General features: G+C 34.5%; 10 protein-coding genes and 1 long non-coding RNA gene across 12 annotated transcripts; 7 read left to right on the plus strand and 4 right to left on the minus strand.

The window, feature by feature from the left end:
• The first annotated feature begins 5,479 nt into the window (after window positions 1-5,479).
• LOC109017540 (17.4 kDa class I heat shock protein-like) lies at window positions 5,480-6,371 on the plus strand. The gene has a single exon (XM_018999780.2). It carries the CDS (start codon window positions 5,694-5,696, stop codon window positions 6,168-6,170), a length of 477 nt encoding a protein of 158 aa, XP_018855325.1. The 5' UTR covers window positions 5,480-5,693; the 3' UTR covers window positions 6,171-6,371.
• An 18,328-nt stretch (window positions 6,372-24,699) lies between these two features.
• Window positions 24,700-25,518, plus strand: LOC109002640 (17.4 kDa class I heat shock protein-like). Its single transcript, XM_018980480.2, has one exon. It carries the CDS (start codon window positions 24,864-24,866, stop codon window positions 25,338-25,340), a length of 477 nt encoding a protein of 158 aa, XP_018836025.1. The 5' UTR covers window positions 24,700-24,863; the 3' UTR covers window positions 25,341-25,518.
• A 435-nt stretch (window positions 25,519-25,953) lies between these two features.
• On the plus strand, window positions 25,954-27,928 carry LOC108988311. The gene is made up of 3 exons (XR_004801589.1): window positions 25,954-26,098; window positions 26,872-26,944; window positions 27,587-27,928. It is a non-coding gene; the product is annotated as an uncharacterized LOC108988311 (long non-coding RNA).
• A 5,024-nt stretch (window positions 27,929-32,952) lies between these two features.
• On the plus strand, window positions 32,953-33,474 carry LOC109002606 (protein FAR1-RELATED SEQUENCE 4-like). The gene has a single exon (XM_018980434.1). It carries the CDS (start codon window positions 32,953-32,955, stop codon window positions 33,472-33,474), a length of 522 nt encoding a protein of 173 aa, XP_018835979.1.
• Window positions 33,475-42,807: 9,333 nt separating this feature from the next.
• Window positions 42,808-43,715, plus strand: LOC109002641 (17.6 kDa class I heat shock protein 3-like). The gene has a single exon (XM_018980482.2). The coding sequence runs from the start codon at window positions 43,013-43,015 to the stop codon at window positions 43,487-43,489; it is 477 nt and encodes a 158-aa protein (XP_018836027.1). The 5' UTR covers window positions 42,808-43,012; the 3' UTR covers window positions 43,490-43,715.
• Window positions 43,716-56,597: 12,882 nt separating this feature from the next.
• Window positions 56,598-58,334, minus strand: LOC109002639 (dof zinc finger protein DOF3.6-like). Its single transcript, XM_018980479.2, has 2 exons — window positions 57,986-58,334; window positions 56,598-57,821 (listed from the first exon to the last, which is right to left on the minus strand). Exons 1-2 carry the CDS (start codon window positions 58,034-58,036, stop codon window positions 56,949-56,951), a joined length of 924 nt encoding a protein of 307 aa, XP_018836024.1. The 5' UTR covers window positions 58,037-58,334; the 3' UTR covers window positions 56,598-56,948.
• Window positions 58,335-77,250: 18,916 nt separating this feature from the next.
• On the minus strand, window positions 77,251-79,322 carry LOC109002638. Its single transcript, XM_035690391.1, has 2 exons — window positions 78,928-79,322; window positions 77,251-78,668 (listed from the first exon to the last, which is right to left on the minus strand). Exon 2 carries the CDS (start codon window positions 78,615-78,617, stop codon window positions 77,703-77,705), a length of 915 nt encoding a protein of 304 aa, XP_035546284.1. The 5' UTR covers window positions 78,618-78,668; window positions 78,928-79,322; the 3' UTR covers window positions 77,251-77,702.
• Window positions 79,323-92,019: 12,697 nt separating this feature from the next.
• On the plus strand, window positions 92,020-94,241 carry LOC109002618 (WUSCHEL-related homeobox 2). Of its 2 annotated transcripts, XM_018980446.2 has the most exons (3): window positions 92,020-92,442; window positions 93,586-93,963; window positions 94,085-94,241. In XM_018980446.2, the coding sequence occupies exons 1-3, from the start codon at window positions 92,127-92,129 to the stop codon at window positions 94,108-94,110; spliced, it is 720 nt and encodes a 239-aa protein (XP_018835991.1). In that variant the 5' UTR covers window positions 92,020-92,126; the 3' UTR covers window positions 94,111-94,241. The 2 variants fall into 2 exon arrangements, with proteins under 2 accessions (XP_018835991.1, XP_018835990.1); XM_018980445.2 differs by having other exon boundaries at window positions 93,586-94,241.
• A 1,183-nt stretch (window positions 94,242-95,424) lies between these two features.
• Window positions 95,425-96,321, minus strand: LOC109002605 (uncharacterized mitochondrial protein AtMg00810-like). The gene is made up of 2 exons (XM_018980433.1): window positions 96,277-96,321; window positions 95,425-96,180 (listed from the first exon to the last, which is right to left on the minus strand). The coding sequence occupies exons 1-2, from the start codon at window positions 96,319-96,321 to the stop codon at window positions 95,425-95,427; spliced, it is 801 nt and encodes a 266-aa protein (XP_018835978.1).
• Window positions 96,322-114,314: 17,993 nt separating this feature from the next.
• Window positions 114,315-119,652, plus strand: LOC109002636 (inner membrane protein PPF-1, chloroplastic-like). Its single transcript, XM_018980477.2, has 11 exons — window positions 114,315-114,758; window positions 114,896-115,006; window positions 115,105-115,179; window positions 115,478-115,538; window positions 115,944-116,017; window positions 116,133-116,237; window positions 116,788-116,895; window positions 116,971-117,074; window positions 117,611-117,760; window positions 117,844-117,970; window positions 119,138-119,652. The coding sequence occupies exons 1-11, from the start codon at window positions 114,429-114,431 to the stop codon at window positions 119,243-119,245; spliced, it is 1,353 nt and encodes a 450-aa protein (XP_018836022.1). The 5' UTR covers window positions 114,315-114,428; the 3' UTR covers window positions 119,246-119,652.
• A 357-nt stretch (window positions 119,653-120,009) lies between these two features.
• Window positions 120,010-120,822, minus strand: LOC109002615 (CLAVATA3/ESR (CLE)-related protein 46-like). The gene is made up of 3 exons (XM_018980443.2): window positions 120,650-120,822; window positions 120,396-120,466; window positions 120,010-120,272 (listed from the first exon to the last, which is right to left on the minus strand). The coding sequence occupies exons 1-3, from the start codon at window positions 120,759-120,761 to the stop codon at window positions 120,195-120,197; spliced, it is 261 nt and encodes an 86-aa protein (XP_018835988.2). The 5' UTR covers window positions 120,762-120,822; the 3' UTR covers window positions 120,010-120,194.
• Window positions 120,823-121,896: the final 1,074 nt, after the last annotated feature.

The following is a 121,896-nucleotide window of genomic DNA, read 5'->3' on the forward strand; positions in this document are numbered from 1 at the left end:
ACTAAAGTATTGATTAAAGGGGTTGGGGAACCAATTAAAGATAGTTCTTGGGAGTTGTTATGGAAGCTCAGGGCCCTTTTAGCTTGTAATAAGACTGTATTACGTTTTCTTTTGGTTAAGTGTGTTTAGTACAAAACATTGTACTTTGGGAGGGATTGTAGTATCCGGCGGCTTTACAAGCAGAAGGAGGGAATGAAGAAGGCGGAATCTTAGAAGTTTTGTTTTTTAAGGTTGAGAATTTCTCGAAAATTCTCTAGAAGATTTATGAATGGAATCTTGTTCAGTCTCATTCTCTGAGTTGGTGTTTTCTTGTGATTAGTGGTGTGGGTTTTTGTTATTCTTGCAGTTTTGGAAGTGAAAGCTTACATGGTCTATCAATGATGAAGTGTCATTCTTATAATGACATCCAAATTGGCTGAATAATAGTTACATTAGGCTTTAAGGTCAATTGATTCAATAGCATCAACCTTTGTAAAATGATCTCATACCATAAACTAATTGATAGCCTTTCTGGATGTGATTATGGATATTGAAAGGGAGGGATGGTGTTGGATTTTCGGTCTCTATGGATGAAGGCATTAAAGGAGCAATTTTTTCCTCCAAATCCAACGATATATGAGCAGAACAAGAACCACCACCACTGTGTGTTAAAACTATCGTCCATACGTTTTAAAAGAATGGAGAAAAATATAATAGAAATCAAATGAACAAGCAACATATGCTATTATAATCGAACACAAGCTAGATTCAAATACGATAGCATGATTGCTAAATTGCTAATGTTACTGACAAAACTTAATAACCACAAAATACAAACCATAGATGTAAATTCGAAAAAAAAAAAACAAATAATCAATCTAATTAAATATGCACAATCAAGATTCTGGTGTAGAATAGATTAATAATTAGTTGGGTTTAGATACTTCACAAGTTGGAACTCTTCCACTAATATATATATATATGGACACCGGGCTATGAGGATCTGGTACTACTTATTGGTCACTTTTCTTTTCTCCTAAAGATATGGTTATGGTAATGAATTTCCATATATTGTACTAGATCAAGGGGCCTTGTTAATCAGATGATTATGAAGTGTAACACCCTGCAGATGCGATTTAATTGCCTTTTGATCTATTGTTATATATGTTTGACTACTGTCCGTTTAGATTAATGGTTGTGATATTGCTTGGCATTTGATTCTTTACGAGTTCTTAAAGCTGTATCGTTGACGTTAGAGATCCATGCTACCGATCAAAAACAGTTTGACGTGTTTTCATCTGATTTTTTATATTTAATTTATAATAAAAATAATTTTATAATCTGATAAATCACATTATGTTATATCAGTTTGTGAAATTCATTTTGTGTAATCCTTTTGTGACTATAGTAATATTTCTCAAAATGATATAGGATCTTTATTTTTCATTCTTTATTCACATATTTTACTCTTTATATATAAGACCCTACCCGTGAGACTTTTAAACCAAAGTAATGATATGTAATGAATACGAGTCTTTAACTGTTCTAATCCCATTCAAATAAAAACAAGTAAAAACCACTGAATCTTGTACTATTGGAGATTATAACCATCCAGTACAATTGAGTCAATTTACTAACCGGACAGTGACATGTTTGGCGTCTCCTAAAATTTCCTGCTCTTTGAAATTAACAATGTTGAGTTTGAGAAAATTATGGATTCTTCAACTGCAGAATTTGAATTTATTATGTCTTAGAAGTGTCAGATTTTCAACAAAATATTGACTAAACTCCCTGATCAAGTGGCCTTATAAAACACAACTTTGATTACATGTCTCACATTTTCTATTTTATGTTTTTAAAAATAAAATCATCTAAAAAACCAAACAAGAGCAAAGACAGGAATCTAACTTGTGCGTTTATTTTGAAAAATTATATTATATATGTATATATATATATATATATATATTTGGACGGTAGATTTATAACGGATAAATATCATGCACAATGGATATGCTTACAAAAAGTAAAATTCCTACTTATTTATCTTTCTCTGTTGTTCTCTTTAGATAACAACAGACAAATATAAATTCAACAGAGCTTTGCTATGTATAAACAAGTTTGCATATCAACCTGCATATTAATGATGTTGTCTTCATATTTTAAATTCAAATTAGTACTGTTTTTAATAAAATCTACTTTCTGACCAATCATATTGAATGGGTGCGCGTAATTTTGTTATGTACAAGTAAGTTTGCGTACCAATATGTATACTAATGTTGTTGCATTCATATTCTAAATTCAAATTAACACTGATTTCAATAAAATCTACTTTCCAACCAATCATATTAAATGAATTATTAGTACGCAAAATCACTTATAATTAAATTTTTCTCATTCAATATATAGATGCATCGAATAAAAAACATCATGCACCAATGGATATGTTTACAAAATGTAAAATTCCTACTTATTTATCTTTCTCTGTTGTTCTCTTTAGATAACAATAGACAAATATTCATTCAATATATAGAAGCATCGAATAAAAAATTCTCTGAATATTCTATAATAAACACAGCGATTTCTTCAAAACTCTCATATGTCTATATATTGTGTTTCTTTCTTGTTTCTGCATTCATTTCTTCGTTTCCTTTTGCAGGCTTTGATCCATTTCCCAACCCATTTATTTGGGTTTGCAAGGAAACCAGGTTGCTCGGTTAATCTCTTTGTTCTAAGTTCTGGGTGGGCTTTGGTTCTATGGATCAGTAGATTACAACCACTAACTTACTTGACTTCTAAGATCAGGAGCTTAATTATTTTGCGGATGCTTTTTTTTTTATTATTGGTATTGGGTGTTGGATAATTCAAAACAAAAATAACTCAGCTCGATAGTTTCTAGAGAATGTTTAAACTCAAGGAGGTTTGAACCTTTGAGTTTGAGAAAGCATAACACCAAGACCAAAAACACTTGTGCCGATCCCCAATGGTTTATTTAAATACTTCAATTTTAAAAAGATTTGATTTTAACTTTTCTTATAAATTAATTTATTTTTCATACCAGCAATGTGAGAAATATGTTCTTCTTACCGGCTCAATTGCAAGTAGGTTTTTCCCTTTTAGTATATGTCATTACAACCGCGATGCATGGTTTAGACCTCATTTGGATCTTAAGATAAGATAAGAAGTTTGTGAATAATAGTGAAATAGTTTATATATAAATAATAATAAAATATTTTGTGATTAATAGTAGTGAATTGTAGTTTATATGTAAATCATTACAACTTGGCCTGTGCAAGAAGCCCGATGGGCCGATCAACCCGCATGACCCGATTGGATTCACCTGACAATAGTCAGGTTCATCGGGTCCAGATCATCTAACAAGTTCGATAATTCTCAGGTCGGTTGAAACCGATCACTGACGGATTCGATCTTGCGTCGATCTTCGGCAGATTTTGAACAAGCTACTCGCAAAAACCCATCGATCTTACGTCGATCTTTAACGGATTCCCCACTCCTAATCAGACCCACCAAGAAATCAACAAAGTTTTACATTTTTCTCTGAGAATAAATCAAGCAAGCTATTGTTTTACATATATCCTTTAAGGTCTCAAAGACCGGTACGAGGTTCCACCCAAAGCCTTTGCTTCCTCCCGAGGTGAAGGTCGTCGATGATTTCAAAGAAAATTAAATAGATCTTGAAATAGATCTCAAAGAAAATGAAATACATCACAAAGAAAATGAAATTCATTATAAGCTTCATCACCGGTGAGGCTTCCAAAGGTAGAAGCGAAGATCTGCGGTGGGCCTTGACCACCCTCGGCTTCAAGGACTATGTGGAGCCCCTCAAGGTGTACCTGCAGAGGGAGGGTGGGTTTGGGACGGGAAAGGCTGAGCTGCAAAGGAGAGGAAGAGAAAGAGGAGGAACGGACGATGTGGGAGAGGCTAAGTTGCAGAGGAGCAAGAAAGGGGCGTGGGTCTGCAAATGAAGGTGAATGGGAGAAAGATGATAAAAAGCAAGACGAACGGGTTCGACCCGATCTGACATTTACGAGTCGGGCCAAGTTGAGCTGAAACCGTGTAACCTGCGGGTCGGGTCGGGCCCAATTTTGATCGAACCGGGTCTCTGTGCAACCCTAATACAACCATGATGGTTTAGGCCTCATTTCATGAAATGGTTTGAGTCTAGATATTTTATAGAACTTTGGGAAATGAGAAAAAAAATTGAATAAAGACATTATAAAATTAAAATATTATTCGAATATAACTTATTATTATTATTTTTGTTTTGAGATTTGAAAAAGTTGAATCTTTTTTGTGTATTGTTTGGAAGTTTAAAAAATTGTAATCATTAGATGAAAAAGTTGAAAATTAAAAATTAAAAAATATTTGTATTTGTGATATTTAGATATTAAGATGAGATGACACCATCTTACAATCTAAGAGTTTCAAGTCCCTCATGTAACGTTGCGTTAGAACAGTCGAGCATTAATTTCTCGATTGTCATAGTTTTTAGTTCGTTTAGCAGTAGTACTCATGACTTCCTAACCTTGATTTCTCGATTTGCAAGTTAAAACAGAGAGAAAATAAAAGACATAATGTTCTATGAATATTTTCCATTGTGTGTATTCAGTGTCATTCGTCCCTTTATATAGGCTCATTGTTACAAGTAAGGGCAATGAGAATATACAGAAGAAAATGGAATCAAAGGTGGTTACAACAATTATAAAAATAATAGATTTGCCAGTCACAAGAATATTCCTGAAGCTTTTGGTCTCTCTTGGTGACAGTTGGCTTGGCCAAGACAATAATGTTCTTGGCACGACCCCGTGACCCCTCTGCAGGCGGGTGCTAGATATGAGTATCGCTCGTTACGAAGTCACCCGTGGTATGACGTAGGGAGTCAGAGTATGCAAATATTTCCAAGGGGAGACCATGATGCACACCGTAATAATGGATGTAAATTAGGTATAAATGAAATTTTTGGAGTGAGTTGTTATCATTAAATGATATTATGTTTTTGTACAGTCTCATAAACGGGTATTTTGGAAAAGTCTCTCATGACTGTTGTCCATCTCAACATCCAAATACTATTCAAAATTTTAAATACAAATACTTTTTAATTTTTAATTTCTTAACATTTTTTTATCTAATTATTACCTAATCATTATAACTTTTTTAAATTTCAAACAAAATATAAAAAATAATTCAATTTTTAAAATTTCAAAATAAAAATTATATTAAAAAATTATATTCCAACTATATTTTTAATTTTTAATTTTTTTTAATTTTTTTTTAATTTTTTTCCTCTCATTTTCAAAAATTCCTTAAAACATCATAATTTAAATAATTTTATTATTATTCAAGTTTCTCATCTCATCATACAAAAACAACTTATATCTTATATATATTTTTAGCAATTCCAAATACTTTTTTGGATTTTGTGGGTCTCTGTGGACGACGTTTATAGAAGATTGTAGAAAGGGATGGCATTCAACTATTTCTTGTTCTAGGAGGGCACTAGAAGTTTCATTCTTTTTATTTTCGTTTTCTCTCTCTGTTTTTTTCCCTATTATGGAGAAAACAGCACCCTCTTCCGGGGCCTATATATAGGGTGCTCACCAAGCTTGATTTCAACTCGAAATTCATCACAGCTCAAAAGCTCTATCTGTATCTGGTTTTCCCTTGTCAAGATTTCGTTCGCTCCAAATTTTCCAGACATGTCGCTCGTTCCCAGCCTCTTTGGTGGTCGTCGAACCAACGTGTTTGATCCATTTTCTCTGGACTTGTGGGATCCCTTCGATGGACTCCTCTCCTCCGCCGTTGCCAATGTCCCTCCCTCAGCACGCGAAACCGCTGCGTTGGCCAACTTAAGAATCGACTGGAAGGAAACCCCAGAGGCCCATGTCTTCCATGCGGACCTCCCGGGCCTCAAGAAGGAGGAAGTGAAAGTCGAGGTTGAAGAGGGAAGAATTCTGCAGATTAGCGGAGAGAGGAGCAAAGAGCAAGAGGAGAAGAACGATAAGTGGCACCGTATCGAGAGGAGCAGCGGCAAGTTCCTTCGCCGGTTCAGGCTGCCGGAAAATGCGAAGCTGGATCAGGTCAAGGCTAGTATGGAGAATGGGGTGCTTACTGTGACTGTTCCTAAAGAGGAGGAGAAGAAGCCTGAGGTCAAACCCATTGAGATCTCCGGTTGATGAGGAACATATATATCCTCCAACCTTTGAAGTTTGAAGCGTCTGTTTCGAGTCGATCTATGTCGAATAATTTCAGCTTTGTGTGTTTGTCTGCGTGTTTTTTTTTTCTTAAGTTTGAAAATGTAAGAGTCTGTTGGTTGAATTTAAAATAATTTATACCTTAATATTTTGGTATAAAAGAGTTTGATATTAAAAGAGTTCCATGCGTTTTGTTTTTAGCCAGATTTCTCTCTTTCGAATTTAAATAATTTAAATTATTTCGATTTTTTTCTATCACAAATTTAATAGATCAATTAACGATCAATTTATTCACATGGATGATAATTAATTAGTTACATCATCGTCAATAAGAATGTGCCACGTATCAATGAGGCTACCTACCGGTATGTCCACAGGTCAAAATAGATAAACAATAAAAATAAAAAATGATTTCAACAAATAAAAAATCTAAAGATAAACTAACTGCGTAAAAATAATACATTTGAGACTAATTATTATCTCTAACATTACTTATATCTATCTATTTGCAATGAAGAATGAAAAAGTTGAGAATATCATAATTATGACATGAAACAGTTCATTTTACGAGTTTGGGAGTAATTCATTTAAAAACCAAATCATATTGACTGTTTTATTATTTAACTTTTAAAATTGATTTTTATTCAAATGAAATCCGCATTTGCGAGTATTATTAATAATTAATGTTAAATTTATCTATAGCAAATGAATAGTGAATATCTAGCCAGAAGTTCTCTCAGATAGTCTCTTTCTAAAATATTTCTTTTTACGGCTATATGTATATATATATATATATTTAATAGACAACTCGTGTTAATAAAATTGAAGGTATAGAGGGAAACCCATCAAACATTATAAGGCAGCTTAAGATTATAAAAAAAGCAAATCGGAAAATCTAATCTAATATCTCATAGTTTCTTGACTCGTAGTTGAGAAAAAAGCATGCAGCGGTAAGGGCGGTGTGATGACTTGGTGCACAAAAAACGAGATGTACAAAAGAAAGACAAAAAGGCGACTGATATTTAGGAAAGAGTTTTGCTACATAACTTCTATCATATTCTATATTTCATATTTTTTTTTTAATTTTTAAAATTTTTAATTTTTTTTTAAATTTGTTTTTGAGTTTATTTTTTTAAAATTATTTCAAATTATTATTTATTATTTATATAATAATATTTGATAAAATTAAAAAAATAAAAATTTTAAAAAAATATAAAATGTGAAGTGTTAGTAAATTGTAAAAATTTTTTGTCTAAGAAAACATTTTAAGATGTGGAAGATAAATAGGGTGTTGGAAGGTGGATGCAAACTGTTGATTTGGTTGGTTTTAGTTAAGATTTTGACGAGAGTAATATTAGGTATAAATTTTAAATAAACAAATTTTGGGAATGTCATTTAAAAAAATTGGATTTCATTAAAAAAATTATTTTTTTTTTTATTTTTTCAAGATGAGATCTATTTTCTTATAAAGATTTGTATAAGATTTATCTATTTAAAATTTGTACAAATTATTTCTTTTAAAGAGTCTTTTCTAAAGAGAAAAGAGGGATCAATTCTTTTTAGGCTATAGTAAAAAGTAAGATCATGCAATTTCAATATACCCACAAAGTAATGCATATTTCCTTTCTAACTCCTTGTTCATTTTTTGACCTCCTGATCTAGTAAAAATCCTAGATCGTCTCTTAAGCCAAATCTAGATTATATATATAGCAACTCTACAAACCGTAATGCATGTATATTCATTGATTAGAATTTGATCCCCATAACTGCTCAGGGCAAATATGATTTCTCAAATAAAATTTAATCAAAATCAAATTTTCAATATTACTTTGAGATAAGTGGACTTGAACCTCTGACTAGGGATGACAATTTGCTTTCACGGGTCGTGTTCATGTTATGTCAAGTATTAGACTATATAAGTCAACCTGATTACAACTTGCGGTTTAATTAAACGAGTTAGACCCTAAAATCCTAACATAACTAGTATAAGATGACATGACATAATCCGCTTAACTCGTTTAGTAATTAATTTTATTAGGTTGACTTGGACACACCCATTAACCCGTTTCACACCATTTAACATGTTTAATCCATTTCATATAAATGAGTTGAGTTGACTCAAATATTTATCTTCTAATACAATTTATATAATTTCATATATAATAAAAAGATAACTATATCAATTATTTACAATTACAACTGGATCCATAAAAAAATATTTCATTATCAATATCCAAACCAATAATATATAAGAAAATTAATATTTTCATAAAATAAAAATACATATTAACAAAAAAAGTTAAATAACTTGAGATATTAAGTAGTCAAATTCTAATATTAATATTACATATGCTTAACAACAAGAAAACACACTCACACAAATATATTTATATATAAGACTAAATATTTATAAGATTTGAAAATAAAATTTATTAGTATTATAGGGGTTGATTATAAGTTTCGCGAGTTCACCCATAGTTGATCAGTTTATTAATCCTACTGTCTTATCGGGTCAATCCACTTTGACTTTAATCCACTCATACCAAATTCGAATTTGTTTATTCTGTATCATGTTCATATCGAGTTCACAAATTGTATTATATATTAATCGTACATTCATCGTAGAGTAAACCGACGCTGATTGATTCAACCTTAGAGGGTTATGATAGACAAAATTATCCCCCACCCGAACATCACTTATAATTTTGATCGTACTCTACTTTGCAAAGAGTAACTATTCTCAAAATCTCAAAAATTGTCAAGAGTTGGATCAATTCCATTCTACCTTACATTTTAGTCTCTGAAAGAAAAATTAAAACAAAATTGTAAAATTACCAATTGCTAAAAGCCAATTACATTTAGCAATTAAGAATATATATAATTTTTGGATCATGTGGGGCTATGTGGTCGAAGTCTTTAGAAGATTACAGAAACTAATTGAAGGGAATGCATTCATACTATTTATTTTTCTAAATTCACCCTATTGATGGTGACTTAAACGACTCTTAATACAGAACCTTAACGAGGTCACTAGAAGTTTCATTCATTTTCTCTCTCTCTCTGTTCCTTTTTCTCTCCTTATGGAGAAACCAACCCCTCTTCCAGGATCTATATATAGGGTGCTCACAAAGCTTGATTTCATATTGAAATTAATCATAGCTCAAAGGCTCTATCGGTATCTGGTTTTTCCTCCTCAAGATTTCCTTCTCTCCAAATTTTCCAGACATGTCGCTCGTTTCTAACCTCTTTGGTGGCCATCGAACCAACGTGTTTGATCCATTAGCTCTAGAGTTATGGGATCCCTTATGTAACATCCCGTATTTTAGTGTGTTTTTACTGAAGGATTATTTTTATTTATTCAAAAATTTATTCTCTTATTTTAAAATTGGTTGGATTTTTAATGAGTTTATTTTTATGATTTTAATTTGGTGAAAATTATTTTTACGTGTTTTCTTAATATTTATTTATTGTTATGCATTTAAATTACTTATAATATTTAATTAATTACTACGAGATTAAATTATTTCAATTTGACTTTACCATTACGTTTAAATTATTTTATTTAACTTGTGGTTTTAAAATCGTTTCCGTTGGATCATTTTTGGGACCCAAGTTATGAGGATTGGACTTCATTTCTTTTCCCTCCATTTTTCTTTCCTCACTTTTCTTTTCTCTTTCTTTTCTTTTCTTCCTTATTTCTCCTTTGGCTCTCTTCCTGCGCGCAACCCAGCTCCCCCTACCTCTCCGTCCGTTTCCTTATTCACCACCCAGCGCCGCCGTTAGCCACCACGAGCCCATTGAAGCCGCGGCACTCTTTCCGCCGCTGCGCCGCCATCGCACCACCATTGGCCACCATCTTCTCATTAATTTATCTTCGACCTCTTGGCAACCCATTGGACCCGACTCCACCTCCGATCCGTCACCGGTGAAGCACATTCATCAACATTTCTGATTTGGGTATTTTGGTCTTCTACCGCCGCCCACGCCGCCACCCACGGCCAACCTTCACCACCACTAGCTTCACTGACCTCCTTAGGCCCTACCCTATCATTTTTGGGTCTTCGTTTGTCTCCGTTGAAAAGTGGGTATCTACGACCCACGGCCACAGTGTATTTTACATTGTTCTGCAGCTGTTTTTCTACCTCTTGCAGCTTCGTGATCCTTCGAAAATTGCTTTATAGCGCTGTAAGTATTTTCCAAAGAATTCTTGTGAATTTAATATATTTTTGCACTAACACATTACACTGTATTTGAACTGTTGATTGGTTTTACCGGACTGAGTCCAAGGAGTACGGGGGTCAGATGGTTTGGTGAATGGAGTTGTTTGGTTGGATTTGATTGGGTTGGTTATTGATGGTTGTTGATTAGTGTCGGTACATGTACATTTCATGATTTCATGCATGATCATGTTTGTAAAGGAAACTGGGTTTTCGTGTATTGCATTCATGTTCATGTGTTTATTGAAAGCTGGGTTTTCATGTGAAATGATGTGTTGGGTGCGTGTGTATCACGAACCCCAAGCCGAGATGGTGTATTATCTCGGTGAAGCTCCTCTGGTCACTCGGGAGTGTAATATACTGAGTGACGTCCCATGCATTGTCGCCGGGCGACAATGGGATCGGACGAGAGATTTGTGCCAACTCAGTGGTCCTTCTGCTGGCAGGGACTAGAGGATGCTTGGCTACGTACGCGCTGGGCGCAGAACTGGGCATCGCTCGTTGTGTAGTTGATGTTTTACCACGAACGTGTTGGGCGCGGAAGTGGGCATCGCTACGAAGCCAGGGTGTGCGGATGACCTATAGGGGAGATTATGGTGCATACGTTAAAAATGGACTATTTTCTAGGAAAATAGCGTGTGTTGGATTTTGTGTAAACCATTTTCTGGGAAAATGTTTTACTGATTATTTTTGGGCCAATTGGGATTTTGGCGTATGTTGGAAAATAATCATTTTTGGGGAAAATAATGTTTTGAGGAAAATGCATATTTCTTCATATGCATGCACGTTGGTTGCATTAAATGCATTTTATTCCTAATGATTATTTGGATTATACTTACCTGCGGTACCATTTTGTGGTAACACAGATTTTGATGCAGATGAGGAGGATGAAGGCGAGTCTGTGGAGACGGCTCTGCCAGAGGAGTGATCTGGGATCACTAGCTTAGTTATCTTATTTTATTGTATTATATTTTAATTTTGGATGACTATATAACTACTTTTTAAACCTTTTTATTGATATTTAAATTGTATTTAAATTCTGGTATTTAGTAGATTTAATTATTGATAAAGTGATAAAAATTACATGATAAAGCTGCTTAAGTGAATGAATTATTTAACAAAAAATGAATTAAGCACTTAATTATGTATTGATTTTTATTACTTGACTCTATGTAAAGTTATGATATTTCACACTCAAAAAGAGTTGTAATGTAGGGCCTCACTCAAATGGTGACGAACGACGCAGAACCACGCACTGCAGGCAGATCAAAACGCGAGAAATGCAGGGATGAAACGGCATGGTGCTGAGCTGATAAAACGCGCAGCAGCAAGGCCTGGTGGGGCAGGACCAAAACGCAGGAGAGGGAGGCACGAAACGCTGAATGCAGACTCACGCTGGGCTAGCTCAAAACGCAAGAGATGGAGAGTGAAACGCGGACGAAGTGGAACGGTTGCTGGGCGATACGTGAAACGCGGATGCACGCACACTGGACACGCTCAAAACGCTGGGCTGCAGAGAAGAAAAACGCTCAAAACGATGGGCTGCAAGGAAGAAAAAGGCTCAAAACGCAAGAAGGCAGAGATATAAAACGAAAAGGAATTTTCGTGCGGGGGCAGTTTTCAATTTTAGTTTTTATCTGTGTTTTTCTTCCGCACATATCTCTCTCTTTTTCCGGATTTTATTTTGGGCACAGCGTCGTCTTCCTCTTCAATTTATTTTTCCAGTTCATTTTAATTCCGCAAGTTTGTATGCTTTTGAGTTTCGGATTTCAACACATTTGTGGGATACAGTACATTTTTATTCAGTAACTTTCATTTGAAACAGTATATGATGATGTTAGATTTTAATTTTCTTGAGCATTTTGTTAATCTAGAGATGATAGGCTAGATTTTTAGCTTGGGATTCAATGAGTAACCCGTGACTATTTGGGATTGGATTTACTTCAATATTTAGTGCTTTTGATGATTAACTTGATGGATTATATCTCAATGTGCATCTAGAAAATATTAGAGTTATTTGTTCTTGGTTTAGATCAATTGTAGACGTAAAAGCACAATTGATACTTGAACAAGTAACATGACGTTAATGTTTTTCTTTCACTTTCTATGATTGTTATATAATTTGTCAAGTAGTTTTATTAAAATAAAATTGTGGTTCATTGCAATATTATCCGACTATGATTTCTAGGAATGAGAGAATGGTTGAGAGAAAATGAAAAAAGAAGTAAATCCATCACCAAATTAGTGGGTGAAAATTGCATCCCAAGTGTTTGTTTAATTGTTTCTTACAGGTTTAAGTCAACTTCCATACGATTTCTTTAAATCCCTTTAATCTTAGCAATTTTAGAAAAATAGATTCTCTTTTATTTTCAGCTTTACTTATGCTTGAACGTCCCGACAATTTCACTCATAATTCATTCTACTCCCTTAGTAAATATCCACATTTCGGTGTAAATATTGTTAGTGGTTAAGTTTAGGAATTTATTTCTCTTTGCTTATTATTTTAAATTTTTGTGTCACTCCAAACGGTAATATGTGGTCTTACGAAAATGAAATGTTTGCTAAATTCTCATTGTCCCTATGAATTCGATCTTGGGATTTACCCTTGTATTACTTTGACAGCTTCTACGCTTGGAAGTCGAAATTAAAAGCTGATCAATTATCCGCTACGTTGTTATTGTACATTGTTGCATGTACACACTTGGCACTTTTGTTGGGATGCGTGACCGTGTTGTCATCATCCCGACATCTCGATTCCTGTGTTTCCTTACATGGGGGTCGGGGGCGCCACAGGTGGTATCAGAGCAGTTCGGCTCTGGATAAAACCACATGTCCTGTAGGTGCAGTACCAGAAAGATTTAAAATTGTGATTTGAAATTATTTAATTTAAAGTAGGGTTTTTACTGGTTTTATTTAATTATTGTATACTACTTGTTTGTTTATTTATTTTATTGTTTTATTTTATGGTTGGTTATTTTATTGTTTTAATTATTTTACTGTGAACTACTTCATTGGTTTTATTCATTTTGTCGTATGTTATTTTATTTATGAAATTTTATTTTATTTTGTTTTGTTCGAAATTGAAAGGCGGGTTAAGGTTGTGCTATGACAGGAAGATGGTACGACTGAGAATGCCATTGTTAGCTTGAACATTTGGTGTAGTAAGCCTGAACTCTCGGTGATTGGTTTGTTTTAATATCGAGGCTCGAACATCATGGTCAGGGTGAACTCTTTGGATTAGGTACTCAAGTTGCTGCTAAGGAGGGGAATAGTTTTAAATTGCTTAGGATAATTGAGGTTTTAGGTTCCATAGAATTTATGTAATGAGTCTATAGGGTAGGAGGTTGTAAGTACAACGAATTTCAAGGTTAGATTTATGAGGAGTTCATCTAAGGTTGAGGCCCCATAGTTTTTAGTAAATAAGTTATGAGATTTAAGGTGGTAGGTTCAACAAGCAATTAAAAGATTACTTAGATTAGAAGTTTTCGATCTTGCCGACCTTGATAAGAAATTTGATAATATTTAGGATTTTAGAATTTACAAGTTTTATAAGGTAAAGGTTTTAGATTTAAGGTCATTGATCTTGAAGATTTCGGGAAAAGATTTTTATCTGGTCTAAGGTTTTAGAATTGCAGAGTTGAAGGGCTGAATTAAAATAGGATTGATGAGAGTTGCGTAACTGATATGAGAATAATTTTTCAGGAAAGAATTTCTTTGGAGATGGAAAGTAATGATCTAGTTTGTGTATTTTCTGAGGATTGAAGATGTTGATCTAGTTTGGAAAATGATTGTTTGTTTTTAGCTCGATGCTTCAGTGATAGGTTGAGGATTTAATCCATATCAATTTTAAGGATAATAGATGGTGAGGATTTAAGAAATGATTCTTGTTAATTTCGAGGATATAGGTTTAGTGATGGAAATGGTAATGATGATCACTTGCACATTTGGAGCATTTTTGGTTTTGGCTAAGGGTGCATGTGATCGATGCATGGTAGTGTGTGAGTGTTTATGGATATTTCGGAGAGTTCAGGTCCTAGTCTCATTTTGGTTTGGAAGAAGTGGTTTGGTAGGTGTGTAAGAGGAGTCGACACAATAGTAGTAATTTAAGAGACCTTGGCTTGGAGTTTTTGGTGAGTTGATCGAAGTGTGTAGTCGAGTGAGTTACTCAATGAAATCATGGTTGGGAATAGTTATTGTGATTTTCTTCAGGAATTAATTGTGACTTGAGGTCACCTAGGAATTTAAATTTTTGAGGCTATACTTTCTTTTGGAGATTGAACATCCAGTTGGTTGAATTAAGGACATTGTTATTTAACTTGAAGAGAGATTGATGAGACATCATGTATGGTGTATGATAAGATCTTTGAAGTTGAAGCTTAGGCATCAACAGTGGATAATATGATTAAGTATGTGGGTTAATAAAGCATTAGGATCCTTGGGTGTTGTGCAATGGCTTTTTGTGGATTGAATATTTGAGCAGTATGGCTTGCTTTGAGGTTTAATAGTGATGTACTATTGAAGGAACTAGTTGTGTTAATGCTAGCTAGCTTGGAGGAGTAGACTTATTTCATATATAATTATATATAATTATTTAGTATAGTGATTTATATACTAATTTATATATAGACTTAAAGTATATTACTAATAGTAATATGGTATTAGACTATTAGTATGAGGCCATAAAATGTAAATTATAATTAATATACATTATATACTAATATATATTAGTATTATTAATTTACTAATGTATTATGTACTTATCAAAAACAAATATTGAGAATTTGTTAGGCCATAAAAATTTGCTAATAATATTTGAGTGATTTTCTTTCTTTTTTGGTAAATAATATTTCAGTGATCTTACAACTTTGGTATATAAATTCAAATCTTTTGATATTTAGGATTTTTTTTTTTTTCAATTGATGTGATTTATCAATTTCAATTTAAAGTTTTACAATTTCAGTTTATATTATTATATATAAAAATTATATATAATATTAAAAAAATAATTAAAAATATATATTATATAGAACCGGTCCGGGCCTAAAAAGCCTAGAACCGGAACTGGGCCCGTTCTGGCCTGTTTTGCCATTAGGAAAACCAGTTCCAGACTGGACCGGTCCAAAACCGAATTGGTTTGACCTATTCGGACCTATCCGGTCCGATTTTCCCTTTCCCCGATTTTTTTTTACACCCATATCAGTCTCTTTCTCTGAGTTGGTGTTTACTTGTGATTAGTTGTGTGGGTTTTTGTAATTCTTCTACTTCTAAAAGTGGAAGCTTACAAGTGGTATTAGCAGTGGTCGATCCTACAATGGAAAAAGACGAAAGGTGCTTTGAAGGGTCAACAAGATGGGTCACAAAAGCAGAAAGAAATTGTTCAGAAGCAACTAGAGCATCACCAATCGGTGATTAGTGGTATGTCAGAAAGGTTAGATAAACTTACTCATATGCTACATTCTGTAGTTGAATCTACACATGTTAATTCTCATCGAGATAGACCTCATGAAACCAGGGGGTGGGTCATGATGATAGAAATGTAGTTCAGAGGGGTTTGCGTTTGGATTTTCCACATTTTGGTGGTGTTGACCCCGCTAGGTGGATCTTTAAAGCCACCCAGTACTCTAATTATCGCAAAACACATTTTCATCATAAACTATTAGTGGCTTCTTATCACATGGAAGGGGAGGCGTTACTGTGGTACCAAGATGCCTTAGATACGGGTTAGTTTAATTCATGGTAGTCTTTGGTTACCGACCTTACAAGTCAGATTTGGCCATTAGCATATGATGACCCAATGGAGGCATTAACAAAGTTAAAATAGACTTCTTTTGTTACTTTTTATAAATCATAGTTTGAAGCCTTGTCGAATAGGTTGAAAGGTTTGTCTAAGAGGCATAAACTTAGTTGTTTCTTGAGTGGTTTAAAAGATGAGATTAGGTTACAAGTTAAAATGTTCAATCCAATTAATCTTGAGGCTGCTTTTGGGTTGACAAAACTCCAAGAGGGATATGTTTTATCCTCGAGGAGATCTTGGAAGCAAAATGTTAATTTTGGTGACAAATTGGCTATTGATAATGTAGTAGATGCAGTTATTAGAGTGCAAAGAAATTATGCTCCAGTTAGGAAGGTTACTTATTTTCAGATGGATGAGAAAAAAAAAAGAAATGACTATGTTACCACTATGATGAGAAGTGGAACCCCAATCATGTGTGCAAGAATCCAAAGGTGTACTTGTTGCATATGGATAATAGTGTTGAAGATGAGGTGCCACATAATGGCATGGGAGAGTTGGTACCAGAAGCTGAAGTAGTTATTGAAGTGGGGTCTAAAGAGCTCGAGGTTTCAATTCATGCTATTTTTGGATGTATTAACAGTAATGCTATGAAACTATTGGGTAAGATTGGCTCATTATCTATTGAGATTCTGGTGGATTTATGAAGTACTCATAACTTTCTGGATCCATTGGTGTTAGAGGCAACAAAATTAAAGGTAATGAAGGATGTAGGACTCCAAGTAAAGGTGGCAAACGGTGCTAAGATCCTTAGTCAAGACAGGTGTGAGGAAATTATTAGAATTCAAGGAACTATGTTTTTGGTTCTTTTCCATGTACTTACTCTTAGATGGTGTGATCTTGTGTTGGGTGTTCAGTGGCTCAAAACATTGGGTCCCATTCATTGGGATTTCACTAATATGACCATGCAATTTGTGGTGAATGGCAAGAAATTTTCTTTACAAGGGTTACTTTATGAGTCAGCTGCAATACAGCTAGGTTTGAGTTTATTGAAGTCTTCTTTTGTGAGCCAACCAACAAATGATTGTTGTAGAAACAAGTGGGGTTAGTGATCCATTACAGAATGAAGTGAAAGAGTTGCTTGGCCAGTTTAAGTCTATCTGTGAGGAACCAGTGGGTTTACCACCACCTAGAGCATTTGACCATCACATTGTGTTGAAGAATGATGCTCAGCCAGTTTTAGTGAGGCCTTATCCTTATCCCCACTATCAAAAGTCTAGAATTGAGAAGATAGTGCAGGACCAACTTTGTAATGGGGTTATAAGACCTAGCCAAAACCCATTTTCTTCACCTGTGTTGTTGGTGAAGAAAGTTGATGGTAGTTAAAGAATGTGCATTGACTACTGAGCCCTTAATAATGAAACCATCAATGACAAGTTCCCTATACTTGTCATTGATGAGCTCCTCGATGAGCTTTATGGTGCCAAGATTTTTTCTAAACTTGACCTCAGGTCAAGTTATCATCAGATTTGGGTGAGAGAAGTGGATATTTTTAAAACTGCATTTAGAACTCATGAGTATCACTATGAGTTCTTGGTAATGCCATTTGTTACCAATGCACCTGCCACATTTGCAGGTTTGGAGGGTGGGATGAGACACAAAATTCTCATCTTATCTCATCTCATCATCACACATTTTTCAAATCTCCATACAAAATATAATAAATAATTCAGCTTATTCAAATCCCAACACAATAATAATATTAAAACATAATATTTTAAACTTTCAAATAAAATACAAAATTCTCATCTCACCCCCCCAAACCTGCCTGAACTCAGAAGGTTCGTGTTGGTATTTTTTTTATGAAATCTTAGTTTATAGCCAAGATTTTTCTCAACATCTTAAACATTTAAAAGCAATTTTGAATGTTTTACAGTAGCATACTTTGTTTGCAAAGGGATCCAAGTGCAAATTTGCTGTAACTAAAGTTGATTGCTTAGACCACATCATTTCTAGAGAGGGAGTGAAGGCTAATCCAGCCAAGATCTCTTCAATGCTTGACTGGCTAGTTCCAAAAACACTTCAGGTATTGAGGGTTTTTTCGAGCCTTACTAGTTATTATCAAAAGTTTATTCGGAACTATGGTTCTATAGCTTCACCGCTGACTGAGTTATTGAAGAAAAGTGCCTTTTTTGTCATCTATGGAAGCTGAAGAAGCTTTTAAAAAATTGAAGGTTGTTGTATTTTAGCCTCCTATGTTAAGGCTGTCAGATTTTTCAAAAAAGTTCACTATAGAGTGTGATGCATCAGAAGTTGGATTGGGTGCTATCTTGATGCAAAAAGGCCAACCAATAGCCTTCTTCATCAAGGTTTTAAAAGGCAAAGCATTATTACTATCCACGTATGAGAATGAACTTCTGGCCTTGGTATGTGTAGTGTGAAGATGGAGACCATACCTGCTGGGTCAAGCGTTTAAGATCAAAACTGACCAGCAAGCATTGAAGCACATATTAGAGCAGAAGGTAGCAATTGAGGCTCAGCAAAAATGAATTTCCAAACTTATGGGGTATGACTTCAGAATTGAGTATAATGGTAGGGACAACAAGGCAGGAGATGCTCTTTCAAGGAAATTGGTAGATGAGTTAGCTACACTAGCTCTCATATCTTTTCCTACACCTGTTTGGTTGTATGAGCTTAAGGAGAGTTATGCTCTTTCTAATGATCTTAGCAGTATTGTGAATGCATTGCAATAAGGGGATCAAACTTCAAATGTGTATTCATTGCAGCGGGGTCTTTTGTTAAGAAAGGGTATGCTGGTTATAGTACCCTCATCCCTATTCCAACAGAAAGTTTTGCAGTATATCCACCATAACCCAAAGGTAGGTCATGTTGGGTACCACAAAACTCTACATAGGGCCAAGCTTTATTTTTTTTTGGCATGGTATGAGGAAGGATATCAGGAGATTAGTTAGGGAGTGCCAAATCTGTCAGATGAAAACGCATGAAATAGCGCTTCCAGCCGAACTACTCCAACGTTTGCCTATTCCTCAAACTCCTTGGCTTGACATTGCTATGGATTTTATTGAAGGCCTCCCAACCTCTAATGGTATGTATGTAATTTTGGTTGTGGTAAACAGATTGACCAAATTTGGTGACTTCTTTCCAATGGCACATCTCTACACGACTAGCACAATAGTTGAGGTGTTCTTTGCTGAAGTTTTTAAGTTCCATGGTTTGCCTAAATCCATAGTATCTGATCTTGATGTGGTCTTTACCAGCCCGTTTTGGAGAGAATTGTTTAAGATGCAAGGAATTAATTTGGCCTTCAGCTCAGTCTATCATCCTCAATCTAATGGCCAAGTTGAAGCCTTGAATAAATGTGTAGAAGGCTATCTGAGATCATATATTGGCACCAAACCAAAAAATTGGAGTGCTTGGTTACCAATGGCAGAGTGGTGTTACAACACTACTATGCATTCATCTATTGGTATGTCTCCATTTCAAGCACTTTATAGAATTCTTCCTCCCAAGTTGCTAACATATGTCTTAGGCACCACTACTAACACTGTAGTAGATTAGCAACTGAGATCACATGATGATGTGTTATCTCTTTTAAGAGAGAATTTGCAAAAGGCCCAAAATGGAATGAAAATATATGCTGACAGGAAAATAATTGAAAGGGTTTTTGAAGTGGATGATTGGGTTTTCCTTAAACTGTAGCCCTATAGACAGAAGTATGTTGCAATGAGGTGAAATATAAAGCTGGTTCCTAGATATTATGGCTCTTTTCAAGTTCTTAAGAGGATTGGTAAGGTGGCCTACGGATTAGACTTACCTTCCTCAGCTAGAATAAATCCTGTTTTTCATGTATCTTGCTTGAAAAATAAGTTTGGAGATCAAATTTCCCCACTGCCTACTCTACCTCAAGTGGACAATGATGGAAATGTGTAGCCTGAACCTGAGCTCATACTTGAGAGAAGAATGAGGAAAGTGGCAAATCATGCTTCAACTGAAGTATTGATTAAAGGGGTTAGGGAACCAATTGAAGATAGTTCTTGGGAATTGTTATGGAAGCTCAAGGCACTTTATCCCCATTTGGTATAAAGATGAATGCATAGTAGTGTTGGGATTTTGTAATATTGTCACGAGTGCCTTGTGGGCAAGGCCTTGAAGAGGTAAAAATTGTCACGAATGCTTGAGCAAGGCCTTGAACTGGTGAAGGTCGGTGGTAGAGGTCTACTATTGAGGGAAGCTTCAACGATATTAATGGTCGAAGGTGAAGAATAAAGAAGTTAATGAAACGATTTGTTTCTATAGAGAAGGGAAGTGTGAGTTTTATATGTGTATCTTGCATTTTTGAAGTTGGGTTTTGTTTTAATGATACGATGTGTTTAGCTTGTAAAAAGACTGTATTACGTTTTCTTTTGGTTGAGTGTGTTTAGTACAAAACATTGTACTTTGGGAGGGATTGTAGTATTCTGCGGCTTTACAAGCAGAAGGAGGGAATGAAGAAGGCAGAATCTTGGAAGTTCTGTTTTTGAAGGTTGAGAATTCCTCGAAAATTCTCTAGAAGATTTATGAATGGAATCTTGTTCAGTCTCATTCTCTGAGTTGGTGTTTTCTTGTGATTAGTGGTGTGGGTTTTTGTTATTCTTGCAGTTCTAGAAGTGGAAGCTTACATGGTTTGTCAATGATGAAGTGTCATTCTTATAATGACATCCAAATTGGCTGAATAATAGTTGCATTAGGCTTTAAGGTCAATTGATTCAATACCATCAACCTTTGTGAAATGATCTCATAGCCTAAACTGATTGATAGCCTTTCGGGATGTCATTATGGATATTGAAAGGGAGGGATGGTGTTGGATTTTCGGTCTCTATGGATGAAGGCATTAAAGGAGCAATGTTTTCCTCCAAATCCAACGATATATGAGCAGAACAAGAACAACCACCACTGTGTGTTAAAACTATCGTCCATACGTTTTAAAAGAATAGAGAAAAATATAATAGAAATCAAATGAGCTATTATAATTGAACACAAGCTAGATTCAAATACGATAGCATCATTTGCTAAATTGCTAATGTTATTGACAAAACTTAATAACCACAAAATACAAACCATAGATGTAAATTGATCGAAAGTGATAGGGCCTTTGTATAAACGAAAAAAAAAACAAATAATCAATCTAATTAAATATGCAAAATAAAGATTCTGGTGTAGAATAGATTAATAATTAGTTGGGTTTAGATACTTCACAAGTTGGAACTCTTCCACTATTATATATTTGGACACCGGGCTATGAGGATCTGGTACTACTTATTGGTCACTTTTCTTTTCTCCTAAAGATATGGTTATGGTAATGAATTTCCATATATTGTACTAGATCAAGGGGCCTTGTTAATCAGATGATTATGAAGTGTAACACCCTGCAGATGCGATTTAATTGCCTTTTGATCTATTGTTATATATGTTTGACTACTGTCCGTTTAGATTAGTGGTTGTGATCGATATTTCTTGCCATTTGATTCTTTACGAGTTCTTAAAGCTGTATCGTTGACGTTAGAGATCCATGCTACCGATCAAAAACAGTTTGATGTGATTTCATCTGATTTTTTATATTTAATTTATAATAAAAATAATTTTATAATCTGATAAATCACATTATGTTATATCAGTTTGTGAAATTCATTTTGTGTAATCCTTTGTGACTATAGTATTTCTCAAAATGATATAGGATCTTTATTTTTCATTCTTTATTCACATATTTTACTCTTTATATATAAGACCCTACCCGTGAGACTTTTAAACCAAAGCAATGATATGTAATGAATACGAGTCTTTAACTGTTCTAATCCCATTCAAATAAAAACAAGTAAAAACCACTGAATCTTGTACTATTGGAGATTATAACCATCCAGTACAATTGAGTCAATTTACTAACCGGACAGTGACATGTTTGGCGTCTGGAATCATAACTTCTCTCAACTCATCATTACAACTTTTTCAAATCCCAACACAAAATATAATAAACAATTCAACTTTTTCAAATCCTAAAATAATAATAATAATAATAAATAATATTCTAACAATATTTTATTATCTCAACTCAACTCAACTCAACTCATTTTAATATCCAAACGCAACCTAACAATGTTGAGTTTGAGAAAATTATGGATTCTTCAACTGCAGAATTTGAATTTATTATGTCTTAGCTAGAAGTGTCGGATTTTCAACAAAATATTGACTAAACTCCCTGATCAAGTGGCCTTATAAAACACAACTTTGATTACATGTCTCACATTTTCTATTTTATGTTTTTAAAAATAAAATCATCTAAAAAACCAAACAAGAGCAAAGACAGGAATCTAACTTGTGCGTTTATTTTGAAAAATTATATTATATATATATATATATATATATGGACGGTAGATTTATAACGGATAAATATCATGCACAATGGATATGTTAATTACAAAAAGTAAAATTCCTACTTATTTATCTTTCTCTGTTGTTCTCTTTAGATAACAATAGACAAATATAAATTCAATAGAGTTTTGTTATGTATAAACAAGTTTTTGTATCAAACTGCATATTAATGATGTTGTCTTCATATTCTAAATTCAAATTAGTACTGTTTTTAATAAAATCTACTTTCTGACCAATCATATTGAATGGGTGCGCGTAGTTTTGCTATGTACAAGTAAGTTTGCGTACCAATCTGCATACTAATGTTGTTGCATTCATATTCTAAATTCAAATTAACACTGATTTCAATAAAATCTACTTTCTGACCAATCATATTAAATGGATTATTAGTACACAAAATCGCTTATAATTAAATTTTTCTCATTCAATATATAGAAGCATCGAATAAAAAACTCTCTGAATATTCTATAATAAACACAGCGATTTCTTCAAAACTCTCATATGTCTATATATTGTGTTTCTTTCTTGTTTTTGCATTCATTTCTTCGTTTCCTTTTGCAGGCTTTGATCCATTTCCCAACCCATTTATTTGGGTTTGCAAGGAAACCAGGTTGCTCGGTTAATCTCTGTGTTCTAAGTTCTGGGTGGGCTTTGGTTCTATGGATCAGTAGATTACAACCACTAACTTACTTGACTTCTAAGATCAGCAGCTTAATTATTTTGCGGATGCTTTTTTTTTTTGGAAAAATATTTGCATCAGCCCCACACCAGCACACACTCAACCTATTGAGTGTAAAAAAAAAAAAAATGATGTGAAGTGTGTGCCGGTGTGGGGCTGATGCATAGCATTTCCCTTTTTTTTTATTGGTACTCGGCGTGGATAATTCAAAGTAAAAATAACTCAGTTCGAGAGTTTCTAGAGATTATTTAAACTCAAGGAGGTTTGAAGAAGTATAACCCCAAGCCCTTCGTGTAACGTTGCGTTAGAACAGCCGAGCGTTAATTTCTCGATTGTCATAGTTTTTAGTTCGTTTAGCAGTAGTACTCGTGACTTCCTAACCTTGATTTCTCGGTTTGGAAGTTAAAACAGAGAGAAAAGAAAATAAAGACATAATGTTCTATGAATATTTTTCATTGTATGTATTCAGTGTCATTCGTCCATTTATATAGGCTCATTGTTATAAGTAAGGGCAATGAGAATACACTAAAGAAAAGGGAATCAAAGGTGGTTACAACAACTGTAAAAATAACTGATTTGCCAGTCACGAGAATATTCCTAAAGGTTTTGGTCTCTCTAGGTGACAGTTGGCTTGGCCAATACAATAATGTTCTTGGCACGATCCCATAGCCCCTCTGCAGGGAGATGCTAGAAGATGTCTGGTATGTACGCGTCGAGCGCAGAGTTGGATATCGCTCATTACGAAGTCACTCGTAATATGACATAGGCAGTCAGAGTCTGGAAATAGTCCCGAGGGGAAACCATGATGCACACCGTAATAAATAGATGTAAATTGGATATAAATGAAATTTTTGAAATGAGTAGTTATAATTAAATGATATTATTTTTTTGTACGGTCTCATAAATGGGTATTTTGGAAAAGTTTCTTATGACTGTTGTTCATCTCAACATTCAAATACTATTTAAAATTTCAAGTACAAATACTTTTCTATTTTTAATTTTTAATTTCTTAACATTTTTTTATTTAATTATTACTTGATCGTTATAATTTTTCTAAATTTCATACAAAATATCAAAAAAATTTAATTTTTAAAATTTTAAAATAAAAATTCTATTAAAAAATTATATTCTAACAATATTTTTAATTTTTAATTTTTTTTTCTCATTTTTAAAAACTCCATAAAACATTATAATTTAAATAATTTTATTATTATTTACAAATTTCTCATATTATCTCGCTAAAACAACTTATATCTTATATATTTAGCAATTCCAAATAAAATTTTGGATTTTGTGGGTCTCTGTGGACGAAGTTTATAGAAGATTGTAGAAAGGGATGGCATTCAACTATTTCTTTTTCTGAATCCTACCCCGTTGATGATGACTTTGAAGACTGGTATCATGAGAACCTCTACGAGGACACTAGAAGTTTCGTTCTTTTTCTTTTCTTTTTCTCTCTCTGTTTTTTTCCCTATTATGGAGAAAACAGAACCCTCTTCCGGGACCTATATATAGGGTGCTCACCAAGCTTGATTTCAACTCGAAATTCATCACAGCTCAAAAGCTCTATCTGTATCTGGTTTTCCCTTGTCAAGATTTCCTTCGCTCCAAATTTTCCAGACATGTCGCTCGTTCCCAGCCTCTTTGGTGGTCGTCGAACCAACGTGTTTGATCCATTTTCTCTAGACTTGTGGGATCCCTTCGATGGACTCCTCCCCTCCGCCGTTGCCAATGTCCCTCCCTCAGCACGCGAAACCGCTGCGTTGGCCAACTTAAGAATCGACTGGAAGGAAACCCCAGAGGCCCATGTCTTCCATGCTGACCTCCCGGGCCTCAAGAAGGAGGAAGTGAAAGTCGAGGTTGAAGATGGAAGAATTCTGCAGATTAGCGGAGAGAGGAGCAAAGAGCAAGAGGAGAAGAAAGATAAGTGGCACCGTATCGAGAGGAGCAGCGGCAAGTTCCTCCGCCGGTTCAGGCTGCCGGAAAATGCGAAGCTGGATCAGGTCAAGGCTAGTATGGAGAATGGGGTGCTTACTGTGACTGTTCCTAAAGAGGAGGAGAAGAAGCCTGAGGTCAAACCCATTGAGATCTCCGGTTGATGAGGAACATATCTATCCTCCAACCTTTGAAGTTTGAAGCGTTTGTTTCGAGTCGATCTATGTCGAATAATTTCGGTTTTGTGTGTTTGTCTGTATGTTTTTTTTCTTAAAGTTTGAAAATGTAAGAGTCTGTTCACTGTTGGTTGAGTTCAAAAGTGTCTTTGGAAATTACTCGTAACTTCAAAAGAACTTCTTGTCTTCAATACTGCTACAGACAACCGTGATCTGTAGCAACATCGGCTTACGCGACATAAAGAAAAGGAAGAAATCAAAGACGAACAGAAAAAGGACGGAACTTTTACATTTCAGAATAAATAAATAAAAAAATCAAGCAAAAACGTAAAACCGTGAAAGAAGAAGAAGATAATAAGTTTCGAGGCAGTTAATTTTTTAGTCTAAAAGAATTGTAGATATCTTCTATCGTGTTCACGTGAACAGCTGTGAGATTTCTTCCATCTCTACTCTTCGGCTTTGTTTCTCGAGTTCTTCTATACAACCTCCTACTATTACTCAACTACCGCACACCAGCTGACGTGTAACTTTTTTTTTTTTTTTTTTTTTAAATAACTGAAACGTGCTTTTAGAGCTACCCTCCCATGGACCCATTTTATTTCTCATTCGAATTTCCCCCCTCCCCCATCCCCGCACGTTTCCCAACCCCCCTCCCTCAGCGTTCGCGTTCTCCTTCCGGGCTTCATCCCTCCGCCCGCATTCTTCATGCTGCCATTCTCACTGCCCGTCTGGGGCCGCAGACAAGGGTAAGAACCGACCAAAACTTTCTCTCCATTTCATTTTTCAGTATCTCTCCATTTCTAACGTGACTCATCCTGTGTGTTTTTGTGTTTGTTGGATTTGTGGTTTTGTATTTGTTGATCTGTGGTTGGTTGCTGATTTTGGGTATTTTTCTGTCGTGTACCGTACATTATACAAGTTAAAAGTAGAAATATTAACAGTTGTGCTCACATTAGATTTTGGGCATTTTTCTGTTCGTATACCTCAGGTTAGACAAGTTAAAAGTAAAAATGCTAAAGTTGTGCTCACGTTAGATTTTGGGCATTTTTCTGTTCTTGTATCTCTCTCCATTTTTTGACTGTTGCACAATTTTTTTTTTTTTTGGCCATACGTACGGCCGTGAGTTGATTCCTTAGCATGAAATTGGTCTGCAGAGGTTGAAACTTGGATTTATCTTTATTTTGGGCAATTCCAGATGCCATATTTATAATGATATATAGATTTCATGATCACAAATATGCCATATTATATAATATTGTCCACTCCAGCAATGTGGTTTTAGCCTTCAGTGGTTATAAATTCAAAGCTAGGATGTAAAAATATGACAAGCTCCATATGACTTTAGCATTGTCTTAGTGATGGCAAAGAACCACTTCAAAATTAAACATATACTAGTAATTTGCCAAATACTAGGGAGAAAGTGATTAAAAAAAAAATCAAACCACTTCTCTGAGTGAGAGATCAACATGTATGTTTCCCCCGTTGCTATCTGATATTAATTGTTGTTCTCAAAATTCAGTTGAAATAATGTGATGGGCAATGAAGAAGATGGAAAGCCACCCAGGCCTTCTACCTCAATTTCACCAACTCAGGTATGATATACATTATTTATTTGAAAATGTCATGGTGGGAGGTGTGGGAAGGAAAAGTCTGCTTTGGATATTTTCACTGCTTTGGATATTTTCACTGCAATTATGTTGGCATGCTTGGTTCACCCAACACTAGGATTATTTGCACTCCTCTTGTTTCATGCTTTGGCATGTCACAATATGTTCTGCAGGTATTGTTTTGTGATTTGTCTTGTCCTTAGCTGGTCCTATTTATGTACTTTTATTTCATTGTTCTTTATTTTCTAGAGTCATGCTTCAATGTTAAATTACTAAAGTCTGATGACATACGAAGGTAGATTAGTGGTAGCATTGACTTTCCACTAATTTTTCCTTGCTCTCAATTATGGTCCATTTGCTAGACTTGACTCACAGTTAAAGCTCAAGCATCCACAAGTGGGATGTAATTTAAAGGCTGTATTATAAAATTTATAATTGCTTATTGTATTTTGTTTGCTCAACTCTTTAATCAAACTTCATTAAATGGTGAAAGATAATATTACTCCCGAATGAACAAATGTTAGACAGATTATATTGAAATTTTCATGTGTCATTATTCGCGACTATGGTGATCCCAAGTGTAGCTTCATGTTTTTGTAACAGTTTTTTGATGACTTCCTTTCACAGCCATGCATGGAGAAAAGAATTATTTAGCAATAAGAATAAAGGCAATGATGGGTCTCGACAGTTTACATCCAAATTTGACGAAAGATCCAACCAGAGATTGCCCATGGAAGAGAACAGTTCCAATAGTCTAGACTCTCCAAAAAGTTTTGGGGACTTACAATTTGTGTATATAAATGGGTAATTGTGTATTTGTAAATGGGTAATTTCAGCCTACTAATTGTGTATGTGTTTTTAGGTAGTTTTTAACTAATTGTGTATTTGTAAATGGGTAGCTTCTAGCAATGTACTTTGATTTGGTACATGTACTGATTTTGATCATCATATTATGAGAGAGTAAGCATGAGTTCAGGTTCTAAAAGGCTTTTGTTGTAGAAGGCAAGGGATCACAATTTTTTTTCCTAGCCTTTGTACGTACTGCACTCCTAAAGGCTCACAAGAAAAGAGCCTTGATGGCATCACTCCTCAATCCTGGAACCTTAAATGATTGCAGCATACAAAGTAAGCGTGTTTAGAGAATATCAAAATGCATTTTCCCTGTCGGATTCTCACAAACAGAGAGGATGCAGCAATTTAACACATCCATTACCATTCTCACAAACAAATTCAGCATCCATAATAAGCTGTCATAATTATATTCATAGAGAATATAGCATACAGTTACGATCCAAACCATCTATTTACAATTAAAAGTAAAACGATACATCTATAGTCTGAACCAACCAAAAACTATTACAATATATACGATCTAATACAAACACAACAATATGCGTGCACCCCTATTGTCTATAATCCGTTTTCTTAGTTCGTCCTCTTGCTTGTGAAGCTAATTCTCTCTCTCTATTAGTTTGTCTTTTTTTTTAGCTTCATACTCGTGTAGCAATAAGTCATCCTCCTCTTTCAAACTGCATTCTCTCTTGTTAGGATTTTTTCCTCTACCAATTGAAGTATATTTGCCTATTTGAGAAATTGACATATTGCTTCTCCCTGCATATAATTCAAGAATTTCAAACTTTAAATATGAAAACTTTGTACATGCATTAAAAAACAATACAAAAATATGACAACTTTGTACATGCATTCATAATTATTTCTTTGACTATAAGAACTAAAAAAATGTCACTCTACTTTGCCATAATAATAGTTGGATTAAGACATTGCAGCTGATACTGAAATGACAGATAATACCAAAAAAAATCAGGCCACATTCTTATAGATATCATCTCTACAAAGCCAAAGGGAAGAAATGAAAGTCCATATCTAGAATTACTTTTTTGCCTCCAGTAACAATTTCTATGGCATTAGGGAAGATTGCAACTGTCTTCGCCCTTTGTACACTAGTGACTTCATGTAAAGGGATTATTTTCTGAAACATATAGTTATCAAAATTCTCACAATCAAGATAAGAACATAAAGATAATAAAACTCAATGGTTACTCATCTTATAAATAAATTACATTATAAAGGGTATGCCTATCTATTAATGTTAGATAACTTGAGAAGCCTCCAGGCAATGGAAAGAAGAAACTAAAGTAGCAGAACTCCTTATATCTATGTTAAATTACAATTCTTGACTTCGAAAAGCCACCAAGATCCTTAAGGTTATGTATGCTATATGGATATCTCAAAGTGAGGGATACTCCCAGGTCAATCACACCATATTTCTATAAACTTCATTTTAATTTGGACCGTAAAAGTAGGAATTGTAACATTTTATCCTTCCAATTTCCTCTTACTTGGTGTTTCACACATTTCAAATAATAATCTAATGTTAACTTCCCAAGCCCCTGTAACATGGTAATAAATTATAATCACAACAAAACTAAAAAATAAGTGACCCTTTGAGTAATGCCAACAAAAAAGAAGACTATAACCAATACACACAATCATGTTCAAGTAGGGTAACAAAACTTTCACCCGTTAAATTCATTTTTAAACTTTATCTTTCATATAAGAAGGTTAAAAATGGCTAAGTTTTCTTCCCCCTAAATTATTCTTGTTCCAATTTCTCAGTTTAAAAATCTATTATAAAGCTATTAAACATTTTAGATTCAGACCCCATCAAACCAGAAAAAATCAGCTATGATATCCAATATTTTTAATTAAAACATGGATCATGAAAATCCATTCCCAATGAAGTTGGATATGAGAAGAAGCAGGGCAGTACCCTTTGTAAGGAAAATGCTCAATGTATATACGTGCAAGAAACTTAGACAAAATCTACCAAAAAAAAACCTTACCGAAATCAGTGTAATCTCAAAAGGAAAAATGACTAACCTGTGTTACCGTGATGTGAGGTACAGATCTAGGTTTCTCTGCAACATTTGGAGTTTGCAATGGAGTTTGAGACCGAGAGGCAGGGATCGAGGAGTCGAGTGTTAGCACGGGATCCTTACACGAGAGAGGGCTCGGTGAGAGAGATAGAGAGAGGGCTCGGTAGATAGAGAGAGGGCTCGGTGAGAGAGACAGAGAAAAAGGCCACTAAAAGGAGGAATCAGTGAGACGAGATTGGGACTGGAGGGGGTGAGGGAGATGGGTCTTCGTGAGGATGAATTCTTCTAGGGTTCAGGACTGAAGGGGGTGAGAGAAGTGAAAGGTGAGGGTGTTGGGGTGAGGGGTAAGAGAGAAGAGTCTGGGATCTGGTTGAGGGTTGCTGCAACGAAGGGTGAGGCTGGGTAAAGGAGTCAAGGTGAGGGAGAAGAGGAAGAGAGTCTGAGAGCATTTCGGGAGGGGTGTGGGCGATGAACCGTGATATGGGAGACGAACCGGGTTCGCCACGTCAGGAGTGTGGAGTGCGGTGAGGGAACCGGAGGTTGAGTAGAGTTTTTCTTGTTTCTCTATCGTTAATTAGCTTCAGGTAAGACATCCCACGTCATCTGCTTCCTATATTTATTGCTTCTTTTCTTCATATGTGGCGTTTTTGTTGGCATTTAGAGCGTTGGCAATGGATTGCCAACGCAAGTGCAAATTTTACTTTTTTTTATCACAAAATTTCTACATTGAACTAGCTATAGGCTTATAGCCATATATTTTAGTTTTGAGCTACAGTAATTTTTTCCACCTAACTATATTTGGCGATACACTATTGAATGACTAAATGAGTTTTTTATTATTTTTTTTTCAATTTCCATCCCTTTACCTCCCTTTTTGGTAATTTTTCTTGCCAAATTACTTTTCTTTTATGATAAAGTTTCTAATTGAGGATACATTTATTTTCTATCATTATTAGCTTAATACACAATATAAAAATATAAATAGCAAAAAAAAAGGGTTAGCAAAAATTAATTTGTTGGTTTCAAGAATTGTTGTATAATTTTTTTTATCAAATATTATTAAAATATATGAAGTATATTTACAAAATATGAAAAAAAAAATTTGTCAAATATTATTAAAATATATAATATAATAATATTATTTTGACTTTAAAATGACTAGTCTAATGTGGACTTAATAGTTAAAAGTTAATATAATAGCCAAAATATAAGATTCTAGTCAAATTTTAGACTTGGCAATGGCTAGTCCATTGCCAATGCTCTAGGTTAGAAACATCCTAAACATTTTTAATTGTTAAAGAGAAAAGCTCCAAAGCCACAGTGTTTGGTTTCGTTTGGATCATCAATCTATCTTAATTCATCTCAATTCATAATTATAACTTTTTTAAATTTTAACATAAAATATAATAAACAATTCAATTTTTTCAAATTTAAAAATAATAATAATATTAAAAAATAATATTTTAATAATATTTTAATAATATTTTATCATCTTAACTCAATTCAACATTCAAACTCAACCTTTGTCGAGCTAATAAGTGTAGAAAGTAAGTAATATTTTACTGTACTGACTATCTCCATTAATTTTGCGACATGGTTCGCAATTTATAATTGTTAGTATTTCATTTTGCCGCTTGTTGCGTAAATAATGTGGTAGTGCAAAGGGTCTATTTTTGTTAACTTCTTGGTTGGTTTTCTGTGTTTTTGTTGGCTTTTTGCCACAGGGTTGGCATTCAATGGATATGTGGTCATTGGTTCAGTGAATAGTTTGGGTTGGTGTAGAGTACCTCCTGCAAGAACAAGAAAACATTTAGATAATTAAGTCAAGAAATATTATGTGAGATAAATTAATTGAAGTGGACATATGGGTACGTGGTCATTGGTTCAGTGAATAGTTTGGATTGGTGTAGAGTACCTCCTGCAAGAACAATAAAATATTTAGATAATTAAGTCAAGAAATATTATGTGAGATAAATTAATTGAAGTGGACATGTGGAAGAAAATAGTACTGTATTTTTTTTTATTTCATAGTCAATTTTTTACAGAATGCTTTATAAATTTCATATTAGGTTCTAAGTTTCTAGTAATAAAGGTGAGTGATAGCATTAGTGAGCTGATTTTGGGATTTAGAGACTAGGTTATTCAAATAAAACCATTTCATTGTTAAATTATTAAGAAATTTTCAAATGAAAGAGTCCATTCTTCAGTTGTTTTTAAACAAATCAATTTCTTTTGCTAATAAATTTAATTCATTGCACATGCTAATTGTTAATGTAATTATTTTGTCAACTTGTTTGGATCATTTACATTGATGCCTGTAACCTTTCTTTTCACATGGATGATCAACTTAATTTGGTGATTTTCTTCTTGTTCTTGCAGGAGGTATAGTTTTCCTTGGGATTGTTAGCATGGAAAAAGAAGAAGACCACTCAATTGGGCTAACACTAAGTAGCTCAATTCCTTAAAGCGCGGTATGTGATATTATTTTAAAGATTTGTTGGAATGTGTTGAGTTGATGTTTCGTGGTTGCGACTCTCATTATTATTTTTTATGTTAGGACATTCCAACAATTGTTCCAAACCTTTCAAATTATATGCATGTCTGGCATGGACCAATACATGTATGGTCACCGGCCTTTATGCCATGTCCAGATGGCAATCAATATCCAATCAATATTCAGGTGGTGATGCAACTTTGTTAGTATTTTTTTTAATAAATATGTTTTTTCAAAAATTTTAATTGAGTTAATTTTTGTAATTTATGCAGAATGTTGTTTACAAATTTCAATATGGGATGGGACCTCCCATTCCTCTCATCACAACCAGCTCCGCAACGAGCGTTCGTACAGAGGATCCACCCCATTGTAAGGAAACTGAAAAACTTGATACATCCTCTAGACTTGATGAGGAGAGTAAAGAGGATACACCAAATTCAAAGGATACCAATGGCAGTGTCGGGATACCTGAGTGCGTCCAAATGGATGGTGGTGATACGATTGAAAAGCCAAAGTCGGGGATGGAATTTAATTCTTTTTAAGAGTTATTGACATATTATAAGTAATATGGTAAGAAATGCGGGTTTGGGGTGATGAAAAAAATGAGTGAAAAAGCCAATGATGGGACTATTAGATATGTCACCCTAGTATGTGCCCGCGATGGGAAAGCTCGGAATAGAACGATGAAAGTCGCCAAACCATGTCCGACAGGAAAGACGGAATGTAAGGCAAAGATTAATGCCATAAAAGTTGAGGAAAAAGTGTGGTTGACAACATGTTATAATATCCATAATCACAACCTCAGTCCACAGAAATCCCACTTCTTTCGTTGTAACAGAGAAGTTAGCGAGACCGTAAAAAGAGTTCTAGATACAAATGACCTGGCCGAAATTCGAATGAATAAGAGTTTTGGCAGTCTTGTCATTGGTGCGGATGGATTCGAGAACCTCCCATTTTTGGAAAAAGATTGTCGTAATTATATGAACAAGGTAAGACATCTGCAACTTGGAAAAGGTGGCGCTGGAGCGCTTCGAGATTATTTTTTAAGGATGCAGTACAAAAATCTCGGGTTCTTTGCATTGATGAATTTAGATGATGACGGGAGGTTGAAGAATGTCTTCTAGGCAGACCCCGTAGTAGGGCAGTATATCAGTATTTCGGTGATGTTGTTACATTTAACACCACATATTTGACCAACAGATACGGTATGCCCTTCGTACCATTTGTTGGTGTAAACCACCACGACCAATCAATTTTGTTCGGAGAATGACTAATATGCAATGAGAATACCGAGACATTTGTGTGGTTATTCCAAACATTGTTGAAATGTATGGACTGTATAGCTCTGAGAGCCATAATTACAGATCAGTACAGAGCGATGAAAAATGCGATTACCATTGTATTCCCAAAACCCGACATCGATTTTGTTTGTGGCATATATTGAAGAAAGTCCCCAAAAAGCTTGGCTCCCATAGTTTGCACAAAAGTGGCATGAAAACTGCTTTGATGAAATGTGTGTATAACATCCAAAGTGTTGAAGAGTTTGAAAAATGTTGGGAGTAGCTAATCACTACGTACAACTTGCATGAAAATGTCTGGCTACAAAGTTTATATGATGAGCGTGAGCATTGGGTACCGGCATTCACGAGGGACGTATTTTGGGCTGGAATGAGTATTACATAGCGGAGCGAGAGCATGAATGTATTTTTTTATGGTTACGTTCATGCTAAGACAAATTTGAAAGAATTTGTCGACCAGTTTGACAACGCATTGAAAAAGAAAATTGAAAATGAAACTGCCGCAGACTTCCACTCATTTAGTGTCTCAATCCCCTGTATATCTAGATCTCCAACTGAAAAGAGATTTCAAGATCTATACACGAATGCTAAATTCAAGGAAGTTCAACAACAAATTACCGGCATTATTGACATGGATCCAAAGTTACTTAAGTATGATGGTACATTAAAGACCTATCATGTAGAGGATGAAGTTCTAGTGGAAGAGTTCACTAAACTGGTTACACACTATGTGGACTTTAGTGAGGAAGATACAGCTGCAAAGTGTTCATGTGGGTTGTTTCAGATGAGGGGTATATTGTGTAGGCATATTTTGGTAGTATTCAAATGTAACGGGATTAAGTCTATGCCAAAAACATGCATTTTAGATCGATGGAGGAAGGACATCAAACGGAGGTACACGTTAATCCATAGCAGCTATGACGCAGGGGATCAATAAGCAGATGCTAACAGATATTCAAGTTTGTTGAATATCTGTTATCAGATGATTACTTATGATGCGGGTTCGTTACAGCATACTGAGGATGCAACTACAAAATTGAATGCAATGATTTACTTATTGATGGGAACCAAGGTGGGTCTAGTCTTAAAAATCTTTTGCAAGTTCCAGATGGGTCAATCACAAGATCAAGAGCCAAGAAGATCAAATAGTATACAATCTACTTGGAACGAGTCTAGGAAGAGCCCAACATTCAAGATGGGCTTAAAGGATGAAAATTCAGTTTTGATTCATTTGATAAGCTACGGAAGAGGGCAACAACATGACTTGAAGGCTTTAGACACTTGAATTCTTACAACTTGTTTAATTCATTTAAATGACTTATTTTATTAGTTTAGAATAATTGGAATAATTATGGGAAGCACTTAAGGGGGCCTATGCAATGGCATGTTTGGAAAATTATTATTTTATTGAACTAAAGTAGGGTTTTACTATAGCCGAGTTACTGTAACGTCGTACTGTAGCCGATGCACTGTTCATCCAGGGGCATTTTTGGAAGATGGAGATTTATTTTAGTTAGGGTTTTAATTAGGTTTTAGTATAAATACTCTTTGTTGCATCAATTTATGGCGTTCCTCCTTTGTAATCTGAGTTCTTGAGACGGGTTCTTCAACGTGTCTAGATTTTAATATAATCTAGGTTCTTGAAACGAGTTCTCATCTGGTCTAAATTCTCCATCCATTGACTTGATTTTGACTTTCTTGGAGAGATTTCAAATTGATTGTGGGTTCAAGGGATTCCATTCCCGCGGGTTCATATCATTTGATATTCAGAGCAAGGTTTCCAATCAGGTCTGATTCTATCTTTTAATGGGATCCTCGAAAATTCATTTATGAAAAGTTTCTTTTCAAGATTCAGTGAAAAATGTGGAAGTTCATCAAGAAGATCAAAAGTTAAAAATTACAAGAAATGTTGTAATGGGAAAAGGTGACTGACCTATCACATACAATTTAATACAATTTGCTGAAACATCCCACTAAAGGTGCGGTTTTATGCATTCCATATAGATGCTACTACTTTCCATACAAACATTTGGAAAGTAAAACCAAAGCACAGACAAGGGGGATTAATGTAACATCCCACAAACATTTTAATAATTACAGTTTTATACAATTTGCTGAAACATCCCACTAAGTTTTATTTTATGCATTCCATAAAGATGCTACTACTCTCATACGAAAATGGAATTTATAAATTGGAAACTTAACAAGGAAGATATGGTATGTGATTTGAATAATTTCATGACTAAATAGTTAATGCAAGAATTATACATCATACGCAATGTATTACATGACTAAAATGTACAATGTATGATAAAGAATTATTGACTTTCACATATTTGGAAAGTAAAACCGAAGCACAAACAAGGAGAATTAATGTAACATCCCACAAACATTTTAATAATTACAATTTAATACAATTTGCTGAAACATCCCTAAAATTTTATTTTATGCATTCCATAGAGATGCTACTACTCTCATACGGAAATGGAATTTATAAATTGGCAACTTAACAAGGAATATATGGTATGTGATTTGAATAATTACATTACTAAATAGTTAATGCAAGAATTATACATCATAGGCAATGTATTACATGACTAAAATGTACAATGTATGATAAAGAATTATTGACTTCCAAACATTTGGAAAGTAAAACCAAAGCACAAACAAAGAGAAAACAAGCGAGATTTTTGCAATGAGGAAACATTGAAACTCAACCCGATCGATGATTACAAAAAATCTTTTGGGGTTAGGGTTAGGATTAGGGTTAGGGTTCTTAATAACCCAAACAAATTTAGGGCTAGGGTTTTGGGCCTTGATAATAAAACAAATTTGGGTTAGGGTTAGGGTTTCGGGGCTTGATAACGAAAAACATTTAGGGTTAGGGTTAGGGTTTCGGGGTTTCGTGGGAATGAAATTTCAAATTTGGGTTTGTGGGAAGGGATTTCAGATCTGGGTGCATAAGAAGAAAGAAGGGGCTTCGATGGGTTCCTGTTGAAGACGAAGGGTAATTTGGCTCTGTGGGTTCGTGGAGAAGACAAAGACAGTGACTTCGGGTGTTCCAAGGTCCGTAGGTAGGAGGGTTCATGGAGAAGACGAAGGGGGTTCTGTGTCTTCGTGGAGAAGACGAAGGGGGCTCTGGGCTACAGCAGCTTCGTGGGGCGGCTAGTTTGTGGAGGACGATGGGGATTCGAGGATGTAGAAGAGAAAGAAGAAGACAAAGCAAATGAAATTTTCGTGGGAATGGGGAAATGGGAAAGGGGCCAATCGACCCCTTCTGTCTTCGAGGGAAAGGAGCTCCAAATGACAATGTATAGCATTTAGATTTATGTTTTCCCTTCTGTCTTCGAGCAAGTAGCGAATGATGACATTCCAATAATGAGTGCCACGTCGGACACGATGCCGCGAGGGTGCCGCTAACCGGTTGCAAGCAACATTTTTCTTTAAATTAACCTTTGATCTTAGAGTTCCTTGCGTTTTGTTTTTAGCCAGATTTCTCTCTTTCGAATATAAATAATTTTAATTATTTTGATTTTTTTCTATCACAAATTTAATAGATCATCAATTAACGATCAATTTATTCACATGGATGATAATTAATTAGTTACATCATCGGCAATAAGAATGTGCCACATACCAATGAGGCTAGCTAGCTACACCTGTATGTGATCCACAGGTCAAAATAGGTAAACAATAAAAATAAAATGATTTCAAAAAATAAAAAATCTAAAGATAAATTAAAAAGTAAAAACTGCGCGCACGTCAGACTTGGTCCCCAACTTAATTTGGGTCTCGGGTCTTAAAGATTTTATTTTATTTTTTAAATTTTAGATTTTTTTAGCCTTTTTTAAAATAGTTTTCATTTTTTTATTATTTATTGTGACACGTAGATGTATCCGTGGCGTAAAATGAAATATGACAAATTCTTATTGGCGATCATGTAATTTGTGAGTTTCGTTAAAACTACAAGTTTTACGCAAATGTTTTATATTGGATTTTTTTTTTATAGACTAACTGTGTAAAATTTATACATTTGAGACTAATTATTATCTCTAACATGACTTATATCTATCTATTTGCAATGAAGAATGAAAAAGTTGAGACTACCATAATTATGACAGGAAACAGTTCATTTTAAGAGTTAGGGAGTAATACTCTCAAATGCGAGATTTCATTTGAATAAAAATCAATTTAAAGAGTTAAATAATAAAACAGTCATAATTATGTTAAATTTATCTCTAGCTAATGAATAGTGAATACCTAGCCAAAAGTTCTCTCAAGATAGTCTTTTTCTAATTTCTTTTTACGGCTATATATATATATATATATATATTTTTTATAGACAACTTGTGTTAATAAAATTGAAAGGTATAGAGGGAAACCCATCAAACATTATAAGGCAGATCAAGATTAATATAAAAGCAAATTGGAAAATCTAATCTAATATCGCATAATTTCTTGACTCGTAGTTGAGAAAAAAGTGTAACGCCCCGACCTCAAGGGTCCAGAGAGTTAACTCACATAACCTGAATATCAACTCCAACAATACCAATATATTTCCAAAACTAAGAATATATCCTTCCAAATCTTCAAAACAACGTAAACACTTCAATTAATAAACCATACATACTCACATATCAAATCCTCAATATCACAACCCAAATAAAATATCAAATTTTCTTCATGTCTCAAATAATAAACTAAAAATTGACATAAGTCTCATAAACTGTCTAAATCCATTGAAATCAACAATAAACAAATAATATCCAACAGCTGTACTAATATTTCGAGATACCCAAACTATTCACAGCCAATCTTGCCCACAGACTCTAATAGATCCCCAGCTGAACCATCGATGTCATCTGAAAATATTATGAAGAGTAAAGGGTGAGTTATCAACAACTCAGCAAGCAGAGAGCATATACTAGTGTGTAAACATGAGCATTTATAACGTTGAAATACTAAACAAAACATTTTCTTTCAGAATGTAGAATCAACCTATTTTACTTTCGAAGTGTTTAAACCAAAACTTGGTGCAAAACATCAGAGCGAAATTTCTAGAAAGACAAACTTATACCCCAAAAAGAAAATTCATTAGCAAATCCAAACTGAAACATTATAATCATATCACCTCTTAGCATCACATCGGGACAAATACCATGTTTAACCCCCGTGGTAGGGTTATAAACCACCATTATACCCGTGGTTGGGCCGTATACCATGTTACACCCTCATGGTAGGGTTATTAACCACCATTATATCCGTGGCTTGGCCGTATACCATATTTCACCCCCTGGTAGGGTTATAAACCACCATTATACTCGTGGCTGGGCCGTATACTATGTTTCACCCCCGTGGTAAGGTTATAAACCACCATTATACCCGTAGATGGGCCTTATACCATGTTTTACACCCGTGGTAGGGTTATAAACCATCATTATACTCGTGGCTGGGCCTTAATAGAAAACAGAACAGATATCATCGAAATCAGATCACAATCATATACATAATCAGAACTTCATGCCAAAGTTTTCAGATGACACATCAAATCAAAACAAAACATTGAATAGCTTTAGATCACTTCACATGTTCGAAATAAACAGAATCAAAATATTTTCATTTATTCATAACCACAACTTTTAAATTTTCATATTCGCTCATGTGCATAGTTCAGAAACAAAATGTACAAAATTGGCTCATGTCTACACCAGTCATAACAGAAAAATACTTTCTCTTATATTGAATTTATGCATATGCAGAATAAACATTTGAGGTTGTTATCAGATCATTTCTTTTAAAAAACAAACATGTTTATTTTCAAAGCCAACCTCATTTCATTTCTTTTATGCAAAACTAGTATATAAACTCCACTTATCTGACTTCCGTGTACAAAAATATGCCTTGGATCTGTCCCCTAACCGTATCACAACCTAAAACAATAAATGTATACCACATGATTAATAATCCAAACAGGTATACCACTAAACTCAATCTATAAAACTTAAATCAGCCCCATGTTTGTCTAAAAATTCTCCACAAGGTAAATCCGGACAGCCCACTTCCAGCCGTCAATATTTTCACTCTAGCACCACCAAGTAATTTTCACACATAGCCACTTAACCCAACCAGACCAGCCTAAAAGTAACTCAAAACTTTACACTAAACAGTCCCAATTGTTCGCCCAAAATAGTCTCACAAAACCGTCCAAATAATCATACTCCTCAATTTCAAAACTTCCAACATAAGCAACCACACCCCAACAGATGAAACACCTAAACACCATAAATTACATAGGTAATAAATTGTCAAAAGCTTACTGCAGTACTGCAATTCCAACCAACGTTACAACCATATCAACAACACTTTACCATAACTCACAATCCAACCATAACATCCAAAGCTACCAACAGTTTCGGAAATAACTTACCTAAAATTGTCATCAAAATTTGAACCACTTTGAAAGGGTGTAGCCCATTGAAGTCTGCGCTCAAAGTTCATAGAGATCTCTAGTGAAAGAGATAATGTTCTGCGGAAAGAAGAGTGGAGGAGTCAAAGTGTGTACAAACCAAAACAGAGTAGGTGCGTGCGTGAAAAACAACCAAAGAAAAAAAATATAATGAAAGAGGGTCTGTGTGTGTGCAATTACAGATGATAGAAAAAAAATTTAGAAGTGAGATCAGTGAATGGGAGGGTTGATTACCGAAAAGAAAAACTTCAGAGAGGAAACTCGACAATGACACAAGATTTCGAGACTCACGAAGTTGCTGCACCGTGCCAAAACCCAAAGAAAACTCATGAAAATGCCTGTGAAGCAAAGGGAAAATAGAGAGAGAGGGAAAAAGAAAGAGATGGATCACCTTTACGGAAACAACCAGCGGTGACGAGGCTTTGAGGACCCACAGAGAGGAGGCAGCCCCGGCCAAGGATTAGACCAAGAAAATTTGTGTAAAGGAAGCGTTGAGTAGTTCAAAAGTGGTGAAGAAAAATTTCTGTGAGAGAAACTGAAATTAACTGTAGAAAACGTGGGAAGAGGCACACGAAATGGAGAAGTTTTCGGGAAAACAGAGCAGCTGGGAAGGAAAGAAACCGTCAGGGGAAAAAGAAAATAAGGATGGAAGAAGGAGACTCACCAAAACGACGCCATTTGAGTCTCCCTTCAAGTGCTGACAAGTCGTGGGCCGGGCTTCGTGAAATCGGGTTGGGCTTCAACGGAAACTGGGCTTAGAGCTCGAGTGTTACAAAAAGCATGCATCATGAGGCAGTCATTGAAGATGGAGTGGCGCTTCCAATGGTAAGGGCGGTGTGATGAGTTGGTGCACAAAAAATGAGATGTACAAAGGGAAGAAAAAAGGGTACCGATATCAAGGGAAACAATGTAAGAGGTGGGAGATATATTGGGTGTTGGAAGGTGGATGCAAACGGTTGATTTGGTTGGTGGGGCTTGCTAAGATTTTGATGGAAGTAATACTAGGTACAAATTTTAATTAGATAAGCGCATAGGTCATTTATAAACAATTGGGTCTCATTAAAAAAATTATTATTTTCTACAATTTTTCAATATGAGATTCATTTTTTACAAAGATTTATACGAGATTTATCTATTTGAGATTTGTACAAATCATTTTTTTTTCAATGAATCTTTCCTGGAGAGAAAAGAGGGATCAGTTCTTTTTAGGCTATAGTAAAAACTAATTAGTAGCTCCCCTAAGATCATGCAAGTTCAATATACCCACAAAGTAATGGATATTTCCTTTCTAACTCCTTGTTCATTTTTTGACCTCCTGATCTAGTAAAAATCCTAGATCGTCTCTTAAGCCAAATCTAGATTATATATATAGCAACTCTACAAACCGTAATGCATGTATATTCATTGATTAGAATTTGATCCCCATATCTACTTAAGGCAAATATCATTTCTCAAATAAAATCTCATCAAAATCAAATTTTCAATGTTACTTTGAGATAAGTGGACTTGAACTACTAACTAGGGATGACAATTCGTTTTCACGAGTCGTGTTAATGTTATGTCAAGTATTAGACTATATAAATCAACTCGATTACAACTCGCGGTTTAATTAAACAAGTTAGACCCTAAAACCCTAACATAACCAATATAAATAACAGGTGACACGACATAATCCACTTAAGTCATTTAGTAATTAACTTTTATTGGGTTGACCTGGACACACCCATTTAACCCGTTTCACTCAATTTAGTCTGTTTAATCCATTTCATATAAATGAGTTGAGTTGACCCAAATATTTATCTTTTAACACAATTTATATAATTTCATATATAATAAAAAGATAACTATATCAATTATTTACAATTACAACTGGATCCATGAAAAAATATTTTATTATTAATATCAAACCAATAATATATAAGAAAATTAATATTTTCATAAAATAAAACTACATATTAACAAAAAAAAGTTAAATAATTTGAGATATTAAGTAGTCAAATTCCAATATTAATATTACATATGCTTAACAACAAGAAAACACGCACACACACTGACACACATATATTTATATATAAGACTAAATATTTATAAGATTTTAAAATAAAATTTATTAGTATTATAGGGGTTGATTATAAGTTTCGTGACTTGACCCATAGTTTATCAGTTTATTAATTATATTGTCTTATGGTGTCTATCCACTTTAGCTTTAACCCACTTATATCAAATTCAAACTTATTTATTTTTTATGGTGTTCGTGTCAAGTTCACAAATTGTGTTATATATTAATCGTATATCCATAGTAGAGTAAACTGGTGCTGATTGATTCAACCCTAGAGGTTTATGATAGACAAAATGATCCCCCACCCGAACATGACTTATAATTTTGATCGTACTCTACTCTGCTAAGAGCAGCTATTCTCAAAATCTCAAAAATTGTCAAGAGTTGGATCAATTCCATTCTACCTTACATTTTATTCTCTGAAAGAAAAATTAAAACAAAATTGTAAAACCAATTACATTTAGCAATTAAGAATATATAATTTTTGGATCATGTGTGGCTATGTGGTCGAAGTCTTTAGAAGATTTCAGAAACTAATTAAAGGGATGGCATAATGCATTCATGCTATTTATTTTTGTAAATTCACCCTTTTGATGGTGACTTAAACGACTCTTACTACAGAACCTTTACGAGGGCACTAGAAGTTTCATTCATTTTCTCTCTCTCTCTCTCTCTGTTCCTTTTTCTCTCCTGATGGAGAAACTAGAACCCTCTTCCAGAATCTATATATAGGTTGCCCACAAAGCTTGATTTCATCGCGAAATTAATCACAGCTCAAAGGCTCTATCTGTATCTGGTTTTTCCTCCTCAAGATCTCCTTCGCTCCAAATTTTCCAGACATGTCGCTCGTTCCCAGCCTCTTTGGTGGCCGTCGAACCAACGTGTTTGATCCATTTTCTCTAGAGTTATGGGATCCCTTCGATGGACTCCTCCCCTCCGCCATTGCCAATGTCCCTTCCTCAGCACGCGAAACCGCTGCGTTGGCCAACTTAAGAATCGATTGGAAGGAAACCCCAGAGGCCCATGTCTTCCATGCGGACCTTCCCGGCCTCAAGAAGGAGGAAGTGAAAGTCGAGGTTGAAGATGGAAGAATTCTGCAGATTAGCGGAGAGAGGAACAAAGAGCAAGAGGAGAAGAACGATAAGTGGCACCGCATCGAGAGGAGCAGTGGCAAGTTCCTCCGCCGGTTCAGGCTGCCGGAAAATGCGAAGATGGATCAGGTCAAGGCTAGCATGGAGAATGGGGTACTTACTGTTACTGTTCCTAAAGAAGAGGAGAAGAAGACTGAGATCAAACCCATTGAGATCTCCGGTTGATGAGCAACATATATATATGTCCTCCAAACCTTGAAGCTTTAGTTTGGAGTCAGACCTATATATATATCGAATAAGTTGAGTATTTGTGTATTCTGTGTGTTTTGTTTCTAAAAGGCCGTGAAAATGTAAGACTTTCGTTGGTTGCATGCGTGTAAAATAATTTGAGTGTCATCTAAGACTTGCTCATACCTTTAAAATATTTAAGAATTAATATTCATACTTTCACAAGAACTTTAATTAGTGTCTTTGCATTGCAGATTTACGGATCGAATTCAAGATTTCTATTTTAACAAACATAAACATGGATCTTACTATAAGTTTTGTAGCTGCCAAAAGATCGACCTATACGAATTATATATTTGGGACTGTTATATATATATATGTGTGTGTGTGTGTTCGCGCGCGCGCGCACTCTTTCATGGTGGTTGATCATGGCCTTAGCTACAACAAATATTGTTTCTAACAGTGTAAAGTTTCACTGATACATTTCGTCGGTAATTTAACAGTTGTGAGTACTTTTGAATTCATTTTCTTTTTCCCCAACTGTATTTGTAAGACAGTGGGGACCGTCGGGTAGCTAGCTAGGTTATTAGCCTAAATATCGACATCTGCAAGCATGATTATTAATGACACACCAAAATATTATTATTATTATAAAAAGTATTTTTGTATCAATATTAATGTGTCTTATAGTAAATGATTTTTTTACACACCATGTTTTAAGTAGCAAAACTCTTATAAATATATATGTATGAAGATTGTGAGTTTGATAATTTATAATTCTGCCATTCATGAAACAGATCAAGATGATGATCTCTAGGTGAAGTTAAAATGTTCCAAGTAAAAACCCTGTTAATTCATCCCGCTAGCTGGTATATATGTCGAGCTTGAAGGGCGCAATTAAGAGACCCGTTGATGAGATGGACCTCATTGCATCACAGCTGGAGCTTAAGTTAGTAGGCGTAATCATAAACAAGTGAAGGAGATGCAACTTCTTGATGGTACAATTCTTAATACTCTGGAGCAAGTGCATAATGGAGCATTGTCTCATTTTCAAAATTTTCTGGAGGCTAGGCCTATTGGTGTCATGCCAAACTTGGCTGAACTAGTGGAAAAGGTGGTGACTGAGTTTGATAATGCTGAATTATGTAGAGTGCCATCTCAACATGAAGTTAAGGAGGCTATTTTCTCTATTCCGATATATAGTAGTCCGGTCCCGATGGTTTTGGTTTGGGGTTTTATCGATCGTGTTGGCATATTATTTACAAGGAGGTTGTTGAGGCGACGGCAGAATTTTTTAGTGGTGCTATGCTTCCAAGGTTTTACTCGACCTCCTTTCTAGTATTAATTCCGAAAATTCCTAATCCTAACAGCTTTGACAAGTTCAGACCAATAAGTTTATGTTCGGTATTTTATAAGGCATGCTCTAAAATTTTGGTTAATCGTTTATCTTCGATATTAACCAAAACTATTTCACCGAAACAAGGTGCAATTATTCAAGGTCGGAGTATTTTTGAAAATATTAGTTTGACTCAAGAGATGATACATGGTTTAAATAAACCATCTTGGCGGGGAAATGTTGTGATGAAGATCGATATGGCCAAAGCATATGATAGCATTGATTGGAATTTCCTTATACATGTGTTGTGCTCTTTTGGATTCTCAAAGTCGGTCTATGGGATTATTCGACAATGTATTACCTCTCATTGGTACTCTGTAGTAATGAATGGTAGTCCTAAAGAATTTTTCGAGGGAGGAAGAGGACTAAGACAAGGATATCTGTTATCGCCATATTTATTCATACTTGTGGAGGAGATCCTTTCTAGGATGTTAAAACAACAGGTTGCATTGGGGAAGATTGTTCCTTTTTATCATCCGAGGGGAGCTCTTATTATTTCCCATCTACTTTACGCGGATGATATAGTGATATTCTCAAATGGTGGAAAAGCATCTATGAAGGCTATCTCGAAAACTCTAAAGCAATATGGTGAATGGTCGGGTCAAGTAGTGAATAAGAGGAAATCTTCTATTAATTTTTCCAAAAATGTGTCCCCATTGAGTAGTCGAATGATTTTACGTTTAACTGATTTTAGTGAAGGGGAGTTTCCGTTTAATTATTTGGGTGCTCCAATAGCTTCGTGAAGACTTCGTGTGGCACATTTTGAAAGAATTATTAACAAAGTTTGAGATCGAATAGAGGGATGTAAGGCTAGATTATTATCTAGTGGTGCTCGCCTTCTGCTGTTAAAGCATGTCTTGCAAAGTATCCCTATTTATAGTCTTTCTGTTTTAAACACTCCTAAAGTGGTGATGGATAAATTGAATAGGCTTATGAGCATTTTCTTTTGGGGAGTCAGATATGGGAAACCGAAGATAAAATGGAGGGCATGGGATGAACTTTGTAGACCAATGCTTGAGGGGGCGTTGGTCTACGTAACTTGCATGAGGTGCAGACTTCACTTCATATGAAACTAGTCTGGAATTTACTACAAGGTAATTTGATTTGGTCAAATTTTTTTCTTCCAAAATATGTAGGACCGAAACATATTTCTAGTGTGGACCCTTCAAAAGGTTCAAAATTCTGGAAAATAATATTTCATAATTTGTCAGAGGTGCAACAGTATTCGAAGTGGAAGGTCAAAGATGGAAACTTATTTTTCTGGCAGGACAAGTGGTCTTCTGATGGCCCGCTTATATATCAACAGGAGGTTAGAGATTCATCAAATATTTTATTAGCAGATTGCAAGACAGAAACGGGATGGAAGGTTGAAGTTTTTGATCGTCTGATAGGGATGGAAAAGTCAGAACAGATTAAGGAAGCACTGGGTAGAGTGAAACAGAGGAGAGATGTGCTCATTTGGCTACCGAGTGCCCAAGGAAGTTTTTCACCCATTCAGCATGGGATTGTATTCGAACCCGTGCTCCTAAACTGTCGTGGGTACATTGGTTGCGGCATCTTGCAATACCAAGGAAAATGTCTTTAATTATGTGGAAGGCTCAAAACAATTGTCTACCTATGGATGATCGAGTTCGCAGAGCAAGAATCCCATTGGTCTCAAAGTGTGATTGCTGAAGTGTTGGGAGATATGAGGACCAAAACCATATTTTGGCACTTGGGTCTTTTGCAGAACAGATTTGGCGCACTTGTTCTATAAAGCTTGGAATGCCTTTATTGGAAGGTAAAAATTGAAGTCTGGTATAGGCATGCAAAGCAGTCCTCACAGAGTGGCCAATTAATTGGCCTTTTGCCTTGTATTATTACTTGGAGACTATGGACTCGACGGTGTACAGCTAGAATGGAGGGTAAGCATGAGTCCATCCAATCGGTTTGGAGTTCGATTACATATTGGTTGGCTTTAGTAGGAGAAAACCTTAAGGTGTCCTCCAACTTTTCTAGACGGGATGAGGAGATTTTGCTGTTATTTAATATCCTTGATAAGAAAAGAAAGTTTATAAACTCTAAAATAGTGCAGTGACGAAGCCTCAGGAAGGGTGGTATAAGTTGAATGTTGATGGCAGTTCGCTGGGGAATCCGGGTGCATCGGGTGCAGGAGGGGCTATCAGAGATTATAAGGTGAATTTGATCTCTGGTTTTGCTATAAATACTGGTATACAGTGTAATAATATTGCTGAATTTATGGATTTGCTCCAAGGACTCTGCATGGTGAGATTTTTGGGGTTTCAAAGGGTAGAAATTGAGATGGATTCGAAGTTAGTAATAGATTGGTTGATGAAGAAAAGGTGTAGTCTTTGGTATTTGGAAGACTACTGGGAGGAGTTGTTAAGGTTACTTGATGGCCTAGTTTTCCACTTTCAACATGTTTATAGAGAATGCAATTCTTTGGCTGATGGCTTTGCTCGTTTGGGTGCTGATGGTGTTAATAAAACATAGAATAATAGCTCAGATTTACCACGGTTTCTTAGGGGTATTTTCTGTTTGGATAAAAGTGGATGCTCTTCTATTAGATCAATAATGTGTTCTAGGTAAAGACTTGGTATTGAGTTGTTTTTGTTTGGTTTTTGTTGGTTCATTTGAGTTTAATATTGTAATCATGGCTTTCCTCCGCCAAAAGTGAGGTTTTTTTTTTTAATAAATTGGGGAGGCGTCACTCTTGGATATGTGGCCTTGACTTTTGAAGAAAAAAATGAAGAGTACTGTTGGTTAGTTGAACCCTTTGAGATCGATGACAGATCGATGCGATGATGATAAAAGTAGTAGACCTACAAGTTCAATGAAAAGATAACCATATATCTATATAATATGCTAATTTTACCTCTTTGAACTATTGAAGCCACTTGGGGAGACATGAAAAATGGCCACGCAAGTGCCATAATGATCTTTTTCCTTTTCATTATTTTATCTGTAGAAATTAACAAAAAAAAAATATATACATAAGAATATCAATCACCCCTATTTATTTGGCACCACATCCGGGGAAAAAATAGTGATGAAAAGCGAAAACAATATTCGTAAAATCTTTTTCTTAAGCCTCTTATATTAGAACTAGCCATTGCAATTTTCGCCTTGAAGATTTGGAGGCACAACTTGTATGGCAAAACTTGCGAGATCTACACTAACCATAAAAGTTTCAAGTACTTATTAAACCATAAAAATCTAAATATGAGGTAGAGAAGGTGGTTGGAAACAATTAGAGACTACTAGTGTGAAATCAAGTATCACCCTGGGAAGGCTAACATCATAGCAGACGCGCTAAGTTGTAAAACGCAAAAGGATGATTCTTCATAATCCTCTCCAGAGATGGAGTCACTTCTGCATAGCATGAGGAGTTTATTAATTAAATACCTTCATCCTCATGGAACTTTCACTGCCATACAAGAAATTGCACCTATATAATCGAAGGAAGTAAAGAAGCCATAGATGGAAGATCCCAAATGGTCAAAAATCAGGTAGAATGAGGGAAAGAAGGAAGGAATGGAAGGGTTCACCATCGGGAATGATGCATTGTTATATTATCAAAACCAAAAGGTGATCCCAACTGATTCAGAGATCAAGGAAATGATTTTGAGAGAAGCACATCAGACTCCATACACAGCTCATCCAAGAAGTACCAAGGATGTATCAAGATTTGAAGCAACAATTTTGGTGAGAAGGCATGAAGAAGGACATAGCAGATATGTCAATAGATGTTCGGTTTGTAGGGTATTCAAAGCAGAGCATCAGAGACCCCTGGTGAGTTACAACCATTTCCAATCCTAGAAAGGAAATGAGAAGATATTTCAATGGACTTTGTGGTCAGATTACCAAGGACCTCAACGAGTAATAACTCTATTTGGGTTATCGTCGATTGCTTAACAAAATGTGCTCACTTTTTACCAGTAAAGAATATTGGCCCTATTGAGAAGTTAACTCGACTATTTGTAGCAAAGATGGTACGACTGCATGGAGTTCTGAAGACGAGCGTATCAAATGGGGATGCACATTTTACCTCGCATTTTTTGCAAGGTCTTCAGGACATAATGGGCACCAAGCTGAAATTTAGTAGTGCCTATTATCCTCAAACACATGGGCAAACTGAGCGAATGATCTAGACTCTAGAAGACAGGTTGAGATCCTATGTCTTGCAAGGGAAAGGCAACTGGAAAAAACACTTGCCACTAATAAAGTTTGCTTACAACAATAGCTTCCAAGCCACCATTTAGATAGCGCCATACGAAGCTTTGTATGGAAGGAGATGCAGATCTCCCTTATACTGAAGTAGAAGAAAGAAAAATCTATAGTACAGAGATTCTGCAAGAGATAAAGGAGCAAATTCATTTAATAAAGGATGAAGCATGCTTAAGATAAACATAAGAGTTATGTCGAACGTTGGAGGATGAGCATTGAGTTCGAAGTTAGTGACAGGGTCTACCTTAAAGTATTGCCAATGAAAGAAGTATTTCGATTCGAGAAGAAGGGGAAGCTAAGCCTAAGATATGTGGAACCCTATGAGATACTGAAAAGAGTAGGATCGATTGCTTATAGACTGGATCTTCCGGTAGAATTCTAGGGAATCCACGACATATTCCACATATCTTCCCTTAAGAAAAGTTTTATGCCACCAATTATAGATGCGGAAGATATTTCATTACAACCCAATCTAACTTATGAGGAAGTTCCTATTCAGATTACTAACTGGAAAGAGAAGGAACTTAGGAATCGAAAAATTCCTCTAGTTAAGGTGCTTTGGCAAAATCGCAACATTAAATAAGCTACATGGGAGAAAGAAGAAGACATGAAGAAATAATACCCCTATATGTTTGGCTTGTGACTTGTGTGGCATCACATGGCATCATAGCCTTTGCATCCATTCATGAATGCATGGCGCCCATTTCTTTTCACACATGTGACTCTTGATTCCTCATTATTTATAGCATCACCATGGCTAGTAACGAGAGCGCTGCTCACCAATTCTCTATGACCCCTAGCTGAGTATGGAGGCTTAAAGCTGAACGACGACGAAGAAGACTAAACCATATGCTGGATACTTATTGGACCCAGAGGAGAGACTAAAGTATCATTGGACTCATATACTCGATCATGATGGAAGAGCTAACATCAGGACTCGGAGAGCCTTATCCCATGAGGAGCACCAACCCTATGACCCTACTAGATGGATTGGCGGGACTAAGACTCGTTGGCTTAGATGCCAAACTAGCTCGACCAGTCCCATTGCACCCGATCAACCTAAGTCCAGCCAGGCAGCTGAGCAACGACAGGCAAAGATGTCTGACTCTTCATCAAGTCGAGGAAGAGGATCCCGAAGTTGAGAGCGTAGAAATTAAGCAACGAAGGAAGAATGAAGAATGAGTGAATGCATATTATGAGTCCAATGAGGATGGGTACTACTATAACAAGCAAGATGAGCTCACAGAAGATGACACTAAATACCCATCTTCGAGCTCCGAGCCATAGAGCCGTTTGTAGCTTATGCGTAGCAATTTATGTTGTATATTTGTGTTTTTGCTTACTAAGACCTCGATCTCGAGGATGAAGTCTTATTTTAAGGGGTGGAGGACATAACACCCCACTTGAAATGTCCATTAAGACTTGACTTTAGCTCTTTTCATCCTAGTTAATGTAACTTGATGATTATACGTTTTGGAAAACTTTTAGGGATTTTTTTTTTTTTTTTTTTAGCTTAAGAATCACATTTTGGGTTTAGCTAGAATTATTGGAAGAATTATAATCTTTTATTTTAGGATTTACTATCAAAGAGGCCAATAGTGGTATGACACTTGGCATTATTAGTGAGCTAAATAAAAGGAGCCAAGTATGGAAGGATTTAGGGGTTAGCCCAAGAGTATTTAATTAAGGACCCTTAATCACTAAAGATGTGATGGGCTAGAAATATGTACCACAAGCCTATATCTAGGGGTGATCAACGGTCCAGTCGGACCGACCGTTTCGGTTCGGACCGGACCGGACTAAGACTGAGACCGGTCGGTCTCGTTCCAAGTTTTAGAAGGACACGGTCCAGGGTTTTTTCGAATCGGACCGGATCGAATAAAAAATAAAAATAAAAAAAATATTTTATATATAATAATTGTACAATTAACAATATAAAATTTTAAATATGTTATTAATACTTGTTAATATTCTATAAATTAACAATATTTTATATATATCTTCATCTAACCTATCACTATTAACAATATAAAATTTTAAATATGTTATTAACACTTGTTAATATTCTATGAATTAACTAATATATAATATCAATTAGTTAATTATATAGTAAATATATAAATTAATAATATAATTTTCATCTAATTTATTATCATTGACTATATAAAATATTTTTTATTGAGTTTGTTACATAATTCACATTAATAAGTCACTAAATTTAATTTAGTATTTTAAATAAAAATTTTTATTAATTATTTAAAAACAAAAAAAACAAAATAGGCCGGACCGAATGGACCGACCGGACCGATAGCTATTGGTCCGGTCCGGTCCCTTTGGGTGTTCGGTCCGGTCCATTTACACCCCTACCTAGATCCATTTGGATTTATAAGGTTTTAGGCCCCTCTTGAAGAACCTTAAAAATTAAGCCTAATATGTAGTAGGCTTGAAGCCTTTGGGCCTCACTTGGTAAGAGTAAAGGCCTTTAGCCCAACCTTAGAATGACATGTTATTTGGACCTAAATTTGGTAGGCCCTTGAGGCCTTAGATGAGCCCTCAAATCTGGATATAAGGTCTATTCAATAACCCACACCAAAGCCCACATCCAAGGCTTACACAATTGACTCAACAAGCCCAACCCACAAGGTGCAAAAGCCTTGTCTTTTATTTTTATGTTCTAATTGAAGCTCACATATACCATACCATTGTTTTCCCTCAAGCCCATGCAAGATGTGCCACAAGGCTCTAGGGTTCCTACCTAACTATAGTTAAACTTCTAACTTGAGTTAAGATGCACTAATCATCTCACACATGATTAGTAACCTCTAAACCATATTTTTAGGTTAATTTTTCTTTAATTTATTTTCCACATTTATAATCTGAAATTTAGAATATTAGGCTTGACCCAACATATGTCATTACATCTTCCCATTGAAGGATTTTTAGGCCTCATTTGAATAATGAGATGAGTTTAGATGATTTGTGAATAATAGTAAAATGGTTTAAGTCAATATGTTTTATGGGGTTTTGGGAAATAAGAGAGTAAAAGTTGAATAAAAATATTAGAAAGTTAAAATATTATTATAATATTATTTATTTTTTTGGAATTTAAAAAAACTGAATTTTTTTTTGTATTTTATTTGAAAATTTTATTATGATTAGATGAAAAAATTAAATATTTGAAATAGAAAAATGTTTATGTTGTGGTATTTGGACATTGGGATGAGATTAAATGAGATGGAATGAGTTGGGAGGACTTTGCTATCCAAACCCGGCCTTAGACTAGCCTAATGAACATAAATTGAATGCAAAAATAAAAACAAAAACAAAAGTTCTGAAATGATCAGAAGCCATTAATTAAGATCATGAAAAGCTAGCTGGTGAAATAGTTGAGGAAATTATTTTCCAAGAGATTGAATAATCTAGAGACAATTGAAGATCATGCATGTCAACGAGCTGCTAATTAATTTGAAAACATGTTCTCAGTTTATGAAGAACACTGCATATATATATATAGTAACTTAATTAATTATTAATATTTCAATGATCGTGTAGTGAAATAATAAGTTTCCTAGCTTTATATTAATGTATTCGCGCAGTTTCTAATCCTATTGATTTATAGAAAATTATCTAACAATTAAAAAGATAAAAAATAAAACAAATTAATCTCAAATTAGTTGCTAGAGAATTTTTAATCAGGAAAAACAAATTAATAAATCCCAATATCACAGATTCACATGCAAGAACCATTAAATATAAAAAAAGAACCCGAAAATCACTGCAAAGTACTCCAAGAAATTTCGTTTTTTTTCTCCTAAATAAAAACTAGGTATCTCTTTCTAAAGGGTTGATTGAATTAGCGTACGTAGGCCTCCAAAAACGTACGTTGGCTTGGTTCAATATACAGTGCCAGGGGCTTATCTCTTTTTTTTTTTTTTTTAACCAGTAGGCGAGAAGACCACATGATGTAACTGGATCATGATGTGAAGATTCCTAGACCAATTGCCACTAAACAGACTTTTGATCAGTACTACTTTGGGCGGCTGTGGACGCTCTCAGTGCGCCTGTGAAAAGATTTAGCCAGCCAGCTCACACAAAATGCTGCCGCGTCCAATCTAAACATTGGTTTACGAATATTCAAAAAAAAAAAAAAAAAAAGAGAAATTCTCAGCATGTTTTTTGCTTTGAAACTGTGGAAGAAAAAGGAAGAACCAGCGCAGAGACTGCCACTACAGTTGTACATGAGATCTTGCTTCGAGGGCTTTCTTGACACTTATAAGGATATATCCATGCATGGCTGTGCGCCTTTTGTCACCTGCTAGCATACAGTACCTGCAGATCATAATGAATTATAATATTAAGCTAAGTTTGGATTCATGTATAGAAAAATATTATTTGTAGAGATCTTAGTTTTATGCAGTATATAATATATATATATATATATTTATGGTTTGTGGATGGTACTGCGTACGTACTTCTGATCAACCGTCCGTACAAATTTGCCTTTTCTCGAAGAGATTTATCTTGAAAACAACATGTATGTACCGTAAGTTAAGCTAGCAGACCTTTATAATTAGAATTCACATCCTACAACAGTTGTGGAAAAGGACCAAACTCAAATTGCCAACTTATAAATTAGTTAGGATCAAATTAAACGCAAATGGCGGCTTCGAAAGCATCTCATGCATGTTGGAGTAAATAATTTAGCTGCTGCATGCAAGTTGCTCTTACCTTTTGCTTAATTGGTTATTATAATAATTACTTTCAATGGAAATATTTCAATGATCGACAGGTGTTAATAAACTAATTATTAGGCTTTGGGTCGATCGAGTCCTTGAGCTTGAAAATGAAGTTTCTCAACTTGATTCGAGCTCAAAAGCTAGCTGGGAAGTCGAAATTAAAGGGCTTGACTCAGCTGTCAGACTTCCAAGCAAGCACTTTTTTTTCTTTTCTGTTCTTTTCTGTTTTTTGCAATCAAGCAAGTTAATGGGGTTAAGTACTCTATGTCTATAATCCATATATATATATATATAATATCCATTTAATTATATATATTGGAGGAATTGTTGCCACATAAATAAAGGGATAAACAACATGCAGGTTGTGGATATATATATATATATACACACACTTCATGTGGTTGATGAACAAAATAATTATCACGTGCTTGTCTTAATTTGATTGGTTACTTCTTTTTTGGGGATAAAGTAAGCCGTTCAAGATCAGGTCCTCCATGCAAAACTGTGCAACAAAAAAAAAGGAAAAAAAAAATAAAGCAAGAAGATGATGAAGAAGAAAAAGGAGAAGACGACGACGACAATGACGAAGACAGGCAAGGAAAGACAGAAATGCAAATTCGGGCCCACCTTTTACGTGAAAACAAGGGCACAGAATTATTAACCCTAACAACATTGTTTAGCAGATTCCATGGACACGAGAGAGAGAGAGAGAGAGAGAAGAAAAGAAAAGGAAAGAAAGAAAAAGAAAAAAGCTACGCACTTCTTAACTGACACAACATTTCACGACTATCCATGTGCTCGTCAACATGAAACAGAAATGAAGCATGAATTTCCGAACCCCTTCTTTGATCGATCGTTCTTCTTCGTACAAGTGCATGGATCCTCTTTATACCTTTTCTTCATTTTCCTTTTTCTTTACCAACCATTTACATCAATATTTTTCGGAATTACAGGGGACTGCTTTCGCTCCATCCTCCATGCCATTACCGAGAGAGAGAGAGAGGCCGGAGGGAAGGGGGGTGTTTGAGTTGAGAACTTTTCTTGTGTGGCTGGACACTGTTTTTATTGCTTTATTCATTCTAGCCGGGCAGCCTTGGTCCTTGCAAAAGCAAATCCATGCATCGATGATATATTCGATCCTTTTCTTTTTATAAGACTATCGAGTGCCAAACCCAGCTGGATAATTTGAATACTAACGTTCGTAATTTCTGGTGTGGATCGGAGAACTGCACGCACTCATTTCTAGATCATCAAATTTGAAAGGCATTGGAGGTAGAGACGGCATTCCTTCTTTAAAATGAATTAAGCTTAATTTCTAAAGAAGTCATAATTATTTTGACCATGATCAAGTCCTCCTTCGATCGTGAATAGTTTTTTAAATGAACGAGAGAAGTAACAACAGAATTATACACTGCATGAGAGATAATATATATATATATATAAAAAAAGCCAACCAATTACTTGAACTAAACAACTTAAAGTACTACGTACAGCTCTTAGCTGACAAAGCCCATTCTTGCGGAGTCATGCACGATGCTACTTTGTTCTTCTAACGAGTTCGAGAATACTTAGATTGTTTGGTTGAAAATGGCGCGCAGTTCATGGTTTTGAGTGAGTTTTTTGGCACTTTCTAAGATTGTACGTACGTTGTCTTTCATTTCATCATTGATTCTAGCACAAACAAATTGGAAGTACGTCCCATCTTTTCATTCTTAGCGTATTATCACAACATTTGTTTTGGTGGGATATTATTGCAAATCATTAGAGTTGTACTATTATAGCTGTGTGTGAATTAAGTATTATGATGATCTACCTGATCTCTCTCTCTCTCTCTCTCTCACTGATACACATGCCCATGTTTCTGAGTAAACCGTTAATTTCTTGGGAAGATGACATCTTTAAAAAGAAAAAGTGAAAAGAAATAACATACGAATCTCGTAAAAACCAGAGACGGACGGTTACTTGAATCTAAAACTTGCCAAAACTAGCTAGAGGCCGGGTGCATAAAATGTGGGAAGATCGAGTCCATGCCTTTCAGAGATGTGGCCGAAACATCACTACTTGTTTTGGTCATAAATAGGATAGAGACACACCATTAATGCTATTCGCTGGTGATCGATCAGAACCTAATTGGATACCGGATTAATTGCACCTTTTGGTGGAAGCCGGATCGAATTTTACAAACGAGAGAGAGAGAGATCAGAGAGAGAGTGAGAGTGAGAGGTTCCCAGCATATATAATCAGTAACAAAGTACGTACAAAGACTGACCAACATTAACGTATCAAATAGAAGAAACTCTAATGCAACTTTAACGTCTTCTAATTCAAGTAGTCATGTAGATGAAGATGGCACGGACAGATCGCATAGACATCGAGCTAGCACAACGCAGATAAAACTCCTTAATTAGACTTTCCCATGTTACCGCTTCATGATGAGAAATGACCAAAGACAATAAATAATGCCAAATCTCAGTCTAGCTAAATGCAAGTGTGGAACACATACACAGGTAATACTAAGCAAATTAAGCTAATTAGTGTGGCCTAATCTCTAAATATCTGCGCATGCACTTCACGTAGTCGGATCAATCGATTGCCGTAAATATATGTGAGGGTTTTTCTTGCCCAAACTGCTGGTTATATGTACTGATCTCGAAGTTTCTTGCTCTTAACGCAAGCAATTTCGATCTGTTCATGATCATGCTTGTGCATGAGGAAATGGAATTGGGAAATACATTGCCATGTATAGGATTAAAAAGCTCATAGTCATGTTATATATAACAACAAACCCAAAACCTCACACACACAATGCTTCTGCAAACAAGACCATACATTAACACAAAAGGTTACAAAAGCACACTAGCTAGCTAACCAACAAAGCATATGAATACGAATTCTACCATTTTTTTGGTTCTTCATACAGCATGAGATCATGTTTCCTCAATCAGCCTCCGCAATTTCATCATTCTAATATTGGCGTTTGGAGCTTGCAATAAAATATTTTTAGTGGAAAATCTAACCCATCTTTAATATAGATCCCGGATTAAAATGCACTGTAGCTTCATGCTGACCTTATTTATAACGAAAGGAAATATGGGAACTACAGCAGATGGCCGGTGGAAGAAGAGTGAAGACCTGATAAATCTGTCCATGAATTTCCACCCCAGTTCAGACCTGATGGATTTTTCCCTTGTCTTTCTTCCATTTTCATCACTGGAGGCAGCTGAGAAACCCTAGAACTTGACATCATGATCCTTGGCTCATTATCTCCAGCTAAAGTTGCTTCAACACCTTCACTTTGAATTGGGTATAAACCTGTCGGTGACTCGAAGCCACCCAAGAAAGGGATTTGCTGGAAACGCCACTGATCCACTCCACTAGATAAAATTGTGCTGCTTCCACCTGAACTACTTCCAATCTGATACCCTAAATCAGTCTGCGCCTGGATGTCACTGAAGTTTAGGCCAATATTTCCCATACCATAGCGGGTAAAATTCTGAAAGGAGGACATGAAGGGTAACGGTGGAGATTGCTGTGGAAAATGACCAATTAACTCTGAGGTACAGGCAGAGGGAGTTGCATTATTGCTAGAGTTGGAACCCGATTGTCTCTCACCGGCAGCCGGAGGTTTAGCGCGATTGCTTTTGTTTTTCTTGTTTCTACGACAACCACCACCCACTGGAACATTCCTAAGGGCACCCCCTTTGGTCCAGTAACGCCGACAGGTCTTGCAGAAGTGACGTGGCTGAGAAAGGTTGTAATTATTGAAGTAGCAAAACTTAGTATTGGTGGATTCACACCTCGGACACTTGAGAGGCGCTGTTTCTGGGTGTGGTATCTTGGATAACCTGGCTCGATCAGCCATTGAACCAGGCCTGAGAGAGCCAGCAGCACCATGACCACCGGCATGATGGGTTGGCGGGGGCAGCTGTGGGACGTTTTGACTGTCACTTCCTTGTTGATGATTTGGTTGCTGCAAAATAATAAACTGATCAGGTAATCGAGAATCATAAACAAACAAATATATCGTATATTCAAGAAGCTAGCTAGATCGGTAGAGAATAGGAATAATTATCTTTTTAATTTGCTTTTTCTGGGGGTTCGGAAGATGTGGACGAAATTTGAAGAAAACCTTACCTGATGCCAATTGTGAGGATCTAAATAGACTGGAACAGACGAGAAAACCATGGTTCTTGATCTTTTTTTTCTTTTATAAAGCTTAATGGGTCTTTTGGAAATATGGTGGAGAATCACACCAAGGGAATACCAGAGCCAAGAAAGAAAGGGAAAAGAGAATTAAAGAGGAGGCCGAAGAGGAAAGCTTAGAGAGGCTTTTGCTTACTTTGCTCTTATTCTCTCATTCTCAGCTCTTTTTGTTTTATTGTATCTTTAGGGTTTTAGTGGACGAAGTTTCTTAACATATAAGCTTCTCTGATGCAGGGAGTACTGTGATTTAGTGCTCAAAAAAAGATCAGTGACTCCCTGTGAGAGAGAGAGACTAAAGCAGTTTGCCACTGACTATTTGGGTGAAGTGGTGGGATCATGTAATAAAAAAAATACATAATCTGGGACCAGCACTTAGATGAAAATGAGGAAGATGCCTTGCAGCAGTATCTGCATCAATCTTTGTATAAAGATTACATAGAAACATTATCATATGTTTCAATATTGTCTCTCTCCTTTGTTGGAAATAAAAAAAAAAAATTGAAAAAAAAATAATGGTTTTGTAATCATGATTAAATTAAGGGAACCCTAGTCAAAGTTTTCCTCAACTCTCAACTTGATTTCTTCTCAACAAATTAGCATCAAAGTCATGCTCACATGATGCATGCATGCAACACATGCAAGTGGACAATTAATTACAATACTAGCAAATTGGATTAATTGATCTCTAAGTTTTAAGTACTGTATATATATCCTTGATTTCTTGTCAACTTTTTATAAATTACTCGTAACATCATGATCTTGATGTACATACGTAGTTGCTTTTCGCCTTTAACATTATATCATGAAATAAAATAAAATAAAAAATTGGGAATATATACATATATATATATATATATATATATATATATCGACAGGTAATCAGCTTGTCATTCTTTTTTGTTTTGTTCCGGTCCTGATCTTTTGTTACGTAGTACTCTTTTTCTCTTGAACGTCCCTGCCTTTTAAAGACAGAGACCTCCAAATTGAGTAGGTAGAAAATCATGAATTCCTTTGTGGCCACACGGGGCGGCACAGGTGGTGGCCGGGGGGAGGAGGCCTGGCCGGGATAATCGAAAGGAACAAAAACATGAAGCTAGCTAGCTAGAGGTACCACTATATATATATGATATATATTCTTCGTCAATAAGGAATTATCTACTTCCCCATCGAACATGACTAGTAATTCCACGAAACTGCATGGTTATTTCAGGATTTTTATATCCTCAAGAGGGAAAGAATTAAAAGACGTAACACAAGCTAGAAATGAATATGTTTGCATCTATAAAAATAAAAAATAAAAGGAATTTTATTTTCCCTTATAATAATTGGTAACCACGTCGTACTTATATATACAGTCGTACCTGTTACTTTAACGTTTTAAGTTGCGTTAAGATAGTGAAGTATTCTCTAGTATATATTATGTGAATAGTAATAAAAAAATAATAATATAATATTAAATAATAATAAAAAATAAAAATTAATAGTGAAATATTCTGAAAATTTAAAACTTGTAATTGGAAAGGTAATATCGATCAATATATATATTAATTAATATGAGCCAACATATATATATTGTATTATATATATATTATCTCAAAACACTTCTTTTAAGATTACATATCAGCAAAAATCTTTGAAAAAAAAAAGGTAACTTTTTTTTAAGCCAGCGCTAGCTTTGTTACGAAGCTTTTAAGTATGAGTAGACAATAAAGCAGATATTATCCCTTTCGGTAATGCCTGCATACGGAGGCCCCCGGCTACGATTATAAGATATATATGAACCAATTGGTGAATAGATATTATCCCTTTCGGTATGCTGCCTGCATACTCTTTTATCACATTTGACTACGTAACACATCACAATTAGATATCGCGTTCTTAAATCAGTTGTGATCAGTAGCTAGCGATGTTATGAACCCCAACAGTCCCTCGCGCGCTTACATCGATGATATGTCCACATATCAAACTCATAACCTTTATATTACAAGAAAATTACTTATTTGTGATCAGTTATTTTCAGATAAAATAAATCTGTTTTTATCGTAAAAGATAATCCGTCATAAATACTTATTTTTCTTGTAGTGAATTAGATGATCTAATACCAGTTCGTAGATCACCATAATTAGTTGGGCGCCATGTATAATGATACGTTAACGTAGACAATCAGGATTTTATGGAATTCGAATATTATATGATTTGGGATAGGTAGACATTATTTAGGAACAATAATAAATCCTAGATCTCCCCTTTAAGGAGATGATCAGTAGATTATCTTTTTGTCTCCTGATCAAAAAGATGAGCTAGCTAGCTAGTTTAATTTTAAATTAAAGGTCATGTATTAGTTGTCAAGTCTCTAATGTCCCTAATTTCAATGTCTTTTTTTTTAGGCAGTAGGCTTCTTTTAAAATGATTACTATTTAACTAATAAATTATCTAGTAGTTGGTTGAATTAATGGGACTTTTGAGTCCTTATTAATGGTTCTATTTGATTTTATTATAGATTTTTTAATTTTTTCGGCCGTCGCAGCTTACAAGTCGGTATTTAAACATATTATTTGTTATGAGACATGATATATAAATTAGTTATAAAAGAAATTAAAACACCAATTTTTGTATGCTAATTTATGTCACTATAAGAAAACTATTTAGTTCTAACTAATTAATTCTAGCGAAATGACTATTTACAACTAAAATGAATCTATTTTGATCACAAATAATTTTTTCGTCACAATCAAATGATCACAAAAATCTATTTTTCTTGTAGAGTGTGATATACTTTTACATGATAATAAACAGTGTACGTATTACAAAAACATTATTTATTTGTGATTAGTTATTTTCTGTTAAAATAATTTTTTTTTATCAAAATGAATCTATTTTTATTATAAATAATCATGCATGTTTATCATAAATAACTCCTAAATCAAGTATGTTAACAAATAAACTTATAAGTAGGTTTTATTTTTATATCTTTAATGTTTTTGGAGTATTAATATAATTAGGACTGAAAAGAAAGATCACGTACACAGGCTCCCTGGCACAGTGGCACTAGACTTTCAAGTTTGATGGAAAGGAAAATGCAGCATCCACGACGACGCAGCACGTGATCCCGCCGGAGTTCTCACTCCATTTATTTATTTTTTTTATTTTTTTTTTACTTAATGATTAAGAAAGTTAATATTATTTAATAATATTATAATTTTTTTTATTTTTTAAAATATTTAAAAATGTTAACAAAATAATGTGAAAAAAATAAATAAAACTTAAAATAGACTAGCAGGAGCCCTACCTTTATTTTATTTTTGTTTATATTTTTTTACTTAATTATTAAGAAAGTATTTTTTTAAATAAATTTATGATTTTTTTTAAATACTTAAAAGAGATTTAAAAAATACATAAAATAAAAAAAAAATACATTTTATTTTACCTTCATAGAAATTAGAATTTTTCAATTAGAAAGCATGCAGCACCCTGAAGAGGAATTTTTGCTGCCACGTCAGCCACTTGTGGGCCCTACTATAATATTTTTTAAAAGTAAGCTAATTCCAAAACACGATAGCCTACCGATCGAATATATTCTTCCATCTTGACGGTGGAAAAGCATGCACACCACCACCATGCATGCATGCATGCATCATCATCTCTTTAATTTGCATATATATATATATATATATAATAAAAGTTTGGTCTACTTTAAACATAAATTCATGGCTCGATCCGTTAATACTGAGGCAAAACATGATGATAGGGATTAATATGGAATGTACATTTAATTTAATAGGGATTAATCCGGTGGTGGTAACCATATGGAATATTGTAAAATTAACCATAATTATAAATAATTAGCAATTTGATTTAAATTGTTCAAGTTTTGGCACTTTAGGGTCCAACTCATTATTGATGAGATACAGTTCCTATAAAAAAAAATAATGAGATATAGTGAATTAATTAAGAAAACTACTTATGATCAAAGGGTCCTCTAGATCATGTTCTACGTAAAACATTCTGATATGAGAAAATTTTAGTTATTTAATTGATAATAGCCATGAATTTAAAGGCAAATCGAACATTCATGTAATCAAAAAGCTGAATAAAGAACAAAAAATGGTGTAGTCCGATTTGAATAAATTTGTGTAATTTATAAAAAGATTTAATAAAAGTAAATTCATAAATTAACAGTATTTTATTTGATACATTATATTTAATTTTAAAATAAAAGTAACTTTATAATTTAATATATCACATCAAGTCATCATGTCAGTTTATAAATTTACATTTAAATAATTTTTTTATAATTTTATGGCTAAAATATTTCTCGATAATAAATTATATATATACACACACGTAAACACAGCGATGCCCATGAATATGAGAAATGATATTTATAATCATAACATGTATGAGTGCCATATAATCTCTTTAAAAAAATTAATAAATATAAAATTTATATAAAAAAAATTAATTTTTTAATAATAAATATTTTTTTTTTAAATAATTATATTATGGATTATATATAGCTTGAATATTATGGAGTTAAAGGTGGATGAATGATGTAGTTGATTATTTAATTGTATAAATGAAATTGGTGGTGTTGGAATCTAATTCCCTTGGCATATTTGTTACGACAGTAGTACTGTACGTATAGATAGCGTTTGCTAATTTTCATGCGAAAAGCTATTCCTCACGTATGTAAAGGAAGCAAGCTTGCAGCCTTAACGTACGCTTTCACGTGCCTCTTCGTCTCTATCCATCTCCGCTGTCACACCGCACACGTCACCCAGATGCAATATTGGGCTGTACGTGCATGCACACGCTAATTAAATTATTTAAATGAAATAATTGAAAAACGCGTATAACACATTGGTGTTCTTTTTCACGTACCTTCGATTAATATTTGATTAGACAGACGTACAGATCATCTGCTTTTTTGTTGTGGAACAGAAACTTTTTTTTTTTTTTTTTACTTTATTACTCTTTATTTTTACACTATATATTATATTTTTTTTAATTAATTAAATTATTTTATTCATCATTTATATACTATATATTTAATAAAATAAAAAATAAAAAAAAAATGATATATGTATATATAAATTTTTTCTTTTTTTCTTATATATTGTTACTACTATTTTTTTTATTAAACTATTTCAAATGTATCATATTAATTATATAGTAATATTATTATAAAATGATATTTATAATTTTAAAGTATACAATTCTCTAATGCATTCTCTTTAATAAAAAATAGATAAATTCAGAATTTAAATGAAAAAAATATTTTTTTATTAGTAGAATCCATGCATTTTTTTCAAACAGAGTTCATGAAATTTACGCACTCTAAAACTCTATCTAACAATATTACTAACGTGCAAATTAATTAATGCAATTATATAGGGAACTGGGTGGAATTGGTATTTAAATAAGAAGAAATTATTTTAAGGAATATTCCAGATTAATACCTATTATACGAAATCTAAAGTCGGAAATAATTGAAGATCATTAAGCTTCCATTAATTGTTCGTGCTCATGTATGATCTGCTTTCCAATAAGACCAATTAAGATTAATGTCTTGATCATCCAATGTATAACTCATGAGAGATATAATTACGATCATATTACTCAGATTAAGTTATTCTCAAACTAATTCATAAATTAACACTTAAATATTATATCATCTCTAAAGTACTTTACGTTCACCCACAAATTAATAATTTTTGATACATAAATTTGCCAACATAGATATAAAATCGACTAGCACCATGGCAAGGTTTATTTATAAGAAAATGATAAGCTTACAATTAGTTTACAACTAGTTTACTACTCTACTTAAAATGAAGGGTAGTTAAGTAAACTTGAAATTATCTTTTAATAAAATGTCACAATTTAAAATGAATTGTAAAATAATTATAAAGTAGTTATAGGTATATCATTATCCTTATTTATAATGAATCGTACGTATGTATTTTTTTCCATACACAATTCAACACAAAATCAAATGGTCAACACAAGACATCATGGATCGAATTTGTCTAATTATAAGCTTAAAGCAACGTTCATGCATGCATACCTATTAATCTAGGGTCTTGTTGAAAGCATTGTGTAAGATTGCTTTTAAGGTTTTTTTTTTTTTTTTCTAAGCAAGCAAACTTCATTAAAATAAAAGATGATACATGTTAGAGGGGGTGGGGTTCCCCAACAAAATATCTCAAACAACAACTACAATGCAAATATGGTAAAAAAAATTTTTTAAAAAAAATGGATTTCGAGACCAATTTCTTGGTCTCTACCCAAGCTCTACTAAGAGGGAAATGTCTTAAAAGACATTTTGAAGGTAAGCTACCACTGGAAGTGATGCAAGTGGATGCGCTATAGTTGAAAGTCTTGAGGTATTTTTTGGTGAAATCCTTAATCTCTCTCACAAGATCACCGATTAGGGAAAGCAATAACCTGAATAGACCGATAAAGGAAAGGCAAATCTACAGCGGATGAACAGTCAACCCATGTCTCTGGAGTGGCGCGTGAGGACAAGAGGCAACATTGGTAGTCCGTATAATTTGAGGTATGTAAGTATAACTCATGTGTGCATGCTAAGTACATGCTATGTGGGATGTGTTGGAATATAAATCAAATAATTAACTTTATTACTTTTTATTAATTTTAAATTTTAAAATAAGTGATGATTTAACATATTTACATGTGTGGTAGTGTATGACCTCATGTGCATGCATGCATGGACCTCTCATTGGCCCACTAGACAAGTTGGGCCTTAATACCTCTAGGCCGCTTTTGTTATGTGAGTTCCTTAATTCGGTGTTGACTAGTTAAAGGAATACTCAACATATGGTAGCTATGCCTTTCGGCACTCAATGGTACTTTATAAATTGGATGTGCAATATCACGAAGTTTAGGTTTTCTCAAGGGGATGGAATATCGAGTTCCTGGTGTTGGCATCATTTCTTTGCTGCTATTATCTTAGAGCTTTTAGTTTAAGAGCTCGTTTGTTTTCAGAGATGATATGAGATGAAATGAGATTAAAGTTAAAAATTTGAATAAAGTATTGTGAAAATATATTTTTTAATATTATTTTTATTTTAGAATTTGAAAAAGATGAATTGTTTAGTTTATTTTATATTGGAAGTTGAAAAAGTTGTAATGATTAGATGAGATGAGATGAGATGTTTTCTGAAAACAAACGAGGCCACATTCTACACTAGGATTGTTCATCCAATCCAATCCAATCTAAAAAATCACTATTACAACCCAACCTGAAAAATTGTATGTTTCCAAACAACCAATATTTCCAAACCAATTATGTTACCTGAATTTTTTACCCGAATTTAAGTACGAAAAACTTGATTTTCTGACCTGACCTGACCCGACTCAATTATGATTTATTTTTATAAAGATCTTAATCCTAACAGTTTATATCATCCTTACATTCAGTCAGGAAGAGATTAAAAGAACGAACGAAAGAGTTACGGGTAGAGTGAGTGAGATCAGAGATATTGACAAAGAAAGACACCGAGCTACGTGTAGGACTACAAGAGAGAGGATTCGAGGGAGTTGCGAGACTGAGATAGAGCCTTAGCACAAGGGAGCAGCAAGACCGAGAGATGGAGGGAGCTGCAAGATTGAGTGAGTGAGAGAGAGAGCTGCGAGAATGAGAGAGGCCAAAACACTAGGGCCGGAAGACAAATTCAACAAAATGGGTAAGACGACGCCATTTCAAATCGTCTATAGGGTAATTCAGGTATCACTTTTAGGTATCGGGTAATACCTAACCCATCCTAAAGCATATCAGAACCAAATAAAAAATTACCGTTACCAACCTGTCCTTTTTTTATGGGTATATTTCCTTTCGAAAAAGCAAGTTACTCTTTATCAGTCTAGTATTAAGAGCAGTGGCTTTGGCATTCAATGCTAATGCATTTTTAAAATTTGAAGAAATATAAATAAAATAACCTATATTAACTTCTTTAAAAAGTAAAAACTTAAATTATGAGCTATAGTAATCTTAAGTATATCAAATTTAAAGATGTACTGTTCATATTCAAAAGTAATATTTTATTGTAAAAATTATCCTAACTATTTTGTTTTCTAGTTTTCATTTCTCACGATTTTTACTTTCTCAAACGCTTTTTCACTTTTATTTTTGTGTTCAATTTTGAAATATGTGAAGAAAAAATATTATTATTAATTAACATGTAGTTAGTGTAATTGTAAAATATGAAAAAATATATATTATTAAAAAATAATATTATATTATTATTTTGATTAATATAATATGAGTTTATGGCTAAAGAGATTTTAAATTTATAAAAAATATTTTTTTTTTATCAAATTTTAAAGATAATTTTAATGAAACAAATGCTATTACTCTTGATATTTCTTGGTTCTCTAATAAGAATGAAATTGGTGAAAGATTCGGCTCTGATGTGTAATAATTGATGTTGTTCTTCTTTTGTGCTTTTACACTTTAACTTTACTAATTAAGTAATAACTTTTCGGCATGAACAGTTCTGTCAAAAAGAAAGAAGTGTTCTATGCGGAAAGCACGGATAATATGTATAATATGAACAGTAGTGTGATTGTGTAAAAGCTTCAAATTAATTTTAACAAGCATGGATAGTATGTTCTATGTGATAAGGTATCTTTGCTCGAGTTCATGCTAAACGGTCCCAGGCCAGGTGTACGAGTACTCCTAGCCATTGCAGTACTATTATGTCGACATGACCTTAGCAAATGGTTGTGGGCTCCGTTTGGATTGTAGTATCTTTTCACATCTCATCTCAATATCTAAATATCATAAATATAAATATTTTTTAAATTTAAATTTTTAACTTTTTTATCTAATCATTTCATTATCATTATAAATTTTCAAACTTCAAAACAAAATAAAAAATTCAATTTTTTTAAATTTTAAAATAAAAATTATATTGTAATAAGATTTTAACTTTATAATATTTTTATTCAACTTTTTCTCTCTCCCAAAACCTCATAAAAATAATATTTTAATTCAAACTATTTTATTATTATTTACAAATTATTTTACTATTATTCATAAATTTGTTATCTCATCTCATCAATCTCAATATCCAAATGAGGCCTTAGTCATATTAGCATGGAGGGCATATGCAAGACACGTGCTTAATTCCCCATATTCGATAGTTGGTAGAATTTATCCTTTTCATACTAATCTTAAAACAATGGGTTTTCATTTTCTAGTGAAGCAAAGTAACATAATAACTATGAACTATTGGGAATTAATCATCTATTAAAAGCTAGCTCATGGTGTCTAGAGGAATTTTGTATATCAGAATATCCAATCTATTAATTTATCAAGCTCAACCTTCACACTTTTTAAACATGATTTCCATTTATTATTTAATTATTCGCCTCAACCAGTGTGTTGTGACATGTTTTTTTTTTTTTTTTTAATCCTAATCTTCATTTTTTGTTCATAAAAGTCAAAAATGAAAGCACGGGGCAACTCTCCCAAAATGTTTCCAATATCATCACGTTCTCAACTTTATTTTAGAGAGAGAAAAAAGAGTCAAGGACATACTTTATTACCCATCATTAACAGTTATACATGCACTGTGATGCATGCTAAGAAACTCTTATTTCATATAGAATGGATATATATGGTTGATTCGGGCCAAAAAGGATTGAAAAACCAGAGACTTTGCAAAGAACCCATAGTGTTTTCACTGTCCCTTTTCGATTGTATGTATCTGTTTCTTTAATTGGCACCAATGATATTTGGTAGTTCAAGGAGCCGTGGAAACTGAAAAGTATTGCCACCAAACCAGCCAACTAGTACCGAAGCACGTCATTAATTGGCAAAGCATGGAAGTTAAACAGTGATCGATCGATGGACCTTTTCATCGGATCCTAATGTGCCGCTACAGACAAGATGGGATGCTTCTAAGTTTTTTACCACTATATGTGTGTGTGACATTCAATCATGCATGCATATGGATCGGTTTAATTTGCCAATATGGGGACCCAAAAAGAAAGTTGGCGAGAAAGGGACTAAAAGGCACAAGCCACTACAAATTGGACTACAACATCTAGTAGTTCACATCCTCTGATTTAGAAAGCCAGATTAGAAAAACAGAGTAATTATTAGGTACTCTAAGAGCACGAATACGTGATATTTTTATCCTATCATAGCATAAAGTGAAATTAGTATAGATATAAGCAATTTTAAAAACATGACCTGTTCTTATCCTAAAATAGGGGCGGCATCATGCACCCATGTCCACGGTGCTCGAGCTCCATCTACATTTATATATTGAGAAAATATATTTACAATCGTAAATTGTGCAACTACCGCGTAATTAATTTGTAAAAAGTGAATAAAACATGAGACTCATATGAAAAAAATTAAATTTTTAATAGTGGATGTCATTCTTTTTCAAAGGGATTATGCAGCGTTTACGGACTTCACAGTTAGACGTAGAATTACTTACTTTTTTTTATATTTTTCTGCTCAATAAGGTAGACTTCATTCGTTGGGACATGACAAGAGCCAGATGGGTCAATAGAACTGCCAAACGCCAGGAAACACAAATACAAACTGGCTCATAAGGTACATGCATGGTTCCCACAAAAGATCAATAATATTCCCTCTGGTCCATATCCGGATCCTGAAATGTATACCCTATAAAGAACTTGTTTTGCTATAATTACCTCGTGACATCGATTGGGGTATTGTCGTTTTGCAATCAAAGGAATAGAAAAAAAGAAAGAAAAGGACAGCATTCTCATATCATGTTCATATCAAAGCAATTTCCATGCAAACCCTGTGATGTAACATTCTCTCATTTATCATAACACTAGTAGTTTGCTTTCCTCTTGTTTCTTTTGAATCTTATTGAGATCTTTTAATAATTATTCCATCCCCCCACCCCCAGTGCTAAACCCTGATTCAACAAAGAAAATAGTTCCTTCCCCTGCTAAACCTCTGCAGCTGCTGAAGTTGAAAAATGAGACATTGCTTGAACACTCTTCTCTTCAAAAAAACTGAAACTACTTCCTTCCTCTATTAAGCCTCAGCAGGTGGTAATTAATACTTCCCCAAGACTTCCTTTTATTGCTTGTCTGAAACAAATGAATCAGAAGCTTAAAAGAAGGAAAACACTACTCCCACCGAGGAATACCCACTGAAATTTTGTACCCAATTGCTTTTTTTTTTTTTTTTTTTTACTTAATAGTTAAGGAAGTGTTTTTTAATGAGTTTGTGATTTTTTTTAAATGTTTAAGGGGTTTAAAAAAATGTTTAAAAAAAAAGTTTTACACAGTCAGTAGAAATCCTCGGTGGATTTCCTCGGTACCTCTAGCAGCTCCCTTAAAAGAATACATATTGCATTGCACAATCCTAGAAAAAATACATGATGAGTATTTATAAACAAGCACCAAAGTATGAAATAAAGTATTTGAGGAATAACACTAACAGAAGTAGCAGAAGCTACATTAATGATTAAACTATAAAAGTTGTATCAGCTGAGAATCCATGCAGGCACTCAAGAGTTCCTTTTGCCGAACACATTTATCATTGTCGTTGTGGCTAAAAGCCAAGCGGTTGAGAAATGTAATCATTTCCTTCATGCAAGGTTTGTGAAGAGAGCCAAATTTCTTTGGGTTAATATGCAGTGAACAAGCTTTCCGACCCATTATTATATGCTTAAAACTACATATGCCCAGCCAAGATAATGTTAGACTCAACCACTTTTTTGTAAAAATAACGCAAAGAACCACAATGAAAACAGACACTAAATGAATTCCAACTGTCAAGAAACGATAGGATAAAGAGAAAAGATCACAAGCAATGTGAAACTTATCGACATTTCAAGGTAAGCAACCGGATACACCCCCATTATGGAAGAAAGAGCACACACCATTGGTCAATTCAACCATACACCCACTAAAGAATCCCAAAGACGTGAAAAGTAGTCAATATGAAGTTCCCTTACGATTTCACTTTCATGGAAGTCAATTTAGACATACACAGAGACATCTGATGCCGGACAATAAGAAAAGTCTTAATGGATGTTACATTCTAGCACAAAAGGCAAGCCACAGCGATTTTCTGCAGCACAATGCAGGGCCAGGATACTAGGTGAAAACTAAACTATCCAATAGTATATTGAATTCAACCGTCTAGTCAGAAAGATACAAGGGGAAAGATGAAAAGTGAATCTGTCTCTACTCTCTAGATGAGAAAATTAGTTTCAGACATAGTCCTCTTAAGGCTGATCGTAACACTTAATGATGTACTGATTCCCAGTCAAAGCTTCAAAGCTAATACTTCCCAATAACTGTTAGAATCCAGATCTGAATTAAAAGGTATTCCAGTAACAGTTCCCTATCTACAACGCATTAGGCTAAAATTTGCAATCCGTTTGATGTTCAGAGGCTGGCTGTCCACCAAATCATCCTCCAAGATAACCCAAAAAATATAGAGATCAGGATGCAATTTTCCTTTACAAAACATTCCGCAATGACCATCTTTTTTTAATATATATATATACACACAGCATACATTAGCAACGAACATATAAAATAACTCTAAAAAGAGTCGCAAGTCATTTCCTTGAGGAAAGATCAAACTTTCGAGCTACAAGTCATTGATTAATACAGAGGCCCCCTGAATGCAAGAAATATAAGCAAAATAGTAACTTCTAGGAGCAGAAAGTGACATCGAGACGAAGAAGAGAAGAAGACGAGCAAAGGAATTACCGAATTGGCGACTTTGACAGTAGAGAGACAAATTGGTACTCTTGCGCTTGCAGTGCAGAGTACAGGCGTATGCCCAATTGATCAGCACCGTCTTTTTTCTTCCTTCTTTTTTTTTTGCTTCCAAACACGCCCCCCTCTGTTGACTGGCCCCAAACTACGGGCCCAAACTAGGGGCCTAAATTACTGTGCAGTCTCGGAGGCTCCACAGTCCACAGATAGTAACGCATGTAGAGATTTCTAATATAGAAAAATTATTTGTAGAATAAAATATCTATACAATTTTTTTACATTCACACAATTTCTACGCATCATATTTTTTTTTAATTTTTATTATTTTTTTCTTTTATCAAATATTTAATATATAAATAAAGAATTGAAGAATCGAATTAGTTTAAAAAAATAAACTCAAAAAACAATTTAAAAAAATATTATAAAGTTAAAAAATTTAAAAAAATTAAGTGTGTGGAGGTTGGGAAGGTTGTGTAACATTACTCTTTGTACAAATTCTCCGTCGTCAAGTTAAGTTTGGCGTAAATTTTTTTAAAGAATTACATTTTATTTTAAAAATGTGTAAAAAAATTATTATTTTTAAATAAAATTCACTTTTTTAAAAAAATTCTACACAAAATTTGTTTATTTAAAACGTATGCCTACCATTACTGTTTGAAGATATTTACGCAAATTGTCGAAGTAGTAATCTTGCCCTTGCATTCAAAGAAGTCACGAGGAGTTTCAACCATTCAAATAGTTGGTAATGAGAAATTACAATTTTTCGGTCCCATGCGCTTATGAATGGATATATTTTATATTGAGTAATGAGATACAAGTTCCAAATAGAAAAATCATATACAAGTTTTTTGTAAAAAAAATAGATTTTATTAATAAATAATAATTTTTTTACACTTTTTAAAAGTGGGGTCTACATTTTACAAGAACTTGCATAGAACTTATCTATTTGAAACTTGTACAAATCATTTCTCTTTTATATTTGTCATAATACTCCCCTCACGTGTGGTAGAGTCCTCTCAATAAATAAATTCAAAATATTTAAGAAAAATTTTATTCAGTAGTCCTACACTACACATCTATTAATATTTTTTATTTTTTTAAGTTTTTTCTCAACAGATATGTAGTGTAAGGGTGCTAAGTAGAAGAACTCAATATTTAATTATGAAAAATAATTTATGCAATTCTAGGATGTGCTAGCCTCGCACTCTCTTTTTTAAAAAAAGTGTATGAATCTAATACCCATATAAGAAATATTATTTTTTGATGGTGAACTTCACTTTTTTCAAAGGGAGTTTGCAGGATTTTTACATTTCATAACTATATCTAGCATTACTCTTTAATTATATAGATGAAGTGTAGAGTCAAAATTCAATCTAAAACCTCTATTATGATATCATATGAAATTATCACTTGTTTTAAAATTTTAAATTGATAAAAATGAATAAATCTAATATTTATATTTATCTTAACAGGTAAAATCATGCACGTAGTGTTTATATAACCTAACTTTTTTAAAATTGTCCCATTATTTAGAATATTATTTATGGTTCTAAGGGTTTGTTTGGATACTAAAGATATCTATGAATATTTATGAATAATAGTGAAATATTTTATCAATAATAATAAATAATTTATAAATACTAATTAAAAGAAAATTTTATGCACCACACTTTCATCTTACTAATAAGATGTGACACATTTATCATGTTTTATCACCATCGTCAAATAATGATAATTGTGTCACATCTTATTTAATGAGATAAAAATAGAATAAAAATATAATATATATCATTACTCATAATTAAATAATTTGAAAATATCTTAGAATAATTATGATTCCAAACATACCCTAACAATCGTTGCTCACTCGGATTTGGGCTTTCTTCCTTTTCCCTCTTTAGGGAAGTCCATGAAGAAAACTGTGGGCCCTCGACTCGTGCACAGTCTGTAATTTTTGGCAACAAAAACACCTCAATCACCGACCCTACGTGTTAAATTGTTGATCATCCAAAATGACAGATAACCTTCTAAACTTTTTTGCTCTTGTCCTTTCTTTCAACATTTGTAGAAGGAATATCCGTACTACAAAAATTATTTGTTGCACCTACATTATCTGCAAGATATCCCAACACATTATCTTCAAACATCATAAAATTTCATGTGGCTTACAATCAAAGCATAATATGCTTCTTCAACCCCTTCCCCATGTGGACCAACATTATACTTAAACCAATTCTTATTTGAAAATTTTATTTATAAGCTTGTTAATTAACATATCAAACATATCATTAGTATGGAAATCCATCATGTTTTGGACGTGAGTCACAGCTTCGCACACACGACCACCTACAACCAAGAAGGAATGAGGTTTAGAGGTTCGAGAGAATGACTCTGATATCTAAGTCAGTGAAGATAATAGAGATCTGTTTAGTAATTTATTTAGATAGGTTTCATAATTATACTTGGATGATATAAATAGAACTCATGATGCTTCATGTTGTTACGCGATAACTATTTCATCCATTATTTGAAATTCAAGTCTTTCAAGATATTAGGGCTTAGCTTATCTTTGAATGAGTTTATAGTCATTTTTTCGAAATTCTCAGGCGGTTGTTCCTTCGATGCCAGCCAGAATATACTTGGATTGGACTAAGCCTTGGATTAACTAGGTTATCGGGTTGTGCTACAGCCCAAGCCCATGATATGACCCAGCAGGTCCTTGGGAAAGGATTAGACCCCCTTCCACATCACATTAGATAGTATAAAAAAAATATCGAGTAGCGTAATTATACTAAATTTTGCAGTATGCGATATGTTTAGATATCAACTTGTAAGTGATATAATTGTACCAAGTGTATGGATCACAACTAAAGTAAAAGTTTTCCTTACTATTCCATTATCGGGTTTTTTCAACTGATCCTGAAAGTGTAGAGGTTTTCAAAAAGAAATTTATTACAAGTACATATTGAATAACTCAAAAGAAAATTCCCTAACTCGATAGCTCAAGACTATCACTGTCCCCAAAGGTGATACTTCATTATTGGTAATCATCCTTGAAAAGACACGGAGAGATTTGGATAGTGAATTAAGCTGAGATTAGAATTAAAAGTTAAAGAAAATATTACTATAATATTATTTTTTTAATATTATTTTTATTTTAAAATTTTAAAAAATTAAATTATTTATTATATTTTATTTAAAATTTTGATAAAGTTATAATTATTAGATATGATGAAATGAGATGAATTAGTATGATTTTTGAATCCAAATAAGACCTAAACACCCCAAGAGAGAGAATTCTACTCGGGGTTACCATCACTCTAGGGCAGTCAAAGACAAACCTTGCAAGTTATCCTCTCTAATCTTGTGCGCAACGTTAGTGGCAATCCCTTTCACTCACTTACCCCAAAGCCAACTCCCGATTTGAATTATGAGATGAGTTGATATGAATTAAGAAGGTTTGTAAATAATAAAATAAAATATTATTAAAATATTATTTTTTAATTTTATTATTATTTTGAAATTTTAAAAAGTTGAATTATTTATTATATTTTGTATAAAAATTTAAAAAAAATTATAATGATGAGATAAAATAAAATAAATTAAGGTGAATTTTCAATCCAAACAACAGCTTACTTTCTTGTTTCAGGCGAGACTTTCGTGTTTAAGACCAGGTATAGACAAAACTTTTGGCTTCAAATTTTATAATATCTAGTGATAGAAAAGACAAACCCATAAAACTCAAAGACTTTTATAAAATTCAGCACTACTCGGATTTTCATCCTGTCCAAACTTTTAGCTTAGCCAAGAGGGTGTGGTATATGAAAAAGAAAAATTCTATTTCTAAGTCTCATACACCACACACTAATCTTTTTATAATTTTTTTAATTTTATTCTCTTATTAAATGTGTGATATATGGATTATAAGTAGAATAATTTAATTATTTTAAGAATAATAAAATCAAAAAAAAAAACTTTAAAAAAATTTTGGTGTGTGGTGTATGGACTTATGAATAGCAATACTCTATGAAAAATTCTATTTGCAAGCCACCGTGAAAGTATCTGCTCACGTGTCAATGTTTAATTTGTAAGAAAATCTAATTTTAAACGTATCATTAGAGCACTCTCAATGAATTCTTTATCTTATTTTTTAAAATACATCACCAAAATTCATTTTTTCTATTTTACATACTGAATTTTATAATATGTTATCTATCAACTTATCTATTTTTTATCTATATCATTTAAATATTCTTTTTTTTATTCTTTTTAAATATTTCATTTCTATCAATAAATTTATAATATCTATATATTTTTTATATTTGTAATTTATTTTTATATACAATGTAAAATAATTCAATTTTATACATGTAAAACAAAAATATATAAGCTAAATAAAAATTAAAAATAAAATCAAATATGAAAAAATTGGTTTAAAAATATTTTTAAGATATTTTTTTAGAAGAAAATGAAATATATGTGTTTTAAATGATGAACAATAAAAAGAATTTCCTTATATGATAAAAATCAAAGTAAATAAAAATGAGGAAGTAATTGAAATATTAACAATAAAATTTTTTTACAGGATGAACAGTACCCGCTACATATAACGGGATACTGTAGCTAAATGTATTTTACAATTCATTTTACATAATCGGTTGGAGCTTCATTTTAGAATAATTCTTCAAATTATTTACATTTGTTGTATAATATAAAAGCTATTGGGAGTGCTCTTAGGTTATATTTAGATGTCAAATTCATCTCAATCAATCTTAAATCAATTATTACTGAGATCTACTATTTTTTTAACTTCTCATATTTCAAACTCTATCATATATTCAAACGTATATATTTATTTAATTCATATATTTAAATATATCTTAATAAAATTTATAAAATATTATTATTTATAGATGGACTCAAATCATCTAAAATTACATCAATCTGAGAAAAGTGCAAAAGAAAGAGGATACGGTATTCAAATGGGCTATGTAGGTCATACATTTCTTATCAAGGCGCAAGATTCTGGTACCCAACTTGTGAAGAAGGAAAAGAAAACAACAAAAGGTATTATAATTTTTTTTTTTTTAATTCTTAAATTATTTTTGAGTTGGCCTTGGCCTCACAATTATTAGCATTTTGGAGGTGTTAAATGGGATGGGGCCCAACGAAAACTGACTTCTAATTAGAACCACCATCAGGCCTTGGGGGGACTCTGGGGTCTGGTCTGTGTTGTCACATGGAACCATGTTCATATCCCAGCTCTCAGACAGACACTTTGCCAAAACACAATGCCACCTGGCCTCCCTCCTATTTCAAATTATTTACGTTGGAACAGCACAATATCTTTTCTTTTTTTTATTTCTTTACTTTTCTTTTCTTTAAGCATTGTGGTTCGAAATTTGAATGGAAAATTGATACTTGAAGATTGGGGAAACTTTCGGCTGACTCCGTGATGACAATGACATTTCTTGTTGTTTAGGCTAAAAATATCACAACCTGCACAGCATTCAAGTCTATCACTTTTTTGTTGTCAAAAGGCAACTATTACATATGAACTCATACGCCACATTAGGAACTAAAATTCAACGTTTTAGATTTTTATTTTTTAAGGTCTCGTTTAGATTCGAAAAGTATCTCATCTCATCTCATCTCATTATTATAATTTTTTTAAATTTTTATATAAAATATAATAAATAATTTAATTTTTAACAATATTTTTTTCAACTTTTATTTAAAACTATCTCATCTTATTTCTGAATCCAAACCAACCTTAATGTTTTCTTCTAAATTCAGAGATGAGTTACTACAGTTTGCAATTTGAAGGCTTTTTGTTTATCTTTGTTAAGATAAATACAAATGAGAATAAATGATGATTTCGCATGATATTAAAATAGAGATCATGAGTTTGAAACCCGACTCTTACTTTATTTCATTTAATTAAATATTTCATATTTTAGATTAATCTAACATTTTTAGTTAGAAAAAAAGAAGTCATTAGAGAAGAATGATAAGAAAGATAAGTGAATTTTCAAATACTTCTATTAAGAAAATATTTATTATTCTGAGTTTGTCATCTTCTTCAGTCATTTTAAGTGACTTCTAACATCGACCACTTGAATAAACAATGTGTAAAACTGAGCCAAGGGAGGAGTTTTTCAAAAAGTAGTTGGTAAGTTTGTAACATTATTCAACTGTGAAAGTGTTCAACTGGCATGACCTGTACACCATTTTGTGTTTAACGCGTTTCGTGTGCAAATCAAACTTTCCAAGTCTGATGTATTATATTACATAATACCAACACTCAATATTCTTCCTCATGCGGTGTAAAATATACAAAGCAAATTCCACAGAACAATGTGAAAGTTGCCCAAAGAATATGATCAAAGTTCGTTCACATTGTAATGAGGGTCAGAATTATCCAATGAACAGGGGACCCTTAGTTGAGGAAAAACATCACCTGTAATGCTTTTATGTGTTTGTGAAAGTAACCTCAGGAGAATGAAAAGCAGTGTGATCCAAACACTACCTTAGACAGAGAATAGCAGTGCTCTTTTGGCAATGACATTCTGTAGGGCTGTAGCTTTATCATCCACATGCAAATGGACAATTAGAGATTACCCCACTGGAACTAACAAACAGTGTAACATCATTTTGCAGGGAAATGTCAGTTTGCCATTGAATTCTCAAAGTATATGGGCACAAAAATATTGTAGCAGATGATCATGGCTACCTTTCCCAAACAAACACAGTCACAGCAGAAGAAGAAATAATAAGAACCAAAAAGCTTTAAAAAGAAAACCTTTCTAGATTAATACAGAATTAATCATCTTAGAAAAATTAACAAACAGATTAAAGAACTAATAAAGACATATTTTTCTTGGTAATTCAATGTCTAATACACCATCGGTGCCTTTTCAAGTGGTCTGAATGCTGTAGGGGAAGAAGCCAGCGGAAGTACCTGAGAAGAACTTGAAGGATACTGTGATAGATTGTGATGAAGCTCCCTCTTTTCGTTATTCCCAGCAATAAATTTGAGAAAAGATCCTTCCTTTTCTTCTGTCGCCACTGTCGAATCGGAAGGAAGTGAAGCCCCAGAATCCTGAACAGACCCAGAATTTTGAAGTGCCTTTTTCTCCGCTTCTTCCTTCCATCTTCTATAAAGTTTCTCCTCTGCATCCCTCAAGAACTTGAACGTTGGAGGGGGTGAAGATCTCAACCTGTTCAATTCTGCCTCTGCTGACGATTCAAAGAGAGGATTGAATCCATGGTGGTGGTAAGAATCCAAAGAGTTCAAAGGAGGAGCCTTTACTGGTGGGGAAGCCAAAGGAGTAAGGAATGGGGTGTCAACAGTCATGATAAGTTCACTCAAGCTCCTTGTTCTTGACCCTTTTCTGCTTCTATCATCAGACTCCAAATCCTCCCTAGTTTCCTCTTTGATTGTGAAGAGAAATCTTGGAGGGCCTGCGAGATTGTGCAGCCTCATGAGCTCAGCTTCCACACTTTCTTCCCCACAGGTCTTGAGCAGAAAGTCCTTGCTAGAACCCAGCTCCGGGTCCGGTTCATGACCAGTGGCATCTTGGTCTCTCACACATTCTCGAGTGTCGCTGTTTTGCAAAGAAGAGGGTCTCTGCCAGCAGATAAATTGAAAGAGTTCCTTTGCATATTTTCCGTAATCATCTTCAATCTCTGCGCTGGTGATTCTCTTCTTCCTCCACCATAACAAATAGTAAAGCTCCGCGACAAAAGCCAGGAGGAGGCACCCAAACACCAGGCTCAAACTAATGCCTATACCACTGAAAGATTTCATCTTTGACAAGAATTTCACATTCCCCAGAAGTAACTGATCTTGGACGCAATTCTGCTTAAGATTCTCCCACTTCTTAAATATAAAATACAGTAAAAAGAAAAATAGAGGACAGAAATTGATAAAACTTTTGTAAAAAGTAGAACTCAAAGCCCACTACACCAACTCTAAAGAGAATTCACAAAAACCTAACCCAAGAAGTCAAGAACCCTCCCTATTCTTTTGAAATTCAATACCAAGATCTTAAATGTTGCCTGAAACATAATACAAGAAAACCAGGCACTGTTAATATTCTGGGCATAAGGAACCTCACCTTCTAGCCTAAGAAATCACCAACACTAGGCAACCAATGAAAAACAAGAGCTTCGCTTATGTAGAATACAAGGATTGGAACACATTACACAGTGCAGTGAAAATCAGAGAGCGTAGACGAATTCTAAGACGATTTGTAATACGGCAATGAGTGGGGAAATCGCTTTATACGATATCTTTTAAGGGTGCCATCGAAATGGTTGGAGAGAAGGCAGCAGCTCACATGGGTTAGCAAAAGCGTGTGTCCGATTTTAATCATAGTGTAATGCAAAATTAGTCGAAAAGCAGGTAAAAAGAAGGATTAAAACAATGATAAAAAAAAATAAGGGTAGGGATTGCATCACCCACGCGGCCATCCACGTAACCTAATCTGAATAGAGAGGACAGCGCCAAAGAACACACCCGTCGCCCATGAACATCTAGCTGGGTTGGAGTTTTAATACTTTTCGTTTGGACGTACCTTATGGAGTTTTAAATTAGAAAAATTATAGTAAGCAATCCTACGCCAACCAAATGTGGAAGGAAAAAATAAATAAATAAAAGAGTAAAAAAACTCTTTAAATTATCGTAAGTTTTATATTTTAAGTTATTAAAATTTACGCATAACACATTTCAAACTACAGATTTTATTGAATTGGTCACTGAACCACTTCAATTGGCTAATTCAAACTGATTTAAAATTGTATTTATTTTTTAGTCGTCTAACAATTGATTTTTTTTTTTAATTTCTTGCAGAAAGATTTGATCAAACTAAACATATATTAATTTTTTCATCCTTGTATTCAATAAGAATCACAGAAAAATTAGAATATAAAATATATAATTTTTTATTTTCTTTAGTTGAACAAAAAAAAAATTAAGCGGCTAAAATATGTGGTGGTGCATAAAAATTAATGGTTTTTATCCTTCTTTTATATGAGGAAAAAATATATGGACAATTGAGGCAAAATACATTTATTACATTTATATTGAAACTAGTCAATAAATTTATATTTCATATTTTTTTATATATTATATTAAATGTTTAAATTGTATTATATATAATTCTTAATAATTTTTATTAACATTGAAATAGTTAATTTAAAATTATTATGAATAGTTTATTTAACTTTGTTGAATCGTCCGATTCATTTAATGATTCTTACCCGATTCTAAATCTGATTCCAATTTTTTGAGACTTTCTATGCATTATATGGATACCAGAAGAAATGGGGATGGGAGAAGAAGACGGTTCAAACCCAAAGTGCTCTGTGCTCTATGTCATAAGTCCTCATTTTCAGCATTTTGGTCTTGAGCCTCGTGCCCCGTCAATTACTTCACATACTCGGCAATCCTTTGTCTCTATCTCTTTATTATATTAATTTCGTATTAAAATTAATTTTATAATTTAATATATTAAATTAAATCATGTTAATTTATAAATTTATTTTTTAAAATTTTTAATTATTAAAATATTTCTCTTTAATATATAATAGATTTAAATTGGTATATCGTTCCAACAACTATAAAAGGAAATATATTAATAAATAACGTGACACAATCTAGAATATTAAATCTTAGGTCTCAAAATTCATCTCAACACACTTAAATTTATTTTATCTTATCATTATAATTTTTTTAAATTTTTACATAACATATAATAAATAATTTAATTTTTTTAGATTATAAAATAATATTAATATTAAAAATAATATTTTATTTATCTAAAATCATTTCAATTCATCTCTAAATTCAATCGAGTTCTAATAGATAATCCATTTTTCAATTTTTCGATAATTTAAGGATGCAATGAGTCAGTTTTGATAAGTTGAGAGTGCAAAATCAAAAATGTATTATGCAATCTTGTTAGTTTGGGATTCCTGAAATGATGGTCGGGACAATCGAATAAAGCTCCTATCATGTCTTTTTTTTAAAAAAAAAAAAAGAAAAAGAATAAAGCTCCTATCGAAAACAGATGCAAAAGGCATAAATCCAACAGCGGAACACGGTAAGAAACAACCTATTATGCTTCACTACTTATGATTTAAAATAAAAACACTATTTTTGTCTTTTGTAGACTTGGGATCTGATATAAAATTTTCGTCTGATGTTATTTTATTTTATTTTATCTTATCTTATTTTTAAATATAATTTAAATATAAAATTTTTAAACTGATCATTATAATTTTTTTTAATTTTTAAATAAAAAATAATTTTAATTTTTTTAAATCTTTAAATAAAAATAATATTATTACAATATTTTAATTTTATAATAATTTTTATTTAATTTTTTTTCTTTTTTAAAAATTTAAAAAATACTCAAAAACTATCTCACTATTAATTATAAAATATCTTATTATTATTTATAAAATTTTTATCTCATCTCATTCTTTAAACAAACACTTATGAGGTTTAAGAACATGACAAATGTGTCCTTTCTTGAAAGGATCGTGCTACAGCCCCCATTGGGGGCTCCCGTTGGGGGCTGTAGCATATATTGTATGTGTTTTTTTTTAAGTTGTTTTTTATATAATTTTTTTAAAAAAATAAAATAAATTTAAAATATTATTAAAAATACTTTCTTAATCAAGAAGTAAAAAAAAATTATTAAAAAATACTTTCTTAATCACGAAGTAAAATAAAAAATCATAAAAAAATATTTTATATTTTACTTCGTGATTAAGCAAGTATTATTTAATAATATTATAAATTTTTTTATTTTTTAAAAATATTTAAAATCATTAAAAAATCTATATAAAAAAAATTAAAAAATACACATGATAAAATACACTAAAACTCCAGCGGGAGCTCCAGCATTTTCCTTCTTGAAAATCAGGGCAAAGCTAGAAGAATATAAAAACGTTTATATATTTTTTAAAGGAAATGGATAATACCCTTTAAATTAGCGAGTATGAGGAAAGGAGATCTATTCCTATTTAATTGTTGAAAAATAATATTTTTAATCATGAAAATACACTTCAGAATTATATATAATACGATTATATATAATATTACTTTTAACTGTTACTGGTAAGAGTGTTTGTGGGACCTTAATATTGAAAAGGTGAGACCCCCGTTGTGTGTGGGATGGGATATGTACCGGACCGGAAAGGCCGAACATGTTAGGATCCATATAGCAGTTAGCTGGGGCTGGCCGGTGCAGTACAGGACCCCTTGAATTGATGCATCATATATCTATAAATGCTGAGAAGTCTAATCAATATTCTTGTATATGATTTGGCTAAATAATGAGAATACGTTGGGAATGTTTTGGAAATATAATTTATAGTTCTGGACTAATAGTTTATAGTTTAAATCATAATTTTAACCCTTTAAAATTGATTTATTGTTTAATAATTATATATTTAAAACACTTTCAAATATATTATATTTATTCAAAAACAAATTAAAAAAAGTACTTTCTCAAATAGAAATGAAGATCATTTTATTTTTTAAAAATTATGACCATATCGGCCTTAAAAATCTAAAATTATATTTATTTTAAAATTATATAAATATTTTCACCTATAGTTTTTTTTTTTTTTTAAATTAGAACTACATTCAGTTTTATCTACAAAAGAATATTTGAGAAAAAACACGTACTTTTTAGATCATTTAAGATTAAAAAAATAATTTAATATGTAACATATAAACAATCTAATTTATTTATTAAAGAGTTTTTAAAACTATTTAATCACTTTTTAAAACTTCTAACGCAACTCCAAACAAACCATGTGTATTATGCCAACATTGTTAGATTTTATTATTTAAATAAATATATTTTGGATATTTTGAATAAATTTACTTATTTTCTTATATTATCATAAGAAAATATAAGTTCCTTTTTTTAGACGAAACCTTCCTTAAAATTAAAAACTGATAAAATCTCGACCAGAGAGTGCACAAAGAATTTATAAGTCACAAAGGGACTAAGTAATGAACCCATTGCATTCAATTCTATAATATAATTTCACTCACGAGGAAAGAAAACTTCTTAATGCAATTAAATTTCCAAAAGACAAATAAAGAACCCAATATAAATTGTAAATCGTTAGAGCAATCCATTCGCATTTGGCTTCAAATCAAACCTTCATACAAACAAACATAGAGAGATAAAAGGGAGGAGAGAAAGTACTGTCAAGATAGCTAGCAAGAGAGGTGCAGAGCAAGACATCTTCCGGGCCAGCCCCCGACATGGAGATCTCTCTTTTCTGTTCACTTCAATAAACACCAAACAAGTCCTCCAAAGTCTCCTCAAAGTGACATTGGCTTCCAAAACACCATTTCCAAGAAAAAGATCCAGAAAAAACGAAAGCCGCACGCATAAAACTAACTCTCCAAACTCCACAAAATCACAATCAAACGCAATTTCAGCACAAACTCATATCAGCTTAGAGTCTGCGACATTTGATAATCTTGATCGAGGAAGAAAACGGAGAGAAGAGGGAGAGAATCGGCGAAAGGAAGAAAAACAGAGGAAGATGAGAGACGAACGAGGATATACGCGAGTCGAAGAGAGAGAAAAGAATGAGGGTATAGAAAATTATAAAATAATATTTGACATGTAAACAGTGACTCACCAACATTGGTGAGTCTTGTATTGTTACTGTAGCTCAAGTCTTGAGCTTTTGATCATTAGCTAGTCCAATGTGAAGGTTTTTTCTAACATCTAGCTAGAGTTTAGACTTGTATTGACATTTAGCTAGTCCAATGCCAATACTCTTATTAGTTTTGCATGTTTCCCTATTTTCCCTCACTCCGTGCACCTCATGTCTCTCAACGGTTTACTCTCTCTCCATAACCACTTTCTCTCCCTTTCACCGAGCCTCACTTCTCCCTAGTTACCTCTCTCTCTCTCTCTGCAACCAACCATCTCAGTTTCTCTTCCACACCATGAGCTTCTTCCTCCAACCAGCCAGTCAAAAACAAGCAACCACCACGACCTCATGGTGAAGTTCAGCAATACCTTCAGCCGCAACCCTCTATTCTTAGCCAAACCAAACGCACAAGCATCGCACACCTCATCAAACCAGCCGCTTACAACCTCTCGTTGGCCAGTTACTACAGTGGATGTCAACCTTAAACCACCACTACTGCCCTACATTGGAAGCAAAACTGTAAGCCACCACTGTCTTTAGCCAACGACAAGTGCACGTCCAAACCAATTCATGTGAAGCACTTCGAGCCCCTCTGTCCAACCGCTGCCCACGTCCAACACAAGTCCAATTGCATGTTGTTCTCCTCCATCAACCAATACAAAACAAGCCTCCACGTCCCATGTTTTCCCTTGCCAAAAATAGAGTAGTTTTTTCCATCGGGGTGCTCAAGCCACCACGCTCTCTTCTCTCTCTGTACTCCACCACGAGATGAAGCAACCTCCACCTGCAGGGCCATCGATGCCCACACAAATCCACTTAGTCTCAAACCTTCCTTGTCGCACGTCCAGTTTCTTCCACAAGTGAGGTTGTCGTGTAGGCTTCTGTAAGGATAATACTCATTTACTTTATTACCCTTGGTCTGTAGGGCAGCATCAATTTTGATCATCCTTTCATGTGCAACATATTTAAGTTAGGCTTCATTTTTACCTTGGCTTACTAGTGGTGGGTTTGATTTTTAAATCTTTGAATTTATACATAAAATGTTAAGTGTTTAAATTATATTACTATATATTAGTTTTAAAAACTAAGATTTTAGTAGTAAATAATAAAAGTAAATTTATTATTAACACTTTAAATATGAATAAGCCTATTTTATGAAACGAGTTTTTCACTGTTATTTAATATATTTAAATACAATATTTTAAGCGTGTCGATCTCTCTGGTGAGTTAGATTTTTAAATTGGACTAGTTTATACTTATGGCAGAACACCACTATAAAATTTTGTAGTGAGCTAGGATGAAAAAAGAATTTTAGGTTTAGGACGTATGAGTTATTTAAGCATTTCAGGTTTTTAATTGTAAAGTACGTGCTTAATTAGAAAGTCACGCATGATTGGAAGTTGATGCAAGTTACGTGCATATTTATAGGTGACAATTGATATTCGATTGACACTGTTGTGAGAAAATTCAAAGAACTTAAAAAGTTCAGATAACTGGAGTTCTTATGCTAGACTTTACATAAAAAAAAAAAAAAAAAGAATTGAAGCTGATTTACGAAAATGTGCATGATATGTTTAAAAAGAAACGTGAAAAACAACATTAGTTATGTGTTCTGCATTACGCATGAAATCTGTATGAAAGAGAAAGTGTTTCTGACATGACTAGTGTAGACATGAGTAATATTTTGACACGTTGTTTTCTAAAATGTGCAAAAGAACAAATATGAAATTTGAAATTTTTGTACATGTTATATGAAGATGTTCCGAATCCGTTTCTGACTATGTGAAAATGAAATGAATATGTTCAACACTTTGTTTGATATGATATATATGCGTATAAAAAATTTTTGGCATGACTTTCTGATTATGTTATGATTATGATTCTGGTTATGATATGATGATTCTGATTCTGTTATATGGTTGGTACTAACATCTCTAATATGAGTGCACCCACTTTGGAAACAAAGTGATTTTTCTGCATGTTCTTTCTTATGTGCATACTCGAAACTCCGAGAATGAATAAGGAAAAGTTTCATATTATGATACTATTTGGTTTAGCCACCAAAAATAGCACAACCCTACCATGGGTTAAACATGGTATATGATATAATATGGTGATATGATATGATACAATATAATATGATAAGATGAAAACGTTCAGTCATGTTATGCCAAAAGGTCATTGATACAATATAATATGATAATATGAACAACTGATTTTTTAATATGAACAATTTGAAATGCTACACTGATTTTCTGATAATACGTTTTGTGATTTGCATATTGAAACTGAAATGTTTTGGTTTTACATTCTAAACTCTCTAAAACGGCTCATATTTACATAGTAGTATATGTTCTTTGCTTACTAAGTTGTTGATAACTCATCTTTTATCTTCGAAACAATTTTATTAATATTCTAAAGCACGTCGAAAGGGATAAAATATTTTCTAAAAAAATTGTAAATTATATCTTCTTACAAACTTGAGTATCAAAATTGAATGGAAGGAACGTTACGTTGTATAAATTTGAAAGTACCTTTTTTTGGCAGAGTACTGGAGGAATATATATGCATGACTCCTTGGAGCGCTTGAGCTTTTTCGTCGTGGCCCACTTCCAAATTTTCAAATGTATACGTTGAGGGACTTTGAAAAAAGGGGAAAAAAAAACAAAGTAGCACAAGCAATTACTTTTTTGAAGAAGTTCAAAGAGTTGTTTACGAGGGAATGCTACCTTATATGGGTTTTTTGAATGGGATTTCCCGAGCTAATATCTCTAGGTACGTACTTTTCCATTGAAAGAAACGCGATAGCTAGACAAGTGGTACTATATCAAGATTTCGAGAGTGACTTAAAACTAGTATTTTGGTAGTGTTTGCTAATTATTTTGGTAGTGTTTCCAAAGGCTTGTGTGTGGCAATCAATCTTCCAAGGAGTCAGCAAGCTGGGGAAGGGGGAGAATGGGGATGGGTTAATTACAAGATAATTTCGATCTTCATAGGGGACTAGATGGGGACTAAGGTAGGCTTGGCCACCACGGCAATACCTTCGATCATCCAACTAGTTAAATAACATGCCAAATGAAGGTACGGATCATAATTAACATATTGCAAATCTACGAAATGGGAATTGCTATTAGCGCTATAAGAAAATTGTTTATTTGTTGTCAGTTATTTCTTGAAAAAAAAAATACTTTTTATTAAAATGAGTCTATTCTCATTACAAATAATCATTTTTGTCACGAATAACTCGTCATAAATACTCGTTTTCATTTCAGTGTAATGATGATATATTTAGCTCACACACCTATCAAAAGCAAAGGAAAAATTAGTAGTATGTTAGTTTCTTAACATGTATATATATCTTTGTTTGTTAATTTAAAATTAGTAGTATGCTAGTTTTCTAATGTGTATGCTTTTGTTTTCACAACTTATACCATTTGATTTTGACACAATTCTTTAATTTGTATTTTTTCACTCAAGCAAAGTTTGTGAGATTTCTCATCTTTGGCATAGAAACAAAGGAGAGTAAGGCAATAGAACTATAGAAGAACATGTTGCTTAACCAAAATTAGTCTATAATGCCTTAAGATATTGCCAACTTAGTTTGATTATTTTTCATTTATTAAAATTAGTTTTTCTTATGCATCGCTTTTTAAGTTTACAAGTAATATGACCCAAAAACAGAAATGGGCTTTTAACCCAAGATTGATAAGGGCTGATCGAGCTCTAAACTTTGAGGCCATATCCTCCCCAGCGCAACCAATAAAATCGAAACTTTTTTTTTTTGAAAAAAAAAAAATGAAGATCCGTACTTATGAGTTTTAAAGTTCATTTAACCGGAGAGGAATATTAGGTATAAGTTTTAAATAGATAAATTTTATATAATTTTTTTATAAAAAATTAAGTCTTATTAATAAAAAATAGTTTTTTTTTTATTTTTTTAAAAATGAAATCTACTTTTTTTAAAAGTGGGCTTATATGTGATTTGTCTATTTAGAACTCGTATAAATTATTTATCTTAACCTAATGTGTATGTTCGAAACGTGTTTATTAAGCCAATTGGGCTTCTTAATATATCATTGGGCTCAGGCAAGGAGTTAAAAAAAAAAAAAGAAGGGGGAGCCTTGGTAACATATAAATTTCAGGTTCATAACGTATATTTATGACAATTATTTCGGGTTGAAAAATGATACGTGCTGGTTTAAGGTTACAAATTTCAGCCTTTTAAAAAAAAAATAATAATGTTATCTATTTTCCTTCAACCATTATCTTGTTTAATATTTCTTGACGTGACATTAAATAATTGGTAGACAAGTTAAACATAACAAATTATTTTCAATCATTTAATGATTTATCATAAAATGATGAGATAGTGAGGAAAAAAGAATAATGGGCAGCATTATTCTTTAAAAAAAGAAAAATTCTATTTACCATCCTCATATCACACACTACACATAATTTTGTTATATTTTTATTTTCTTTCTCTTACTAAATGTGTACTGTATGGATGATGAGTAGAAGAAATCAATTAACTTATGAAGAATAAAACCAAATAAATAAATAAATAAGTGTAGTATGTAGTGTGTGTGATGATGACTAGCAAAACTCTTTAAAAAAGTAAATCCACTTGATAAAATTTACTTTTTATGATGAGTGTACATGACTTGCTTGCAGTTCTAGACATAGCTTGCATACTCCTTTTCAATGGTAGCCTTTCTCCAACCTAGCTTACATGAATTCGGCCCTCCTCATCCTTCTTCCCTGACTTTAGTGGTGGAACCAGGATTTTACTACGATAAAAAATGATAAAATTGTGATCCAATTAGGGCTAGAACAAACCACAAGTTTTATATTCTTTCTGATTATTCAAAATAAACTACAGACCCCAGTATTTATATCCATGGACTCCTGACTATGTACGAAAACCTACTCCTATTCAAATTAGAATAACAATAATAATCTATTCAAATTAGAATAACAATAACAATCTTAATTGACATGAACTAGTTTAAAGCAATAAAACAACTAACATCCATAATAATTCTTCCTAGAATAAAACACAACTCCACCCCATTTCATGTTCTATTCCATTGCGGCTTCTCTACTTCGTGGTAGACTTCCAAGATCCGTTTCCATTATTCCTCTCCTATTCCATGACAACCTTGTCCTTGAGGTGCAACCATGAAAACTGTCCTTTTAATGGCACCGTTTCTTTCCACTTTGCATCTTCCACTGTTTCGAGGAGGAAGACTTGAGGCGTCCGACACTTGTGTCTCGGTGTGAACCTTTCATCGCAATTGAAACATAGCCCTTTCTCCCACTTCTTCTGCATCTTCTTCCAGCTTAATCTTTTGGACTCCAAATTGTTGTTATTACGTTTTGCAGGAGACGTAGCGACCGCTTGAAGGGCCATTGTTGCTTGAACCGGTGTTTGACACCATTCTAGATGTGTACTTTCCCTTTGCTTACTTAACTGATCATCTCTCATCCTTGCCAATTTAATGGTCTCACGTAGTGTTTTTGGCTTGAACATCCGAATGTCCGCAGCGATTTTGTCCTTCAATCCTCCCAAAAACGTGCCTTTTGAGGCCAACCAACCACTCTGGTTGCTAAGCATTCATACTCACGTTGATAATCTTGGAGAGATCCAGTTTGACGAATCCAAGACAATGCTTCATCAAAGTCCTCGTACTTGGTTGGTCCAAACTGCACAAATATTTCATGCACAAAGTCATCCCAGGTGATGAACTTTTCTTTCTCCTTGTAGACTCGTTGAACCCACTGCCACCATACATTCGCCTCACCTTCTAAGTGGAAGGAGCCTAATCTCACCTTATGATCCTCGGCAATGCCTTGAAATTCAAAGAATTGTACAACTTGGTTTACTCACATCGTTGGATCATCACCAGAGTGACGTGGAAAGTCCATCTTAAACTGTCTTGGATGGAATTGTTGGTGTCCTCCTTCTCCTTGGTGCGGAATCTGTGAGTGTGACCCCATTTCTTCATGCTTTGAAGAGTCTTTGTTTAGCCGACGGAAAGGTTGCTCTTGTGATGCCTCCAAAAACTCCTTGATTGCCTTCAAACTTTCTTCCATTGCTTGAAGCTGTGAACTAACGCCTTTAGCCCCTTCCTACACCTCATGCAAACTGTATTCCAAGCTTTCAAGACATTCCTTAGTCGTAGCTATGCTCTGATACCACTAATGGAACCAAGATCTTATTACGATAAAAAATGATAAAATTGTGATCTACTTAGGGCTGGAACAAACTACAAGTTTTATATTCTTTATGATCATTCAAAATAAACTATTGATCCCAGTATTTATAGCCATGCACTCCTGACCATGTAGTGAAATCTACTCCTATTCTAATAACAATCATACTCCAATTCAAATTAGAATAACAATAACAATCCTAACTAACATGAACTAGTTTAAAGTAACAAAACAAATGACAGTCATAATAACTCTTCCTATAATAAAACACAACTTCAACCCACTTTGTGTTCTACTCCATTGATGACTTGAGAAAAGTTTGGCCGAGTCCAACGTCGTTCACAAATTTCATGTTTTTTTACATACATATTATATATATCACCCCTAGCTTATGTTAAAAATCTGCAAGCGGCTCATCAAAGTCTCTATGGGGGCGCAGGAAATTCAAGCGTCAAATTTGTCATCTATTTATATGTAGTACTTCTATAGAAACTTGACCAAATAGCCTGCAGATTACTACTAGTACTGCTACTCGAAATATCTTGGTTTGGCCAAAATTGCCTCACACCTACGTCCAAATACTACAGGCCAAGGAACAACATTGTCGTATCCGGACTAACATATATAGAGGTAAAAGTAATCTATATATATTGCATTGAAGATAGAGATCATATTATATATATATATATATATATATATATATATATGCGCAGATAATAGAGATGAGAAGCAAAGCTCCACCAATCTGCATCGAATTCGGTGCAATGTTGTAGAGTGGAGTAGAATAGGGTCGGAGGGAGCTAGGGTGGTGCATGTTGTGGTTAACGAGGAGGAGCTGAAAGGAGGCGCGCGGCACCTGAATAATGCGCAACAAACATTACGTGATATATGTGCACTGCAACTACTCCTATAATAGTTTTAGCATCATAGTCAGCGCGCGCTTACAAAACTTTTTTTTTTTTTTTTAATCACACTGCATGAAGCAGCAGCACCCACCCACCTATCGTGTTCCCTATTTGATTGACCACCGTCTGTGTCTGCCTGCATTTATCGCGCGTCTCTGCATATTATTATATTGTGTTTCTCCCCAATTTTGGTTATGGTTAATCTACGCAGTCCACAACCTCCATCGGACTGTCTATGCACTCATGCACCTACATGGTAATTCAAATGCATGCCATATATTGCACTGCATTTGGTGGTAGATGCAAACCCCAGACCTGATATTGCAGGTAATTACTTGGTTTTTTTAACTTTCTAAGTTGGATGTGAAAGCCAAATCCTTGTGAGTCTTTATCAAACAGAATTTGATCAAAAACCGTGCTCTTGCTGCCTGGCCGGCCTCCACTTATTTCCCTTTTGTTTTATTCCCATGGATGATCTTTGGCGTGGTGTTGTGGGATAACTCTAACAAGTAACAAAGACTAGCTTCCTTTCATCGCTCTAGGATCTTTATTTTTCTTAAAATGACTACCACAATAATTCTCAGACCAAAACTATCTGAAACAGATAAATCATATGTAGAAAAGTGTCTACTGATGATAACAAATAAAGTTGATTACAAAATATGACCTATCTGATCAGAATCACTCGCGCGGTTTGGACTAATCCGCACAAGCAGACTTCAATAAATCATCCCTTTTCTTTTGTACTAATAATGCAAATCTTTATATATACCAGGATCGAATTATGGAACCTGGATAATCATAGATATATATATATATATATGTATATATAGGTAGTCCGATGGTAAATTTTGGTTTTAGTAGGCGCTGAAGGAGAGCAGAGAAAAACCATGTAAAAATACGAGTCCATGACCCCAAAGGCCAAAGGCCAATTAGGGCCAAGCCACACCACCCCCATACAGGGTCACCTCAACCAAGACGTTTCAACTTCATCCATCTCTCTCTCTCTCTCTCTCTGTGCACCTATCTGTTTTCCCACTTCAATTCCCAAAGCCTAGGCCTTACCTACACCTTACAACCCAACCGGCTGTCTTTTTCTTCCCCATGACATTTATACCCTGCATGCCTTTCCTTCAATGGCGTAAGCTACACTACAGTCAATCTCTGTCATTCCCGAGATATCAGTATTAAGGAACAAATCACCATCACTGAAACAATACCAATGGCCTTTATGGTCTTTTTCTCTCCCCACTCTCAGCCGCTACCCGCCATGTTTTCAGAGATGCTCAGCACCAAAAACAATACGCATGTCAATCCCTCCGGCTCTCTCTCTCTCTCTCTCTCTCTCTCTCTCTCTCTCCTCTTTTGTTTGACCATCGCTCTTCCTCTATAAAATACTAGTACAAAATCCATGCAAAAAAGTGACTCACAGCCATTCTCTCTCGACTCTCTTTTTTGAACCCTAAACACAACTTGAATATACCGGAATAATTCAGGAAAAAAACATGGAGGGTGATAATGTGGATATTGGTGGTGCGGTTGAGACTCCAGTGAGTTCCTCACGCTGGAATCCGACAAAGGAGCAGATAACTATGCTTGAGAACTTGTATAGTCAAGGCATAAGGACCCCAAGTGCTGAGCAAATACAGCAAATCACGAGCAGGTTACGGGCTTACGGTCACATTGAGGGGAAGAATGTGTTTTATTGGTTTCAGAACCACAAGGCTCGGCAAAGGCAGAAGCAGAAGCAAGAGAGCAGCATGGCTTTTGCCAATGGCTACTTTCACAGGACTCAGCCATTGTTCCCTCCTTGCCCAAATGGTCCGTCGATCTTTTTATTTATTTTTTCTTTCATGGCCAAAATTATCTGTCAATACATATATATCACCACCTTATACTTAGCAGTTCCCTCCTTGCCCAACGAGTCTCGTTGCATACTGCATCTCAATACATTTTGGGCTTTGTAGTTTGTGTTCCTTAAAGCAAGGCTCGAAATGTGTATATATTCAACTACGATGAGTCTGTTTCTCTTATATTTTTCTTGTTATATTATATATATATGCAGGTTGCTAACACATAAAAAAAAAAATTAATTTTTCTTCATATTTCCTTCTATTCTGATTTATTAAGGACAGTTTAGATTCAGAAACTATTTATTTTTATAATTATCAAATTTTTATATAAAATATAATAAATAAATTCAATTTTTTAAAATTTTAATTTAATTTTTTTAAATTTTAAAATAATAATTTTTAAAATTTTATCTTTTATCTAAAATTATTTTATCTCCATTTATAAATTTAAAGTAAAACATAGAGTTAATGATTGGATTATGGATGGATATCTTAGCTAGTACAAATCTCAATAATTTTTTTAGAGTCAACACGGAGGTCTATGTACACTACCCTTAGTCACATGAACACTGATTTGACAACATCTTTTATTGTTCACAGGCTTAGGAAAAAATATGTAACTTTTTATGGAGGTTTCTTCTGTCTTACTGCACCTTCTATTACTGAATGGGGGCAGCTTGAAGTCGTTGCCTCTTCCTAATTTTACTTTGGTTCTTAAATACCATAGCCATGATGGGTTCCAGCTTCCCTATTACTTTTGCCCCCTAATCTTTTATATTTTCATATTCCCGTACCCGCATCCGCATATTATGGAATTTACTCAATCATCTCTCCCATTTTAAAAATATATATATATATTAATATTGAATAATAATGAGGTATAATGAAAAATTAATAAAAAATATTAAATAAAAAAAAAATAAAAAATAATAGTTAATAACTCCACTGTCCAAATATTGCCTAAAATTAAACCAACCCAGTTGTCCTTCAACATTCTCATTTGTTTCCTTATCTACAACTGTATCTCCCGATCTCTCTCTCACTGTCAGAATGCATGTTCCTTTCTCTGAATGTCTCAGATTTTTAAGCACTTCTTTTTTTTCTTTTTCAGTTTTCTGCAGGCCATATTATTTAGCGCATAACGATTTAGGGTTCTATCCCCAGTACCATCAGCCCAAGGTTTTTCTGGCCGCGGGAGGGATGGGGAGCAGATCATCAAGGACTGAAAAACTGGAGAAGCCCAGATCTGCCTACGATGGCGCAGGTTACAACAGTGTCCAACTGGGATATGATCATCATCATCATGTGCCTATGGACACTTGCAATAATTCTGCCGGTGTCATCACCAATAGTAGTCAGGAAACTTTGTCACTTTTTCCCTTGCACCCAACCGGCATTTTACAAGGAAAAACAGGAAAATCTTCCATTGTTTCGGGGAACTCAACCGGTACTTCTAGTTTTTCTGAGATTGATCATCAAGAAGGTTCAGGTGACCAACTTTACTTCGATTTTTTCTCGGGAGAAGGTTCCTGTGAAAGTGACTATAGTTGAACTAATGCATCTGATGATTATTGGCGTAAATAATAATTGGCCGGGGTTTGCTGATGTAGGTTCCTTAATTTGTAGTAGATCATGAGGATCGACGGAAATGGCTATCTTCAAGTTTATGGATATATCTTGATGTGTACCAAATTCCCATGATGATCACGAGTTTTCGCCTTCCATTTTGTTTCTGTATTCAATCCTGGGACTAATGAAAGAGCCTTACTTTTTATTGGAAACAGATCGATCTGCTTAATTGGTTTCTTCTTTTAACGTCTGAACTTGAGGATCTGATCTGAATTTATACCAATATTCTTGCATGACATGATTCATGCATGACATTGAAAAAATGGGAAACTGTTCAGATTTTTTACACCAGAAACCAATGTTTTGAATACCGTACCGGACGACGTACCTGTCAAGGCACTGGAACGAAATATTTCGGTACCGGTACCGTTTCGGAATAGCATTTCGGGATAACGTTTCGGGATAGTCGATATATAAATAAATTATATATATAAATATATATAAAAATTATATTTCAAAATGATAGTTTATATATAAATAAATTATATATAAATACATATATATATATAAATTGTAAATAGTCTAGTCTGAATTAGGGGTTAAAAAATAAATTTGTAGTTTGAAAAAAAAAAACACAGGCCGAAATATCGGCCGGTACCGGCCGAAATATAGGCCGGTACAGGCTAAAATTTAGGCCGAAACGGCCGGTACCGTCCAGTACAGCCGGTATTTTGGCCGGTACGGAACACATATAGTACCTGTACCGGCCGGACGGCCGAAACGAAAAATTTCGGCCGTACCGGCCAGTACGGTACGAAATTAAAAACATTGCCAGAAACCGTGTATGCATTATCATATTTATACACAAAACTGTTACAAACATATGAGAGGATTTACATGTTTGTTACAAGAGATAAACTATAAGAGATAAGCTAGCTAACAAATTTCAAACCAACTTATAAATAAGAGTTGTTACAGAAATCAAATAGAACCAAGTCGTAATGAACTAGAAGACCGGAGAGAGTCAAACTTTATCCCTGCTTGAGCTTTATCACAACCAGAAAAATCTGTTAGGAGATAAGGCATAACAGAATGATATTTATCCTTTACATCCTCCCTCAAACTGACAGGGACGTCAGAGACAGATAGTTTGTCACGAAAAAATTAGAACCAATTAGCAGTATGGCCCTTAGTAAAAATATCAGCAAGTTGAAGAGAAGTAAAGATGTTCCAGAAGAATGTCTCGGTTGGCCACATTTTCACGTATAAAGTGATAATTCACTTCAATATGTTTAGATCGTGCATGAAAGATGAGATTAGAAGCAAGGGCAAGGGTACTGATGTTATCACACCAAACGACAAGATGGGAGTAAAGGGAAATTTACAGCTCACATAAGCGCATACGCAGCCAATAAACCTCAGCCGTAACCAAGGCTAAACATCTATATTCGGCCTCAGTACTGGATTCAAAGACCACAGGTTGGTTCTTCGCAGACCAAGAGATGAGGTTGGGACCAACATAGATGCCATAACCACACATCAATCTTCTATCATCAGGATCACCATCCCAGTCAGAGTCACAGTAGGCATTAATCGAAAATGAACCAGGTGTGTAGAAGAGGCCATAATCAAGGGTGTTATTCAAATAATGCAATACTCGTTTGGCTGTTGTCCAGTGAGTAGTAGTAGTCGAGGCCTGCATGTGTTGGCATAGCTTATTCAAGGAGAAAGCTATATCCGGACGGGTGAGAGTGACATATTGTAAGGCACCCACAGTGTGGCGATACTCTAAAGGACCCAGAAGTACCTTACCATCAAATTTAGACAGTTTGGAGCCGGAAATGTAGGGAGCACGATAAGGATGAATGCCAAGAAGCTTGACAAGGTCCAAGAGATGAATGACATACCTTTTCTGGCGAAGGTGCAAACTTGAGGAATCACATGTGGCTTCAATACCCAGAAAATAAGACAACTGACCGAGATCCTTCATAACAAAATCGAGCTGCAACTTGGAAATTAGAGAAGCAACAAAGGACCGATCATTAGAGGTCACAAGGATGTCGTCCACATACACCAGCAAGAAAGCATGCACAGTATCTTGGTGATAGGTGAACAAAGAAGGATCAACCTGAGAACTCTAGAAGCCAAGAGACAAAAGGGTAGTGGACAATCTGTTGAACAAAGCCCAAGGAACTTATTTTAAACCATAGATAGACTTATGAAGCTTACACACAAAATTCGGATGTGCAGGATCCTCAAAACCCTCCAATTGAGCCATATAAACATCCTCTTCCAAAAGGCCATGGAGGAAAGCATTAGAAACGTCCAGTTACTGAATCTCCCAGTTGAAAGAAACTGCAAGAGCAAGAACCATGCAGACAGTAGATGGTTTGATGACTGGGTTGAACGCTTCATGGAAGCCAATCCCACTGCGTTGGAGATAGCCAACAACAACCAGCCTCGCCTTAAGGCTTTCAACACTCCCATCAAGTCTGCATTTGGGCTTAAAAACCCATTTGTTAGGAACCATGTTCTTACCCGATGAACGGGGACACAGGGTCCAGGTTTCATTCTTCAACAACACCTGACACTCACTCTTCATAGCCGCATGCCACTCAAGTATAGACGTCGCTTGAGCATAGGTACGGGGCTCGGAGATGTTGGCACCTACATGCAAGGCTCAAAGAGGGTGACGTGTAGAGTAATAGAAATGGAAATTAGGGAAAGAACAGGTCTGAAGTGACTAGTCTGAGACCTAGTGACGACATGATAAGAAAAGGCAAGAGAAGGAGATGCAGTATGTTGAGATTCAAGGGCATTGAAAAGGGAAGGTGTAGTAGGAGGGTGAAAGTCTAAGAGAGGCTCGGGTGAGGTAGAGGGGACATATGTAGCAGGCGATAGGGGAGTAGGAGAAGGATCGGGAACTAGAGAAGGTTCAAAGGGAGAAGGCAAAATATGTGAAGGAGGATAGATGAGTAAGGGTTGAGATATACTTGAGGAGATCACGGGGTTGCCAGAGTCGGTGATAAGGGACTGTACAATAGCAGGAAACACAACTTCGTCAAAGATCACATTCTTGGAGATATAGACACGTCGGGAGGAGGGGTCAAAGCACCGAAACCCAATAATGATTAGAATAGTAACCAATAAAAATGCATGGCGTGCTACGATAAGAAAGTTTATCAGGCATGTAAGGATAAAGGAAGGGAAAATACTAACAACCAAAGGACTGAAAATGACTAAAATCGGGAGAAAGATGAAAGAGACATTCCAAAGGAGATGAAAAATTAAGAACTTGGGTGGGTAAACGATTAATGATAAAGACAGAGGTTAAGAATGCATCAACCCAAAATTTCTTGGGTAAGCCAGATTGCGCAAGGAGGGTGAGTCCCATTTTAACAATGTGTCGGTGCTTCCACTCAGTAAGGCCATTTTGCTTAAAGATATAAGGACATGATAGGCGATGGAAAATCCCATTGGAGCTAAGAAATTGCTTAAAGGTAGCAGAACAATATTCACCACCATTGTCAGTTTGAAATTGCTTAATGAGATAAGTAAATTGTTTTTCCTTTAAAAGTTTGAATTTTACATATGTAGGGAAAACATCAGATTTATTAGAAATGGGAAACAACCAACAAAAGTGAGTAAAATCATCAATGAAAATTAAATAGTAACGACAACCACTAACAAAAAGAGGGAAACTAGTGAGGACACGATGAAGAGTTGCTGCAGATGGATACCCTAGACGACAATGCCAAGTGGAGGTAGGAGCCTTGATGCCAACAGTCTTGGTGAGAGCATGGAACTTAGACGGTGATAGTTGACGAAGGTTGATCGGGTACAATCTATTATCACTTGGCCCGGTCAGGAGTGTGACCCCGTTGTGATGTCCTTCACTGAAAAATGAGAACCAGTGAACTCAAAAAGAACATTATTGTCTTCACAAGATTTATTGATGGAAAGAAGATGCGTAGAAGCTTGAGGACAATAAACAACATCATTTAAGGCAAGAGTTGAAGAGGGAGTTTTTATAGAGGCATTGCCAGTGCGTGAGATGATCAAACTTGCCCCATTACCTACGCCCACGGAGCCATCGCCTCCAGAAGGTTGAGAAGTTGTGAGGTTGGCAACATCCGAAGTGACATGAATATTGGCATCGCTATCAACAAACCATTGGTGCTGATTCAGATAGGTGGTATTAGCCTCAGCAACCATGGCAGTCAATTCTGTAGGAGAATGGCGCCCCTGATAAGCATAATTCATGTGGTTGAAGCAATCAAGTGCATGATTATTCTCCCTCCTGCAGATTTGACAAGGAGATCGAAGGCGAGAGTCAGATGGCACAGATACTGGTGTTGAAGAGGGCAAGTGACGCAGCGAGTGCCGAAACTGAGAAGAAGAGGAGGCCGGCCCAGTAGGCTTGGAAGATCCTGAAGACCGAGACCTATTGTTGTTGCGGGATCCTGGCTTGGAACCAAGTTTGTGAGAATAAAGAGCATAAGGTCCAATCTCGAGTTGAATGGACTGGTTGTGAAACTTCTACATGAGATCATAATTCAACAACTCAGCGTGGAATTCGGAGAAGGGTATCAATTTCTCCTTAGCAAGCTGAAGCATGTAAGTCATTACAAATGAGTGAAAAAAGGAATTGAGCCCGTTAAGAACAGAGAGAATTAAATCTGAATCTTCAACTAGTTTACCAACAGCCAACAATTCATCCGAGATAGACTTGACTTCATCCAGAAAACTCTAATAATACAGAGAACCTTGCTGGATGGACTGAAGTTTTCTCTTGATGAGAGAAATCTGAGAGGTAGAAGGTGCAACAAAATGCGAACCAAGGGCCTACCAAGCAAGTCGTGAGGTCTCAAGAGACCACCGAAGGAGATAAAGAAAAGACTATCAAGCCAAGCACCGTTTGGTCCTTAAACTGTAAAAGCACATAAGCAGGATTAAGGACACCTTGGCCTTCTGATCATCGTTGGAAAATTGAGCTGGACAGGGATCAGAACCATCAACGATTCCCATCCAACCATAGCTCCGAAAAAGAGGAAGTAACTGAGCACTCCAGGCAAGAGAGTTATTACCATCGAGCTTGATAGAAATAACTTGTGCTGGAAGATGAAAAGCAATAGAAGAGGAAGCTGAAGAATCTAAAGCAGCCATAGGAACGAATGAAGCATGAGCTTGAGATGTCTCTAGTACCACGAAAGAATGGGAAACTGTTTGGTTTTTCACACTAGAAACCGTGTATGTATTCTCATATTTATACACAAAATTGTTACAAACATATGAAAGGATTTAAATGTTTGTTACAAGATATACACTATAACAGAAAAGCTAGCTAACAGATTTCTAACCAACATATAGATAAGAGTTGTTACAGAAATCAAATAGAACCAAGCCGTGATGAACTAGAAGACTGGAGAGAGTCGAACTTTATCTTGCTCGAACTTTATCACAACCAGCAAAATCTATTAGAAGGAGATGAGGAGTAATAGAATGATCTTTATCCTTAACAGACACTAATTTTCATAAGCCGAAAAGATGATACATATATGTATGAATGTGTCTGTGTCTGTGTGTGTGATGGCGTAGCTAGCTCTCTTTACCACTAAAATTCAATGCCGAGTAAATTGAGGATGTATTTAATTTTAAGAGGATTATAGTGTTGATTTGATGAGATTTCGAATTGTCTAAGAAAACTTCGACTGTATAGGTGTGCTAAAAGGTACTTTTGTTATAGCCTTGTGAGAGATTGAAACATGGCTTATTGATCAAAACAATATATACCCGTTAAGGGGAACGAGCGAAAATGGGAGAGGATTTACTCAAAAGCCTTTCAATAGAGATTCATGACGTACCCATCAACTCTCTTATCCATGGATTCAAGTGCCATATTTCCTTATGAATTGGACCTAGAGATGAATTGGCCAATGGTCCTTCCTCAACCGTTTGATACTAATTAGTCTCCCGTTCATTCGGTTTGCACTGGAACAGTCTAAAAAATATAAATTTTTTGATTTTTGGTCTGATTTTGGAATGGGTCTTTTTCAACCTGAACCGACCGAACTAAATATATATTTTTAAAACATAGTATTATATATATAGTAGTTGTATAACTTATATTACAAGAAAATTGTCTATAATATTCTATATATAGTAGTTGTATAACTTATACTACAAGAAAACTGTTTATTTGTGTCTAATTATTTTATCCTAAAATGACAATTTATTGTCAAAATGAGTCTATTCTTGCCGCAAATAATCATTCTCATCGTAAATAAATCGTCATAAATGTTCATTTATCTTGTAGTACTAATTCTATAATTTTCATCTAATTTATGACTACTGATCATATAAAATGTTAAATATACTATTAACAATTAAGTGATTAACTAAAATATTATATGATAAATGATAAAATTATATGCAATGATACATACTCTAGCTAGTATTTATATCTAATTAAAATAGTTAGCTACATTTTTTGTAAGATATATAAGTTGCAAGTATGAAGTATCCATGGACCATGACAATTATACGTTAATCATATATAGAATATTAAGACCTTAAGATAGGCCATTATGCATTAACTATCATAATTCATACACATACTATTGAGTACTAAATTAGTAACTATTAATACAATTATAATCAATGATTTTATTAATGATTTAGTTAGATAATCCACATTAAAGAGTTCACTCAATTTTAATTTTAATATTTTATATAATTTCTATGTATTAATTTATCTGCGAAGAAAAAAAAAAGACGAAAAGAATTTTGGTAGGTAATATGAAAACAGCGCCATTTATAGTGAATATGAATCTAAATGCGCCATTTAGTTACAAATATAAACCGAGTTGCTTGAACTGATGCCGTTTCAAGCAACTCAATTTAATTTTTTAATATACCTTATATTGAAACGACGTCGTTTGAAAATCAAGTTAAATGGTGTCATTTCAACAAGTTGTCTTGCATGGTGCCATCATTTTTCTCCTCTTCATTTTTCCGTACCCAAAATCAAACCCTAGCTTTCCTCTCTAGCCCCTCGTCGATGCCCTCGATGTTCCAACTCCCATCCCCTCTGCCCCACGCTGCCACATCTGCCTTTGGTCTCCACGAGAAAACTATATTCCCACCTGTCTATGCCCCATGCTACCAACTTTCAGCTTTTCACTCTAAGAGTTTAAGGCACCAATCGATCTCGAGCTTCATTTTTTCATATGATCATAATCGTTATTATTTTACTGTAATTGATCATTTGCTGTTTTTGAGATTTTGAATGATGAGCATTGGCAGTTAATGTGTTTGAGACTATGGTTGTTGTGATTGAGAGTTGAGACTGAATGCACTTATTAGACAATAAAATTATTTCATTTTAATTTCATGAACTTTAGTTGTTAGTTGGTGAACTTGAACTTCTTAGTTAGAACGAATGCACTTACTAGATGGCTAGTTATCATATCTATGGGCACAATGGAGATGTCAGCAGAGGCCACATTTTGCACAAAAAAAAATAAAAAAATAACTACTCTTACAAAAAACTGACCCATTTTTAGTAATAAAAGAGCATAATCGACACAATATAGGATATGAAACGTGAAGTGATGTTATGAGATATGTTTGTTAAATGAATAGATCTTGTAAGATCTATTCGTGAATAAAATATTTTGTTCTTTTTTATTGCTTTGTTGAGCTTACTTATAATAGGTGGCTAAGCTTATTTATTTATATCATTTGATGTATATCTCTTCTGGAAGTGTTTTATTTATCTCGATTCTAAAAGATTTTATTTGATTCTTTTTTAGATGGAAACTTCAAAAGAAATGCTTCCCAACTCTACGATGGGAAATGCGAAAGATGCAACACAAGGGCAAGTCGTTCCTTCACTCCAACCCAATATAAGTGCGAAATCTAGTAGTAGTAGTGGGTGTAGAACTAGGTCAATAGTTTGGGATCATTTTATAAGCATACAAAAATATAATCCAAGTAAACCTATGGCTGCATGCAATTATTATGGTGTAGATTATGCTTGTAATATGAAGGCGAATGGTATAAAATTCATGAAGTATCACATTAAGCATCAATGTAAGTCTTGTCCGTATAATGCTAAAAATAATACACAAACTACCTTAGGTTGGAAATCCAAGGATGGAGGAAGTAATAGCGGGGAACATGTTCTAATAGTCTTTAGTGTTGAGCCTTACAGACAATCCCCAACAAAAATGAATATACTTGATAAGTTGCCATTTAGGTTTGTTAAATGGAGGGTTTTAAAATATTTATACTTGTTGTTTAACCTAAGTGTGTATGAATCTTATCTCGTGTTACGGTTGCTAAACATTGTTATATTGTGTATTCTAGGGAAAAGAATAATTTGAGAAATGCTATTCAAGGGTAACATATTTTCCTTATTGTGGATACATGGGCATCCGTGTAAAATCTCAACTACATGTGTTTCACTGCACATTTAATTGATTATGATTAGAAATTATATAAAAGGATCTTCTCTTTTTGCTTTGTTGAAAATCACCAGGGTGATACACTTGGTGGAACAATAGAGATCTGCGTGCTTGATTGGGGGCATCCAAAAATACTTTCAGTCACTTTTGATAATGCAAGTTTGAATAATGGTACAATTACCTTTTTTAAAAAGAAAACGAAGGATAAGAAGAACAATATTTCAAAACATGAATTTTTACATATGAGATGTTGTGCCCACATCTTAAATGTAATTGTTCATGAGGAGTTGAAAGAGTTTAACGAGTCTATTGCCAAGGTGAAAGGAGATGTGAAATATGTTAAAGTATCTCCATAAAAATGGAGTGAATTTAAGTCGTGTGTATAATTTGAAGAGATTAGGTGCAAAAGTCATGTATGTCTAAACATATCAACTAGGTAAAACTCCACCTATCTTATGGAGAGGGCTAAAAAATTTTAAAATGTTTTTGAACGGCTAGAGGAAGAAGATGTGGGGTTCTTTCCTAGTATTGGAGAGGAGGGTGATGATGACGACGATGATGATGATGGGATGAAGAGGAGAACATCAAAGAAGTTAGGCCTCCCAAAAAGGATGATTGAGAAAATGTAAGATTGTTTGTAAGATTTATTAAACTATTTCATGATACAACCTTGCATTTTATGTGTGATCAATACGCAACGTGCACCCCCCCCCCCCCCCTTTATGAAACTAGTTACAATTTAAGACATAATTAATATGGACTATGAAAGAGGACATGTGGGGAGATGAATGACAGTAAATATGAGGCATAAATTTGACAAATATTTGGATAATTTTGAAAATATGAATATATTGTTGTATGTTGAGCTTATTCTTGATCCTTGGTACATTATGTGATATCTTGAGTTATCGTTTGAAATAGTGTGTGCTCATGATTTTACAAAAGTAATTGAGTTGAAATTGAAGGTGAAAAGTGTTTTGACCCATATGTATGATGCATACGTTGAATACGAAGAATGCCATAGTTCTTGTCCACAGCAGCTATGCACAAGTTCCTCAACAAAAAATGTAACTAGTATATGTAGTGGACTTGAGAATAGGAAGGTATAAGGTTGGCTCATTTTAAGCAATAGTTGCAATCAGAAAACTCTTTGGAAAAAACAAATCAAAAGTGGATAGATACCTATCCGAAAACTACGAGGAAGATGATGGGAGATTTGACATTCTAACTTGGTGGAAGGTTAATTCTGTTAGATATTATGTACTTTCAAAAGTTTAACGTGATATTCTTGCAATACCGATATCTACAGTGACCTCTGAATCTGCATTTAGCAATGCAAGTCATATACTTTATCTATTCTTAAGTAGTTTGTCTCTAATTATGGTAGAGACCCTCATTTGAACACAAAATTAGTTTCATTTTTCTTCTGCTCCAATTAGCTTTTAATGATGATTTGGAGAATTTTGAAAAATTGGATATGGGTATGTAACAAATTTATTTTTTTATATATCTTTTTATGATTTATATGTTATATGAATTTATATAATTTGGTTCGTTTTATTTTTTATGTATAAAATTTGTGGGGGAGGTTGAAATTTCTCCAAAAGTGTCGGAGACAATATTCACACCTATTGAAGATTATTGAGGTGGGAACAATATACTATTGTATTAGTTATTTTAGTTAGTATGAAAAAAATTATTGAAATTAAAATACTTGGTTGCTATGTTTTTGCAGCAAAATCGTTTGTGTCTTTTGACTTGTGGAGTTGTGGACTTGTAGTTTTCACTTGTGGGTTATATCAATATAGTAGTAATGTTGATTTCAATTTGGTCATTTGTAATATTATTTTATAAGTAGATGGTTTATGGCTAGATGCTTGGATTATAATAATTTTTATGTATATTTTTATGTTTTATTTTCTTTATTTGGAGTTTGGAGTTTGGATATTGCAATTTTTTTTTTAATTTCTTTTTTTTTCCATTTATTTGTTTTTAATTTTAGTAGATGATTGCTAACTTTCTTGGATGGATAATTATTAGTGATGGTGCACATTTTTTAATAGAAAAAAATGGTTTAAATGTCTTTTAAAGACATTTCTTATGAATAAGTCCCTAATGTGTTACTTATTAATTTTTCCTTATTTTGCTTTAGGCTATTTTCAAGAACAAATTGGCAAATAAAATTAAATAGTTGATATATTATATACCAATTTCAAAACTGAAAATTTTTTGGGCTCATTTCTTAGTTGGGCGAAAATAAACACATCCCATTTTTTTAATCTGATTTTGCTAAGTTGGGCCTTTAACAAAAAAAAAAAATAGTCCATTGTGAACAAGTTCAATCCGAATGGACTAATTAGACCAATTGGAACGATATATAGTGGTCCAGTCCGGTCTAGAGGTACCCCTCAGTTGGTCTCGGTGCGGAAAAGGGGTGGATCGAAAGTTTCAATCCAATCTAAAAATAGCCATTCAAACCTACCAGACCGGACCGATTACACCCCTATCAGAGTGTATGTAGTCTGCCTTTACAACCATAAAATTGTGACCCTTTTTGATATATTGGAGGTTGTACTCAAATTTATGAATCTCATATGTTCCTTAGTTTTCCTAAGACAAGGTAGTTTCTTAATTTTCCTAAGATAAGGCGAACACGTGCTAAAAGGTTGGATGATGTTTGGGGTGCTTGCTTCTTCTTTAGTTATCATTTTAAGCTGGTGGTGAATGAAAAGTTGAAGTCCGAGATAGTGCTAGGTAACAGCTAAGGGTAGCCCGCCCCCGCCTTACCCGAGCGATTCACTGTTACTTCCAGGCACAGGTGCAAGCAGGTAGCTTGACTTTATATACTTAAGAGGGCGGATTTCAAGCAAGGTACCCACTCGCCCTGATTTTAACCCACCTACCTGCTTAGGAATATAAAGTTAAAAATAAACTTTATCCTCCCACTCTTTTTTCCTCCTTATTGCCAAACGAACTCTTCTCTTCTTCTCCTTCTCTTTTTCTTCTTCTCCACCTTCTCATCTTCGCCTTCTCATCTTCTTCGTCTTTCTTTTCCCCATCCCTTTCTTTTCTTCTTCTCCTTTTATTTTTTTTATCTTTCCTTTACTACATTCCACAGCACAGCGCATACCCATAGCCAAGTTGTGTTGTGGGTGTGCAAACCCACGGCCAAGTCATGTTGTGGCGATAGGCAAACCCATGAGCAACTTTTTTTTCGATTTAAGACTTTTATTTTATTTTCTTGGGTCTAGACCTTGTTGAGATCTAAGGATTTATTTTTGAATTTTATATTTATTTTTGGATCTATGAACTTTGGATCTGTTGGTTTAGGGTTTAAATTTTATTTAAGGTTTGGGTTGCGACTGAACATTGGCTTGAGAGATCCGCCTACCCATTCGGTGGGGAAGGATGGCTATGGTGCAAGAGTGGGATCGAGGCCGGGGTCCACTCCAAGTAGATCCGAGGGCCGGATGAGGCTGCTACCTGCCCTTATAAGGCGAGTAGCACCCCTAGTAACAAGAGTTTCTGGCTTTGATAAGTTGGATCTTAAGCTTTTGTGTTATAAGAAAATACTAAAAAATATTTCACTGTCTCATCGTCTTTTTATGTGGCCTAAACACAACTAAACGGCAACATAAGCCACATAAATTCATATTTTCTCAACTTATTAGTTATTTTAAGAGCCAGACTAATATGTTTCCTCTCGAGTCTAGAGGTCTCTAGCGAGGTGGAAAGTATCCTTCACTTTCTTGGAAGGCTTGTTTGCCAAGGGCAAGCGGTGGATGACAATTATCAGCTATTGAGTAAGAACCGAAACAAGCACAAGGTTGGCAAGACTGAAAGGAAGATGGCAGATGCTTTAGCAAAAGTATGGAACAAATTATCATTAACAGAGGAAGAAAAAGATGAAGTTGTGATTATTGGGAAAGATATTGAACTCACTATGGAAAGAGGTAAACTATGTTTGGTGGGTAAACTAATAACAGATAAAAAAATAAGCCGAGAGGCTTTCAAAACCACCATGTCCAAGGTCTGAAAATTCTGTGATGATATTTAAATTATTGAAGTGGGAGAGAACCTCTATATCTTTGAATTCTAATCAGAAGCTGAACTAAGCAGGATATGGGAGGGATAACCTTGGATGTTTGATATGAATTTAATCTGCTTAAAGAGGTTTAAGGGCTTCACCCCTCCTACTGAACTCCAGTTTACTCAAACCAATTTGGGTTCTAATTACATAATCTACCTTTAGGATGCATGAACAAACATGTAGGAAATAGAATTGGATCTACTCTAGGCACAATTTTTCAGGTGGATGCAAATTACAATGAAGATTGTTGGGGAAATGGTTAAGGGTTTTAATTGAAATAGACTTGATGAAACCATTAGCAAGAGGGAAAGTAGTGGAATTACTAGGTCAAAGAAGGTTTTTTGTGCAATTTAAATATAAAAGGTTACCTAGGTTCTGTTTTAATTGTGGGGTTATCATGTATGGTTCGAGTGGCTGTGCTGGCAAATATAACAAGTCTGATTTATCTAGAGATACAAGTGCTACTCAGTTTGGATCATGGCTAAGAGCAACAATTTTAGGCCCTAGTTCAACCAGTTTAGGAACTAATTCTAGTTATGAAAGTAGTTCTGGAAAACCAATATCAAGTAGAGCCAGGTATGGGTCAAAAGGGCAACAAAGTTTGGGAAAGTTGGAGATAAAAGAAACAGAAGAGATTGAAAAAGCAGGAGGAAAGGGGACGAGGAAGATGTTACAAGATTCAGCTATGCAGGATAGTGGCTATGACAGAAAGCTAAACAACTCAGAAGACATACCTTTGTTGACACTGGAAACACAACATAATACCCACGAGAAATCTACTTCAGATATAATAGTAGCTCCAGCATAGAAACAAAATGAAGTCAGGCAAGATTCTGTAGAAGATCAGTTGAACAATAATAAATTACAACAAGCATCTGAGGCAAGTGCCAATAAGTGGAAGAGAAGGGCAAAAGGGACAAATTAATGTAGATATGGTGCCTGTTAATCCTCATGCTACCAGAAAAAGAAAAACTGAGGAAGAAAACATTTTATTTGCCTTAAAGAACAATCAGGATGCAAGAGAAAAAAAACAGGTCATGGCACCTGATGTCAATGTATTGGCGGAGGGTGTTAATCAATGCCGCCGGGAGAAATGAGGCTACTAAGTTGGAACTCCCGACGGCTTGGCAAACCTCAAACAATTAAAGATCTTAGCCATTTGGTTAAGATCCACAAGCCTAGTATCTTGTTTCTTATAGAAACTATGATACAAAAATATCAGATAGAGAGGATTATATGCAGTTTGGGTTTTACATGTTAATTCACAGTGGATGGAGTAGGAAAAAGTGGAGGTTTGGCTATGTTATGGGATGAGGAAACAAGACGCAGAATTCATACATACTCAAACAGACATGTTAATGCATGGATTGATCAAAAGGGCTTTTCATGGATGTTAACATGCTTCTATGGGGATCCTGAAACATAAAAAAGAAACAATGGATGAAGTTTGTCGAGACATTTGAAAATATAAAATCCTAAGAGATGGCTTTGTATAGGAGATTTCATTGAAATCCTATGTGAAAGTGAGAAGTATAGGGGAGCTAGAAGAAAAGAAAAGCAAATGGAAAGGTTTAGGAATGTGCTAACATATTGTAAGCTTAATGATGTGGGTTTTCAAAAAGGCAAGTTTACATGGGCTAATAACAAACTTGATCACTCTTTCACAAAGGAAAAACTCGATAGAGCAGTAGCAACTTCTAATTGGCGTGCAAAATTTGGTAAAGGTGAGGTTCAAGTGTTGGCATCTTCAACATCTGACCATTGTCCTATATTAATCTCATTACAAATATAGCAAGAGATGAAAATGAAACATAGGTATGTATGTAGATACGAGGACAGATGGTCAACATACTCTAATTGTGAGGAAATTATTTCAAATGCTTGGCTGCAAGATGGGAATCGGATAGAGGGATTAGGAACAATTCAACAGAAATTGGCAGGATGCATGAGGGAATTAAAGAAATTGAGCTACAAAAAGGAATATGACTCAAAAGGAAAATTGACACAGAAAATGGAAACATTGAAGGAAGTGCATCAGTCAAAAATAGCAGAAACTGTGCAACAAGTCAAACAATTGCAAAAGGAAATTGAAGATATGTTGGAAAAGGACCATTTGACATGAAAACAAAGAGCAAAAGTTACATGGCTACAATAAGGGGATTGAAATACTTGATACTATCATTTGTGTGCCACTCAAAAAAAAAAAAAAAAAGGAAGAGGAATACCATAAAGTATATCACAGATGAGAATGGGGTAAACATTCTAATCCTAGCTTAATTGGGAAGGTCTTCACTGATTATTATAGAGGTCTGTTTACAACATCTCAGCCAAGCAACATAGATGGCTTCCTCAATGCAATTCCCAAAAAGGTCACTCAGGCCATGAATGATGAACTGCTTTTACTTTTTAGCAAAGAAGAGATCAAGAATGATGTATTCCAAATGGGTCCATATAAAGCACCTGGACTAGATGGGTATGGGGCCTGTTTTCATAAAAAAATATTGGTTAGTGGTGGAAGAAGAGGTAAGTCAAGCAATCTTAACCTTTTTGAATTCTGACCAAGACATGGCAGCTATTAATTTTACATATCTTGTGATGATACCAAAGAACTCAAACCCACAGAATTTGTTAGAGTATCGACCAATAAGTCTTTGTAATATTTTATACAAGATCATCACAAAAATGTCGGCTAATAGAATAAAGAAGATCTTGCCAGTAGTGATTTCACAAAATCAGTGTGCCTTTGTCCTAGGGAGACTTGTTTCTGACAACATCTTAGCTGCTTGAAACACTTCACATAATGAGAACAAAGTTGCATGGACAAAAAGGATACATGACATTACAATTGGATATGAGCAAGGCATATGATAGGATAGAATGAAAATTTTTAAAGAAAACAATGCTGAAATTGGGATTTGATAAAAGCTGGACAAATTTGATTTAAAGATGTATAAGTTCATCTTCATTCTCAGTTTTGGTCAATGGAGTTCCCCAAGAAGTGTTTAAACCTTCACAAGGATTAAGATAAGGATGCCCTCTATCCCTTTTTTTTATTATTTATAATATGTGATGAAGCATTAACTACACAACTTCATAAGGCATAAATGAAAGGTATTATTTCAAGGGTTCTTTTGGCTAGAGGGAGAGTAAAGATGAATCATGTGTTCCTTGTAGATGATAATCTACTATTTTGTCAAGCAAAGATGAAGGAATGGATATGAGCAAGCATCTGGACAGAAACTTAATAGAGAAAACAGTTTTGTTTTTCAGTAAAAATACTAAACTACCAGCAAGAAACTATATAAAACAGGTGACTGGTTTAAAAGATTCATCCAACTTGGAGAAATATTTGGGTCTGTCATCCTTCATAGGTAGAAGATTTCAAGGCATACTCGAAAGGGTAAGTAAAAGCATTGGAAATTAGAAAACAAAATTCCTCTCACAAGCTAGAAAGGAGATATTGCTCAAGGCTGTCATTCAAGCAATTCCAACATATAGCATTAGTGTCTTTCTATTACCTACACTTATTTGTAACAAGCTCAATTCAATGATGATATGAACCCGCGGGAAAGGAATCTCTTGAACTCACAATCAATTTGAAAACTCCCCAAGAAAGTCAAAATCAAGTCAATGGATGGAGAACCTAGACCCGATGAGAACTCGTTTCAAGAACCTAGATTATATTAAAATGTAGACCCGTTGAAGAACCCGTGTCAAGAACCCAGATTACAAAGGAGGAACGCCACAAAGGTTGTGATTTACTTTTGATAAGTTCAAAAGTTCAATTAAGAACAAGAGGAGTAAAACTCAACTCACAATGAATAAATTCATCAAATTTCATAAACTTCATAATCTGATTAGAATGAGGCTACATAGAGTATTTAAAGCAAAACCTAATGAAACCCTAGTCAAAATAAACCCCCATCTTCCAAAAGTGCCCCTGGATGAACAGTGCCGCTGCTACAGTGCCGAGCTACAGTAACTCGCTACAGTAACCCTAACCCTAGTTCAATAAAATAATAATTTTCCCAACATGCCCTTGCATAGGCCCCCTTAAGTGCTTCCCATTATAAACTCAATTATTCTAAACTAATAACATAAGTTCTTTAAATGAATTAAATAAGTTGAAACCCTTCAAGAGCTCAAAGCCTTTAAGTCTTGTCGTTGCCATCTTCCGTAGTTAATCAAATGAATTAAAACTAGATCTTCATCCTTCAAGCCCCATCTTGAATGTTGGGCTCTTGCTAAACTTGTCCCAAGTGGATTGCATCAATCCTTGCATTGTCTCCTTGATCTTCTTGGCCCATCTGGAAGTTGCAAATAATCTTTAAGACTAGGTCCATCTTGGGTCCCATCATTCCGAACCCGTCTCAAGAACCCAGATTACAAAGGAGGAACGCCACAAAGGTTGTGATTTACCTTTGATAAGTTCAAAAGTTCAATTAAGAACAAGAGGAGTAAAACTCAACTCACAATGAATAAATTCATCAAATTTCAAAAACTTCATAATCTGATTAGAATGAGGCTACATAGAGTATTTAAAGCAAAACCTAATGAAACCCTAGCCAAAATAAACCCCCATCTTCCAAAAGTGCCCCTGGATTAACAGTGCCGCGGCTACAGTGCCGAGCTACAGTAACTCGCTACAGTAACCCTAACCCTAGTTCAATAAAATAATAATTTTCCCAACATGCCCTTGCATAGGCCCCCTTAAGTGCTTCCCATTATAAACTCAATTATTCTAAACTAATAACATAAGTTCTTTAAATGAATTAAATAAGTTGAAATCCTTCAAGAGCTTAAAGCCTTTAAGTCTTGTCGTTGCCCTCTTCCGTAGTTAATCAAATGAATTAAAATTAGATCTTCATCCTTCAAGCCTCATCTTGAATGTTGGGCTCTTGCTAAACTTGTCCCAAGTGGATTGCATCAATCCTTGCATTGTCTCCTTGATCTTCTTGGCCCATCTGGAAGTTGCAAATAATCTTTAAGACTAGGTCCATCTTGGGTCCCATCATTCCGAACCCGTCTCAAGAACCCAGATTACAAAGGAGGAACGCCACAAAGGTTGTGATTTACCTTTGATAAGTTCAAAAGTTCAATTAAGAACAAGAGGAGTAAAACTCAACTCAAAATGAATAAATTCATCAAATTTCATAAACTTCATAATCTGATTAGAATGAGGCTACATAGAGTATTTAAAGCAAAACCTAATGAAACCCTAGCCAAAATAAACCTCCATCTTCCAAAAGTGCCCCTGGATGAACAGTGCCGCGGCTACAGTGCCGCGCTACAGTAACTCGCTACAGTAACCCTAACCCTAGTTCAATAAAATAATAATTTTTCCAACATGCCCTTGCATAGGCCCCCTTAAGTGCTTCCCATTATAAACTCAATTATTCTAAACTAATAACATAAGTTCTTTAAATGAATTAAATAAGTTGAAATCCTTCAAGAGCTTAAAGCCTTTAAGTCTTGTCGTTGCCCTCTTCCGTAGTTAATCAAATGAATTAAAATTAGATCTTCATCCTTCAAGCCTCATCTTGAATGTTGGGCTCTTGCTAAACTTGTCCCAAGTGGATTGCATCAATCCTTGCATTGTCTCCTTGATCTTCTTGGCCGATCTGGAAGTTGCAAATAATCTTTAAGACTAAGTCCATCTTGGTTCCCATCAAATGATGTCAAATTTCTGGTGGGGTTCTTAGGACAAAACTGTCAAAGTACACTGGAAAAACTAGAAGAGTCTTAGCTTGAGCAAAAGAGAATGAGGCCTTGGTTTTAGAGACTTAGTGACTCAACCTAGCACAATTGGCTAAACAAGTATGGAGGATGCTCACAAAGGAAACATCAATGGCAGCTAGAATTTTAAAAGCTATATATTATCCTCGTACATTTATTTTACAAGCCAAAGCTGATTCAAGACCTTCATACGCATGAAAAAGTATATGTGCAGCAATCCCTATTGTTAATGAAAGATATATATATATATATATATATATATATATATATATATATATGGCAAGTTGGGGATAGAAAGAGCATTAAAGTGTGAAAAGACAAGTGGATTAAAAGAGAGGGACCTAGCACAGTTCAATCACCAAGGAGAATTCTATAAGAAGATGCAGTGGTCACTGATCCAATTGATAGACAAGGAGGGTGGTGGTACATTCAAACCTTAAAATATACTTTTATGGAAGCTGAGGTAGAGGAAATTTTACAAATACCTGTGTCACAAACAAGTTCTCCAAATAAATTGGCTTGGAAAGGCATAATAGATAGTTGTTTCTAGGTAAGGAGTGCTTACCACCTGCAAAAACAGAAACAAGAAACTGAGCATGGAGAATCATCAAACACAGGTAACAACAAAGAATTGTGGAAGTGTGTATGGAAAATGCAGACCACTAATTCCGTCAAAGTATTCATATGGAGTGCATGCAAAGATGGCTCTACCCACCAAACGAAATTTATGCAAGAAGAAAATAGTCACAGAACCTCTATGTCCCATTTGTTTTAAGCCATAAGAAAATTCAAGACACGTATAATGGTCATGCCCCTCTGCTCAAGATGTTTGGTTGTTGGGAAATAGGAAAATGCAAAATGTTCCAATTATAGATGAGGAGTTTGGGAATATATTTATGCAAGTGCTTAATAGAATTGGGCCAGAAGAGATAAGCTTCTTTGCAAAAACAATAAGGTCTATATGGATCAAAAGAAATAAATGGATATTTGAAAGAAACTTTTTACATCCATCAATTATGTTCAACAAAAGTTTATAAGCACATGAAGAGTTCAATCAAGCTCACAATCAGATGAGTAGCTTAAGCAGAATCCAACACCCACAAGCAAGTTTATAGTGGCGATCTCCACCAACTGACTGGTTAAAAATGAATTGGGATGTAGCAATAAGAAGGCAGAGCAAAAGATAGGAGTGGAAGTGGTATTAAGGGATTAAGATGGGGAAGTTTTGGCAACACTAATGCAACCTATAACTTTTTGTGTGCAACCTGTTATTGCATATGCTTGGGGCTTGTTTACAGCAGCATGTTGGTGTAAAAATATGGGGCTACAACGTGTGGTCTTTGAAGGGGACTCGAGGCAAGTTGTAAATGCAGTGATGAATGATAGAGAACAACATGGTATGTTAAGTTGTTTGCTAAGAGATGTAAAAGCCATTCTGGTGGATACATTATGGGATATAAAGCATATCAAGAGAGAAGGAAATAATGTGGCTCATCAATTGGCTCAATAAGCAACTTCTTTGTGCACTGGAATTATAGAGTCAGAAAATGGTATACCATGTATATTGCCTCTTGTAATGGCTGAAAGCCTAATAACTGTTTGATGAATGAAGTTGAATGGTTTTATTCCAAAAAAAAACAAAGGAGCAAGACTAATAAATATTCTCATTTTATCACAAAAATGTTGTTATTAAAATTATAAAAAGATTTTACAAAAATAGCTTAATAAAATAATTTAAATATGTTGAATTATTTCGTAATAAAAATAATTTTATAATTTAATATATTTAAAATCTATTTCATAAGATTCTTTTACAAACCAAATAATATTTCTTTTACTCAAAACGAAAATACTGACCTTTTTTACCCTTGTTTAATTCAATTTTGCGGTGCTCAAAAAATAATAATAATTATGGATTTTACGGGTTTGCCCCCTCACACTCAAAATACGGATAATTCGAAAGTATTGTATCGTGTCCACCACCATCGGTCTCTACCTTCCACTGCAAAAGGCCTCATCTCCAAGACTCCAACCCCTCTCTCCCTCGTCTCTCCCATGAGAACCTGAGAGCTCGCATCACTCTCTTCTCCCATGACGAATACCCTTTTTTCATCCCCTCCATTCATCGTCAAGCCCCTCCCGTCCCTCTCTCGCCATGGCCTCCACGTCCTCCCTCACCGTAGTAGGCTCCCCTCCACCACCAGAGTCAAGCTCAGCTTCCATGACATCCCTCCCATCGACTCCTTCCCCTCTACGTTTGATTTATCCGCTGTAATTACCAAGGCCGAAGGCCTGCTCTACACCCTCGCTGACGCCGTTGTCGTAGCAGACCCGGCCGCCTCCAGCTCAGCCGACGCCGCCGTACAGAAAAATAACGGTTGGTTCGGTTTCATCTCTGACGCCATGGAAGTCGTTCTGAAGGCAAGTATATATGAATAGTTGGTTGTTAGTTGTGTAATTTCGCTAGACACGGTGCGCGAAATGATTTGCATTTTGTGATGGTATGATTTTCAAGAGACTGATAATTATGTTTTGAATTGTTTGTTTGATTATTTCAGGTATTGAAAGATGGTCTTAGCGCTGTGCATGTGCCGTATGCGTATGGATTTGCCATTATATTGCTTACGGTTATTGTTAAACTTGCAACATTTCCTCTGACAAAGAAACAGGTGAGTCTGTTGCTGTGAATTCAGTGTGCCCTTGATGATATTACGTGCTGGGCTCGATTGTGGCATTTTTAGGTGGGTAATATTAGTACTATACGTAGGTTGAATCAACGCTAGCTATGCAAAATCTTCAGCCAAAGATTAAAGCCATTCAACAGAGATATGCTGGTAACCAGGTGAGACACATTCATGTTTACATGGGATAGCGTCAAACCCTCAGTTTGAGAGTCCGTTTGGACGTTGAGTTGAGGTTGAGTTGAGCTGAATTAAAATGAAAAAATATTGTTATTATTTTAAAATTTGAAAAAGTTGAATATTTATTATATTTTATATTAGAATTTAAAAAAATTATAACCATGAATTGAGATGAGTTGAGTTGAGTTGAGTAAAAGATTACATTTTATTAATGTTTTTTTGGGCTCCCAACTAGAAAGTATATTTCTTTCTAATACTCTGCCGTTTTTCTCTTTTAAGGAAAGAATACAACTTGAGACATCGAGGCTATATAAGCAAGCAGGGGTTAATCCTTTGGCAGGTATTCTTTTCATAATCTCTTAACGTTGCATGAAATAGTCATATCCAGTCCGTTGCTAGTTATCCCATTTATGATTTATATGTTCACTTGGCCATTAATCTTTGACGTGAGTTATAGCAGTGGATTCATTTTTTGGTCTCTCTTTAGGTTAACAAAAATTCAAAATTCTGTTGTTTTTTCCCGAACAACATATTTTTCCTATCTTCTATTTTCTATAGCCGTATATTGCCATTACCAGTACCTTTCGATGAGCTGTTTATAGTTCTTTTTGTCTCTGTTTTTATTTCAAGGTATTGCTATTGTCATCTTCCCCTTCTCAAATCTATTTCATCTTCTCAATGCGATACCTTAGGGTGCTGATTGGCCAATGCATATTAACATCATCTTATTCATTTTCCTGCGAAGGTTGTTTCCCCACTTTGGCTACTATACCAGTCTGGATAGGGCTATATCAAGCCCTTTCAAATGTGGCTAATGAGGTAATTATGAAGTTAATATCCCATTATCTGTTCAGTGATGCTGCTGGACATAATTTTTTTTATATCTTCACAAAATGTTGTTCATTGCTAATGTTTGTGAAAATTCTATTCGAAGGGACTGTTGACAGAAGGTTTCTTTTGGATTCCCTCTTTGGCTGGCCCAACTACAATTGCTGCTCGACAAAGTGGATCTGGCGTTTCTTGGCTTTTTCCATTTGTGGTAATGACACTTCTCTTCCATATGGCTTCTGGAGCAAACAATTTTCTTCCAACATCAATTATTAAATTAAACCCCTTCATTTTCATGGAACTTTTAAGTTCTCTACTGACCATTGAGATATTAGCTTGAGCTCTCAATTTGGAGAACAGGAAGTGATGGAGAGAATCTTTGTCAGTGGATAGGATGTGTTTTGTATGGTGTCTCACACTGTTCTGTCTTCCCAGTCATCCTTAATGTCCTCTATAGTCCGTCTTGACCAATACTTGGCATCTAAAAGAAGGGATACAGGTCATTTCTGAAGTTTGGAAGGCTAAGTTTGCATGGAAGTTTGACTTGTCTGCTTATTAATTGTCTGTGGTCTTTAGTTAGGTAGATGCCTGTCATGGGTTGTAAGCATGTCCTAAACCTTTAGATCCATGTCTAGCAGGTTGGGGATACCTGCTTCGGTTCATTGGTTGTATTTTCTACTCACATGGCCACGAATGGTCAAGTTTTTCTCGCTACTTTATGTTTTTGATGTGGCTTTTACAATATATAATTTTTCATGCAGGATGGCCATCCACCTTTGGGATGGTATGACACTGCAGCCTACCTTGTTTTACCTGTCCTCCTTGTTGCTTCTCAGTATTTTTCAATGGAACTCATGAAACCTCCCCAGGTAAAGAATTAGCATCTTCACTGACTCTTTCATTTCTAAGCATTGTGAAGCCCTAAATTGTCTTTCTTTTCGCAGAGTGATGATCCGGCTCAAAAGAACACACTTCTTGTTTTCAAGTTTCTTCCACTCATGATTGGTTACTTCTCCTTGTCTGTCCCATCGGGATTATCGATTTACTGGTTGGTTTCTCATTAACAAGTTTATTACTCCGTGTCAGTCCCCTCAGGATTGTCTACATCCATATGCTTTAGTTGATAACTGCTTGTATATATATTACTCTTTTGATATATGCAGAGTAGTTCATCTGTCCCGTAAGAATTTAAACTAGTATAAAACTTTGGGGTTACGCTATCACCTTTATGGTCAAAATGATAATATCTGCCCTGTCCAGTAGGGTGTCTGTGTTCTTATTATTATCAATTGGATAATCTGCTAGTCTAAATGTCTGAATCTTGTTTCTTTCATGATTTATTTTATCATTAAATGGGTTGTAGACATGTTGCTCAACAGATTCTATGTGATTACTCTCATTATGACTAACATCCAAGAACTGACCATCACAACAGATATTTTGAAATACAAACTTAATCTTAGGGCATTTGACTAATATATTTCCTTCTCTCCCCTTCTTAAGCTTTTATTGGGACATTAAAAACTAGATATTCAGATCAAATGCCTATGTATGTTAATTCGTAAATTTTATCATGTTTTTTAGGTTCACAAACAATGTGCTCAGCACTGCCCAACAAGTATGGTTACGCAAATTAGGTGGTGCAAAACCTGTTGTAACTGAGAATGCTAGTGGAATTATTACAGCTGGACGTGCAAAACGATCAGCTTCTCAGCCGGTACAGCGTGGCGAGAGTTAAGTTTTTCATGGCAGAATGCATACTAGTATCATCAGCTTCTTCAAAGCTGTCATACTGACAAAAAAATGGGAACCAACAGGTTTAGACAGTTAAAGGATGAAGAGGAGAACAAAAAGTTGAACAAGGCCCTACCTACGGAAGATGTTCAGAATATGGCTTCCACATCTGATTCTGAGGATGATCCAGATGAAGAGACTAAGGACAAGGTGAAAATTTCAACTTTTAGTTTTTTACTCTGCTTTCAGTTGGAGTATTTTTGGTGTCATAATATTATGTTTTCCTTTTGTGAATAATTTTTTACCCAAATAAAGAAAGAAGAAAAATGAAGGAGCGTTATATTCTGTGGCTGTTAAACTCACGCACATGGGAGGAGAACCCTCCATCCTCATTGCACTTTTGATATCATATTATGACTACAACCTTTTTAACTTACCATATCTTTCTCCTTGAAAGCAAAAGAGCCTACTATTTGAGTGTTTAGACACATCAGGTTGATTTTAGTGGGTGAATGAATACATTTTATGGGACCAAGGAATGGAAGGTTCAGAATTCTCTTGTTTATGGCGAATTTAAAGTGCTTGCAGCAACTGTAGCACTTATTTTTTATATTTGTCCGTACATCTGATTTCTGTGACTGAAAACTGATGATGTAAAAGGAGCAACAGGAGACATGAAAGTAGGTAATCTTTGGCAGAGTTGAAATAGAATCCATCTGGCAGCATGATCATAAGCTGATTGTCTTGACTTTCTGGTGACAGTAGGTGGTTCCACTACCTCAAGCTTGTCATTTCAGCCATTGTTGTGATGTTGACATCGTTGGACCTTAGCTTAACATCAAACCGTTAAGGATTACAGTTGTGTTGCATTTGTGTCTGGGTGCATGCATCCCTGGCTGTAGAATGACCTCATAAGGTATTTCATAAATGGAAGCCCAAAGATCAGAAGAAGGAAGTTCTATTTTCTAGCCATCCAACCACTCAATAACTGGAAGATGGCATATTGATCAGCATTTTTTTTTAGAGAGACAATGAAGCGAACGGCGGACCACTTGTCTTATGTTCAAAAATTATAACATGTTTGTTGTGAGTAATTGAAATTAGATGTTAATTTTGGCACAGATGATTGTCTTTAGTGAAAAATCAAAGTGATGCATATCTGAACATAGTCCTTAACAAATGAGGACACTTCTATTAAAAGAGATTTAGCAACCAAATTACTTAAATATTTGGAACAGAATCATTATCAATCTTGACAGCCCCCAACTGAATAATGATCAGAGTTTGGGATGCCTAGTTTTATCTTATGAACAATATTTTTACCTGATTTGTTTTACTTACCATTGGATTTTAGAATTAACTTAAATATTTTGACAGGGTGAGGAGGCTCTAGAAGAAGCATATGCTTCTACCAGTGGCAAAGAGGTACCAAATTACCCGCGACCCAGGAGAAGCAAGCGATCAAAGCGGAAGCGTGCTGTATAAAATGACTATACTGTAGGTCTGTAGTTTATGTTGAGTCCTGTATATCTCAGCAAATTGTAACTTGGTTAACATATTGTGGCCAGTAATTTTGTGTTGGTTCATTCATCTGAAAAATATAAATCAATCTCCACATTCATTGTTATTTTAAGCAAGTCTGGCCACGATTGTTACCCTGTTTTGAGTAATTAGTTTCCTTGTGAAAATGGGAAGCCCCAAAAGCCATACTGTAAAATGAAGAGACAGCATTTCAGGCTCTGTACGGCATGACAGAAAATTCTCATTCTTGGAAGACCCCGTGAAGAAACTTTTGTAGCTGATGCTCATGGTGGTTTATTATGTTGTAGAACTTAATTAGAATAATCTTTACCAATAAATGAAAGAAAAAACTTATGGTGATTCTATGGAAATTGCTTGTTCCGTGTTTGGCCCGAAGACGATCATATCAGGTCCTTAGTGTTGGCCCTGGTGTTTTATTGTTTTAGGTAAAATAACTGCTACAGCCTGCAAAATACCCTTTGGGTGCATGTAGAAATTTACCTGTTTTGCAAACAGGGGATCCGCTAATATGGTGAAAAATGTAAGCCTCTTGGACCCTCTCGTCTCTTCTGCAATGCATGAAAACCTAAAACATTGTCGTGTAAAGCAAGTCTATGACTTGGATTCTTGCCTTTTTATGCCTTTATAGGCTGGATTTCAAATCATATTTTGAAAGATTGTACTGAAGATTCAGTTAATGGAGGTTCTGTGAGAAACAAACAGTCATCGCTCAGTAAGAAAGGCATTTTAGAATACACCCCCAACTATTTCCACTGTTGTACAATCACAACACCCTAAAGATTAAAGAACAGTTTCTGCAAACTACATGGATACATCTGACCTTTTTTAGTTATCGAAATATGCTGCAACCCATGGTTTTATTCATGTTAGCAGAACAAGTGCACCCATCTGTTTATCGTCTGGATGGCGGGCGGTGATTTCCCATAGGGTTTGGTCCTGATGGAGCCTTGTGAATCTTCTTTTCTTCAACCTGTTTTTGATCATGGAATAAGATCAGATAGTGCAGATGTGTGGCATTCGCATTAACATGCTCCATATAGATAAATGAGAGGAATAACTGAATTTGGGAGAAAATTGTACTCCTTGTACTTACCCAACTGGGTAAGGCATCTCCATTGTGCGAGCTTGAGCCAGGCTGCTGCCCTTTTCTGAGCCTGAAATGGACTGTGTTAAGCAACACAGAAAAGGCAAGTTACATTAGTGCTTGTAAGTACAAAATGTACTCTGTCTGCTTCCTTTTTTTTCCTCTCTATATCAGTGTTAATAAAGTCAAGGAGTTAAGATATCAGTGACATTGAAACATGCTGAGCAGGGACAAGACAACGAGGTTTCAGGTTAGGGGCTTACCTGATTCTACAGCATGGACACTGATAGCGAAGTAAGAGTACTGAGAAGCTGCTGCAAGCAGGAGCCATGCCAAGAAAACATGGATTAGAGTGAGTCTGCTCATTTTGCGCATGATTTTGGTGCATGCTAAGAGTAGAAGCTTTATTGTGAATGGGGCTTTGTAGAAGCATGAGGAAATCATAACAAAAAAAACTTGAAAAGAAAATTTTAAAAAAAAAAAAAAAATGTGGGAGTGTTTGTTTAAAAGTGCTTGGGAATCCTATGCCATTTGCCATTACAGACTCATGAGAACCGATAAGATTAGGAACTTGAGTTTTTTCCTCATTGTGGGTTGACTTCTTCTCAGTTATCATTGCGTCCCTGATAAATTTCAAAGTACTTGGTATCATTTTGTTTCGAGTGCTTGAGCCATGCTGTCGGCATGGTATGTAGGGACCCGCCATTGCATTTTTTTTTTTTTTTTTTTTTAATATTTCAACTCCTGAGATTGTTCATTGTTTTGGTTTTGTTCTTAATATCTTTCCTACATAGTCAACACTTAGAAAAACTCATTCAGCTCTCCATAAATGAAGAAAAAACTGATTGAAATACAAGTTTCAGATATAAAACTTGTCTTCTGTTGGTAAAAATTCATATTGCCTGTGTGAGAGACAGCTAATATGTATCACTCTATTCCTTTTTTTTGTTTCATTCACCTCTCCTAAGAGAAATTACAGAAAGTGGACGATGCACTTCCCAGGAAACTTTTGTGTCATGGTGATGAGATAATTAATATTAAAGTTGCTGATAGGTCAGTAGTAATGCCAAAAGAGAAAAGAAATGTTTTCGGCTAGAGCCGATAGAATAGGCCATCGTGGATGTCGGATTCGAAAACATGATGAAATATTACTAAGCTAAAGTAAAAGGGGAGTAAATGATTAACGATGTCAATGGCATGAAGAGTTACTAAGCTAAAATTTGATTCTAAAGTCAAATCAAGCAATGATAGTTACATGTTTATATTTCTTTCCTTCCAATGCCTCCTTTTTGGGAGGGGATGGTTACTTGTTTGGCTTGGATTGATTGCTACCAACTAAGATTAGATTAATCACCGAACATCCACATATGAGTTTATAACAATATTTCATCCGAAAAGTTTGGCTTTGGCCAAGGGAGACACATTTTTTAAAAGAAAATTCTACCACCAAAGAAATCTTTGAAAAAGTTCCAAAAAAAAAAAAAAAACAACAAAAAAAATAGCTGTATGG

The sequence above is a fragment of the Juglans regia genome, chromosome 5 (assembly GCF_001411555.2).
Source record: "Juglans regia cultivar Chandler chromosome 5, Walnut 2.0, whole genome shotgun sequence".
Taxonomy (NCBI): domain Eukaryota; kingdom Viridiplantae; phylum Streptophyta; class Magnoliopsida; order Fagales; family Juglandaceae; genus Juglans; species Juglans regia.

Excerpts from the sequence above, each read along its gene's own strand:
- LOC109017540 (XM_018999780.2), top strand. The coding sequence starts at position 5,694 with ATGTCGCTCGTTCCCAGCCTCTTTGGTGGTCGTCGAACCAACGTGTTT.
- LOC109002640 (XM_018980480.2), top strand. The coding sequence starts at position 24,864 with ATGTCGCTCGTTCCCAGCCTCTTTGGTGGTCGTCGAACCAACGTGTTT.
- LOC109002606 (XM_018980434.1), top strand. The coding sequence starts at position 32,953 with ATGAGTGAAAAAGCCAATGATGGGACTATTAGATATGTCACCCTAGTA.
- LOC109002641 (XM_018980482.2), top strand. The coding sequence starts at position 43,013 with ATGTCGCTCGTTCCCAGCCTCTTTGGTGGCCGTCGAACCAACGTGTTT.
- LOC109002639 (XM_018980479.2), bottom strand. The coding sequence starts at position 58,036 with ATGGTTTTCTCGTCTGTTCCAGTCTATTTAGATCCTCACAATTGGCAT. Across the intron at positions 57,822-57,985 it reads ATCCTCACAATTGGCATCAG|CAACCAAATCATCAACAAGG; the intron begins GTAAGGTTTTCT and ends ATTATTTTGCAG.
- LOC109002638 (XM_035690391.1), bottom strand. The coding sequence starts at position 78,617 with ATGAAATCTTTCAGTGGTATAGGCATTAGTTTGAGCCTGGTGTTTGGG.
- LOC109002618 (XM_018980445.2), top strand. The coding sequence starts at position 92,127 with ATGGAGGGTGATAATGTGGATATTGGTGGTGCGGTTGAGACTCCAGTG. Across the intron at positions 92,443-93,585 it reads GTTCCCTCCTTGCCCAAATG|TTTTCTGCAGGCCATATTAT; the intron begins GTCCGTCGATCT and ends TTTCTTTTTCAG.
- LOC109002605 (XM_018980433.1), bottom strand. The coding sequence starts at position 96,321 with ATGGCTCAATTGGAGGGTTTTGAGGATCCTGCACATCCGAATTTT. Across the intron at positions 96,181-96,276 it reads ATCCTGCACATCCGAATTTT|AGTTCTCAGGTTGATCCTTC; the intron begins GTGTGTAAGCTT and ends CTTGGCTTCTAG.
- LOC109002636 (XM_018980477.2), top strand. The coding sequence starts at position 114,429 with ATGACGAATACCCTTTTTTCATCCCCTCCATTCATCGTCAAGCCCCTC. Across the intron at positions 117,761-117,843 it reads CCGGTACAGCGTGGCGAGAG|GTTTAGACAGTTAAAGGATG; the intron begins TTAAGTTTTTCA and ends GGGAACCAACAG. Across the intron at positions 117,971-119,137 it reads ATGAAGAGACTAAGGACAAG|GGTGAGGAGGCTCTAGAAGA; the intron begins GTGAAAATTTCA and ends ATATTTTGACAG.
- LOC109002615 (XM_018980443.2), bottom strand. The coding sequence starts at position 120,761 with ATGCGCAAAATGAGCAGACTCACTCTAATCCATGTTTTCTTGGCATGG. Across the intron at positions 120,467-120,649 it reads TGTCCATGCTGTAGAATCAG|TCCATTTCAGGCTCAGAAAA; the intron begins GTAAGCCCCTAA and ends TGCTTAACACAG. Across the intron at positions 120,273-120,395 it reads GAGATGCCTTACCCAGTTGG|GTTGAAGAAAAGAAGATTCA; the intron begins GTAAGTACAAGG and ends GATCAAAAACAG.